Here is a 144,179-nt window from a genome sequence, read left to right on the forward strand (position 1 = left end):
CTGCGATGAGGTGGAAGGTGCAGGAGCAGGAGTGTTTTCTCATCCGTCGTGCAAGATTGTTCGGATGAAGCGTCCTCATGTGCTTCATCATACTTGCCGTGCCGCACGAGTATTTCTTGTTAGGATCCCCTCGCGACAGGACTCTTTTGCAAATCTTGCACGTGAACAAGGTGGCATTGGTCTTATTCTGACCCTCGGGAAAAGTAAAAAATTTCCACACCACTGAAGAAAAACGTTCTTTGGGTGATGCCTCCTCCAAAAATTCATCCTCAGAAATATGAGGAGATGCAGGTGATGCCTGCTGCCCTGAAGCAATTTTTGGTTGAAAAAGGTTAGAGCTAAGTGTAAACTTAGTCTAAAAAATCTTCTTCTCTCCAAAGAGATGGTTCTCCAAAGAAGGTCAAAGAAGAATGATTGAAATGGGTGGGGTCTTTCAATAGTTAGAACAGGAAGTGTAATGAACCAATCAAATCTCTTTTTTTGCAGGTCACATGGGATCCGCGCACCCTGCGCTTACGCAGCACGCACCCAGCGCGCATCCGCGAAATTGAATTTAAAAAAACTTATAGGATTAGATGTAAAAATATATTAGTTTTAAGACTAGTTTAGAGTTTGTCTTCAATTAATATTCACATGAAATACATATATATATGTTTTTTTAAATGTTAAATATTTCGTGGGATCCGCGCACCTACCACATAATAGACGCAGATGACGCATCGCGGAAGCGCGGAAACGTCGCTTTACGTACATCGAACGTGTCTCGTATAGGCTGGGAGTCGTGTACCGGTCGCATTGCGATCGTGCACTAAACTCGTACCCAACTCGTACCATGCGCTGATGCTATCGCATAGGGATCAGGAACGGTGCGCTTAGGGTGCGCGGATCCAAAAACATTGAAAAAAATATATAAAATAAAGTTTTGCACATAGTTAAAATAATATTTTGAAAAATATAAAAAAATATGTTTGAAAAACCCATTAAGTTCAAATAATATTTTTTAATTTTTAAAAGAATTAATTGAAAAAATTAGTTTAAAAAATGGTGATAAAAAAGTATTTTTAAAAAAATGTAATTTATAAAATTGACACACTGAATTTGAAAAATATACAAATCCAATCAAAATCATTAAACATGATATCTTCAGAGATATGTTATAGATAGGAATTAGCATTTAAAAAACCTTTGAAATTCACTGAAAAAACGATAGGTTTCATGCACGTTATAGTTAGGAATTAGCATTTAAAAAACCTTTGAAATTCACTGAAAAAACCAAAGGTTTCAGGGGCGTTATAGTTAGGAATTGGCATTTAAAAAACCTTAGAAATTCACTGAGAAAACCATAGGTTTGAGGGGTGTTATAGTTAGCTGGACATTTCCCTCGTACAAAACCCTAGAAATTCCCCCGTTATAGTTAGTTCAGCTAACTATAACTCGCGCCCCCGCAATGCACTGCTGATGACGTCACACATTACATCACTCATGACATGGTCAGTGACATCACTGATGACATCACTGATGACATCTCAAATGACATCACTGATGACATCACTGCTGACGTCATCCATGTGATAAATTAGTGCATCTTCTCACACCCTAATATAACCTTTGATACACCGACTCAAAATTTCAGACGGCCATTTTGAAAACCATAGATACTCCAATACCAATAACTGCATACCCACTCATTGACTCTTAGGTCTACATACATCTCCACTCACTCACCTGTACAGTCACTCATACTTAAAGTCACTCCGTACAGGACTATCATATGCATTTATACACCTATATAGACACTCACACACCGCCAATCATCCATTGAGGTACTGACACACCTAGTCAGTCTTGCAAATAATAAATCACAGTCCAATTTACTCATCTATACAGTTAAACACACTCAAGTTCACTTACTCATAAAAATACTAACAAATTCTGACGCTCTTATACAATTACTGATACAAGCACACACTCATCCATACAGCCACTCCTGCAATCACACACTCTCACATATAGATAGTTATATACTCTTATACACATACACACTGCGTTTCACATATGTAGTTACTGACACATGTACAACTGAGATATACATTCAATCACTAAGACACCCATACATACACTCACCCAACCATACAGTCCATCACAGTTGCACTCTTAAAACCATGCACCCATAGAAACACCCACTCACACATCTATGCACAGAGTCACACACACCCTACCCACACAAACACTCAGGCACCCATACAGATACTCAGACAACCAATCAATAACCCATATAGACACTCATATAGCTATTCACAAAACCATGCAGCCACTTATACACCAACACACAGACACATACAGACATTCACACAGTTTAGTCACTAGTCAGTTACGCACATAGAAAATCATCCATTCACACACTTGTACACCCATTTATTCTTCCACAGGCCTTTCACTATAAATATATAAAACATATTTAAACTTTACAGAAACACACAGTGTCATGGTCAGTGACATCACTGATGACATCACTGATGACATCTCAAATGACATCACTGATGACATCACTGATGACATCATCCAGTGAATGTGTGTTTTTCTGAAAATTACATATGTTTTATATATGTATATCTCAAGGTCGATGGAAGAATAAATGGGTATACAAGTGTCTAAATGGATGATTTGTTTTTGAAAAATTGATTGTATAACTGACTGATTAAGTGTATCTTAGTGAATACATGGCTTAGTGAGTAATGTTTAAATATGTAAATATCTGTATCAGTCTCTCACTTTGTGTATAAGTGGCTGCATGGGTTGGTGAGTAGCTACATGAGTGTCTATATAGGTAATTATTTGGTTTTTTGAGTATCAGGATGAGTGTCTGAGTGTCTGTATGGTTTGGTGGGGGTATTATGTAGTGCATAGGTGCATGAATGAGTGACTCACTGTTTGTATGTGTTGAAGACAGCATGTGTGCAGGACTGTATGGGTGGATGAGCGTGTGCATGGGTGTGTTAGTGAGTGAATGACTATCTCAATAGTGTCTTTATGAGTAACTACATATGTTTTAAACTAGTATATGTGACTATTGGTGTATATATGTGAGAGTGAGAGATTGGAAGAGTTCCTGTATGAATAAGTATGTGTTTCTATAAGTGATTGTTTAAAAGACTAAGTATGTGTAAGTTTCTGTAGAAGTAAGTGTGGTGGTGTGTGTATAACTGTATATGCAAGTAAATGGATGTTTGATTCTCTATTAGCATGAGTGACTATGTGTGTGAGTAACTCTATGGATGATTGTGTAACAGGATGTATAGGTGTATGAGTACATATGATGAGTGAGTACATGTATAAGTGACTGTATAGGACTGTTGGTGAATGAGTGGATGTGTATGTGGATCTTAGAATTACTGAATAGCTTGTTGTAAATGGTATTGGTATGTCCATTGTTTTGAAAATTTTAGTTTCTATTTTTGAATGTGTGTATCAAAGGTTATATTAGGGGGAGAGGAGGTCTGCCACTCTGTCACAAGGATGATGTAATCAGTGATGTCATTTGAGATGTCATCAGTGATGTCATGAGTGATGTCACTGACCATGTCATGAGTGATGTAATATGTGACGTCATCAGCAGTGCATTGCGGGCGCGCGAGTTATAGTTAGCTGAACTAACTATAACAGGGGAATTTTAATGGTTTTGTACGAGTGAAAAGTCCAGCTAACTATAGCGCCCCTGAAACTTATGGTTGTTTCAGTGAATTTCTAAGGTTTTTTAAATGCTAATTCCTAACTATGACGTGCCTGAAACCTATGGTTTTTTCAGTGAATTTCAAAGGTTTTTTAAATGCTAATTTCTAACTATGCCTACAGAGATAGGACATGTGAAGAAAGAAGAAAAAACGCACAGAAAGAAAAAAAAGAAATGCAGAAAGAAGCAACAGAAGTCCTCAAAGATGAAGAAAAGTGCAGGAAGAAGGATAACGTGCAGAAAGAACAAACAGAAGAGCAAAAAGAAGCCTTGTTGCAATATCATCCTGTACCCTCAACTTTATCAGACAGATACTGGTGGTAACTGAGTCTGACTAACCAGTCCTAGAGCCAGTGCTATGCTAAAAGACACTCAGAATACAGTGAAAACACCTCCATACACTAGGGAACATTATGCGTTGGTGTCCCCCTGTGATTAGCATGACCTCCTGTGTAAGCCCCTAGTATATAATAGGGCAGGGGATTAAAACTACCTCTTAAAACGCGCCACAGGGAGTGTTTGCACACATCACCTCAGGCCCTGTCCCCTCCCTTCCCAACTGTGTAAACACTCCCTGTGGCCGTTTTAAGTTGGAAGATTAAGTCCCCTTGAATCCTGAGAGTCCCTAGGGTCCAACTAGACCACTAGGTACCTCCAGTAAACGCCACAGAGCTGCGTTGCAGAGAGATGTAAAAAGGGGCACGGCCTAGACCACCTCTCTGCAACGCAGCGCAGTGGCGCTTACTGGAAGCACCTGGTGGGCTAGTTGGCCCCCAGGGTCCCTCAGGATTGAAGGGGAATTATTTCCCCAACTTAAAACGCGCCATAGGACGTGTTTGCACACGTCACCTCAGGCCCCGTCCCCTCCCTTCCCCACTGTGTAAACACGCCCAGTGGCCGTTTTAAGTTGGCAGATTAAGTCCCCTTGAATCCTGAGGGTCCCTAGGGGCAAAATAGCCCACTAGGTACGTCCAGTAAGCGCCATTGCAGAGAGGTGTTAAAAAGGGCAAGGCGTGCACCACCTCTCTGCAACGCAGAACAGTGGCGCTTACTGGAAGCACCTGGTGGGCTAGTTGGCGCCCAGGGTCCCTCAGGATTGAAGGGAATTATTTCCCCAACTTAAAACGCGCCACAGGGCGTGTTTGCACACGTCAACCCCGGGCCCCGTCCCCTCCCTTCACCACTGTGTAAACGCGCCGTGTGGCCATTCTAGGTTGAGAGATTATGTCCCCTTGAATCCTAAGGGTCCCTAGGGTCCAACTAGCCCACTGGGTACCTCCAGTAAGCGCCACAGAGCTGCGTTGTATAGAGGTGTAAAAAGGGGCGTGGCCTCAGAACACCTGTCTGCAACACAGCTCCCTGGCGCATACTGGAGATACCTGTTGGGCTAGTTGGCCCTCAGGGACCCTCAGTATTGAAGGGGAATTAATTCCCCAACTTACAACTGGCCAGGGGCTGTGTGGCCCCCCTTCTTTTTCTAATTTATTGGCCCTGGGGACCCCATCCCCCAGGGCCTGCACCCTAATTTTTTGTTGTTGAAAAAAATACATTTGGAAGGGGGCCGCGTGGCCCCCTCCCAAGGCCTTAATCGGCCCCGGGGACCCCAACCCCTGGGTCATGGCCTTTTTAAAAAAAAAAAAAAAATTAGGAGGGGGGCTGCGTTGCCCCCCTGCTCAGGCCACGTATGGCCCCGGGGACCCCATCCCCCAGCGCCGGCCTTTGTTTTTTATTATTTTAAAAAAATATATATTTATAGAAACACCTAGGACATGCTGGACAAACCGTATGTACCCATCACCATGACGATTTGCGTGATATTCATTAAAAGGCGACTATGCATACAATGAATCCATGTGGAATGTATTTACACCGCTAGTGAAGCTCTGACGTGTCTGACGCCCTACCGTGCCTACTCCCGGCGCCCCCGCCGGTGGGTACTCTCCAAGTAGACACCCTTGTCGTTTATTTATACAAACATGGGTAGCTATTGACGGGCACATTTAATACACACGCACACCAAGCCATTCAAAGGGGATTCAACAAAAATTCTACCAAACTATGCAAGAAACGCCCCTCACGGTTAATAAAACACACATCCACTGCTGGATGTGTAATACTTTTTATTTTACTCTCTGGAAAGGAGACAAACCTCACTTGAGAGTCACAGCGAGCTCCTGGCTGAGCCCAATGCTGTGTTACACCCAACAGTGCCCGCCGAGTGCCACACACCTATGTGTTGTATTTCACCAGCTAGTGCGTATGCTATGACACTCTCTAGCCCATGTGCACTGTAACACCACCCCGTGAATATGTCATGCCACACTTGCCTTCACATAGGTTATATTGCCCCATCTAACGTGCCTTCCTCGATGCCTATGTTATAACGCACAGCGCTATGCCATACATATTACAATCTGGGATCCATATCTTTGTCACAGTGCATATGCAACGTTACACTTCCCAGCACATATTTTATATTACAACTTTAGAGACTAGTTAGGTTACACAACACTGCCCTGTGCATATTACACTCCAAGGCGCATATCGCATAGCACGCGTTAGTGCCTGTGCTATCTCGCGCTCTCCAATGATTCTGTCATTGCGCACAACGTATTGCATATTATAATTCATGCCCCGGTTCATCTTATATCACACTTTTTGGTGCATAGTTTATACCATATACTATATCTAGTTTTCATTTTCAATCATGCTCTCAGGACTATGTTCTATATAACACTGCGTCCACCTACCCTTTTCACGGGCATTACATTTTGCGATGGGGGGTGGAGAGTCAGGGGGTGTTTCTGCCAAGTGAGCCCAGAGTCACAGTCACAAACGTCCTCTTCTTCCTGAATAAAAGTGAGATTATGCTGCATACTTGTTCATATTTTAAGTAGTTCGCACAGACACACATTTTAAAAACAATAAAGTTCCTAATAGCCACCTTCTATGAACAGTTAGCTTGCTGACCCATCCACCTCCTCCCTATCCTCTGTTGTCTGAATCCATGGACTAGCCTTCTCCCTCCTGACATGCATGGTCTGATGTGCTGCCACTGCCCTCCATTTAGCATGATGTACCAGTCCACTCCTCCTGCCTTCCATTGCCCAATTCTATGGCCCATCATTGACCTCCTGCTTAGCCTCTGTGCTTAGCTTGCTGCCCCTATTCTCCTTCCCCCTGCCCTCGGATGTCTTTCTGCATGCCCCTGCTCCATCCTTTTTACCCACCATGTTCCATGGACCTGCCTCTCCTATCTACTCTGAGTGTTCTGTTGAGCTGCCACTCCCCTCCCACCCACCTAGCATTGTCAGATGACTGTAACCTGTCCCTGCCACCCCCACCCTGCCTGTCCACATGCCATGCCCCTGTCCCCTTCCTCCTGTCCTCCATGGTCCATTTTACTGCCACACCCTTCTGCCCTCCCTGGTCTGTTGTGCTGCAACGGCTCCTCCTGCCTGCCCCACGCGGTCTGTTGTGAGGCCCCTTTCCCTGAACTCTCTTGTCTGTGCCCAGGTCCTGACCCTCCCTTCTATCCTCCATGGTCCTTTGTGCATGCCCCTGCACCCTCCTTCTTGCCCATCATAGCCATTGTGCTGCCACTAACCCTCCCGCTTGCCATGCATGGTCTTCTGTGCTGCCATGGTCCCTCCCACCTTCCCTGTGTGGTCAGCTAGCTGTCCCAGACCCCCTCCCACCTTCCCTCCATGGTCTGTGTGTATGCCATCATAGTCTCACTGTTGCTCCCTATGGTGTGTCTTGTTTCTAGTGCCCATCCTGCCTGACCTCCATGGTCATCTTGCTGCTCCTGCCCTGCCCCCTTGCCCCCAGCCCTCTGTTTCCATGTGTAGACCCCTATTCCCTCCCTCCTGGCTTGTCTGTTCCATTGTAATGCCCCTGATCTGTCCCTCCTGTCCTTTATGGTCTGTTATGCTGCAGCTTTCTCTCCTGTCTGTCCATTATGGTCACCTAGCTACCATTGCCTCTTTCCCCTCTGTTCTCTGTTGTCCATGTGCATGGTCCTGTCCCCTCCCTATTGCTTACTATGGATTGTTGTGCTGCACTCCCGTCCCACATGCCCTGTGTGGTGTATTGTGCTGCTGCAAACCCTGATGCCTGCCCTGTAGGGTCAGTTTGGTGCACCTCTCTATGTCCCTCCTGTCCTCTGTTATCCGAATCCATGTCCCTATTCCAATTCCTCCTGCCTACCATGATCCAATGTACCATACTTGCGAACATTTTGAACTTTGTAAGAGGGAGATTTTGAAAAAAAACTGGGGTATTGATATTCCCCTTTGAGTTACATTGAAAAAGAGGAGATTGTAGACAGGAGACAGATCAAATAAAGCCCATTTGAGCTTAAAAACATTGGATGTTTCCTGGCTGAAACGGGTCTGTTGGCATGTATGGTTGTACTACCACTGCCTCTTCCTTCTGTCCAGAATGGTCTATTATATTGCCACAGCCTCTCTTGCCAGTCCTGTATTGTTGATTTGTTGCCCCTGCCCCCTTTCCACTGCCCTCCATAGTCTGTTGTGCTGCCACTGCCCTTCCTGCCTGCCCAGTGTGGTCAAATTGTTGCCTCTGCACTCTCCTACCTGCCTTCCATTTTCAGAGTCCGTACCCCTGGCCTCTGCCTCTCAACAGTATCCCAATGAACAACTAGATTGCTAACATTCTATATTTATTACAAAAGTGTGGAACGCCTGACGTCATCTTGATGTAATCAAAACTGTAATACCTAGAGCATTTCCTTTAGAAATTACATATATGACAGGGTCTTATTTGCATCAAAATTATGGTTAGTGCTCTAAAAAACTAAAATGAGGACATATTTTCTGAGTTTTCAAATAGCGACAAAGAACTTTTAAATTATTTTTTAATCTTTATGTTTTTTTATCCAGTTGACCACTTGATTAAATGTTGCACTTAGGGGAGAGGATGTGGTGTTACTTCCAGAGCTGCAGATTTTGCAACTGGGGAACCAGGTTGGAGTTTCTGCTTCCGCTCAACATTCTGTGATTCTGGTCAAATCACTTAATCTCCCCATGTCTACAACCAAAATGAATTTGATCTTGTGTGATGTGACCAATGCTCGTGTAAAGCACTCCAATACCTGACAAGTCTGCACTATATAAAACTGCAAATACACAAAAAATAAGTGTTTTGCACACTTCTGTCATTGGGCTACATGTGGGCTACATCTGGGTGATATTTGTGCTGCATTTGGGCTCTTTTGTCTCTGGTGGCCATCTTGGGAGATTTAATTGTTATGAAGTTTCCTAATTTCCTCATTTACTGCAGTCTCCTCAGTAGGAAATGCTTTCAGTTTTTTACTGTGATTCCATCAAGGAGGTATTCAGATATGTCACACATTTGCCATAAATTCTGAATGTTAGCACTCTAGTTGCTCATTAGATCACTGTAGTAAAGCTACTGCTCACCACGGAAGTCTGCTGCTGGTATTAAAAGTGCATGTTTCAGTCTGCATATCAGAATTTTTTAATGAAATAGAAGAGGATTTGAGAAGTCAAAATGTGCCCTAATTTTTCTTTCTGCAGCACTAATCATAATTTCTACGGCAAAATGAACCCCCTCATTTTGTTCCTTTGTAAATTAAATGTTTTAAGTGTTACCACTTTATTCCAATCAAGATGGCTTCAGGTGTGCCATACTTTTGTCATAAGTAAGACTGTTAGCGCTCTAGTTGTTCGTTAGAACACTCTGGGACATTCTGTCATTGGGCTATACTTGGGCTACATCTGGGCTACATTTGGGCTCTTTTGTCTCTGGTGGCCATCTTGGGAGATTTATTTGTTATGAAGTTTCCTAATTTCCTCATTTACTGCAGTCTCCTCAGTAGGAAATACTTTCAGTTTTTTACTTTGGTTCCATCAAGAAGGCATTCAGATGTGTCACACATTTGCCATAAATTCTGAATGTTAGCACTCTAGTTGCTCATTAGATCACTGTAGTAAAGCTACTGCTCACCAGGGAGGTCTGCTGCTGGTATTCAAAGTGCATGTTTCAGTCTGCATGTCAGAATTTTTTTAATGAAGTAGAAGAGGATTTGAGAAGTCACTCAAAATGTGCCCTAATTTTTCTTTCTGCAGCACTAATCATACTTTCTATGGAAAAATGAACCCCCTCATTTTGTTCCTCTTTAAATTAAATGTTTTAAGAGTTACCACTTTATTCCAATCAAAATGGCTTCAGGTGTGCAATATGTTTGTCATAAGTAGGACTGTTAGCGCTCTAGTTGTTCTTTAGATAATTGACAACAAGAGGTCGACCAGGGACCACTCCCCTTGATAATCCTTCACCTTGTCTCCCCAGAGCTCCGCCGCTGGTCACAAATTATCCTACGCGATTGGACACCATCGCCCTTCCTTGCTGCCCTGGCGCCACATCGCCCTCGGACCCGCAACACGGTCCTCGTACCTTCTCTTCCCCTTCCCCTTTTCTGGTTAGTTCCCTGCTGACATTGCCTTCGTTCCCCCTGCTCATGACGATTAAAATTATTCACTCCTTATTCGTCAGCTCACTGTTTCGTCACCTATCGTCACTCCAACTAGTGGCAACTTCTCCTTACAGTCTAATTTAATTACCTGCTATTTCTCACATTGTACTCCCCTGTTACACTTTTTTAATCGCCGGCTCACCGGTTCACCCTTATTCTCCCTTTCCGCCGCTCTAATTCCTTCAGTTGCATGTAACAATACCGGGCGTGCATATTCATGCATTGTCCCTCCTTCCCATACGGTAATTCCAGATCACTCGCAATAATTTCACAATTTAAGAACTTCTAATTCCTTCTAATACGCTATACGGTTATTCCAGATCACTCGCAATAATTTCACAATTTAAGAACTTCTAATTCCTTCTAATACGCTATAGTCTCACTCCATCTTTCAATAGAGGATATTTTCTTTCACCTTCACTCTTGATCCACGACGGCTACTAGTATTGGCATAATTTCTTTTACACAAGCAGAGTCACAGTGTGTTTAGTCAGACTTTTTGTATATTTAATTCCCCTTTTCAACTTATAATTATTTCGTTTTCTTTTTCCTTTTTTTTCTCTCTCTCCCTTCTTTAATTTAGTCATTCAGGTTAAAATTGTACAGGCCTTATTTATGATGTCCTGATGATGATCCCAATATTACGTGTGAGGATCGAAACGTCGTCGACATTTGTGCACACCCTATATGTTCTTAACTACATTATGTTATATACATAAGGGTGCTCTATGCAATGTTTGTTAATTCCATTTTTCATTCTTTGTCAAATTGTTATCAACATTTTTTGCCTGAACCCTGTTTGTTGTAAAAGTTTTCTTCCCTATTAATTGTACGGGACACAGGCTTGTGTCCAACTTTGAGAATTCCTTTGTAAACTGTTGATTTATTTATTATATCAGTAAAAACTTATGACCACTGTCCGGCTGGACAAGTCTCTGGAAAATAAGCACTGATTGGGTCCTTATTCACTCCCTTCTCTATTTTACTTGTGCCTAGGGACCTCTGTTGTTTATAACTAGTTGTTCTTTAGAACACTCTGGGAAGCTGCAGTAGAACACTAAGGAATCAACTGACAGTCTCTGCCCTTGTTGGATGTACATGTTTTACTGAGAATGTTAGACTTCATTCTCACATGACTGAGAAAGATAATGTGAATTTACAGAAAATATGCTCTCAGTTTAGCTTATAGATCACCTTCCTAACCTCTGTGGGAAAAGCATGAGAAAATAGTTTTCTCTCAAACATGATTCATGATATCACAGCAGAAGGCTTTTTCACATGGTAAAATCACCTTAGCACACACCACAATTCCTAAAATGAGTATGGTACCATCAACAAATGATTTATAATGTAACTAAAGTCTTAAAACCTTCTATTAACTGCAATGCTTTTTAATGAGGTGCTATCATTTATATTGGTCCCAAGATGGCTGCCAACACTTCTTGGATGAAGTACTGACAGCCAATCAGATCTCACGAGGAGATGTGTGGTTAGGCTCCGCCCAGATATATCTATCTTTTTAACTCTAATTTTCTCAGGAACTACTGAACGGATTTACACCATTTAAGCAAAAGGCATGAGTCTGAACTAAGGACTACCTCTTTGCCAAATTTGGTTTAATTCCGTTCAGCAGTTCGGGCAGTAGCTGCGTCAACAGGTCCTATCGGAAAATCCATGCGGATAATGTGTTTTGGGACCCCCTTTTTTTATCAGCCCCCGCTTGACGAATCACTGTGAAATTTTCAGGATAGGAGCGGACCAGAGCTGGCCAAAAGTTTGGAAAATTTCGCGAAGATTCGTCAATCGGTGCCAATGTTATTCCAAATAGAATGTTGCGGATTTTCTATGGAAAATAGGTCCTAACTATAACTACCTACTGGCGACTGCCAGTAGGTAATAGGGAAAGTGTTTTTTGATTTGCCAATATCTTTGGTGGTATTTGACGAATCTCGACAGAATTTTCTAAACTAATGGCCCGCTCTGGTTAGCTCCTGTCTTGAAAGTTTCGGGTTGAGTCTTCAAGGGGGTCCGTGGAAAAAGGGGGATCCCAAAATGCAGTAGTTTCTACATGTTATTTTCTATAGGAACTTTTGTCACAGCTACAGCCCAAACTGGCAGAGAGGTAGCTCTTGCTCTAGAGTGCACTCTTTGCTTTAAATGTTGTAAATCCATTCAGTTGTTCCTGAGAAATTAAAAAAAAAGAAAAAATCGATATCTGGTGACTGCGGTGGATTCGCGAAGCCGCCTGAGCACGAGCTTTATTCTGATTGACTGTCAACACTCCAAACCAAGAAGTGTTGGAAGCCATCTTGTGATTTTGTTTAAGGGAATAAAAGTTGAAAAAAAGGAAAAGGGGGCAGGATAGAAACATCCTGACCCCCTAGGCCTGGTCTGGGGGTCTCATAGAAACCCTCAGGCCCCAATTTATTTAGTTTTTCACATTTTTCTGTGAAATTCGTGCTGGGTGTGCGAATCCCACCGAAGATTAAAAAAAAAAAAAAACGAAGCACGGTATGTCATGCCTCATTTTAATGAGCCCCTGGGTGGGCCTGGTCCCGGGGGCAATTTATAAAATATATGTGGGGGCCGGGGCTACTTTAATAAGTGAGTGTGGGGGGGGCTCAAGCCCCCAACACTGCACTGGGACCACCACCACCCCGGGGCACTAATTATGTTAATGAAGGGGTCTGTTGCAGACCCCCAGAGACCACCACCTCCCCGGGGCTTTAAACTTATTGGGAGGGGGGCTGGGGACCTGAGACCACTACCACTACCCCCCCAGGACCAGCTCCGGCAATGTCCTGGGGTGCCCCCCCCCCCCCGGACATTGCAGTTTGCAGTGACAGGGCAGGAGCACTGCTCCCGCCCTGTCATTGCAAACTCTGCTTTGCTTCATAGAAGCAAAAGAAGGAAAACTGCTCTCACTTCAATGAAGCAAAGCAGTATTGCTTTTTGGATAAGCGCAGCTTCATGTCAGCATGTCCCCTTGACCAAAAGCAATGCTGGCTTCCGCAGGAGGCAGGGAACCGGCTGGGACCGTGGGGGCATTGTGGCTCCCCCGTGGTGCCCAACTTGAGGGAGCATGCCTGGGGGATCGGGTCCCATGGGGCAAAAAAAAGCCCATGGAGTTGCGACTCCATTGTTCCCCTGTGTAACCACGATGGGTTCACAACTCCAGGAAAAATTAAAAAAGAGTATGTATGTTTTTTGAAAAGTAAGATTGACTGTAGGGTTATAGGGTGGCTCTAAAAAGAGCCCTTGTTTTCATTTTGACTTTGTTGTAGCTACATGTAAGTGCGGATGCACAGCTTTAGGTTGTTGAGAAATACTCTGTTCCCTTGATCTGTGAAGTGTACTCCATCACTTCTATAGATGTTGTCCATATCAAAACATAGATTGCTGTTATAGATGGAGCCCACCCTATGATCTCTGAGGTATGCAGAAACAGGTTTATTGACATTCTTCCTAGCATTCTCAAACTGTGGACAGAATTGATTGGACCGCTTCCATTTCTGTCTTTGGCATATATTAGAGTATATAAAGACAGTTTGAGGCAAAAGCAATATCAATTGTGCAAAGGTGTCCTTCATTAGCATATCCAGACCTACTCCAGTAAATTTGCGTATGTCCTAGCCACCACAGTGCACAATCATGAGGTCAGGGGGTTGGAGATGCAAAAAGGTTTTAACCAACGGCAACAATTGGTGGCACTTTAATCCTCTTTGTACAATCCATTTAATGCCCACATTTTCCAAACCTAGGTCTTTTTCAATACCTTTGCGTTCAGCATACCTTTTGCACCAGAAAACATAGCTGTGCCCTACAATCCGCTCTGTGAGCATCTTGAAGGGATGTCTGGAAGAAATGAAAAGATGTCTGTAGCTGAGGTAGTCGGTTGGTAGAATGAGTGGTATCTAAAATGGTGGAGAACATGTTGTTTCAAAAAAAGTTGATATGTGATTGTCTGTTTATCAAGATTGTGCACTCAAAAAGAGGATGCATGTTACTTTGCTGAGGTATCATGTTAGTGATTCGTTATTAGAAAATGTTTGAAAGGTACAGTAGATACCATAAAGTCATATTTTGCAAAAGTCAACTACAGCTGCTGTTTGTATCAGTAAGCGTGTGTGCTACACTATGGTGAACTTGTGACCTGCCAGTACAGTTGAATGTTCCATGAATTGTTACTATGGAAACTGGCATTAAGTATAATGGGGAAAATTGAAACTTAACTGTGAACTTAAAACTGTGAAATGGATACTTAAATATAAGTGAAAAGTTTGTAATTTAAGGTTTTCTAAGCCAGTAGTGTGTGTAGAAGTAGTGTGTTGCTGAAAAACTGTACTAGTATTTTTAAAAGTAGGTTTTCGAACTCCTGTGTGGATTTGCGGCACCACTGAAGTGGAGTCACGACTTCAGACAATTATAGAAGCAGTTTGGGAACCATATTGAAGACAGTTAAAAAGGGGTAATATGTCTAACCAATAGAAATAGAAAGTTTGCCATTACTGGTTTCACCTTTCTGAGTGAGGTGCATTACATTTCTTGTGTTGAAAAGAAAATCTTTTAAGAATTTTTGATATTTGGTATTCTTCAATACTACCTCAAACATGAGTAATCAATTTGTAAGGTGTGTTATATATTATTCAGCACTGCTTTATTTTTTGTAGTGATATTTTTAATTTAAAAAAATTCAAGTGTGGAAATTGTAAGACAAATGTGATGTATGAAATATGTTATGAAATGTACAGCTCTCTATTGTAGTTTGTATTATTGTAATGAAAAGATTTTTGAAATAGTTTGTAGATAGTAACTTGGTAAAAGGATTAGTGTTTGCTTTTTTGAATTACCCAGGCAGCACTCTTGCACTGAACTATTCACTCACCCACTACGTATCCAGTCATCCATTCTTTCAGGCACTACCCACAACCCATGTTTTTGTATGTTTCTTTGATATATGATGCCACTTTTAAAAGGTACACACACATGAATGCATGCTCTCTGGAATATGGTGAAACTTTTAAAAGAGACATTGAAGAAGTTGCTGCTCTGTATTTGCTTAGGGCCAACACTCTGAGTAGTTGCTGAATAGTGAAGCTGCAGCCCAAAGGTGAGGTTTAAGACATGTTGGCAGAGGGATTAGTGACTAGGTTAGGTCATATTGGTCTATGAAAATGTACACTTCAAGTATACTGCATAATTGTAGGTGTCTCTTTAAAATGGGAAGTGCAGTCTGTCAAGTTTAAGGAACTTTTTAGTCTTATAAGTGAGGTTAGTGTCTGCGTGCACATTCTGTCATGCGTTATGTTTAAACAGATGTTAGGGGTATAAAACTTTGGTATACATGAATCTGAATGTTTGTTGTATATATGATGCCACTAGGGAAAGGGACAGACACATGCATGCCATCTAATCCCTCAGACATTAACCATAGATTTGTGCAATTACCCAGGCACTACTATCCCACTCAAATATTTAGTCAGGCACTACCCATGCTCTAATCTACTCAAGTCAAGTCAAAAAGGCTTTATTTCGATAAAAACATATCATAAAAGCTGGATATAAAAGGGATTAAAAAGCTATTTACAACAATCTCTAAATTTATTGACTTTAACAAAGAATGCATAAATTCTATACAAGTTAAAAGGATCAATATGGATTATTAGTTAAAACCAAATTAAACAATACATTTAAGCCTTTTACTTCGAAGATACCAAGCCCATGATAAAAATTTAGAAAGGCCACAAGCATATAGTGGACGCGAATCTGACATTAGGATACGCAGAGCCTCAATATGGGACCTAGTACCTAACAATCGGCACAATGCTTTAAGCCACTTTTGTCTTGGTTTCTTGTACTCCGGACATTGGAACATGAAGTGCGCTATTGTCTCAGGGCTGGTTATACAGAAAGGACAAAGTGCGGTTGTCTGAGCCGGGAATTTCCAGCGTGCTGTAAAAGCTCGTAATGGAAGAGTCCCGACCCTAAACTTAAAATAAAGAACCCTATCAAACGGTTTCCCAATAATATCCAAATAAAGTTCCCGAATAGGTAAATCCTTGAACTTCAAGAAGTCCTCCGAAATTTTACCCAAGGAATGATTGGTGTTAGTTCGAGACATGACCCAATTCCAATACATGGTCTTGAATATTGCCTTTGGGGGAGAGGACCTACCAGCCCAAGCTTCACTTAGTCCAAGATCACCAAGCAAAGCTTTTACATCTTTTAACCACTTTATCTTGTGCCATCGCGGTAGTGACATTATTTCAGACAGCCCTTTAGCATATTTGGCCAATTCTGGAACTCGCCACAACCGGGCCCATAAGAGCAATGGTCGCAGTTTTGCAAGATCACCAATCGGACGACAGCCTAAGTCAAGCATCAACGGTAACATTGGCGTACCCTGAGGAAGTGACGTAAGCGACCTGCAAAATTTGTTTTCCGACTTTGACAGCTCATCTATATTGTAGGTGCCCCATAGTTCAGCCCCATAGAGGGCAGAGCTAACTCCTCTTGCTTTGTAAATATCGATAACAGGGGCTATTGGTCTTATTGTACAGAGACGCTGTTCCTTTAGCAGAGCCCCGGTTACCCTCTTATGGGTTAGGAGCATTTTGCATAAATGCGGGGTCCACTGCATGGTATGTGATATGCGTATACCCAAGTAATCAAATACCTTCTCCCTACCCAAGGGTACAGAATTCAGCACAGGAGGATGTGCACGTTTTTTGGGGGGATTCATCACTAAATATTTAGTTTTGTCAGTATTAATTACCAAACCCCGCTCCATACAGAAAGTCTGAAAATTATTAAGGAGCTTCTGGAGGCCCATTGGGGACTTAGACAACAAGAGCGTATCATCCGCAAAGAGGAGGGTAGGAATACGCTCGCCCGCCAGGGATGGTTCATCTGAAGGATCTTTTAGCAGATGCTCAACCACACCATTAACATACAAAGAAAAAAGGGTGGGAGCAAGAACAGATCCCTGGCGGACCCCTCTGTCTACCGGAATTCTATTTGTTTTCTCGCCCTGTGTGCCCCATCTAATTTGGGCAAAATTGCCTTCATGGAGCTTCACCAACATTGAAAGAATATAACGTGGGAGGCCCATTTTAAAAAGGACTCCCCATAAAATCTCCCTAGGCACAAGGTCAAAGGCAGTCTTTAGGTCGATAAAGGCGAGATAAAGACTGCCTTTGCCTATAACCACAACCTTCCAATAAATTAACATTAGTCTAAATACTTGCTCTATCGTACCTGTACCAGCTCTAAACCCTGCTTGATAATCGGTCAGGATATCATTTTCATCAATCCATTGTAATATCCTACCCAATAGAACCTTCCCAACAACCTTCTGGGTTGTATCTAATAGGCTTATGGGGCGATAATTAGAGGGATCGTCCCTTAAACCTTTTTTAAAAATGGGGACGACCTCTGCTCCCTTCCATGACTCAGGGATCGCGGCACCTTTATAAATAGCAACAAGCAGGGAGTGGATAAACTTCCCCCATTTTAGGGTATCAAGGCGAAACAAGTCGCCAGGGATGCCATCACGACCAGCTGCTTTTTGGGGCAAGATAGTACTGTTAGCACACTCCACTTCCTTGATTGTAAAATCAGGCTCAATTGTGTCACCCTCCAGGACAGAATAGTTAAATATAGCTACAGAGCTAGACCCTTGTTGACGGGTAGACAATTTAGAGAAGTGAGTAAACCATGCTTGGCTGGTAATACTACATGTAATGTGATTACTATCTGGTCTATTCCTAGCACTAATTGTATCCCAAAAGTGTCTAGCATCTTTACCAGAGCTGGCCTCCTTTAGAGTGTGCCAGTACTCATCTTCCCAGTCCTTTTTGGCACTAGCTATCACCTGTTTATAGTCCTTTCTAGTATGCTGTATCGAAGATTGTGACTTGCCCTTAATAGCCTTGATTAGGGCTGTTTTTGCCTGTCTACATGCAGGTGTAAACCAATCATGTGTGCCCTTCGGCTTCGTATTCATTGCTGGCTTACCCCCACACACTTGCTCTAAGAATAATTCTCCTATAGTTTTGATTGTTTCTTCAAAGACAAGTGTTGCCCTACCAGATACAGAAGGAGATTGGGCAATAACGTCCAACTTTGATTGTGAAGTTAATAATGTTTGATCTATAATATTAAGCTTGACTTCATCAAGGGCTATTTTACTCCACTTCAATCGTCTCCAGCAATTAGATAGGGAGACTTTAGGAGCGGGCTTATGGACTATTCCATTTATTTTACTTGACCACAAATTATTGAGGGTTAAAGACAACAAGTTATGGTCACTTTCAACAGTGGGTAAGACCGCCATATCCTGAACTGATTTCCAAAGTATAAAATCAAGAAGGATATAGTCGATCCTTGAGGTATAATTCACCCTATTGTAGGTATCAGCACCCATAGGGTCCGAAATAGTTCGGCCGTTAGCAGCTCTTAACCCGAACTCCATGGTCAGTGCATTTAGCTGTATCACCCTTTGGTACCACTTTTTGATCGGTTGAATAGTTAGCACTGGTATGCCCCTTTTTGCATCATCTTCAGCCAAATCCAGAATGTCCTCCGTCGCAAGGGGCTCATATGAACAGTTAAAATCTCCCGCAACCAAGACTTGAGCCCCGTCATTACAGGCTCTAAGCTCATTTTCAAGAATGGTTACTATAGGGGAAGAAGAACCATTTTTTGTGCCCCTGACGTAAATATTAAATAACTCAAGGTCTCGCCCCCTATTTGGACCTCTCAACAAAATTCTTAGGATGTCTGGGCAATTGGTCTGTTTTTGGGTAATATGACATCCAAGAGAGGTACTCACCCATATAAGAAGGCCCCCCGAGGGTCGGCCCTTCCCTGTACTTAGGGATAATGCAGGCAAAAAAAGGTAACATACCCAACTCTATGGAGAGGCTTCAGGCTCCAGGTCTCCTGGAACATACAGATCTTATGCTCTTCTACCAGAGAATTCCATTCTGGCAAGCCCAATTTCCTATTTATGCCTGCCAAATTCCAACTAATAACTTTAAGTGGTTCCATGGTAGCAGGAGTACAATTTATTGGTGGATCCAAATGATCTCTAGAAGGGTTGGACAGTACTTTAGTTAGATCAAATACCGGGATATACTGGGGGGATGTATCCGGGTCCAGAGTACCTCCTTGGTCCATTGAGTGGGCCACCGGAGGCGGATAGTCAATCAAAGAGTTAGCTTGTGAGTACAATGGGGAGTAATAAGTACGTCAAAACCCTAGGTCAGGACCAAAATATTCCCCCCTGTAACCAAAGTTAAAAGAGGAATAAGGGCAATACTCATTTGTAGACCTACCCCAAAATTTATTATCTTGGTTTTGCCATTGAGGTTGAGGCACTTGATGAGGATAGAAGTGATCCAGACTAACTGTTCTGATTGTACTACTGGTAGACTCATTATGATAATTACAAATGAGCTTCACAGCGCGTGTATCACGAAAGTTAACTAAGATGCAATCGCCGAAAACGTCCTTAACTCTGCTACCTACCCAACCAACTCTTCTAACGAATAGAACCTTCCCATCTATCTGCCTCTGTAGAGGTCTGCTATTATTCAGATAGTGGATAGTGTTATTTTTCAGTTCAGGGTATGATTCCATTTTGCCAGGTGGCAGCTGAGGAACTCCTACCAGAACTACCATGTAAGGCATGCTAGCTAGGGGTAGGTCGATGTAGGGAGGGCTGGACTGTTCATTATCAACTTTACCCAGACTACTGGTCAGTTCTGTCCTCGTTTTCGCCGAATTCTTAGAGGTAGTTTTATCTCCCAAGATTTGTAAGGATGAGGCAGTACTAGCTCCCTTGCTTTCAGGGGTTACTCCATTCCTAGGGGCGTTAATAGCAGCCTTGGATTGAGGAGTTTCACTAACTCTAGACACCTTACTACCTTTTGTTGCTGGGCATTTAGTCGTTTTATTTCCTTTTTTTGTGTTTAGTACTGAAAGATTGCTACTACCCACATTCCCAGAAGGGGTGTTATTAGTTGAGGTAACAACAATAGGTGTTGGCAATGAGTCTTGCAACTTCTGTTCAACAGAAGTAGAACTATTTTTTATATGCAACTTAATTAATGTTTTCAGAGAAAAAAAATTGTCGAGAATACCTTGTAATCTACTCACTATTATGCTACTGTTGCAGTCATAGAATGGTCCAATCATTACTTTTACACACATATTTTCAGTTTGGTGCTTCTCAAACAGTCATACAATCTTCTAGTTACTACTGCTGCAGTCACAGAATCACTCAGGCAGTACCCATGCGCTTTTATGTTCTTTCAAACTCATACACTTTTGTCTTCAAACCATGCGTTAGCCTTGCATTCATGGTTTGTCTAAGATATTTCCAATGCTTTTATCTTATCACCAAGGCAATACTCTTGCACTGAACTATTCACGCAGGCGCTACCCATCCAGTCATCCATTCTTTCAGGCACTACCCACTATCCATCTATTTGCATGTTTCTTTAATATATGGTGCCACTTTTAAAAGGTACAGACTGCTGCATGCATGCTCTCTGGAATGTTGTGAGTCTTTTAAAAGACACATTGAAGAAGTTGCTGCTTTGTATTTGGCCCAACAGTCTGAGCAGTTGCTGAATAATGAAGCTGGAGCTCAAAAGTGAGGAGTCAGAGTTGTTGATAGAAGGATTAGTGATTAGGTTAGTTCTTATTGGTCTATGGAAATGCACACTTCAAATATGCCGCATAATTTTAGGTGTCTCTTTCAAATGGAAAGTGCAGTCTGTCAAGGGTAAGGGTCTTTGCATTCTTATGACTGAAGGATGTGTCAGCTTGCACATATATTCTCACATGTGTTATTTCTACAGAGATGGTAGAGCTATGAAATCGTGGTATATATGTATTTGTATGTTTCTTTTACATATGGTGGCACTAGGAAAAGGTACATATATATGTATGCTTGTTTTCAGGACTTTAGTGAGAATTACATCTATATACTCAAGCACTAGGTGTGCACTAATGAAAAGTGGCTCATATCTCTCTTTGACTAATGAATTCACTTAGGCATTCTTATTGAGTTATTCAATGAAAGAGGCACTACATATACACAGTTTTAGGCAGTTAGACAATAACCATACATTCATATATTCACCTAGACACTAGTATTCAATTCACACATTTACTCAGCCAGTACCTATGCACCCATGTATTCACTGACACACTACTGATGCACCGATGCAATGGTCCAAGCATTACCTTAATACTCATAGTTTCTCAGAGGTATTTCCTATACATTCATGCATTCATACAGGTAGTACCGCTGCAGTGATAGAATAACACAAGCAGCATACATGCATTCATGCTTTATCTCAAGCTCTACCCATACACTCATGCAATAAACCATGCTTTAGGCTTGTACTCCCAGGTATTTTTCATGCACTGATGCATTCACCCAGGCAGTATTTCTGCACTCATTAAATTATCCAGGCACTACTCTCGCACTGAACTATCGACTTAGGGAGTAGTCATTTAGTGATGCATTTTGTTAGGCACTACATATGCACTCATCCAATAATCCTACTATTACTCTAACATTCATCCTTTTACTCAGGCACTACCATGCAGTCATACAGTTAAGGAAATACTACCTATACACCTAGTACCCCTCTTCCCTTTTTCAATACCTTTCTTGCTTCTTTCTGCGTTTCTTTTGTCTCTTTCTACACCTTTAATGCCTCTTTATGGTCTTCTGTTGCCTCTTTATGCACCTCTGTTGCTTCTTTCTGCACTTCTTGTGCCTGTTTCTTCCCCTCTCTTGCTCTTTGTTCACCTCTGTTGGTTCTTTCTGCATCTCACTTGCTTCTGTCTGTACCCCTCTTGACTCTTTCTATACCCCTCTTCCTTCTTTCTGTACCTCTCTTGCCTCTTTGCGCACCCTTCTTCTGTGTTTCTGTACCTCAGTTGTCTGTTTCTGCAACTCTCTTGCCTCTTACTGTAGTTCTCTTGCCTCTTTCTCCATCTCTGTGGCTTCTTTGTGCACTTCTCTTGTTTCTTTCTGCACTCCTATTCCCTCTTTCTGCACTCTGTTTCTGTTTTCTGCACCACTCTTGCTTTTCTGTACCTCTGTTGTTTCTTTCTGCACTTATCTTGCCTCTTTCTATAGCCCTATTGCATGTTTGTTCTCCTTACTTGTCTCTTTATGCACCTCTCTTTCCTCTTTCTGCACCTCACTTGCCTTTTTGTGCACCTCTGTTGCCTCTTTCTGTACTTCTCCTGCTTGTTTCTGCATCTCTCTTTCTTCTTTCTGCTGTTCTTTTGCCTCTTTCTGTACCCCTATTATTCCTTTCTGCACCTCTCCTGCCTGTTTCTGTACCTCTCTTGCCTCTTTCTGCACCTTTGTTGCTTTTTCTGTATTTCTCTTGCCTCTTTTGCACCCCTCTTGCCTCATTGTGCACGTCTGTTGCTTCTTTCTCCACCTCTCTTGCTTTTTTCTGCACCTCACTTGCTTCTTTCTGCACCTCACTTGCTTCTTTCTGCACCCCTCTTGCTTCTTTCTGCACTCCTTTTCCCTCTTTCTGCACCTCTCTTTAATCTTTCTGCACCCCTGTTCCCTCTTTCTGCAGCTTCCTTGACTCTTTCTGCACCTGTCTTGCCTTTTTCTGTGCATCTCTTGCCTGTTTCTACACTTCTCATGCCTCTTTCTGCATTTCTTTTGCCTTTTTCTGCACTTCTCTTGTTTCTTTCTGCACTTCTGTTGCCTTTTTCTGAAGTTCTCTTTCTTTGTTGAACATTTTATTTGCTTCTTTCTGGACTGCTCTTGCCTCTTTCTGCAACTATCTTGCCTCTTTGTCCACCTCTGTTGCTTCTTTTTGCATTTCTCTAGCTTCTTTCTGCTCTTCTCTTGCTTCTTTCTGTACCTCTGTGGCCTCTTTCTGCACTTGTCTTCCCTGTTTCTGCACCTCTCTTGTCCCTTTGTGCACCTCTGTTGTCTGTTTCTGTACCTCTTTGCCTCTTTCTGAACTTCTCTTGTCTCTTTGTGCACCTCAGTTGCTTCTTTCTGCTCTTCGTTCTTTCTTTCTGTACCTCTCTTACTTCTTTTTCAACTCCTTTTTCCCATTTATGTACTTCTTTTATTTGTTTCTGTAACTTACTTGCGTTTTTCTGCAACTTTTCCCTCTTTCTGCACTTCTTTTGCGTCTTTCTGCTCTTCTCTTGCCACTTTTTGTACATCTGTTGCTTCTTTCTACATTTCTTACATTTTGCAGTAGCTGTGTTGTTTGATTATTTCCTTTTGCTATTTGTAATCTTTTTGTTTTTTTCCTTACTCCTTTTGTCTGTGTGGCCACCTTTTCTTTTCTTTTTGCAGTTGTTTTGCTCATTTTTATACGTTTCTCTTTTAATGTGTTATAAATACAATTGGCATTTAATTGTAATGTTGTGCTTAGCTGTTATTTCCAAAATTGAAATGCTATTAAATTAAAAATGTTAATTGATGTACCAAAATAATTAAACTATTATTTGTTTTTAGGAAGATATTTTGATTGGATTGTAAATAAAACATGGCAAGAAAACATAAAAAGAGAAGAGAACAAAGTAAACAGAAGTACTTAATCAAAACTAAAAAGAGTGGAGTATAAAAACACTAAAGGATGCTGAGGATAAAATGGCTTCTGGTAAGAGAACTAAACTAGCTATAAAAAAAATTATGGAGTGATTTAATGATCAAAATACTAATCAAAGGAGGGAAGACATTTTTAGAACAAAGGAGAAGCAAATAAAGAAACACAATGGAAAAAAACACGTGACAAAAAGACAGAAAGAATTTAAAGACATACATGTACGTATGTTTCATAATAGAGTAATTCAAAATGTATTAAAATATTGTAAAAAGTGTTAAAAAATCAACAGCATATAAGAAGAAACAACATAAAGAAAGTGTAATAGATACTGCTTTTGAATTGAAACAAAAGTTATTTATATTGGTATTGAAGAAAATTAAATCATTGAATAAAACAATGCACTTTATGAAGGAGAAAAGCAAAAGGAAAAGATTGGTTAATATAAGTTACTTTTGCAAAGCTTTTTCCGGTGAATGGAGGCTCACTTCTAGTACTGAGCCTTTTTTTTTTAAAGAAAGCTATTTCAACAAAATACGTTAGTTTATGCAGATGAAACTAGTGGTTGTTGTTATGAAATAAAGATGGTTGTCCAATTGAAAAAGAAAAGATGATTCATAGAAATGTGCAAGAAGTAATAGCTGAAGAAGTTTAAAAGAGACCTGCACAGGCATCAGTGGACAAGTGGGATTGTAGTAGTATTTCTGGTATTCAATGGGAATCTATTGATATATTACGAGTTTCCTTGCGGCAATATGCCAAAAATGTGTTAAATAGAAGATTAAGACTTTGCAAGGACTAGATCCGTGTAAAGTAAGCAAATATACTAGTTGCAGGGTCATTCTCTGACTTGTCTTTCTAGAAAAGTGTGTAAAAGTACTTTTCATCATTTAAGAATGTTAGCAGTACATCACTCAGAAATGCGGAAGTTAGTAAGGAGATTGTACTACGTAAAGTCCTGCATTATCTTTAAGTGAAATAAACACAGCTCTTTTGCATGGTTCAGTATTGGATGTAAAAAGGTTTGTGATGATATACAGTTTTGTTTCTTAGGTTCATAAGAGGAGTGTAGAGAAAGTGAGAGCTTGATAAGTGTAGGTGTTGAAGAGCAGTTGGAAGATATTAGTACTGAGAAATTTGCAGAACAAAGTACAAAGTTTAAGATACTTTCATGTGAAAAACCAAACTATGTTTGGATTTGTTATCGATGTACTCACTATAGAAGTCAAACTAGCAATGTTGATGTGTATTTAAAAGTGAAAAGGAAAATAATGATAAGTGAGAGCAATTTGGTGCTTACTTATTGGTGGAAGGTCGTTTTGCGTTGGGAACTGATCAACGTATTTGTAAATATTGTTACGACAACTTAGAAGAGAACAAAACGCCAGCTAGAGTAGTACATAACAACTTTGAATTGGTAGTAATTCCTCCGGAACTAGCAGATTTAAATACATATGAGTCCATTCCTATTCAGTTTGTGCACCCATTTCAGGGTATAGTTCATATGGAGCCTAAAACAGGTAAGCTGCCTCCAACAGATTTACAAAGAGCTCTGAAAGGAAGAGTTATGTACTTACCTTTAGATTTTAAGAAAAATATTGAAACTGTTGGTATAGAGAGAGAGGAAAGTAAGCCTCTAGTTATTCTAGTTAATGGTGTACCAACTAAGAGTCGGAAAATATGGCAAGAGTTAGTAGATGTCACCAAACTTCAAAAGGCTACATTATATCTTGTACAGAACAATATTTATTATAAAACTATAAATGTGTATGAACAGGAAATCTGTTAAGAAGATGATACAGAAATTTCAACTGGCCAAATAGAAAAAGTGGACAAGTCCAGGAGTGAAGAGATTTACGAACATTACAGTTTTACATCCTCTACATTCAAAAGAAGTGATTGGAAACACTATTGAATTATTTCAAATGAAGAAAGCAAAGGGAACTCCCATAAGTGTATGGGAAAAAAGTGTAGAAGCTCGTTGTTTTTCAAACGTGTTCCCCACTGGAGAAGGTGGACAATATGATAAATGAGCAGTACAGATTCTAGCTTCAGAATACTGCTTGACAAGTTTGTACTCAGAAGTTTCAAGATTTCGACAGTGCATTCCATATATATTATATCTTCTATTTGAAAGTGACTTGTTTGGACTTTCATATGCAGTGAACCACACATTAAAAACAGGAGTTCATCTTACACAAATTTCTGCAAAGGTATTCTTGGACAAAGATCCACAAAGAGATGAACATTTAGAAACCCAGTTAATGGTGATGTTAACGGTTTGCCAATGTGATACTAATGAGTATTGGTATCATCATCACGGCAAACTTAAATGTATGTTAAGAAACTTAGGTACTCCTACGGGGTTTCTAACACTTAGCTGTGCTGAATATGCATGGGATGATTTACTTAAATTTCTACGACACACAAATCCAAATGTAAAAAATATTGAATTGAAGACAGCTGGAGAATTGTGTTCCTTGGATCCTGTGAATACGTGCAGATATTTTAACCATAGGTTTCAAGCTATGATGTCTTTTATCTGTAATAAAAATAATCCATCTCTTGGAGAATTTACTGATTTCTTTTGGAGAAAGGAGTACCAAGACAGAGGTGATCCTCATATACACATGGCATTATGGATCAAGAATGCACCAAAATTTGTAACTGATGCTGATGAAAGTGTTTTGTCTTTTATCGAAGACTATGTTACCTGTGCCAGTCCAAAAAAAGGAGGAGCAAACTGCTTTAAGACAACAAGTTCTATGGTTTCAAAGTCATTCATGTGGAAAATATTGTCTCAAAAATACAAGTCAAAGGGAAAATGTTATACAAAATGTCGTTTTAGATTCTCACGTCCAATAATTTTATAGTTTTATGTCAGCAGTAAGACATAGTATAACGCAAAAATCTCCAAAGAATACATACAACATAAAAAGGAATGAAGATTCAAAGTATATTAATGAATACAAACCAGTGATTTTGACAATGTGGAATGCAAACATGGTTAACCAGTTCACTATATTACGTCATATATATCCAAATCTGAAAAGTTGAAAGAAATGTGAGAAAAAATTTCACAAGAGAAGAGTCTTAGTAAAAAATGGTACAGCTTTAGCTTGAAAATGCTTTCCCATCAAGAGATTGGATCCTATGAATGTTGGGATCGATTGAACTCTGCCAGTTTATATTCAAAGTCAAGTGGAATCATTTGGGTAAGTCTAGGTCTTGCTGCAACACGAAATAGAGTATTGAAATCTCTACAAGAAATTGAATACTTGGCATTGAATGAACTAGAAAGTACAGATATTGTTGAAACTAACATGTTGGATACATACTATACCAAAAGGAGTCCACATCTGGAAAACCTATGTCTCTATGAAGTACTGCAACATTACAGCTTTAAGAGAAATGTTACAGAAAATATAAATGAAGAAAAATATGCAGTACTTGGATATGATGGATCTTTGCTAAAACATGCCAAAAGAAATCTTATTAACCACAGGAAACTCAGCTGTGAAACTCCAGATAAAAGGGAATTTTTCTATTTAGCACTTCTACAACTGTTGAAGCCTTGGCGTAGTGAAATGGAATTACTTGGAGATTTTGACTGCTATGAAGATTCTTTTAATGCATATAAAGATAACATTCAATGACAATTTTCCCTACTTATCTACAAATGTTAAATGAAGAGATTGAACAAGAAATTAGAATTGCAGCTAAAATAGCTAGAGACAGTCCTTCAGATAGTCAAAGTTCTGCTCCACTGAGTCAAGATCCACTAGGGCAACTAATTATTGAAAATGAAGCAGCAATAGCCATGAATGGAGTAGTAACAGCAATGCAACAAGCACAACAGGATATTATTGAGTTGGGAAACTTGGAAGAAGAACTAAAGATTGAACAAAAAGGACAGATACAGCATGGTTTGCTGCTCAAATGAAAAAGAATGTCAATGCACATCATTTAAACCTATTCGAATGTACATTAGTGGTCAAGCTGGAACAGGAAAACGTTTTTTACGTTTTGACCAGTTATCTACACAAAACTACTGAATCACATTTATCTTGCGTTGTAACAGCTCCAACTGGATGAGCAGCACACAAAATTACTTTACATTGATTACTCATGCTACCAGTTGAACATGAAAATAAATTGGAATATCAGAAGCTATCTGGAGAAGCTTGTTATGAAGTTTCAAGAGTACTGAATTAAATGAAACTTCTAATCATTGATGAGGTGAGCATGGTCTCAAACTTAATTCTTTTATTTTATTTTATTTATTTTTTGTTTGACAGGTTTATATAGCACTGGCTGGACCCGTGGGTATCAGAGTGCTTTACAAGAGTGTTGCTTGTTACAGAGAAGACAGTTGTTCGGTAGAAAAAAACATAGACTTTAGGATAAAACAGAAAAACATTCCACATAAGTCACAAAAGTGTAAATTGTTACAGAATAAACAGTTTTACAATAGGCTACAGACCTAGACATCAAGGATTAAAAAAAGGCAATATAAATTAACATGAGTGCAAAAGAGCTATTTACATAGGGGTAGGGTTATCAAGAAATGCTTTTTGGCCTAGCAACGGGATAAAACTAACAGGAGATAAATTGCATGAGTCAAGGTTTTGAGGCGAAACTGTTTTGGAGTGTTGACAAATACACAGTATACAGCTCTTTGTTGAGTGCAGAGGGAGCGGCAAAGAACGCGGCTGGTTGGCGAGGGAGAAGGAAAAGATTGATAAGTACAGAAGGGGGACAGTTTGGGAGGAAAAGAAGTGAAGTACTAGGGGAGATTTGGGGGGGGCGGAGTCGGGGGATGTCTGGATAGGCCAATACAGGTTGAGGGGGGAAAGCAATTGTGAGAGGGGGAGATTGAGATTGACAAATGGGGGAAAAGAAGGAGAATCCAGTTGTGGAGGCACGGAAGTAGGAGAGGGGGTGGTGCTAAGGCAAGGGGTTGGCGGGGGTTGGTCATTGGGAGGTGTGAGGGTTGGTGTGATAGAATGTCCCGGGGAGACATGAAAGAGAGGATGGGACTGACCCGGTGGGATGATAGACATCGTAGAGTCGTCAGGCCGTTTGGTTGGGGGAGGGTAGGGGACTACTAGAGAGAGTTGGTTTGACAAGGAGCTAAAATGGTTTTCGAAGAGGTTGAGGTGGTAATCAGGTGCTTGGATGATAATATTGCCGGATTTGAATATGGAGATGTCAATTTCCCCAAGGAAGGCTGGGGATGGGGTGGTAGTCAATTTTAAACCATAAGGAATGTTACTGGATTTGGAGATTGTAAGATAATGAAGGAAGGTGTTTTTCCATTTGGAAGGGTGTTTGGAACAGAAGATATAGTTAGATTTGATGGGAGAGGAGAGACTGAGGTAGGTGTCAGCAATTAGTGTTTCAGGGTGACGAATCAGTAATTTAAGTTAAAAAAGTTTCTTTGCATTTTTGGAAAGGTTAGAGGGGTATAAGATGTTCCATGAGTTTGGGCCATGTCAGGTGAGAGCATGGTCTGGAGGGCTGAGGTAGAGATAAGGGGGGACATGATTGTATCTTAAGGTGAGGAAAAGGCAGAGAGAAGGATGGGGGCGATATGAGGAGAAAGTTCAGGGGGAGGGGCATAGAATACCTGGAGATACAGTCGTGTGAGAAGAGTGGAGGGGTGCAGAGCTACCACGTTAGAATATAATCGATAGAGAGAGCAGAGAAAGGTGCGCTACATAATTATATAAACAATAAACACTTTAAATGAATTTAACATGGATAAATTGACAGCAGTCCAGCAAGTTAGGGAGTCAAGAACAACATAGACTTATAGAGACTACATAGACCTGAGCCTAAACTTTGCGACAAGGTGGAAAACGGCAAAAAAGCGAGAGAGCGGAAAAGGGTGGGGAACCTAATCACATAAACAATAAACAAAATAACACAGTTTATTTGGCATCAGTCAGAAGGTGTTAAGAGGCAGTCCATGACGGCACAGACGAGGGCCTAAAATTTGTACAAGGGGGGAACGGGCAAAAGTCTATAGTGGGAGAGAGAAAATCATGGGACGGGACAGAATTCTGGAGCAGGAGAGAAAATGACTTATGAGGCAAAAGAACAACCAGGTTGAGGGAAGAGTCAAGTTAGAGAGCAGCGCAGGGAAACGCATGGAGTGGTAGTCAGTAATCAATAATTTAGCATCCAGGACCGGTATCAGCAAGGCAGGATTGAGAAGGAGAGGCCGTGGGGTGTATCCTGTAGTAAAACGTCAGTTCGGAGAGGATTTCGAGGGCAGCACAATACTTGCCTTTGTACACTTGAGAATGCAACAGATTTTAAAAACAGATTACGATGTTCTGTTTGGAGGAAAACATGTAATTGTATTCGGCGATCTACTACAACTTACTCCTGCGAAAAGGCAGCCAGTTTCTAAAACACTTGTCCATGAAGACTCTAGGAAATCTTTGGGAAGTTTTGGAAGTGTGAACATTTGGTCTCATTTTGAATATAAAGAACTTATTAAGAATATGCGACAAGCAAGTGATGAAAATTATGGAAATATTCTTAAAGATATGAGAATTGGTGTTTTGACAAAACATGGTCAAAAAGATTTACAAAGTCAGCTACTAAGTAACCGGTTTACAAATGAAAACTTAGCACCTGAAATAATGTACAAAAAAAATTGAGAAAAGAAGTCTATAGTTTGCACAATGCTTACACTGCAAGAGTGTTCTACATTCAATCAAGAACTTATGAAATTGGAAAAACAAACAATAGTGAAAATGGAAGCTATTGATAAAATGGAAAACAAAGGAGTTACTATTCTTCAAAATTGGATTCTTTGGAAAAGTCTGTGTCTAAGACTGCAGGTTTAGAAAAGACTTTATATGTATGTGTAAACTGTCGGGTAATTTTACGTCGTAATTTGAATGTAGAAAAAAGTTTACTAAATGGAGCAATGGCCAAAGTTGTTGATTTTTTTAATTCTCAGAACCGAGATGGAAATGAATTTTTGAAGATTAAATTTGATCAGATTGAAGAGTTAAAACATATTGGATGTTGTCCTATTCATTTTTTGCTTGTAAAAGACTTGTATGTTCGTAGAAAACAGTTTCCTCTTTCTTTAGCATATGCAGTAACCATTCATAAATCTCAAGGTTTAAGTGGAGACAGTGCTTTAGTAAATATTGGAAGAATCGTGTTTAAAGAAGGCATGGCATAGGTTGCATTGTCTTGAGTAAGAACATTATTTGGTTTATATTTTATTGATTTTGATGAGATGAAGATTAGCGCTGATGCAAATTGTACAATCGGTTGAGAGGACTTTATGCTCCTAACTTAGGTGAACATATATGAGAAACGTGTAGTGTGTCTAAAACGGAAATATGACAAACATTCTACTGAGATTCAAAAAAAGAAAACAATTCAAGAGAATCATGAAAGTGCAAAGAAAATGAAAATGGACACTGTTGATGATATTGTAGGATACCAGTTAGAAAATAGTTCAGATATCAACTGCTATGCTAGTGTAATTGTGAATGTTGTGTTTTATCTAGAAGATCTTCATCATGAAATTATGGAAAAACGAGAAAAAAGATTCTGTTCTTTACTACGTTATATGTTTCAAAAGTTGGTAACTGATAGAACTAAAATCCATACTGCTTCTGGCATACGGCATCTTTTGATATATGTACTAGTTCTTCGTAATTTACACTCAATATACAACAAGATGCACAAGAATGTCATCTGTTTATGCTTGGAGTATTGGAAGATGAAGGAATAGAAATGGAAAATGTGTTTGGACTTCGTTACAGATGGCATCATAGATGTGAAGAGCGTTCATTTTCTTCTGCCAGTGAAATAGACACTGAACGATTCATATACTTGACGATACCAGATTGCAGTGTCTTTTAACAAATGAGTAAAAACAGCCAATCAAGATATGAAATGTTCTCACTGTAAATCAGAAATGTTGTCAACATTATACATAGAAAGATTTGGAAAAATTGTCATTTTAATGCTACAACGTTGTAGAGCAAATGCAAGACAATTGGAAACCACAATAAATTTGTTTGTGGCAAGTCAAGTATCAATTTCAGGAAAAACATTTACAACAGTGGCTATTATTTTCCATGATGGACCTACTACACCATCTGGACACATTCTGGGGTATATTCACAAGAACATGTGATAACTACCGCAAGAGTAGCATAACGCAACTTTCAATATCGCAGCCTATCGTAGGAAAATAACCCCGTGCCAACGTGGAATTCACAACAAGGCGGTACCATGCGATAGTCACCAGATAACCCGCCAAATCTACTCATGAAAATCAACGCCACGCCACATAAATGCGATACGCGAATGATAAAAAAATTCAATGAGGCCAACCGCAGTACAAAAAGTAGCAAAAACCTGCCAGAGGCCTGCAAATCGCACGCGTCTGGTGGATCAATGCACCATAAAAACCACAGAAAAAACACACCAAAAACAATACAAAGCGCGCAGTAACATGGATGCACCCTGACACAGCGCAGGGGCTAATTCGAACCCCACAACCCCCACAGACTACCAGCAAGGAACAACTGGGTCGGGGAAGGCCAAGGAGAAGAGGGAGAGGAAGACGGTGTGCAGACCGCAGGAAAACAAGACCAGCGTCACGGAGGAGACAGAACACTACCAGCAACTGACCCACTAGCAGGCCACCTGAATTCCAGTCAGAGTGCCCAAGAGGCCAATCCAGGGGCCAACAGGTGCAGCCAAGCCAGCAGCCTGGTGTGGGGTGGGATGTTGGTTGTACGCTGTGTTGGTGCCATAGGCCTGTTGGGCGATGATGGTCAGGATACGTGGGATGGTTGTCCCTTTCAGCCTGTGGTGGACGGTGACATTGTCAGGGGTTGGGTCTGTGAGGCTGGTATGCTTTCTGGGGGTCCGCTGTCTTTGTCTGCGCTGTGTCTGTGGCAGTCCAGGGGGGGTGTTCCGGGTGTGGGTTGTGGTCCTGGGGTGGTGTCGGTGGGTGTTGTGGCCCTCTTGGGTGTCCAGGCCGCATGATGGGTGGCTCCATGGCATCTGCTGCCCTTCCGATGTGACCCTGGGTTGGTCTCCCTTTTGTGGTGCAGGCTGCCGTCCGACTTTACACCAGGTCAGAGCAGGTGTAGATTTCCTGGTGCTAACGCGCCTTATCGCCTGTTTTGTGTTTTTATCGCAGCTCTGTGTAGTCGTTGAGAAAGTTGAGGTGTGATGTTGTCCCGGCTTTTGGCACGGGAACACTCACTCTGCATCTCATTAGCGATAGTTGTGGTGGGCCTCTGTGGCGATGCTTTTTGCGACTGCTATCGCAGGTAAACTGGTGCTCTGGGATGTTTACACAGGCTTGTCACGACTTTGACTGCGATAACGTGACGTTAGTTTGGTGATCTGTGTATTTAAAGTGTAATAAAGGATGGACACATTGCAATGATGCCCATTTGGAATTTAAATCTAGGTTGCCTTACGAATTACCAAATTCATATCTGATGCCAAAGTTTTGAAAACATCATTCGGCCTGAAAAGATGTGAACACGAATTAGCAAGTTTATTTTGGAAATTTTCAATGCAAAAGTTTCAGAAACATTATTCGGCCTATTGGGAATATGTGAAGAATTAGTGTATGGATTATTGTTTGTGCTAATTCATATTGCATTTGGAAAATAGTGTTTAGAAAAAACTAGGTGTTTTAATTTGTTCTTTTCTAATATACGAGACGTAAATGAGAGTGTACATTTTATAAAATGTACTTGCGAGAAATGAAAGACTTAATCTAGTGGAAGAATGTAATTTAGAAACTGTTGATAGGTAAACACATAGTTGCAGATGTTCTAAATAATGCTCAATGCTGATTTGTTTTTGTTTAACAATCTCGTTGATTGTTTTGTTCCCGGCTGTTATATGATGATCTACATTGAAATCACTATATATGGTGAAATTCAGTAGAATCTGAGAACAGCAAAAAAGGGAAACTGAAAATGTTATGTAATTCTAAAATTATGTTTTGTTCTTAAAACTATAATATTATATTCAATAACAGTTTTTTTCTTCTTTTTTACAGAAGGTAATGGTGAAGTTTGAAAAGATTTTAAATTCAGTTTACAATAAAACTACTGTAAAATATTTCCACTGAGTTTTGTATCTACATTAGTAAAAAAGGTAAGAATAAATAATATAATAAGCATGATATTGTGAAATAATGTTTAGAGACACTTTTACTGCACTCACCCATTCCTCCTTCAAACAATACCCATGCACTCATCTATACAGTCCGGCACTATTCCCACACTCATTCAATTTAGCCAGGCACTATCCAAAATACTGGTACAATAACCCAGGCACTACCCATGCACTCATGCAATCACTCACACACTACTCATGCACTCATACATGCACTCAGGTAGTTCTGCTGCACTCATGCAATCACTTAAGCAGTAGCCATGCAGTCTTCCAATCATCCAGGCACTACCCGTACACTCTTCCATGTACCCATGCACTACCCCTGCACTCATGCAATTACCCAGGCAGTACCTATGCAGTCATGCAATAACCCAGGCAGTACCCATGCACTCCTCCAATCACCCAAACACTAATCATGCACTCATGCAATCACTCAGGCACTACCCATGCACTATTCCAATCACCGAGGCAATACCTATGCACTCAAGAAATAACCCAGACACTACCCTTGTAGTCCTCCAATCATCCAGGCACTATCCATGCACTCCTCCAATCAACCAGGCACTACCCATGCACTTACAAAATCAGCCAGGCATTGCCCATGCACTCCTTCAATCACTCAGGCTATACCCATGCACTCCTCCAATCAGCCAGACATTACCCCAGCACTCATGCAATCACCCAGGCATTACCCATGCACTCCTTCAATCAATCAGAAAATACCCATGCACGCCTCCAATCAGCTAGACATTACCTCTGCACTCATGCAATAATGTAGGCATTACCCATGCACAACTTCAATCACTCAGGCAATACCCATGCACTCCTCCAATCACCCGGACATTACCCCTGCACTCATGCAATCAACCAGGCATTACCCATGCACTTCTCCAATCACCCAGACATTACCCCTGCACTCAGACAGTCACCCAGGCATTACCCATGCACTTATAAAATCACCCAGGCACTAGCTATGCACTCCTTCAATCACCCAGGCACTACCCATATACTCATGCAATTACTTAGGCACTACCCATGCACTCATACATACACTGAGGTACTTATGCTGCACTCATGAAATCGTGGAAGTACTACCCATGCAGTCTTCCCATCATCCAGGCAATACCCATGCACTAATTCAATCCCACAGGTACTACTCATGCACTCCTCCAATCACCCAGGCACTACCTATGCACTCATACAGTAACCCAGGAACTACCCTTGCAATCTTTGAATTATCCAGACACTAACCATGCACTCCTGCAATCACCCAGGCTGTACCCATGCAATTTCAAAATCACCCAGGCATTACCCATGCATTCATACAATCATTCAGACACTATACAAGTAGCCCTGCAATCACTCAGGCAGTATCCTTGCACTCAAACAATCACTCTATGTTTAATCAGAATTTTAAAAAAATTGTATTTTCTAACAATTTTTTCTTTTTTCGTGTTTTTGGTTATTTTTTTAAACAAAACGAATTTGAAAAGTCCAATATAACTGTTTGGGAAAAAAAAGGAAAAGAACATTTGGGAGCGGAGTAAAATAAGAAATTAACACATGTGTTTTAATTGCATTGGTTATGACACCAGTGCATTACTCCCCAATGAAAAGTTGTGTATAGCATTTTTTGCAATTAATTGTGGCATCCAGAAATTCCGGAACAATGTGTGGCTTCGGTGTAGGTGGAACTCCTGCTGAGGAAGATGATGGAGCATTTAGGTCAAGTTGTGCCGCTTCATTTCTCTCCCTCTGAGATATTTCTTTGGCTAAATGCAGGGGGTGAAGTGTTTCCAAGTGCTTTTTCATGGACAACATTCCACATGAGTACTTTTTTGCAGAACCTTTGGACAGTACTCTTTTGCAGATCTTGCATGTCACCTTTCTCGCATTCACCTTCTTCTCACCTTCCGGCACAGTGAAGACGGCTCAAACCACACATTCTTTTCTCTTTTTGTCTGGCTCCGCAATATCATCTCCCTCTTCCAGGAGGTCTTGATCTGGAGGAGTGGATGCCATTGTTTGAAATAAAAAGTCAAGAAACACAATAAAATAGGAAATTGTGGGAAGATACAACAAACAGGACTTGCCAAGAAGACAGACAAATAATAAAATAAATAAAACAGGTGTTGGATGCTCCCTCTTACAGAATGAAAATTTTTAAAACCAATCAGAAGCTTTCTTTTCAGGTCCCATGGAGTCGCATAGGGTGCGCACACCCGTCGCACACTAATTGCGCACCCGTAAAATTTCGTACACATAATTATAAAGTATAAATATATACTGATATCATCAGTGATGTCATCAGTGATGTCATTTGAGATGCCATCAGTGATGTCATCAGTGATGTCACTGACCATGTCATGAGTGATGTAATATGTGATGTCATCAGCAGTGCATTGCAGGGGCACGAGTTATAGTTAGCTCAACTAACTATAAAGGCCAAATTTCTCTAGTTTTGTACGAGTGAAATGTCCGATTAACTATAACGTCCCTGAAACCTGTGTTTTTTGTATGAATTTCTATGGTTTTTTAAATGCCAATTACTAACTATAAAGTCCCTGAAACCTATTTGTTTTTTTCAGAGAAAATATGTATATATTACCTACTGGCGGTCGCCAGTAGGTAGTTATAGTGAGGACCTAGCTTCCAAAGGAAAAACATTTTTTGTTTTCCCAATAACTTTGGCGCCGGTTGACGAATCTTCCTGAAAGTTTCAAAACTAGTGGCCCACTCCGGTCAGCTCCAGTCTTGATAATTTCGGGGTGATTCGACAAGCGGGGGCCGAGAAAAGAGGGGAGACCCAAAACGCATTTTTCCAATGTTCATTTCCATAGGAAACTTTAGACAAAGCTACAGCCCGAACTGCTGAAGGGAATTACACCAAATTTGGCAAAAAGATAGCCCTTAGTTCAGAAAGAGCCTCTTTGTTAAATGGTGTAAATCCGTTCAGTAGTTCCCGAGGAATTAAAAAAATAAAACTTTCAATATCTGGGAGGATCCTAACCACACAAGCACGTGCTTGCCTCTGATTGGCTGCAAACAATTCAAACCAGGAAGTGTTGGTAGCCATCTTGTGCCTCCGACAGAGGGAGAAATAAAATGGTCTAATTTTATGTTAAAGCAAGAACAGGTGTGGGTTTTGATTGGTGCGTGTTGTACGTTATTCGTGTTTTCCTTTTAACCATCACACGCAGAAGGTCGGGATCAAGGTGTTGGAAAGGGGCCATGGCATTGTCATGAGTGTGCCGTACTGGCCATCACAGGCAGCGGGCACAGCATCTGGTGAATGTGTGGGCATTGTTGAAACGCTGGGTATACTACTACCCTACGCTCAACAACACCCACAAATGCTTTGATAAAGCAATTTTACATGCTAAAAAGCATATAACCAATTCACAAAAGTGAACTTTAAGAATGGAAATATTAGGCAATGAGAGAGGTGATGATTTTGGGGTCCCCCCTAACCTAGGGGGAGGACCAAGCAGATGCCTTGAACATAAAGAGCATATCATGCTGGTGAACGATTCAGTGATGGTCCCTTCCTCCTAGGACCACTCCAAGCACAGTTATGGGCAAAAATACAATCCCAACCAAAGGCCCTGCAAAGCATTATGGGACGAGATTAGCAGTGGGCAGTGAATATTATAGTGTCCAATATTAAACTAATTCTACAAAGAGCTGCAGTTCATCTAGTCGTTACTAGATGTCCCTCACGAGTCAAATGCAAAAGCATTGAAACCCTTTCCGCACCGGAAGTCCCACCAAAGCCCCCACACACTTCAGAGACATAGTGAACTACATCTCCCCTACCTTCAACTTTTAACCACAAGTCTTGAAGGCGGTCCTCCCAGTATCACTTTTACACCGTCCGTGTTCCCATAGGATACCACATACCAGGTTATCTTGCCGGCACCTGGGTGGCACGGATGGAGGCTGCCGGCACCTGGGTGGCATGGATAGAGGCTGTCTGCACCTGGGTGGCACGGATGGAGGCTGCCGGCACCTGGGTGGCACGGATAGAGGCTGCCGCAGCATCCTTAACCCACCACTGAGCCCACACCAGGCCAGCCTGCCCAGACCAGAGAGGTCTGCCACACACTGCTGCCACCGGCGGGACCTAACCCATGCCCCCCCCCCCACACACACTCTGAGCACTGCTGCCCTTTGACCCAAAGGTATCGATAACTCGGCTCATCTTAACATATCTTCAACTGTCCTAATGTGAATCACACCAATAAGGACAGTAGTGCAGTCTCTCGGAGCTGTGGATGCATATGACGTCAGAGAGGAACACCTCCTGACGCAGCCAGTGTGCGACCCCTGTCAGGGCAAGCAGGGGTTACAGGGCCCAAGGGTGGGAGCTGATGTCCCGGGCCTGGTCTGGTGCTCCTTTGACTCATAATTCCAGCGGCCCTGTCTGTCATACCGTACAAGCCTCATAATTCCAGCGGCCCTGACTATCATACCGTACAAGCCTCATAATTCCAGCGGCCCTGACTATCATACCGTACATGCCTCATAATTGAAATGAAATGAAATGAAATTAAATGAAATGAAAACAATATTTAATAAAGCGCACTGCTGCCAAGCGGCTTCCTGGCGCTGGGGGGACCTGGGTAAGAACTCACAGAGGGAAACACAGGGGGCCTAAGAGGGGAAGGCCAAAGAGAAAAGAAAAGTTTTTAAGGCTTTACGAAAGTGGCTAAAAATAGGAATAGAGCGAAGATGAAGTGGGAGACTATTCCAGAACTGGGGAGCCAAGACGGAAAGACGAGTGCCCCCAGATCTGGATTTGCGGAAACGGGGAATGTGAAGAAGGGAGAGAGAGGAAGAACGAAGAGTGCGACTGGGAACATAGGAAGAAATGAGGGAAGTGATGTAGGCAGGGGCAGAGCGGGAGTGGGCGCGAAAGGCAAAGCAAGCAAGTTTGAAAAGGGATCTGAAGCAGATGGGGAGCCAGTGGAGGGATTTCAGAACCGGGGTAATGTGAGAGGATTTGGGAAGGGAAAAAATGAGACGGGCAGCCTGGTTTTGAATGGCCTGTAAACGTCGGGATTCGTGGGAGGGGATGCCCACGTACAGGCCATTGCCATAGTCGAGGCGTGAGATGACTAAAGCCAAGACTATGGATTTAAGCGCGTCGATGGTGAAGAAACGAGATATTTTCCGAATAAGACGGAGGGAGAGGAAACATGAAGACACCACAGAGCTGATCTGGCAGTGCATGGTTAAGTCAGAGCTGACTTTGATGCCAAGGGTGCGAACAGAGGGAGAGGGCGTGGGGGGGGGGCCAAAAGAGGGGGGCCAATGTGCAGGGGACCAAGGGTTAGAGGGACCACCCGTGAGGACAAGTTCCGTTTTATCGGGGTTGAGCTTAAGATGGTTGGCGCTCATCCATTCCGAAATAAAGATAAGGGTGGAACTGAACTTGGGAATAGAATCAGGAGAAGAAGACAGATCAAAGACAAGCTGGAGGTCATCAGCGTAATTATATACAGAGACCCCCTGCTTGAGAAGAGAAGAAACAAGGGGACAGATATATAGGTTAAAGAGGAGAGGGGAAAGAGAAGAGCCCTGAGGAACACCGCAGGTGACCGAACAGGAAGGGGCAGAGAAACCAGAGAGATGAACAGCCTGATGCCTATCCTGAAGAAAGGATGCTAGCCAAGAGAGGGCCGCGCCCCGAATGCCCGCTGCGCAGACTCGGCCGAGAAGAATGGAATGGTCGACCGTGTCAAACGCAGCGGACAGGTCGAGAAGCACCAAGGCTTGGGGAAGGTTAACATCTGCCTTACCCTTAGGTTCGTCCAAGACCGCTAGAACCACCGCCTCTGTAGAGTGGCCAGGGCGGAAGCCCGCCTGGTGGGAGGCTAGAAGGCCATTGTCCTCAATGTATGAGGAGAGGCAGGAGGTGACGTGGGTCTCTAGGATCTTACCCAGGTAGGGAAGAAGGGAAATGGGACGGAAATTAGCTGGGAGGGAGGGATCTAGGCCAGGTTTTTTGAGAATAGGGAGGACAACAGCAGATTTAAAGGAAGAGGGGACAGCACCGGAAACCAGTGAGGAGTTAAGAAGAGAAAGGGGGGGACCAGGACAATTAGTGAAGAGAATTTTGAGGATCCGTGCAGGAACACCATCCAAAGGAGAGCCAGATTTAACTTTAGACAGGTAGTTGTGAAACAAATCAAGGGAGATAGGGGGAAAAGTGTCGAAGAAAGAAGAAGGAAGGGTAACAGGGCTGGTAGGGGTAGGCTGAGGCACAGTAGGAATGTCAGCTTTAATTTTCGCAATCTTGTCAATAAAGAAGTTATTGAGTGACAGACAGAGGGGTTGGGAAGGAACCAAGCTAGGGGTGGAGCGGTCAGTAGTAGCAAGATTGCGAACCAAGGAAAAAATTTCACGAGGTTTATTTACGGAGAGCGATACTCTCTCCATGAAATAGGAAGTTTTGGCATTAAGAACTGCTTTTTTATAGTTGGTGAGGAGTTGTCTGTACTGAGCTCGCAGAGGAGGGGAATACTGACGTCTCCAAAGACGTTCCGCCCGTCTGAGATCAAGTTTTAGTGCCTTGAGCTCAGTGGAGAACCATTTGTGCGCGCTGTATGGACGAGCCGCTTTGATCTTTTTAAGCGGGGCCACACGATCACACGAAGCAGCAAGCCATGTACTTATGGCTTTGGCCTGAGATTCAAGAGGAAGACAAGTGAGATCAGGAGCAGAAGATACCAAAGAGAGTGAGAGGGAATCAAGGTCGGTTTGGTTCCAGTTGCGTGCTAGAAGGTTTTTAGGGGGAGAGGGTTTAACAACCATACCCAAGTGAACAGAAAAAGAAATAATAGAGTGATCAGACCAGACACAGGGAGAGATGGAGGGAGGTGAAGCAAGGGGGCAAGACGACCAAATTTGGTCAAGTATATGACCATGCACGTGGGTAGGGGCTGTGACATGAGAAGTGAGGTTCAGACATTGAAGGGTGACAGAAAAGTCTTTAGAAAAAGAGTCTTCCTTAGGGTCTCCTGGCCAGAAGTTAAAGTCACCAAGAAGGAGTACAGAGGAGTTGTTGACCACAAGGGTGGCCAGCAGCTCCTGGAAGGAGGCTACAAAGGAAGGCATCGATTGAGGGGGGCGATAGACAAGAACCACAGTAAGGGGGGAAGGAAAGTTGAGGGAACGAGCCACCAGGTAGTCCACGTTAGGAATGGGGGGGTGGGGGAGGAGCTGAAATTTAAATGACGACCGGACAATCATCGCCACCCCCCCGCCAACCTTGCCATCCGGGCGGTCAGCTCGGAGAGCATAATAGGTGTCAGGGAGGATGGCTAGCAGATCAGGGAGAGAGTCAGAAGTGAACCAGGTTTCGGTCAGAAATAAAAAGTCTGGAAAATCAGTGGTTAAAAGATTAAAAAGTGCTGTCTGGTGTTTAACTGCGGACCGAGTGTTGAGTAGGTAGGCAGAGCCAACCGTAGGGGCCAGAGGGGAACGAGTAACCGGAGGGGAAACAGAGGGGAGAGGGAGGGAATCTGGAGAAACAAGAATTGAACGAAGTACAGGAGAAGAGAGAATACCAAGTGTTTGTAGGTGATGATGGGGGAGAGAGGCAGGAGAGGGAGAGGCAGACAGTGCAGTAAGTTGGGCCGCAGTGTAAACCAGGCGAGAGGCAGAACGGGTGGCCCCTGGTCCCGGCCCGTCGCGGACGGGCGCAGACGGGCTTAACTCAGGCGCAACTTCGGCGCGCCTTCGTCGCGCCCGCTGCGCCCGCCCGCTGCGCCGCCGGAAGACAGGAACAGTTATATGGGGACGACACATGGAGGGAGAGGGTCAAGGGGGCGTGGCAGGGGGGAGGAGCCAGGAGCGCTGCAGCGCCGAGGACAGACCCGCCCAAGATGGTGGAGCCGCCCGTCCCCTCCGAGAGTCAGCGAGGAGGGGGCGATCAGCGGCGGCGGTCTGGTCTCTGGTCGCTGGTCGCGTTAGCCAGGAAGGATTCAAGCGCCGGGATCGAGGCGCAGTGCAGGTGAGGGGGCAAGTGGATTAAAAAGCAAAAATTGCTTGGAAAGTCTCGTTGCTCCCGGAGTCGCCTCGGGAGATCGCAGCAGGTCCAGCGGCCCTGACTGCCATACCGTACAAGACTTGTATTACGTCACTTTCTCCCCTCACACCCTCTCATTTCACGTGACACCACTTATGCCGCACCACTTAACCCATGCACCTCACATCCCCTCACTTTACATCACTTTACTGAAGGACTCACATCTCGTCCCTCCACTCACACATCCTCACACCCGCCCAATCACCTGACACCACGTATGCCACATCATTTAATCCATGCCCCTCACCTCACCTCACGTAGAACCGATCCCCTCACTTTATATCACTTTACTGGTAACCCTGTAAGTCACATCTCGTCCCTTCACTCACACTCCCTCACACCCGCCCAGTCACGTGACTGCCGCCCCCGCTTCCTCCCCGAAGCCTAGAGGAGCCGGTGTGACTCAGCCCCAGCCCTCAGAAGCCCGGAGCCTCAGCACGTGTGAGAGACAGCGGCGACCATCATGGAGAGTGAGGTGAGACTGAGGGCCGGGTGTGAGGCAGAGCTCGGAGAATGGTGGAGGGTCACTGGGGTGAAGGGGGAGGGACCCCAACAACACTGTAAAGGTCATGTTAGCGGCTCTGAAACCTGTAGGCGTGACATCGAAGTTGAGCTTCGTGTGATCTTGGGCACACCGCTGGGTTACGTTTCCCCTCAGTTCCTTTATGTGAAACATTCTTAACACTAAGAACAAGAGCTATAGAACGGGGATTCACAATCCAATCATAAGATAAAAGGTACATATTAGGGGGGTATTTAAAGCCCCTGAAGGAGGGAAGGGTGGCGAGAGTTCACTTGTTGTAGTTAGAGGTTCATAGGCGCAGAGGGGCCGTGTGGATGAAGGTCCGAAGCCGCCCCGCGAATGGACGCACCCGGGGATGGGTGGGCCGATCCATGAACACTGTGAATGCCCCGCCAATAAAGCGCCTCATTTATGACAATTAACTACACATGGGCGATACCACCAGAGTACAGGGTGCATAGTGCTTAGCTGTGAACTTGGTGCTATGTATAAACCGCTCCGCCGAGGTGGCTTAAACCACCCCTCAGGTTTAGAGAAACCAATTAATGTCTGGGGGTACGGATTGTGCCCTAAACCGCTCAGCATAGATCAGATATAGCGCTTTAGAGACCGGTGTAAACTGAGATTGGCAGATCGTCACTGCGCCTCGTGCCTGTCTCTGTATAAACCGCTCAGAACTATTCGCACATACCGCTTTATAAACCGGTGTATGTAGGGTGTATACTGCACCCTCCTGTTTCTAAAGCTCTCAGCAGGGGTCGCAGATAGCGCTTTATAGAGCGGTGTAGACTGTGATTGGCAAGTGGTCACTGCGCCCTCGAGCCTGTCTCTGTTTATAAACCGCTCAGCAGGGGTTGCACATAGCGCTTTATAGACCGGTGTAGAGTGTGATTGACAGATCTTCACTGCGCCTCGTGCTTGTCTCTGTATAAACCGCTCAGCAGGGGTCGCACATAGCGGTTTATAGACCAGTGCAGACTGTGTAAGACAGGTGGTCACTGCACCCTTGTGCCTGCCTCTGTATGAACCGCTCAGCAGGGGTCGCACATTATAGCGCTAGATAGACCGGTGTAGACTGTGGGGCAGATTTATGTTGCCTGGCGCATCCCTGCAAATCAGCAAGGATGCGCCAGGAATGATGCGTCACGCAAGTTTACCCTTGCGCCACACATGATGCGCCGCATTTATAATGCGGCGCATCATGGCGCAGGAATAAACAGATGCGTGACGCATCCAATGGCGTAAGGTTGGCGCAGTGCTTCAGTTGCGTCGCAAGCGCGACGCAACTCCAGCACTGTTCCAACCAACCCTATCCCTAACATGGTGCGTCAAGCCTTACGCCTGCTTCAAGCAGGCGCAGGGTTTTGGCGCATCAGCGTTGGGAAAGTGACTCAGTCAAATCTTATAGATTTGACTGAGTCACTTTTCAGGGGCGTTCCTGCGACGGAACGCCCCCCCCCTATGTCGACACGCCCACGTGAAACCTGACGCAGGTTTTACGTGGCGCAGGGCTTTACATCGTGACGCATCTCCATAGATGCGTCACGATGTAAATATGGCGCAACGTGGCGCAGGGATTACACCGCCGCTGCGTCACAAAAGTGACGCAACGGCGGCGTAAAAGTGGCGCATCTCCGATATAGATCTGCCCCTGTGTATGTAGGGTGTCACTGCGCCCTCCTTCCCGTCTCTGGGCATAAACCTGTCAGCAGTGGTCGCACATAGCGGTTTATAGACCTGTGTAGACTGTGTATGGCAGGTGTCACTTCACCCTCATGCCAGTCTCTGTATAAACTGCTCAGCTGGGTTCGCACATAGCACTTTATAGACCGGTGTAAACTGTAAATGACAGGTGGTCACTGCGCCCTTGTGCCTGTCTCTGTATAAACCGCTCAGCAGTGGTCGCACATAGCGCTTTATAGACCGGTGTAAACTGTGAATGACAGGTGGTCACCGCGCCCTCGTGCCTGTCTCTTTATAAACCGCTCAGCAGGGGTCGCAAATAGCACTTTATAGACCGGTGTAGACGGTGTATGGCAGGTGTCACTGCGCCCTTGTGCCTGTCTCTGTATAAACCGCTCAGCAGTGGTTGCACATAGCGCTTTATAGACCGATGTAGACTGTGATTGGCAGGTGGTCACTGTGCCCTTGTGCTGGTCTCTCTATAAACCGCTCAGCAGTGGTCGCAGATAGCGCTTCATAGACTGGTGTAGACTGTGATTGGCAGGTGGTCACTCCGCAATCGTGCCTGTCTCTGTTTATAAACCGCTCAGCAGGGGTTGCACATAGCGCTTTATAGACCGGTGTAGACTGTGTATGGCAGGTGTCACTGCGCCCTCGTGCCGGTCTCTCTATAAACCGCTCAGCAGTGGCTGCACATAGCGCTTTATAGACCGGTGTAGACTGTGTATGACAGGTGGTCACTGCACCCATGTGCCTGTCTCAGTACAAACCGCTCAGCAGTGGTTGCAGATTATAGCGCTTTATACACCGGTGAAGACTGTGTATGGTAGGTGGTCACTGCACCCTTGTGCCTGTCTCTGTACAAACCGCTCAGCGGTGGTCGCACATAGCGCTTTATAGGCCGGTATAGACTGTGTATGGCAAGTGTCACTGCGCCCTCCTGCCTGTCTCTGGGTATAAACCGCTCAGCTTAGATCACACATAGCACTTTATAGACCGGTGTAGACTGTGATTGGCAGGTGGTCACTGCACCCTCGAGCTGGTCTCTGTTTATAAACGGCTCAGCAGTGGTTTCCCATAGCGCTTTAAAGACCGGTGTAGACTGTGCATGACAGGTGGTCACTGCACCCTTGTGCCTGTCTCTGTATAAACCGCTCAGCGGTGGTCGCACATTATAGCGCTTTATTGACTGGTGTAGACTGTGTTTGGCAGGTGGTCACTGTGCCCTCGAGCCTGTCTCTGTATAAACTGCTCAGCAGTGGTCGCACATTATAGCGCTTTATAGACCGGTATAGACTGTGTATGAGAGGTGGTCACTGCGCCCTTGTGCCTGTCTCTGTATAAACCGTTCACCAGTGGTCACACATTTTAGTGCTTTATAGACCGGTCTAGATTTGTGCCTGTCTCTATATAAACCGCTCAGCACTGGTCGCACATAGCGCTTTATAGACCGGTGTAGACTGTGTATGTAGGGTGCATACTGCGCCTTCCTGCCGGTCTCTGTTGATAAACTGCTCAGCAGGGGTCGCACATAGCGCTTAATAGACCGGTGTAGAGTGTGATTGGCAGGTGGTCACTGTGCCCTTGTGCCTGCCTCTGTATAAACCGCTCAGCAGGGGTCGCACACAGCGCTTTATAGACCGGTGTAGAGTGTGATTGGCAGGTGGTCACTGCGCCCTTGTGCCTGTCTCTGTATAAACCGTTCACCAGTGGTCACACATTTTAGCGCTTTATAGACCGGTCTAGACTTGTGCCTGTCTCTATATAAACCGCTCAGCACTGGTCGCACATAGCGCTTTATAGACCGGTGTAGACTGTGTATGTAGGGTGCATACTGCGCCTTCCTGCCGGTCTCTGTTGATAAACTGCTCAGCAGGGGTCGCACATAGCGCTTAATAGACCGGTGTAGAGTGTGATTGGCAGGTGGTCACTGTGCCCTTGTGCCTGCCTCTGTATAAACCGCTCAGCAGGGGTCGCACACAGCGCTTTATAGACCGGTGTAGAGTGTGATTGGCAGGTGGTCACTGCGCCCTTGTGCCTGTCTCTGTATAAACCGCTCAGCAGTGGCCGCACATTTTAGCGCTTTATAGACCGGTCTAGACTTGTGCCTGTCTCTATATAAACCGCTCAGCACTGGTCGCACATAGCGCTTTATAGACCGGTGTAGACTGTGTATGTAGGGTGCATACTGCGCCTTCCTGCCGGTCTCTGTTGATAAACCGCTCAGCAGGGGTCGCATATAGCACTTTATAGAGCGGTGTAGACTGTGATTGGCAGGTGGTCACTGCGCCCTCGAGCCTGTCTCTGTTTATAAACTGCTCAGCAGGGGTCGCACATAGCGCTTAATAGACCGGTGTAGAGTGTGATTGGCAGGTGGTCACTGTGCCCTTGTGCCTGCCTCTGTATAAACCGCTCAGCAGGGGTCGCACACAGCGCTTTATAGACCGGTGTAGAGTGTGATTGGCAGGTGGTCACTGCGCCCTTGTGCCTGTCTCTCTATAAACCGCCCAGCAGTGGCCGCACATTTTAGCGCTTTATAGACCGGTCTAGACTTGTGCCTGTCTCTATATAAACCGCTCAGCACTGGTCGCACATAGCGCTTTATAGACCGGTGTAGACTGTGTATGTAGGGTGCATACTGCGCCTTCCTGCCGGTCTCTGTTGATAAACCGCTCAGCAGGGGTCGCATATAGCACTTTATAGAGCGGTGTAGACTGTGATTGGCAGGTGGTCACTGCGCCCTCGAGCTATCTCTGTTTATAAACTGCTCAGCAGGGGTCGCACATAGCGCTTTATAGACCGGTGTAGACTGTGTAAGACAGGTGGTCACTGCGCCCTTGTGCCTGTCTCTGTATAAACCACTCAGCAGTGGTCGCACATTATAGCGCTTTATAGACCGGTATAGACGGTGTATGAGAGGTGTTCACTGCGCCCTTGTGCCTGTCTCTGTATAAATCGTTCACCAGTGGTCACACATTTTAGCGCTTTATAGACCGGTCTAGACTTGTGCCTGTCTCCATATAAACCGCTCAGCACTGGTCGCACATAGCGCTTTATAGACCGGTGTAGACTGTGTATGTAGGGTGCATAGTGAGCCTTCCTGCTGGTCTCTGTTGATAAACCGCTCAGCAGGGGTCGCATATAGCACTTTATAGAGCGGTGTAGACTGTGATTGGCAGGTGGTCACTGCGCCCTCGAGCCTGTCTCTGTTTATAAACTGCTCAGCAGGGGTCGCACATAGCGCTTAATAGACCGGTGTAGAGTGTGATTGGCAGGTGGTCACTGTGCCCTTGTGCCTGCCTCTGTATAAACCGCTCAGCAGGGGTCGCACACAGCGCTTTATAGACCGGTGTAGAGTGTGATTGGCAGGTGGTCACTGCGCCCTTGTGCCTGTCTGTGTATAAACCGCTCAGCAGTGGCCGCACATGTTAGCGCTTTATAGACCGGTCTAGACTTGTGCCTGTCTCTATATAAACCGCTCAGCACTGGTCGCACATAGCGCTTTATAGACCGGTGTAGACTGTGTATGTAGGGTGCATACTGCACCTTCCTGCCGTTCTCTGTTTATAAACCGCTCAGCAGGGGTCGCATATAGCACTTTATAGAGCGGTGTAGACTGGGATTGGCAGGTGGTCACTGCACCCTTGAGCCTGTCTCTGTATAAACCGCTCAGCAGGGGTCGCACATTGCACTTTATAGACCAGGGTAGACTGTGATTGGCAGGTGGTCACTCCGCCCTCGAGCCTGTCTCTGTTTATAAACCGCTCAGCATGGGTCAGTCTTTGCCGTCAAGGACCGATGAGAGTAGAGATGCGAGGTAGATAGCGCTCACTAAACCACTGGTTCCAGATCGCATAGAGCGCTTTAACATATGGGTAAATGTAAAACTGTAACAGGCGAGGAATGAGGCGCTACAAGGGCCCGGGGGGCAGATGTGATACACCCAGTGAGGAAGGGGGGCCGGTGGCAGCTCAGAAGTTTGAGCGCCTGCAGGGATGACTCGGCTTTTCATCCTTATGAATGGAGATAATTCTTGGTTACATTTGAGACTCGTTCATCTGCATTTTCAAGTCAGTGCAAAGCTCTGCGACCCTTGTGAGTCCGAGGCCCCGGGGCTTCCCTGAGGAGATGACGTCATGGGGGCATCAGAGCAATATGTGAACTTCGAAGTGAAGGGAAGTCTGATGTGTCGCGAATCCCAAGGTGACATGTGAACCCCGAGGTGACATGTGAACCCTGAGGTGACATGTGAACCCCCGGGTGACATGTGAACCCCGAGGTGACATGTGAACCTCGTGGCGACATGTGAACCCTGGGGTTACATGTAAACACCGAGGTGACATGTGAACCTCGAGGCGACATGTGAACACCGGGGTGACATGTGAACCTCGATGCGACATGTGAACCCCGAGGTGACATGTGAACCTCGAGGAGACATGTGATCCCCGGGGTGACATTTGAACCCCCGGGGTGACATGTGAACCCCGAGGTGATGTGAACCTCGAGGCGACATGTTAACCCCAGGGTGACATGTGAACCCCGGGGTGACATGTGAACCCCTGGGTGACATGTGAACTTTGAGGTGACGTGCACCCCGAGGCGACATGTGAACCCCGGAGTGACATGTGAACCCCGAGGTGACATGTGAACCTCAAGGCGACATGTGAACACCTGGGTGACATATGAACCCCGGGGTGACATGTGAACCCCGAGGTGACATGTGAACCTCGAGGCGACATGTGAACCCCGGGGTGACATGTGAACCCCGAGGTGTCGTAAACCCTGAAGTGACATGTGAAGCTCGAGGCGTCACATAGGGTGACCAGACGTCCCGGATTTCCTCGGAGATTGAGTGGGGCTCAGAGTGGTAGCCTTGTAAATGTGTGTGTGTATGCGCGTGCGTGTGAGCATATAAATATATATATATATTAGAATATATATAAGTATGTATGTAGGTATGAACACATTGCAGGGCCACGCATCAACCGGGACGGGCCTTAGGAAGAATAGAGGGTTTAATCCGGCTTCTTTTTCCAGCGTGTCCCGGTGTTTGCTTTTCAAAGTCTAGTCACCACCCTGACATAAGCAGAATTGTTGGACCCATGCTTCATGGGCAGATTGTGGTGTTTCCACCTGATTGTGGGGTTTTCACCCAATTGTGGGGTTTCCCCCCACCCCCTAACTGTGCAGTCGCGTGGAACTTGTGGGGACTGGTTCTGGATGTGTCGCCGCCCTATGAGCTGCCTGGCAGCGCTCACTCCATGACTCCTGAACTTCACGGGAATGAGTTACACTGAGTTCTCTCCTGGCGCTTGTTCTTGAAGGCGTCACCCGCAGCCGCGGAGTATCGGGGTACCGCAAGCTCCAAACCCGCAAACTGATTGGTTGGACCCCCTACCTGAAGAAAAGGATATGGCCACCATTTTATGACTCAGGAATCTGGTACTCACAGGCAAAGGACATAAAACAAGCATTGGTAATGCATCGGTTTTGCCTTTGTGATGAATAAAGAGAAGGAACGACCTCCCTGACAGATAACACAGGAGTGGAGAGGAGGTGGCGCAGCGGCCAGAGCTGCTGACTCGAGAGCTGGGGACCAACTCGGTGGCGCAATATCCTGTGATTCTATGCAAATCACGTAATCTCTCGGTGATAACTTGTTATATGAATCTGCTGCCCAGAGTAAAAAGCACAAAGAGGCAAAACTTTATGAAAAAAATAGTTCAACAAAAGCGGATGTTAACTGTATTTTAGCTGCAGGAAATTGATAAGAGAAGCAGACGAGGAAAAAGCATTAGTAAATGTAAGAAAATATGCTACATAGAAATGGAGGAAAAGTAAGTGGCAGGCACAAGAACCAATGAGGAGCCAGGAAAGAGAACTGGCCCCCTTTCAGTTTATATTAAAAACATTCGGGCCCATTTATGAAAAGTGTTACACCGCTGCGGTAAAACAGCGAGGCAACACTTTTCATTGCACCCTCCTTGCGACACCATGGATGCTCTATTTTTACTGTACGGCGCTTCATGTCGCCAGGATTTACAGGTAGGTCAGTATTTCTGACGTATCTGGAGATGCAAAAGTGCCGCATTGCTGGAGTGTGTCTGGAAACAGACGCAACTCCAGCAATGTGTCCTTACACATTGGGGCGAGCCACATGTGAATGGGCCTGCGTCACCCTATACGCCTGCTTCAAGCAGGCGTGAGGATTCGACGCAATGAGGCCATAGAAGTGTTGCAGTGAAATCAGACAGATTTCAATGCGACACTTCTACGAGCCTTTTCTGCACCGGAGCGCCCACCCTGCAAACATTATACCTGATGCAGGTATAGTGTAGTACAGGGGTTTACAAAGGGACGCATATGCCTAGATACGTCTGTGAGAAGGTGGCCTGATATATGCTGTCCACTAGTTATAATGGGCACCTTGTATCAGTCCAAACAACCCCTTATGGTGATAGGTTAAAGACAACCTTTATTGAAAGCTATCCTAGTGGTAGCTATGGAGAGCAGCCTTCAGGCTAAGTCTTGAAGGAATGTAAAGCAGCTTGTTTTACCAGTCTATAATCTCTTGACTGATCAAATGAAAGGACAACCACACCAGGTATATATTTAAAATATATGTATTTAGGTTAACACACATCCCTCTAGTCTCTTTATGAGACTGGAGTTCGAAGTACTTAATTTACAAGTTAGCAATCAACAGTACTAGCACAAATACATGTTTTGGCCCTAGGGGCGTACCAAACCATATACCAATAAAGTGGTATAAGTACCACAACTGAACTAGACACAAAGCCTAGAGCCTGTAGAATCGCTGGGACCCCAAGGAACCACCCAAGGTAGGGATGCAAAGGACCCACGGGAGCCATGTGCAGTGTGTAAACACAACCGCAGGTTCCCGTTAGCTTCAATGGGCAATGTCGCTGTTGGAAATTTTAAGATTAGGGACACTTAGAAACGAGTCAGGACCAAACCCTTTTGGACTTAAGAAGTTCTAGGGATAGCACCCGCGGGAGCACTGGAGTACTTGAGTTACCTCATCCAGGTCAGCCGGGTGCATAGGTGACTTTTGGTGTCGGGTCGCGTCGTCGATTACAATGGAAGCCTGCAAAGAACTGCTGCTGCAGTGAAGAGAAGTGTCCGAAGTGATCCAAGCCTGGATCTAGGATGGAAGGAACCTGAAAGCAGAGGGGACAGAGTCTGGGTCACTTGCCAGTAACCGCAGGCAGGATGGACCAATGCCCACAGATGTCGGGTGCTTCGGGTGAGTTGATGGGTGTCTTGACTCTTCAGCCACGAGGTCCAGGAGGCGTCGACGAAATTCACGAGCCGGATTAGAGCTGTACAATAAAGTCTGTCGAGTGCTGCAGTGTCGGCGACCAGAATGGACCCAACAAGCCTTGGCAATGGCAAGTCCCTGGAATTCAGAGAAAGGACTGCGGTGCAGACCAGCATGGTCTGAGGGACTCACCCAGCAAGGGTAAGTCAGGGCATGTCTGGAGCAACCAGAAAAACCTAAGTAGAAGAGGAGTTGCCTTCGTGGGGACCTACTAGCCAACGGGCTAGCGATCGCAAAGGAGCCTCGAGCGGTCGCACTTGAAACTGGTCCACGGGTCCCTCGTGGAGTGGAGGCCAACAATCTTCGGTGCAGGAGGTGCTCAAGGCTGGGGCTACTCAGAGCCCAAAGCATAATTTCAAGAAATTCCAGGAATATAGTGTTGCTGCAAAAGTTCACGGTGTCCCCGGGGCCACGGTTCCATGTCACCCACGATAGCCACGGGCCTTAGCTTTGCTGTGGGCTCAGGGTAGCCTCGATGAAGTCTGGAAATCCACCTCTGGTGATGCAAAGACTTCGGCGTCCGGCAGGAGCTTCAGCGATGCAGACCGGTCAGTTGCTTCTTTGGTGTCTGCCGAGCAGGGGAGTCACTCCTTGACCCCAAGGGAGATTTCTTCCATCTTTTAGTCGTGATAGAAAGTCGAAGGTCCAGGATATGTGTTGCAGAGCTTCGTCCAGGGTAATCTAAAGTCCTAGGGACTGGATTCCTATACTTATAGTAAGTTTAGGGGATGGACTAACTCTAAGGCCCCACCTATGGGTGGGCCAGGAAAGAGGGGTGGTTACACGCATTTCCTTTGCCCAGTTTCGCGCCAGAGCAGGGGCAGGTAGCCCCTGCAACCGGTTTGAACTGGACTATGCACAGGGACACCAAGTGTGCCCCCAGTGCAGGACTTCAAAGCACCAGAGAGTGCTCCCGCCCAGCCCCAAAACACCTCTACCTGTCTGGGGATGTGGTTACACCTCCCTGGGACAGGAAACCTATTGTCCAGGCCTTCCCTGCCAGAGTTTTGGTCAGCAGCAGGAGGCCAGACCCATGTCTATGGCAGAGCCATCCATTTTATGATGCCAGGGCTCAAGAAAGTCCTACCGGGTTAGACCAGTGTGAACATGTCTCACCCTCTAGAAGGGTGGAATGCTACCCCCGCCGCCAGAACTGGTGGGGGGCTGTATTCCAAAGCGCTTGACACCAAACACGACATGTTTCCGTGCAGCCATCCCAAAGTTAGCATTTACCACAAGGTTATAATGCACTTAAGAGTATATGGTCAGGCTGCACCACAAACAGCATCAGAGGAGGTACTCCGAACGCTGCAGAGGGGCTCTGCTCATGCAGGGGCACCCTCTCACATAAAAACCAAGCACTCTGCCTTCAGGATTGTTAAGGCCTGCCATAGGAGTGACTTATAGGTTTTATATGTGTGTGCAATGGTAGTGATATAGGTAGCCTATACCACAGTAAGGGGTGCAAGCACACCCTTACCCAGGCTGCAGTAGCAGACCTGTGGTGCCATTTTGGGGTGCTTCCCAGGGGTGGCATAATACATGCTTCAGCCCCTGGTAGGCCTCTGAGGTACCTATGCCCTAGGTACGTAGTATACCATATACTAGGGGCTTACAAGGCACTCCAGAATCCAATTAGATATGTACCTAATGTACATGGAAACCATTTTAGAGAGGAAGCAGCTAGGCTGTGGTCCTGATTAGCAGGGCCACAGCCAGACTAAGGTCGAAAAACAGTGAAACACCAGAAACAAGCATTGGCATAGCCAATAGGTCTTGCTTTTGGGACCTTATAAGTATTTAGTTATGCAGCACAATATCCTTAGTGCAACATCAACTGTTGCATGGCTAAACACTTATAAGGTCCCAAAGGCGAGACCTATTGGCTATGCCAATGCTTGTTACATGATTGTATTTGATACCCAGATATAGTAGGGTGAGTTGGGTATACCCCTTAGGTATATATCTGTTTTATGCCCTGGCACAGGCGGTCAGTGACAGCAGGCACATCTATGTGCACCTGCTCACTTCTCACTAGTGGAGAAGTTACGGCATGACATCATGCCAGATGACCCTTGTAGGGGAAGGAAAATCCTTTAAAGAGAGGCATTTTCTGTCTGGATTGTCCTCCTTTTTTTGAAACTCAGGAGCAGCGACATTGTGGGGGTGTCACCACGGCTTTACGTGGAAGCTTCTTCAATATTATATACAAACCATCGTTGCTGCTTATTTCTTATGCAACTAACAACCATTGACAAAGTCAATAGTCCTGACTTGTAGGTATAATGTTACTTCTTGTGTCGTATATCTGAATGCAATGACAGAAACAGCAAAATACAAGTGGGGCGGCACACTATGCTAAGCACAGAGTTTTAGCTTACGCATTTTTAAGCCACATCCTAAATTGCATTGGCCATGCCCCTTTGAGAGACCCCCCAGTTTTTTCATCCCACTTAAAGCCCTGCCTACCTGTATAACAAAATCTCGAGATACTAGGATTACAGATAAATGCCCTTTTAGACACCACCGTTATAACGTTAGTTGCAATAATGGATTTGTTTGGATAACATACATCGCGAGTATACATGATCGGCCAATGGCAGTGGTGGAGGTGCAGCTGTGACATTGAATCAGATAGGAATATACAGCGATAAGGGAGCATGGCATGGCATGAGGGTTGATGTTATTTTACATTATTTTGTCATTTATTTGTAGAGCACTCATACATAGATGCCTTTTGACAGTTGAGGAAGACACAACCTTAAAACCTAACTGTGACCAGGGAAAAAGACCAGAAGATGCTCAATTATTTAAAAGAAACAGGTTTTCATCTGGCGTTTGAAGCAGAAGATTTATTTCTGTCTGCCAACTCAAATTGAGCAAGTGCCATCATTTGGGCACTGCTGTATGACTGCTCTGGTCCTAGTGGTGGCAAATAAACATTGGTTTTCCAATCTGAGCCAGTGTGACAGTTAATAGTAAGAAGTGTTGGCCAGGAAGGAGGGTGACGGGAGGTGTAGGGTTTTATGGGCAATGTTTGGATCCTGAACGGCTACCTGAGATCGAGTTGGTAGCCAGTGTGAAGGGAGAGTTTGAATGGCCTCGTATACTCATCGAATGTTACAGAAACAAGGAGGAACTCTGAAGCATGTCACGATTCACAGGTCGCGGGCAGTCGGGGGAGGACCGCAATCCAGAAATGCTCAGCAAACCACATGAGTACTTCGAGAATCGTAATGTATTGTGTGAAGCGCTGCTGACGATGAGCCACAGCATGTCCATACGTTACAGAAAGTCTATTAAAGTGCTATGACTCATCGATGTACAAAAAGGCACTATATTGTGCTGTTACTAGTGGTATGGTGCGGGTAAGTGATAGCAAAAAAAAATGTAAATGAAAGCGGGAAATAATAGAACTCAATGACGCAATAGCAATACTATGTGTTTATAGGAGTTGCGGCAGCTTCTGGGATCGATGGCACTGCACCTGCTGCACCATTTAAATTACACCCCTAGTGCCTGCAAGATACCCTAATTTGTGAATGCCTGCTTAGTAGTAAAATATAGCAATATTAGGTGTTTGGAGGAGTTCTGGCAACTTTTTGGCCTCGGTTCCACTGCACCTGCTGCACCATTTAAATCAAGGCCCGTGCAATTGCAAGGTAACTGCATTAGTGAGTGCCTGTTTATTAGTAAAATATAGCAATATTAGGTGTTTGGAGGAGTTCTGGCAACTTTTTGGCCCGGTGCCACTGCACCTCCTTCATCTTTGAAATGATGACCCTGCTGTCAGCAAGAGAGCTGCACTTGTGACTGCCTGATGAGTAGTAAAATTTACCAATCTTGGATTTTTAGTGGCGTTATGTCAACTTTTGGCCCTGGTGCCACTGCACCTGCCACACCATTAAAATCAAGCCCCTTTTAACTGCAAGGCAAGTGCAATTGTGACTGCCGGTACGGAAGTAAAATATAGTAATTTTAGGTGCTCAGTGGGGTGCCTAGAGCTTTTGGTCCTGGTGTCACTGCACCTGCAGCCCCTTTAAAATCATGCCCCTGTTGTCTGCAAGGTAACTGCACCTGTGGCTGCCTGTTTAGTAGTAAAATATAGCATAACTCTTGTACATTAACTTTACTTTTAATTTGCAATGTTTATTACAACATTTAGTTGTTAAAACATCTCCTTTACTCGACTAAGTAATTCAAATCCAGCATTCCAGCATGCTGCCAGAAGCTGTCTGCCCCCTCTGTGGGAAGAGATCTCATCTTCACAGTGAATGGGGTTTAAACAGCTTTAGTGGAAGAATCGTGAATGTGTGCAGCCAGGGTCAGTGAAACAAACAAGTTCCACCCAAAAGCCAACAAGCACAGTAATTCGGCCATGGGAACTGATCAGAGCCCCCCTTTTAAGATATTAAATACAGAGATTTGACAGCATCAGCAAGTAAAGGACCTAAACCAAGATGAAGCACCCGCACTGAGGAGGAAGTCCGCGAATAGCTGCCCTTTGTAGAAAGCAAAAACACTCACAAGTGAGAGCACATGCGCGTTTGCTGGTGAGACTTCAAATGGAAGGGTGAAGATCTTGGGATATTTCTGTGTGTAACTAATGCAACAAAGGTGACTGAGAGTAGGAGGGAGCGTTTAGAGAGAAGAAGATATTTAGACAAAGCAAAAAAAAGAGGTAAACAGGAGGAACATTTGGTGAGAGAGAGGAAGAGAAAGATAGCAACAAAGATAGATAAAAAGAGAGTTGAAAATAGAATGAGCTCATAAAAAACAGAGTAAGATCATTTAAGTGTATGAGAGACAATAGACTAATAATGAGGCAGGAAGGAGAGGAAGAGAGAGATAGAAAGAGACACAAGAGATCTAGCCACACATAGACAAGAAGATAAGAATGAGAAAAGAAAAAGGGTGGGAGGGAGGGAAAACAGAGGCACATAAAGAGAAAGGGAGAGGGTGAAAAGGGGGGAAGAACGAATGAGAGATAATTGAGCCCGAGCGAAATCGAGAGAAAATATTGAGGGGGATACATAGAAAGAGAGAGGATAACACAAAATATAGAAGAGAAAGACAGGACAGATAGACAACCACAAAGCGATATAGTGGGGCAGATGGAGAATAATACAAATGAGAGAAAACGAAGACCAGGCTTCGAGGGGTTTACTTTTTTCTTCAGCCAAGCACTTCTCCCTTTTTCTATATGTTGTCATCAATTGCTTCATTTTTGGCAACTGATCCAAGTGAAAGATTACATTTCCATCATAGAGTCGTATCATATTCATGATATAGTCGTTTCGTAGTCCTGAATGGCACATGAATATTTTTGATTTTGCTGAATAGCTTCTACTACTTATTAGATATGACTGGCAAAATAGTTACACATTTTTATTTTTAATTAAAAAAAACATTTCATGTGCTCCACCACAGTAGGGAATGGAGTGAACTCCTGGCAATACTGAAAGAGAAGGAATGGGACAAATCTTAATGTGTTTTGCAAAGTGGAGAAGTTGTGTAGCGGGTGTGATTTGCAGCCTGCAGGACTAGAGCATTTGAGAGCATCAACAGAAACATGACAGAGTTGAAGACAAGATAAAGAACAGAACAGGATACGCGCGTTGGCTCCGTTTCAGCGCTTTCCGTTGGTAAGGGAGCTGATGGCATTTCCACAAGCGGAAACACTTGTGGTTTTTGTTGTTGTCATGTTTACATAATAAGGTGTAGATAAAAAACATTTCTCCACTCCCATTTCAATTTCAAATAATCTTTATTCGGATATTAGAAATAACCATAAAAGATACATATTATATTCGGGCCTTCTTCTAATACAAAATTTTTTCAATCACATATACATATTTCACATTAAAACAATAAAATGTCCACCCTCCCTGGAGAGAAGGATCATGAGGCGCCAGTCTAGAATTAGATCTTTCATTTCCACTCCCTATAATGGAGGCGACCTGATTAGTCCTCTCCTCTGGTCTTTCTTAGTTTGACTGCCAGATGTAAAAAGTGTACTATACTGAATAGGGTGAAAGGCTCAGAAGCGACTTTAAGGAATAAAAGAGCCACTTTAGCCTGCCTTATGTTAGAGCGTTTTAGGATTGTTTTTAAAAACAGTGATTGTGGGTGAGCATAAAAGGGGCAAATTAGGACGAAGTGGAGGGTGTCTTGCGGAGATCTAAGATCGCAGCCGCAACACCCTTTTAAACTTGCATCATGTACAAAACCCGCTGGAACAGACAGGATGTGATGCAGGAGATCCAGTCTAAATCTGGACATTAAAAATCTATCCTGTCTGTTATACATATTAGCAAGATAGAATTCCATGCCCGGGTTAACTTTAATAAGCTGGTATGACCTTACTGTACTTTTCAGCCCTTCTCTGACCTCTCTATCCCTAACTAAATGCTGCATGAAATCTATCTTTATTACACCCTTGTCTCTGCTAGCCAACGTACGTGGTTCATAAAAAAGTTTTCGTGACCCAGACTAGTCAGGACATCCCTTACATATTTGAGCCATGGTATTCGGGGCCACTTGTCCCCTCTCATACAATCCTCTAAAATCAGTCTGCTTAGGCTTGCCTCTGGGTTTGTCCAGATTCTTATCCAACAAGAGATTGGTTTGAGGCCAGCCTTGTCACTGAGATAATCTATACCTAACTCCTCATGGGCAATAAACGAAGATATGCATTTTGGCACTTGCAAAAGCCTTTTTAAAAACGTATCTTCTTCCCGTTGAATATTCCCCACGTCTGTGAAACCCCAAACCTCACTCCCATACAGGGTCTTTGCGCAACATACCGAGCTATATAATTGAGCGATTTCATGCGGGGACCAGCGACCCAATCTAGTCGCGTAGTTCATAATCGACTGTGCAGCGCTAGGATGTTGGCTACATTTATGACCTACTAGTGGCTTAAAGTTAAGATCTTGATCAAAAACAATCCCCAGATAATTAAAAATGTTTACTTTTTCAAGTTTGTGGGTTCCTATTGTAAAACTACAATTCTTGGCTGGCGTTTTACCCACTTCCATGATATATGATTTTGAAAGATTGGGCACTAAGTCTAAATCCGCCATGACAAAACCACTAATAAGTGCCTGTAAACTCCTTCCTGTACGGGCCAAAAGGACTGCATCATCTTCATATAGGGGGACTGGTATACTTCTCCTCCATATGCAGGGACAGTCTGCCTCCAGTACTCCCAACGCCCTGTCTAGCCCGTTTATATAAAGCGTGAACAGAAAGGGCGCTAGGATACAGCCTTGCCGCACCCCTCCCCGGCATTGGAAGTCTTCTGTGAGGTCACTATCATCGGTGAATCTCACCCGTGCCGTTGTATCGAGGTGAAGCATCTGTAAGACTTGTACCAGTCCTGGTTCAATACCCATATCTACCAACATCTCCCACAGCTTTCTTCTGTTAACACAGTCGAAAGCTGCTGAGAGGTCCATAAATGCCAGATACACGGTGCCTTCCCTAGCCATAGTGTATTTGGCCACTAAATGATAGAGATTGAGGTACTGGTCTGTGGTGGAACGCCCATTTCGGAACCCATACTGGAGATCGGTAATAATATTATGTTCTTCGGCCCAGTCCGAAAGACGATTTAAAATGACTCTCCCCATAACTTTCGCCGTAACATCTATGAGGGATATTGGGCGATAGCATTGTGGGTCATTTCTATTTCCCTTTTTAAAAATTGGCACAATAACAGCAGTGGACCACGATCTTGGCAAGCCCGCCTCTCTGGCTGCGTTTAATACCCTGGACAGTATTGGGGCCCAGAGGTCTACTTGACTTTTAAATAAATCTGGGGGAATCCCATCGGGCCCTGGCGCCTTTCTCAGTGCCAGGCCGTCTATTCCTAATTTTACTTCTGCTACCGTGAAAGGTGTCCACTCACCCTCAGGTAATTCTATAACTTGAGATTGCTGCGTCTCTTGATTGCCCCGATTATATAAACATGTGAAATGCGCTACCCAGTCTTCTGGCAAAATATGGGACACCAGTTGTGGCTTGTTCGGGGCTTGAAAGCACGGGTCATTTATTACCCTCCAGAAACTGGTCATGTCGTGGCGCTCAGCGGCTTCTCTTAATGACTCCCAGGCCTGAGATTGAAGGCAATTTTTCCGCCAATTGATAGCCTTTTTGTACCGATTCCTGCAATCAGCAATCGTACTTCTGTCCCTTGGGGCTGTTTTAAGTGCCTGCTTCAGGTTTCTAAGAGCCTTAGAGCATTCTTTATCAAACCATCTAGGGCAGAGGTCGGCCTGCTTATTTGATTTACACCTCAAAAGACTATCAATGTGCTGGGCAGTGCCCTCAAATGCAGCAATCAGGTCGCTCCCCTCTACCGTGCTGTCCAGACATCTCCAAGTCTGGCTATCACTGTCTGCAAGGAGCGCTCTATGTAATGCTATCCCATCAATCTTGCTCCATTTAATTCTCCTGCCCTGGTCCTTTGCCTTATATTGTCCCTCAGTGATCCTTTTATCCGCTTTAGTGAAAAGGTCTGAAATCCCTATTATCAGTTCTAACGGGTTGTGGTCGCTAAATGCACTAGGAGCTATCAAAAAGTGACTAACCCTACCAATTAGTGCGTTAGAAACAAAGATATAGTCGATGATAGAATCACAGCCCCGTCCCTTGAACGAGGGAGTCATTGTATTTAGTGATCCGCCATCGACTAGATCCATCGTATGTGTTAAGGCAAACTTGCCCAAGATTGTGCCTAGTGCCATACCCTCTCTAGAGTGCTCTGTGTGCCATCCCTTTATAGAGGGGAAAGCGTCCCAGATACCTCCTTCCCATTTCAAGTAGGGGCACTGGTGAGTGTTGAAATCCCCCATCAGAATTAACTGGGTACTTGAATCCCCCGTGTCATTTAGCCCCATTAATCTCTCATCTAGCTCCACCAAATTTGACATAGATTGTCCCGCGTTATAAAAATTTATAAAAATAAGCTTAAGGCCCTTTGTAATGTATCTTATGCTCTGGAGACAGTCAGAATCCCACCCCAGGTCTTGCCAACTCCCTTGCAGCGTCAATGCCATATACGTAATTAAACCACCCTTGGCTCGACCCATTGGCGATTTACGGGGCGGGACGAAAAACAGTTTGTATCCCTCCAGGAATAACCCACTGTAATCCGTTTCCCAAGTTTCCTGCAGGCAGATGACTTTGTACCCTTTAATAAAGACTTGCCATTCGATATTAGAGATTTTAGTTGCAAGTCCAGCAATGTTCCAGGATGTCAGCCTCAGCTCCGAGGTTGTTTGAACCCGGCCGCTGGTTCCTCCCTTGTTCTTCCTTTGCGAGGGGTTTGTCTCTGGACAAATTACTTTCAGGGGCGTATCTTCCACAACCCTCCCCAGCCCTACGGGTGTACCAGCTTTTAGATCCTGAGCATTGTTTCCTATTTGGGTTATGATTCCCGGGTTCCCTTGGGTATCTGGCTCTCTCGACCTCAATGCTCCCCAGACTCCCCAGTCAATCTTGTTCATCCAGAGCAGAAAAACTAGAGAGAGGTGCAAATCTATTTGAAGTCAAGCGAGTAATATCGTCTCTGCCTTTCTTAAATGTCCTTGGCCATTGCAGATTCTGCCCGGGGTCAAGGGCACTATCCCTATAGAAAAAATACAATGGGATCATCCTTATGCATGACCCTCTCTCACTCTCCCCACACCGGTTATCTAGTAGGTCTTTGACTAACTCCGGATATCTAAAATTTACAATAATACAGTCACCTGCAAATTTTTTCTCGCCACCCCCAATCCAGGCCACCCTCCTGGCCATGAGAATTTGTTCGTGCTGGAATCTCCTTACTGGTATATTATTATGAATCCAGTGCGTGGCCTTATTAATCAGAGTGCTGACCGATTCCTCACTGCCATTATTTATTCCTGGTACTCCTACTAGCACTACTGAATAAGGACAGGAGGCCGGGGGTAAATCTAATGTCTGGAGACCTGGAGTGCCCTGGATACAGTCCATACTATTATTCTTAGAGGACTTCTTGGGCTCTTTTTGTACCAAACAACTATCCCTAATCACATGTGGGATACCTAGGTTATCTGGAGCCTCCCCGCTCGAATACTTATTGCTAGTTTTGTCTGTCTCCGGGGGTGGCTTTCTATACTCGCTGTGGACATTCTCCACATTGATTGTTACCTTATTTCTACGGTCAGCCACTGTAGTCCCCTCCTCTCTCTCCTGCGGGAAGTCCCTGGTAGATTGCCCCCTATTATTGGCCACAAGGCTGTTTATTATCCCTTCCATATTAGAGATTTTTGCCATTGCTGGCCCTAGATATTGGCGGAAGAGCTGTTCCATTTTTCTTTCCAATGCTAGGATAATTTCTTGGGTCCCATCCGTCGCTCTTTCGCTATGACAGTTTGGACAACCTATATTATCAGGGTTCTTACTAGTGGACTTTGCCGGCCCTTTTCGACTGGGTTTACTGGCACGGGTAGAGCGTTGTGATCCACCCGAGTCTGAGAGCCCCGCTAAGACTTGTGGTCTTTTAGAGCGTGTAACTACCTCTCTGCTAGGACTCCGTATAGGGTTAGCATCCCTTGATACTGGTAGTGTACTAGACCCCTCTCTTGGGGCGTCCCCCTGCACTGCTCTCTGTTGGGTAATCATCTGAATGTCCCCTATGCCATGCAATCCCAATACTGCATTTTGACTGCCGTTAGACGGCCCTATTGGGCCCACTGTCGTAATATCCCCCTGTAGACTTAGATCGACAGTTATCGATGCGTCAGAAATGTCAGACTGAATCTCATGGGCCAGAGTAGATTCGATTGAATGCACCCCTCCGCAGGGCGTTAGGCAGGAGGCTATGTTACCCAAAGAGGATAGCTTCTTGGCTATTTGAGAATCCAAGGAGAGTCTATGCTCGGTCAATTGAATCTCGTGTGCTAGAAGCGATTCAGCTCTTGTAATAAAAGCATCAAGAGTCCCATTGACCCCTCCCTCCGCCCTCGGCTTGGGGATCTTATTTTTAACCATAATTAGATGAAACAGTACTGAGTATCCCTATCGCAAGCCCTGTTATTTTAAATACACAAAATCTGTTACAGCTAGCAATATCGCAGCAAAACCGGCTTTACTCAGTACCCGCCGTTTTTAGGCAGTCTACCTCAGAACAATGTGCACTAGACCGGGTCAGTAAAACATACAACATATATTAAAGTCACCTGAGTAGCAGCATACAATGTAGGGCCACTCGTGTCCACGCCTATAGGATGGAAGGATCAATAGGCGACTAAGGCCAGAGATGGATGAACGGCACGTGGCCCAGCCCGGCCTCCTTCGGCCCCTGACGGCCACGGACGGCCCGCCCTTAGCCCGGGCCTAGCCCGGCGCCGCCCGCGCGCGTTCCGCGCAGCGGACTTCCCGCCTCCAATTTGAACAATTTGAACACTCAATAGTTAGGGGAAGTGTCCGCAGCTGGTGCTTGTGCCCCGTGGACTTTCTGGGGCCTGTAGTTTCTCCTCTCCTCTACCAGTGACCAAGAAGCTGTCTGAAACCGCAGGCGAAGCGTCTCCCGCGCAGCGGGAGGCGCGAGGCGTAGAAGTAGTCCCCGATAACTAGGGGAAGGGTCCGCAGCTGGTGCTTGTGCCCCGTGGACTTCTGGGGCCTGTAGTTTCTCCTCTCCTCTGCCAGTGACCAAGAAGCTGTCCGAAACCGCAGGCGAAACGTCTCCCGGGCAGCGGGAGGCGCGAGGCGTAGAAGTAGTCCCCGATAACTAGGGGAAGTGTCCGCAGCTGGTGCTTGTGCCCCGTGGACTTCTGGGGCCTGTAGTTTCTCTTCTCCTCTGCCAGTGACCAAGAAGCTGTCCGAAACCGCAGGCGAAGCGTCTCCCCTCATGAAATAAGATTAATAGTACCATATTAAAAGAAAAATCAGCCTGTTTCCTTTTTGCCACAATGCTACTTCAAGTTACCAATTTTGAAAGAACATATTTACCTGGACTACTTAACTTGACGTGCAGGCAAATAAAATGTGGTATTTTCTAGGCAAGGATTCCACAATGGATTTTCTAATTTTGCTAGAGATAAATGAATTTGCTTAATGTTAATATCATATTATAGAAGTATAATAATAGCACAAAAATATATTGCACTATTATTAGCAACAGCTCAAAGTTTTTACTTCACTGATATATAGGTCCTGCCTCGGGAGCGCCGCTTAAATGTAAGAGAACGAATATAAAGAGCTGTGGGATGTTCACAACAGAGCATGACACGCACAAGCTTGAAACTGCCTTCTAAGCAAAAAACATTGCTCTTCGCATTATGATACCCCCTGTATTCACTGACGTGGCTTCATTCCTCAGGGGATGGGAGACTTTACACAGTTAATTTGTGCAAGTCAATGTGTCAAATGATGCAGGCGCATTCTTCCCAGGTTTATGCAGTTTCATCACTGCCTCCGCGTTATAACAGCGACGGAGGGGGTTGAGTAAGAGCAGTCACGGGACAACCGACTGGGGGGAGGAGAGAGAGGGAGCGGGTGAAAGCAGTTACGAGGCAAGCAATTTCCGAAAGAAGGCAAACAAAAACACATGCTCAAATACCTTTGGGTCGTGTTAGCTCTATATGAAACTGCCAAAAAAAACAAAATGTATGTGGGGCGGGCAGGTGACAGCAACAATCGGCAAGCTGCTGCGATGGCGGTCGGGGTGAAAGCAACTGAGGGGGTGGGTGAAAGCAGTCACGGGGCCAGCAAATGGGGTGAAGTGACGGGGTGAAAGCAGTCACAAAGCAAGCAATATCTAAAAGAAGGTAGAAACAAGCTGCCGTGCACCGCGAAAGTGATCGCGATCAAACATCAAAGCAGCCGTGAAAGTGAAAGTAATTGCGGTCAAGCGCGGCGCGCGTGCCCGCGCACATGCACTGTAGCTCTAGGCTGGCCTGGTAGCACTTTTAGGAACCCTCTCAAAAAATCTCACCAGACCAGCGCATGCGCTGGGTCAGGCGAGACCTAAAAAGTGGGGGTACCCATGTGAGGCAGATCCTACTCCCCTACAATGTCACTCTGTAACTATTGTGCACTGTGGTGCATTCTCTAAGCCACCACAGTGTCACAAAAAGTGATGCAACGGTGGCAAAGGACGTCATAAAGAAGCCTGTAGACTACTCAAGCACAGCGTAGTGAAGGCGAAACGTAAAAAGGGGCAGGGAATGGGGCTGAAATGGGAGAAATAAACATGGGAGAAAAAAGAATAAAGAAAAAGAAAGTAGGGCAAAGGTTGCATACATGGGAAAAAGGGATTGTATCATAGAGGAAAGAACAGCGAAAGGAGAGGAAGGGGGGACTGCAAAATCCCCTGACAAAGCTGGGCGAGTGTGTGGCAGATGCAGTGGCTGCGGCCTGTAGTGACAAATACGATGCCTGAAGGAGTAGGCGTGTGGGCCGCTGTTCCGGAGGCCTAGGTCTGCTCCTGCAGGGTCTGGGTGGGCCGCCGTGCCTGGGGTCTGGGTCATCTCCTGTGGGGTCTGGGGGGTGCGGGCCGCCATGCCTGGTGTTGGGGTCCGCTCCTGTAGGGTCTGGGAGGTGCGGGCCCCGTGCCTGAGGTCTGGGTCTGCTCCCGCAGGGTCGGGGGGATTGGGCCATCGTGCCTGGGTAGGCCACGGTGCCTGAAGTCTGGGTCAGCTCCTGTAGGGTCTGGGGGGTGCGGGCCGCCATGCCTGGGGTCTCGGCCTGTTCCTGCAGAGTCTCGGGGGTGTGGGCCGCCGTGCTTCGGGTCTGGGTCTTTTCCTGCAGGGTCTGAAGGTGCAGGTCACCGAGTCTGAGGTCTGGGTCTGCTCCTGCAGGGTCTGGGGGGTGCAGGCCACGGTGCCTGGGTTCTAGGTCTGTTCCTGCAGGGTCTGGGGGGTGTTGGCCGCTGTGCTTGGGGTCTGGGTCTTCTCCTGCAGGGTCCAGGGGGTGCAGACTTCGTTGCCTGGGGTCTGAGTCTGCACCTGCAGGGTCTGGGGGGTGTGGGCCGCCATGCCTGAGTCTACTCCTGCAGAGTCTCGGGGGTGCGGGTCGCAGTGCCTGGTGTCTGGGTCTGGTCCAGCAGAGTCTCAGGGGTGCGGGTCGCCACGCTTGGGGTCTTGGTCTGCTCCTGCAGGGTCTGGGGGGTGCAGACTGCGGTGCCTGGGGTCTGGGTCAGCTCCTGCAGGGTCCGGGGGTTGCAGACTTCGGTGCCTGGGGTCTGGGTCTGCACCTGCAGGGTCTGGGGGGTGTGGGCCGCCATGCCTGAGTCTACTCCTGCAGGGTCTGGGGGGTGCGGGTCCTCTTTCCTGTGGTCTGGGTCTGCTCCTGCAGGGTGTTGAGGTGTGGGCCGTGGTGCCTGGTGTCTGGGTCTGCTCCTGCAGGGTCTCGGGGGTGCGGGATTTGGTGCCTGGTGTATGGGTCTGGTCCTGCAGAGTCTTGGGGGTGTGGGCTGCCGTGCTTGGGGTCTGGGTCTGCTCCTGCAGTGTCTGGGGGGTGCGTGCCGCCGTGCCTGAGGTCTGGGTCTGCTCCTGCAGGGTCTGGGGGGTGCGGGTCCTGGGGTCTGGGTCTGCTCCTGCAGAGTCTCGTTGGTCTGGGCCACAATGCTTGGGGTCTGGGTCTGCACCTGCAGGGTCTGAGGGGTGCGGACCGCCGTGCTTGGGGTCTGGGTCTGCTCCTCCAGGGTGGAAGGTGCAGGCTGTCGTGCCTGGGGTATGGGTAAGCTCCTGGAGGGCCTGGGGGGTGCGAGCCACCGGGACTAATTTCTGGGTCTGGTCCTGCAGGTTCTGGGGGGTGCGGGCTGTGGTGTCTGGGGTATGGATCTTCTCCTGCAGGGTCTAGGGGCTGAGGGCCACCGTACCTGGGGTCTGGGTCTGCTGCTGCAGGGTCTGGGGGTGTGGGCCGCCATGCCTGGGGTCTGGGTCTGCTGCTGCAGGGTCTGGGGGTGTGGGCCGCCATGCCTGGGGTCTGGGTCTGCTGCTGCAGGGTCTGGGGCTGAGGGCCACTGTACCTGGGGTCTGGGTCTGCTCCTGCAGAGTGTGGGGGTGCGGGATGCCGTGCCTGGGTCTAATCCTTCAGGGTCTGGGGGTGCGGGCCGCCATGCCTGGGATCTGGGTCTGCTGCTGCAGGGTCTGGGGGTGCAGGCCGCCGTGCCTGGGGTCTGGGTCTGCTGATGCGGGGTCTGGGGGTGCAGGCCGCCATGCCTGGGCTCTGGGTCTGCTGCTGCAGGGTCTAGGGGCTGAGGGCCACCGTACCTGGGGTCTGGCTCTGCAACTGCAGGGTCTGGGGTTGCGGGCCGCCGTGCTTGGGGTCTAGGTCAGCTCCTGGAGGCCTGGGGGTGCGGGCTACTGAGTCTGAGGTCTGGGTCTGCTCCTGCAGGGTCTGGAGGGTGCAGGCCGCCGTGCTTGGGGTCTGGGTCTGCACCTGCAGGTTCTGGAGGGTGCGGGCCACCGTGCTTGGGGTCTGGGTCTGCTTCTGTAGGGTCTGGGGGGTGCGGGTCCTGGTGCCTGGGGTCTGGGTCTGCTCCTGCAGAGTCTTGGTGGTGCGGGCCACCATGCTTGGGGTCTGGGTCTGCTCCTGCAGGGTCAGGGGGGTGCGGGTCCTGGTGTCTGGGGTCTGGGTCTGCTACTGCGGGGTCTGGGGGGTGCGGGCCACCATGCTTGGGGTCTGGGTCTGCTCCTGCAGGGTCTGGGGGGTGCGTGCCGCCATGCCTGAGGTCTGGGTCTGCTCCTGCGGGTCTGGTGGGTGCGGGCCACCATGCTTGGGGTCTGGGTCTGCTCCTGCAGGGTCTGGGGGGTGCGGATCCTGGTGCCTGGGGTCTGGTATGCTCCTGCGGGGTCTGGGGGGTGCGGGCCGCCGTGCTTGGGGTCTGGGTCTGCTCCTGCGGGGTCTGGGGGGTGCGGGCCGCCGTGCTTGGTGTCTGGGTCTGCTCATGCGGGGTCTGGGGGGTGTGGGCCACCATGCTTGGGGTCTGGGTTTGCTCCTGCAGTGTCTGGGAGGTGCGTGCCGCCGTGCCTGAGGTCTGGGTCTGCTCCTGCGGGTCTGGTGGGTGCGGGCCACCGTGCTTGGGGTCTGGGTTTGCTCCTGCAGTGTCTGGGAGGTGCGTGCCGCCGTGCCTGAGGTCTGGGTATGCTCCTGCGGGGTCTGGGGGGGTGCGGGCCACCGTGCTTGGGGTCTGGGTCTGCTTCTGCAGGGTCTGGGGGGTGCGGGTCCTGGTGCCTGGGGTCTGGGTCTGCTCCTGCAGAGTCTTGGTGGTGCGGGCCACCATGCTTGGGGTCTGGGTCTGCTCCTGCAGGGTCAGGGGGGTGCGGGTCCTGGTGTCTGGGGTCTGGGTCTGCTACTGCGGAGTCTGGGGGGTGCGGGCCACCATGCTTGGGGTCTGGGTCTGCTCCTGCAGGGTCTGGGGGGTGCGTGCCGCCATGCCTGAGGTCTGGGTCTGCTCCTGCGGGTCTGGTGGGTGCGGGCCACCGTGCTTGGGGTCTGGGTTTGCTCCTGCAGTGTCTGGGAGATGCGTGCCGCCGTGCCTGAGGTCTGGGTCTGCTCCTGCGGGTCTGGTGGGTGCGGGCCACTGTGCTTGGGGTCTGGGTTTGCTCCTGCAGTGTCTGGGAGGTGCGTGCCGCCGTGCCTGAGGTCTGGGTCTGCTCCTGCGGGTCTGGTGGGTGCAGGCCACCGTGCTCGGGGTCTGGGTTTGCTCCTGCAGTGTCTGGGAGGTGCGTGCCGCCGTGCCTGAGGTCTGGGTATGCTCCTGCGGGGTCTGGGGGGTGCGGGCCACCGTGCTTGGGGTCTGGGTCTGCTTCTGCAGGGTCTGGGGGGTGCGGGTCCTGGTGCCTGGGGTCTGGGTCTGCTCCTGCAGAGTCTTGGTGGTGCGGGCCACCATGCTTGGGGTCTGGGTCTGCTCCTGCAGGGTCAGGGGGGTGCGGGTCCTGGTGTCTGGGGTCTGGGTCTGCTACTGCGGGGTCTGGGGGGTGCGGGCCACCATGCTTGGGGTCTGGGTCTGCTCCTGCAGGGTCTGGGGGGTGCGTGCCGCCATGCCTGAGGTCTGGGTCTGCTCCTGCGGGTCTGGTGGGTGCGGGCCACCATGCTTGGGGTCTGGGTTTGCTCCTGCAGTGTCTGGGAGGTGCGTGCCGCCGTGCCTGAGGTCTGGGTCTGCTCCTGCGGGTCTGGTGGGTGCGGGCCACCGTGCTTGGGGTCTGGGTTTGCTCCTGCAGTGTCTGGGAGGTGCGTGCCACCGTGCCTGAGGTCTGGGTCTGCTCCTGCGGGTCTGGTGGGTGCGGGCCACCGTGCTTGAGGTCTGGGTTTGCTCCTGCAGTGTCTGGGAGGTGCGTGCCGCCGTGCCTGAGGTCTGGGTATGCTCCTGCGGGGTCTGGGGGGTGCGGGCCACCGTGCTTGGGGTCTGGGTCTGCTTCTGCAGGGTCTGGGGGGTGCGGGTCCTGGTGCCTGGGGTCTGGGTCTGCTCCTGCAGAGTCTTGGTGGTGCGGGCCACCATGCTTGGGGTCTGGGTCTGCTCCTGCAGGGTCAGGGGGGTGCGGGTCCTGGTGTCTGGGGTCTGGGTCTGCTACTGCGGGGTCTGGGGGGTGCGGGCCACCATGCTTGGGGTCTGGGTCTGCTCCTGCAGGGTCTGGGGGGTGCGTGCCGCCATGCCTGAGGTCTGGGTCTGCTCCTGCGGGTCTGGGGGGTGCGGGCCACCATGCTTGGGGTCTGGGTCTGCTCCTGCAGGGTCTGGGGGGTGCGTGCCGCCATGCCTGAGGTCTGGGTCTGCTCCTGCGGGTCTGGTGGGTGCGGGCCACCGTGCTTGGGGTCTGGGTTTGCTCCTGCAGTGTCTGGGAGGTGCGTGCCGCGGTGCCTGAGGTCTGGGTCTGCTCCTGCGGGTCTGGTGGGTGCGGGCCACCGTGCTTGGGGTCTGGGTTTGCTCCTGCAGTGTCTGGGAGGTGCATGCCGCCGTGCCTGAGGTCTGGGTATGCTCCTGCGGGGTCTGGGGGGTGCGGGCCACCGTGCTTGGGGTCTGGGTCTGCTTCTGCAGGGTCTGGGGGGTGCGGGTCCTGGTGCCTGGGGTCTGGGACTGCTCCTGCAGAGTCTTGGTGATGCGGGCCACCATGCTTGGTGTCTGGGTCTGCTCCTGCAGGGTCAGGGGGGTGCGGGTCCTGGTGTCTGGGGTCTGGGTCTGCTACTGCGGGGTCTGGGGGGTGTGGGCCACCATGCTTGGGGTCTGGGTTTGCTCCTGCAGTGTCTGGGAGGTGCGTGCCGCCGTGCCTGAGGTCTGGGTCTGCTCCTGCGGGTCTGGTGGGTGCGGGCCACCGTGCTTGGGGTCTGGGTTTGCTCCTGCAGTGTCTGGGAGGTGCGTGCCGCCGTGCCTGAGGTCTGGGTATGCTCCTGCGGGGTCTGGGGGGTGCGGGCCACCGTGCTTGGGGTCTGGGTCTGCTTCTGCAGGGTCTGGGGGGTGCGGGTCCTGGTGCCTGGGGTCTGGGTCTGCTCCTGCAGAGTCTTGGTGGTGCGGGCCACCATGCTTGGGGTCTGGGTCTGCTCCTGCAGGGTCAGGGGGGTGCGGGTCCTGGTGTCTGGGGTCTGGGTCTGCTACTGCGAGGTCTGGGGGGTGTGGGCCACCATGCTTGGGGTCTGGGTTTGCTCCTGCAGTGTCTGGGAGGTGCGTGCCGCCGTGCCTGAGGTCTGGGTCTGCTCCTGCGGGTCTGGTGGGTGCGGGCCACCGTGCTTGGGGTCTGGGTTTGCTCCTGCAGTGTCTGGGAGGTGCGTGCCGCCGTGCCTGAGGTCTGGGTATGCTCCTGCGAGGTCTGGGGGGTGCGGGCCACCGTGCTTGGGGTCTGGGTCTGCTTCTGCAGGGTCTGGGGGGTGCGGGTCCTGGTGCCTGGGGTCTCGGTCTGCTCCTGCAGAGTCTTGGTGGTGCGGGCCACCATGCTTGGGGTCTGGGTCTGCTCCTGCAGGGTCAGGGGGGTGCGGGTCCTGGTGTCTGGGGTCTGGGTCTGCTACTGCGGGGTCTGGGGGGTGCGGGCCACCGTGCTTGGGGTCTGGGTCTGCTTCTGCAGGGTCTGGGGGGTGCGGGTCCTGGTGCCTGGGGTCTCGGTCTGCTCCTGCAGAGTCTTGGTGGTGCGGGCCACCATGCTTGGGGTCTGGGTCTGCTCCTGCAGGGTCAGGGGGGTGCGGGTCCTGGTGTCTGGGGTCTGGGTCTGCTACTGCGGGGTCTGGGGGGTGCGGGCCACCATGCTTGGGGTCTGGGTCTGCTCCTGCAGGGTCTGGGGAATGTGGTGGCCGGTGGAGGGATACTGCTGAGTGGCCTTAGTGAAACCGTTGCAAATATGAAAGAATGAAATAGAAAATAAAAAAGTGAAATTTGGGAAACAAGAGCACAAATTAGAACGGATCACGGATGAGTGAGGCGAGGAACACCTGGAGAGAAAATCAAAAACAATAAAATAAGTAAGGAAAAAAAGAATAATAAGCATTTGCAATGGAATCGGTCTCGCCTTTGGGACCTCATATGTATTTACCTATGCAGCACATTATTGCGGGTACAGCAACATTTACTGTTCTAACGTACACGAAGCAGGGAAATGGTGCAGTACCACAAGCTGTCACTCAGTGTCCCATGGGACCTCTTTTTGCCATATAAGTTACTACACTCTTTATTTACCAATATAGCAGTGGCAGCAAAGGTGTGGTAGCGGATGCAAAAAACATTAAAGAATATATTTCTATGTTTGTTTTTTCAAATCTATTCTTTTAATGTAACCACGTCATTGCACCTGCTGCCACGTTTTCCTGACTTCCAGATGGCAAAGGGAGATTAAGGGTACTGCACAGGGGCTCCTCCCCCTGTGAACCCGCGCAACCCCTTTCCCGCCACCCCACCCGCGAGTCATGCTGGCCGCGACTGGCACTGCAGTGCAAAGGAAGTGTAGTGGAGCGTCTTGAGGTGGGGGAGGGGGTTAGTTGTGAGGTGGGGGTTGGTCGTGAGGTGGGGGAGGGGGTTGATCGTGGGGTGGGGGAGGGGGTTGGTCGTGAGGTGGGGGAAGGGTTGGTCGTGAGGTGGGGGAGGGGTTGGTCGTGGGGTGGGGGAGGGGTTGGTTGTGAGGTGGAGGAGGGGGTTTGTCATTATGTGGGGAGGGGGTTGGTCCTGAGGTGGTGAAGGGGTTGGTTGTGGGGAGGGGTTGGTCGTGAGGTGGGGAGGGGGTTGGTTGTGAGGTGGGGCAGGGGCTTGGTCGTGAGGTGGTGGAGGGGTTGGTCGTGAGGTGGTGAGGGGGTTGGTCGTGGGGTGGGGGAGGGGGTTGGTCATGGGGTGGGGGAGGGGGTTGGTCGTGAGGTGGGGTGAGGGTTGGTCTTGAGGTGGAGGAGCGGTTGGTCTTGAGGTGGGGGAGGGATTGGTCGTGAGGTGGGGGAGGGTTTGGTCATGGGGTGGGGAGGGGTTGGTCGTGAGGTGGGGGAGGGGGTTGGTAGTGAGGTAGGGGAGGGGTTGGTCGTGAGGTGGGGGAGGGGGTTGGTTGTGAGGTGGTGGAGGGGGTTGGTCATGGGGGGGAGGGGTTGGTCGTGAGGTGGGGAGGGGTTGGTCGTGAGGTGGGGAGGGGTTGGTCGTGAGATGGGGAGGGGTTGGTCATGAGGTGGTGGAGGGGGTTGGTTGTGAGGTGGGGGAGGGGTTGGTCGTGAGGTGGGGAAGGGGTTGGTCGTGAGGTGGGGGAGGGGGTTGGTTGTGAGGTGGGGGAGGAGTTGGTCGTGAGGTGGGGGAGGGGGTTGGTTGTGAGGTCGGGAGGGGTTGGTTGTGAGGTGGGGAAGGGGTTGGTTGTGATGTGGTGGAGGGGGTTGGTCGTGGGGTGGTGGAGGGGTTTGGCATGAGGTGGGGAGGGGTTGGTTGTGAGGTGGGGGAGGGTGTTGGTCGTGGGGTGGGGAGGGTTTGGTCGTGAGGTGGGGGAGGGGTTGGTTGTGAGGTGGGGAGGGGTTGGTCATGAGGTGGGGGAGGGGTTGGTCATGAGGTGGTGGAGGGGGTTGGTTGTGATGTGGGGAAGGGGTTGGTCATGAGGTGGGGAGGGGGTTGGTTGTGAGGTGGCGGAGGGGTTGGTCGTGAGGTGGGGGAGGGGGTTGGTTGTGAGGTGGTGAAGGAGTTGGTCATGAGGTGGTGGAGGGGGTTGGTCATAGGGTGGTGAAGAGGTTTGGTCATGAGGTGGGGAGGGGTTGGTTGTGAGGTGGGGAGGGGTTGGTCTTGAGGTGGGGAGGGGTTGGTTGTGAGGTGGGGAGGGGTTGGTCATGAGGTGGGGGAGGGGTTGGTCTTGAGGTGGGGGAGGGGTTGGTTGTGAGGTGGGTGAGGGGGTTGGTCTTGAGGTGGGGGAGGGGTTGGTCATGAGGTGGTGGAGGGGTTGGTTGTGAGGTGGGGGAGGGGGTTGGTCGTGAGGTGGGGGAGGGGGTTGGTTGTGAGGTCGGGAGGGGTTGGTCGTGAGGTGGGGAAGGGGTTGGTTGTGATGTGGTGGAGGGGGTTGGTCGTGGGGTGGTGGAGTGGGTTGGTCGTGAGGTGGGGGAGAGGGTTGGTTGTGAGGTGATGGAGGGGGTTGGTCGTGGGGTGGGGAGGGGTTGGTTGTGAAGTGGGGAGGGGTTGGTCGTGAGGTGGGGAGGGATTGGTCGTGAGGTGGGGGAGGGGTTGGTCATGAGATGGTGGAGGGGGTTGGTTGTGAGGTGGGGGAGGGGTTGGTCGTGAGGTGGGGAAGGGGTTGGTCGTGAGGTGGGGGAGGGGGTTGGTTGTGAGGTGGGGGAGGGGTTTGTTATGAGGTGGGGAAAGGGTTGGTTGTGAGGTGGGTGAGGGGGTTAGTCTTGAGGTGGGGGAGGGGTTGGTCGTGAGGTGGTGGAGGGGTTGGTTATGAGGTGGGGAAGGGGGTTGGTCGTGAGGTGGTGGAGGGGGTTGACGTGGGTCCGCTAGGGGAGGCCTAGGATGAGTCTGCCCGCTGAATTCTGCATGGTCTGCAGATCATCGACACTTTACTTCAGAGCCAGAGTATAGCACCAAAACTCCTCTTTCTTGGGATTATTGTGCACTTTAGACATACCATTCATTCATTCCATGAGCAGTCATGGTTCATAGACAACAAAGCAGGTATCCAGCGGGACTCGTTGGATCATTTCCTACTGTGCGACTCCACAGGAATCGGGTCAGTGACATGGATGGTGCCCCATATCTGATGGATAGGGTGCAATGTTTGAGTAGAAGCAAAGCAAAGGTGGTTTCTTCTTTGTTTCAGATCTCGTCAGGGCAGTGCAGTATGTACAGTGAAGAGCGCAGCGCTAATAAAAAGGGAACATATAGAACCACACAGGAGTGTAAAAAGGCACAGTACGAAGACCACCCGAATGTGGTGCGTTCACGTCACTTGGAAAGTCTATATCCTGCTTTCCCAAGTGATGAAGGCTGCCAACTACATCTGTAACAGGTACACACATTTCAATCATGCCCAGTGTTTAGCCTCCAGCACTGAGAGGCTGGGAGCTGAAGGGCTATAGTCATAGCAAGAAGCGCCAACCGAGCGACCAGCGCTGCCTTGCTGCGCTCCAGTGCCCAGTATAAACCATGACCTCCGTCCATCCACCCACGAGCCGGCCCTGGACCCTCCGCAGCATCCAAGCCCAGGCTGCAGACCCGTCGGCTGGTGTCAGAGGGCCGGCGCGGGGGCATTCTTGCTGGCTGCTAACATTACAGATCACAGGAGAAGGGCTCTTTGCTGCTGTAGTGGGCAGAGTGGGCTCAGCGCAGCATAAGATATGTGACTCGCGTGTTTCCTTGCCATGAGCTTTGCAGCTGCCTGCGGCTCCGCTTGTAACGTCTCAAGCCTCTCGTTGGATGGCGACAGATTTAACAGGCTGTGTTGCATCCAGGTCTTGGCAGCACGCACTCAACCTACTGAGCGAGGACTGAAAACCAAAAACAAGGCGGACCAGCCATCACAGGCTGTACATTGTGCTGGCCAACACACGTTCTCGGAGTGAAACGCCAGGAACTGAACTGAGCAGGCAAAGGAGGGGCATTTACACAAATGCACCAATAACAAGCCAGCATTTCTGAATGCCACTGTAAGACCTGGGGTCACCAAGCCCTAAGGGGGTAACGTGACTCGAGCGGCTGGGCACCCAAAGGCTCATGTGTAAAGCGACCATACAACACACACATCCTCTGAGGCAGGATACGCACACAATAAGGGACACCACACCGTATGATTTATGCAATGACTCAAGTTTATCTAAGCAGTCAGATGTAAACGCAGTTCATTAGATGGCAATGGCATTACTTGAATACATTAGCATTTGATTCTCCAGCATTTCATGATGGGGCCATAGGCAGTACCTGAATACGTCAGCATTGCATTCACCAGCGATTCACTAAGAGGCAATGGCCCCTCCTGTATACCTTAGCATCAGATTAGTGAGTTCTTATTCATAGTTTCACTGGTGATACCTGGCGAACCTGGGGGGAGTGGTAAACACAGCGGTTAATCTTGGCGCTGCGCCCCTCCCACCTCTAGCGTTTCGCTCCGCCGTGGCACCTCGCGCAGCGTCTGGTAATGATCAGCGCGGTGAAATAGGACTGGGAACCGTAGCGCCACACCTGGGGACTAGTAGCGACTCAGGGCACCCTTCGCGGGCTTACTGCTACTCATGACACCACTAGCGCTTTAGCCGGAGGTCGCAGTGCTACTCGAACTAATCAGGCGTTAAACGCTTCTGAGCAGAACTGACGAACCCAGCACTACTCGTAATATTCAAGCATGAAACACTTTTGAGCAGGGCCTAAGAACATAGCACTACTCGTAATAATCAGGCGTTAAGCACTTCTGGGCAGACCTTAAGAACACAGTGCTACTCGTAATAAGCAAGCATTAAACACTTTTGAGCAGGGCCTAAGAACATAGCACTACTCGTAATATTCAGGCGTTAAGCATTTCTGGGCAGACCTTAAGAACACAGTGCTACTCGTAATAAGCAAGCATTAAACACTTTTGAGCAGTTCGTGAACCCTCAGCGCTTCTCGTACTTAACAGGCCTCAAGCAGGCGGTCTCCTGATACGCGGTAGTCTCAAGGAAGGGGGGGGGGCAATCCCTCGGAGGGGAATCCGAGTCTCCGATGCAAGGAGGGAATCCCACGGAGGGGATCCCGAGTCTCCGAGTGCGGTGCTGCTCCCGATCGACAGGGGGCGCACCGGGACCTTCCCAAGTCTCCCGGGGAGCAGGCGGGTGAGTTCCAGGCCACGCTACCTCCCAGCCCCCGGGGGTTACCTTGAACTCGGCGTCCTAGGAGTCTTCACTGCGGCAGGCGTTTTTTGCCGCCTCGGGCCCCACAGGTAATGCGCTCCGCGACGGGGGACGGTCCACAGCCTCTTACGACCCCGGCAGCGGCGGCGACGGCAGCAACGGTGCCCCGGGCTTCTCCGCGTGCTCCGACTCGCTGAAGGCAACCTCTGGCCTCTGGGCCGCGGCGGTGAGCGCGCTTCTGATCTCCGCGCCGGGGGGGGGGGGGTTGACAAATTAAGTGCGATGACTACGAGCTCAGCGCTCAACGTGGGACTGACGCAGGGGATCCCAGGCCAGGTCAGGGAGCGCAGGGGTCACAGCGCTAGTACCTGGTTGATCCCCAGCAGTCCAGCAATCAGTCGTAACTTGATGTTTCAGCATTCAGTTCTGGCACGAAGTTTCAGCATTCAGTTCTGGCATGAAGTTTCCGCATTCAGTTCTGGCATGAAGTTTCAGCATTCAGTTCTGGCATGAAGTTTCAGCATTCAGTTCTTTGTGGCGCAGATGTCACTGGCGCCCTTGGGGGGTTCTGTTCCTGGGGGTTAGGGATTGAGTTGGGGACTAGTTCCTTCCTAGTCAAGCGTAGCAGATGGCCCCTGGGTTCTCCTATCACTGGGCTAGATGAGTGGGCTGTACAGGATCCCTCACTCACTTAAAAGGCAGTACCTAAGTCCTGTCACTTTCAGAGGCATAAGTCCCTGGCTAGGCCCTACCGCCTAAAACTCCTGCGTGGATTCTCCAGGTCTGCTTTACCCCAACTGGCCAACTGACTAGAAAAAGTTCCCTCCCTCTGTTAGGTAGCCCTAGGTCAGGTGACCTCTATCCAAGGCGGCAAAAGTAAAAACCCCACCTCCCTTCTAGAAGGTTCCAGCACATTCCAGGAGCTTCCCCATTCTACCTATGGGACAAAAAAGGCGGGCTGGAGTCGCAACATTGTTGTGGGGTTCCAGCCAGCTCCTGGCAGCTAGGGTGCTACTAGAAGACCACTCTGCAGTAGCAGGGGCCTGTGGCAGCCATCTTGGGAGAAGGGAGCGCCTGCACCTTAACACAGATTGGCAATGAAAAGGCGCCCGGAGACCTAAGTCCAACATAAAAATGAGAGTGGAAAAAATGAGGCACGATCAAAAATAGATGGGGAGACCACCCTAGGGCTGACAGGTCCAACAGCCACAGATCGTATCCAATTGCAATCAGCGGGTTTGCCAAACCCCACAGAAGAGATATAACAGGTTGATCAAAGCACAACATAAAAAACACGAGCGACATCTGGAAAGAAAAATGACAATCTGTGACTGCACAGTGCCCTACAAGGATGCCAGGTTCGAGCTGCCAGAGTAGAGAATGGCATTGCTGAGTGCACTGCATGGTGGCACTTGTGCCCTTCTCACCGCCCACTGCATGGTGGCAGTTGTGTCCTTCTCACCGCCCACTGCATGTTGAAGTACTCCAATTTTTGAGACTCCAGAGGTGCTAGGGGCAGCACCCTATGACTTCGAGTACTTCCTGATGTGGTATTATAAAATTCTGCATATCTTGATAATATCACAAAGAACTTGGCAACAGAAGCTGAAATATGAAAAGACATCTTTATTAAACTCAAATGAGTGAGACTACGTCGCACAGAAGCCTTAGCAACTGAATGAGGCAGTCTGCAGAACAGAAACCAGTTTCCTTTTTTATACAGAATCTGGGCAACACCGCCCTTCTCTTGCAGTTGGTCATTCACATATTTTACTTCAAAGAACAAGCAGAGTCATGATTGCAATCTCACATTTCAGTTCAGCCAGCCCGCAATTATTTACCCAGCAAGGCTCAGAGCCCACATCTGACCCCAATAAACATGAGCATCTCCTGTTTTGAGAAACAGGCCATAAAGCAGGAACAAGCAGGTGCGAAAGTGATTAGCCGGAGGCTTGTGTGCGATGAAAGGACTTTATGGTGTGTCAAGCCCTGATGCTAATCACAGGTGGCCGGAGGAAGGGGAGCTCGTGAGACCGGACTGACCTGGGGCAGCGGAGACCAGCTGCCCAGGTCATGGAGAAGTCAAGCAGAAAGTACATGTATTCTAAAGGCCCGTACTTGCTTATAATGTGTTTGTCTATGTGAGGGCAATGACAAGATGGCCACCGCTCCAAGATGGAACCCACGGAGTCAATGTATAATAACGTATACATAGTGCATTTGGCAATGGGACGTTATGCAAAGCGCTTGTACATACCGCATTGACCAATCGCGGTTTGCTAATACATGAATAAACAGGGGTAGGGCCCTGTCTCCTACGGGGTCCCAAATACCAAAGTACGACAGACCCTCCTTTTGCCCTTACATAGGCAATCACTATACTCATACTGATCTTAGTCCAGGTCCATATTCACCAGATCATCAAGATGTTGCTGATGGAGCAAAATCCTAGTACTTGGACTCTCTCTCTGGACAGGTCTCCTTGAACACGAAGAAGCACAAAGGCCACATATGGCAGGACAAAATAAGGAATACCTCTATCTAGGTGGCATAAGATCACACCCCCAACAATTAGTGATGTTCACTACTAACTAGTGTCGATGCAGGAGCTGTATAGAAGAATTGCTTACGAATTCTAATCTTTTAACCTGCTCATGTTCAGGAAAAGGGTGAAAAGAGTGCAAAGAAACAGTAGTGGAAAAAAGACATAGGTTGGGAAGCGGGTGCAGAAGTCAATTGGGTAGAGAAAAACAATCCCACCCATAAATGACAACGTCATGTTTAAAAAACACTAGAAAACACGTTATTAAGAATATATATAGACAACGGGAGAAAGTAGCGACCACTATTACAAATGAAATATTTAGTAACATTTTAGGGCTCCTATACATTTTTTTATGTTCAGGTGAAACAGTGGTGACCCTCATCAATGCTCTGAGGTGAAAAGGGGGCACCTTTCCACAGAAAATTGATTTTATTCTGCTTATACTAGACAATGCCAGCAAAACAAACAGTCTTCTACCTAGTCTATACAATCACACGGAAACCTCTCGTGAAACCACCTATGCCCAGAGTCCGTTCAAAAAGCCTCACTGGCAGGCTTCTATTGTCCATCAAATCTTCTTCTGTTGTTTTCTTTTGCATGGGCCTCTTCATTCAAGCCTCACATGAGAAAAGAAAGTACTACTTAGTTGGAGTGCCCTCCTGGCAAACACTCACAGCTCACTCGAGAGTCTCAATGTTTCAAGGCAGTGCGCCAGTATCTTTCCTTTGCGGCAGGCACTACAGGTAGTGTGCTCTCCATTGATCAAAGGCACAGGTCATCTCGTGCAGATTCGGGACCATTCTCAGACTCCAACACTCGTCATTCAGTGTCAGAGGACGCTCAGGCTGCTCTTCCATGGGCACTGGAATGTAGTGCCTTCTGTCAATCTTGGATCCGCCGGTGCACTGCACTTCCATTGAAGCAAAGGAAAAGAGGGGGTGTGTGTGGCCAAAAACTCAGGCCAAGGGGCTCAAGGGACTGCACACTGTCAGAGGTTACCAGCACATGACAGGCGCTCTTTTGTACTGAAATTCTGGTTCTTGGCAAAACCAGCTCCTTCTTCCTTTCTGATGTTGAACGCCTTCTGATGAAGCAAGTGCGATGCTTTAAACAGTTCGTTGTATAACAAGGGGACTGTAAACAGGTGGCCTGCGGTCCTTCAAGGGAGTGGCCACACGCCATGGGACAATTTTGGTCCAGAATACACTGTCTTTCTCAGGAAGCAATACAAATAAAAAAGGCAGTAGGCAAAACAGTGCCTCTAAGCTTTTCAATTGGGTTTCCGTGTGAGAGCCTCCATCATCTACGGGTAGATAACTACACGAGAATTCTATCTAAATGGATGTCTTCACATATGGTGGCATTGTCTAATAGGGCAAACACATTTTTTTTCCTGAATGATTACATATAAGTGTTTCTAAATTCCTTATCTAGGACATTTCAATAGAGAAATCACATGATACAGATTATCATAGGCATGTAGAAACCTTTCACATCAGGTGCACTAGGCAATACACAGGCTAATAGTCAGATATAAAAACAAAAGACAAGAACTAGAGGGTCCTGATATTTGCATGATTAGAAACTTCTGATCCCACCGGAAATTAAAGCAGCAGGAACAAAAGGGTAAAAGCTACATTAAAAATAGACATTGAAAATTCGTCATGTTCAAAAGGGTAAACGTAAGATATCTCCTATTGGTATGGAAAACTTGTCTTACTATAATATTGAGTCAGTTAACCAGTCTATCGCTATCCTGACAGTCAGGCTGGAAAACATTGCAGCAGGCCTAAGGAAAATTCTTGGAAACCAGTCTGGTCATGCAAAAGGGAATTGTACATAATATGGGGGTTCTTGGTGCATCACTGCAGTCTGGAAGTATGTACCTGAACAATATACCTACAATAATAAATGGGCTGACTGGTGAAAGGAATACGGAAAAGGGAATTGGAACTAGGACACAACTAAAATCCCCAATCACTAAGCATAATGCGACATTGGGCAGGGAAGAAACAAAAGCAATAAAAAATAAAAATCTATAGGAAGGACAAGAATTTACTTGGGTGGTAGTCAGGCATGTGACATCACCAAGAGTACGGGTGATACACAAAAGGCCAAAGTCACATACGTTTTAACTCTACCGCTGGCGACTACACCATATACGGTAATCTTAGCTAATGTTCCAGTTCCTTCTGCAGGGAAAAATGAAAACCTAGTTTCCTTTTAAGAAGCAAAGGCCATATGCTACTTAGGAGACAGGACACCATTACCTAATGTAATATAGAAATTAAGCCACCTTGAGTCACAGATCTATAATTTCATCCTTAGCTCCAATCAAGGATACATAAATGTAGGGCTGCCTGTTCCTTTAAGGGAAGGGCAGTATAACGTGACAGGTGACACACTTTGATCCTGTAGATCTCTTTTAGTTTTCTGTAATACCATTATAGCCAATTTAGACATGCACTGGTGAAGTGTTGCCTCTCATGTTCACAGCATGAAATATCATTAGCTGTGGAATTTAGTAACCAGAACAAGTTCAACCAACTGTTGCGTAGCGATGGGCATCGTCATGACCATCCCCTTCACAACACAGGTAAACTTGTAATAGTATAAAAAGCAGCAACAAAAACAACGAAAACATGCAAAAAATAATAAAAACGCACAAAACATCAAGCCATCAGATATACTTGCTGTATATCAAGCGCAAAAAGCATAGACAAAACAATAGCATATGTAATAAGCGGTGACACACAACACCATGTCATGTACTTTATGCACTGTAAAACTGCAGCCCAAAACCCAATATTTGGGCCTGTTTAATTTGTCAGGTTTAAAATACTTACCCTCCTTTTTGACAGTAGATCACCAGGCAATGGAAATCTGCTGTCAAACATAACTCTACTGTTTCTCTTCTAACATACAGGACCAGCAAGAACAATTCATGATAGCAATTCGTTCACATTTAGGCATGTAGCCTTAAAAAAACATTTTAGAATCTTTTTGTCTGTCTAAGACTTAATGCAACACTTCGTTTTCTGTTAAAGAAGAGCAACTATAGCAGGCATCATTCTATTTTCTTTTTTAGAGCACCAATGTATCAGCAAAGCATTTAACATGATGTTTGGACTTTCAAAGAAAACCCCTTTGCTATATTTTCCCGGTGGAATTAAGTTCTTTAGTTTTAGTGATGCTATGGAGAAACCAGAAACCCCACCTTTAGAGGCCCGTGTAGCAAGGTCATTCTGCATTCCACAGAGGCAAGGCCCTAATTTAAAAGGTCATAAATGTCAACTCCATTGTTTACGGGAAAGATAGCATCTCAGCAGCGTGACCAAGCCAGCCTCTGCAGGTCTCCCATCCCCCAGCTTCTGACACTCTGAATTCGTCAAAGCCAGAAGGCCTTCCTAATCCCTCCTAACTTGCAATAATTCGCTCTATGTTGAAAAATAATTTCTCCTTTTTAGGCGCTAAAAAATTATCCCTATTCCCAGATTGTTAAACTACATGTACTGTAAATAATTCACAAAATTTAATAACACACATACCAGTTTTTAGAATAAACGCTTGTTGCAATCCTATGCAATGGTATACATTTCATCAACCTTAAGTGAATTGCATTCACAATGAGTTTTGATATTTTCTTCATCATTTAGTCATTTGCCTTTATTCAAGCTCTGTTCGTCCCCTTTCATATTAGCATATGAAACTCAGTGCCTCCCGCCAGGTAATTACAATATTTTCACCCCTACTGCTAGAACCTGCAATCTCATCTTTCCCCTCCTACTTACTCAAACCGGTACCACATTCCTTTTCATTCCCTTCGTCAATACAACCTTCCTCACGCTACTCTTCATGTCTTTATTACTCCCCTTCATCATCTCTCTTCCCTCCACGGCATTGTATTTTCCCAATTGCTCTTCTCCTTCCTACGTATTACCCAGTTCCTATAACCGTAGTTCTACATTTCTCCACCCCTCTATCATTACTGACTTCATCACGTACCTGCTCACAAACATCCTCTTTTTCCTTCATCAAAAAACAATTCTCCATTTCTCTTTCTCTATGTGGGTGCTAACTCCATTAAGGCCGTTTTTTATTAACATCAAATAGTTGCGGGTTGCGACACCATATTTTATTTAATTTCCCCAAGTTTTTAAAAAGGTCTTGTTTTTCATGGCGTGTTCAGTAGTATCGTGACAGACACAGCTAAAGTTAGAACCTTCAACCCTGATATTGAAACAAGCCTTTGTACTGGCACATTGACTCATTGAATCATAAGAAGGCACAACCTGTAAATATATATCAAAACCTAAACGTATGCATTTACTGAAGCCTGGGACACTTCAAACAGTACTCTGGATGAAAGAAAATGCAATTGAAGCAGTCTTTTTACCCAAATTCGACTTTGATATTCTAAGCATTAAAAAATGAATATCCTACAATTTTCTTGCATAATATGCATTACCAGAATGTCTATTACATAACCCATGAGTCAGGCATTGGAAATAATAACTTATACTGTATAAAAATGAGCTTGTTTGCGCCTGCGCCAAGGGAAAATTGTACGCGCGAATGCTTGTCATTTTAGTGATGCAACACAACTTAAATCAAATTTTAATGCTAGGAGGTCATAGTATGAGTATTAAGCTTTATAAATATCAAAAAACGATTTTGAAAAGCACTTATTTTTTAAAATAATTTTTCCCATGATTAATAATTTTCTTTTAAAAAATCCCAATTATTCGTTTTTGTGATAATCCCATGTATAAAAAACAAGCTGCATCCCTTGCCTATAATTTTGGACACATTTAACTCACAAGCCTAAGCGCATAAGCCCAATTTGAAACGCGTCACATTTTTGCGCCACTTTCATTTAAAAAACGGTTCTGCCAAATTTCACCCGTGTTCAACTGGGAAGGTGCTGGCTGAATGAACATTTCTATCAAATATACTGCAGCTGAAAAGTTTGCCTGTGAACACCTAATATAATGCATCTAAGGAAAATGCTGTAAATTTATTTACTTTTGCAAAAATAGATAATTTCGTTTTTGGGGCCTGATTTATATCTATCGAATGTGTTTCTAATTTTATCCTTTAAGCATTTAACGGCAGTTTTGTATATGTGCACAATTGCTCATTCTATAAATTAAAGAGCAACACATAGCTATTGTAGCATATCACATTGTTCATTTCTGGATTTTTGTTTTAAGTTTCTACTTGATATTAATTAACCAGCAAACTACTTAACAGACTGGAAACATCAGAAGACCCACAAACACATATTGAGCTCATTTCAGACATAAACAGAGAGGGGTTAAACAGGCAATACAGCGCGCTTTAGCCATTTTTCATAAATAGCGCCGTCGCAATTTACTTACAGAAGTTGCACTAATGATAAAAAAACCACAGACATTTAAACACACAGTTGACTTACAAATCAGTACGCATGACAGAAAGAAAGAACAGCTCACAAACTATACTTGAAACAAACCCTTTGCAAATTCTGTTGTAGGTCATATTTACAAGCAACGCTTTTCAATAGTGTTCCAAAAGGCTGCATGAACAGCCCCACAGACAGATGCATGTCCAAGAAGTAGTGAATGCGCTCAATTCACTAGCTCTGCCTAGCAGAACACCACACAAAATCGTTGTGCATATCTTCATTCGTGAACCTGCGCAGAACGAAGAATCCTTGTTTTGTATTATGTCATATTTTAATTCCCTGGGGATACAAAATCACCAAGGAAGAAATATGTTTTTAAATCTAACCTATTTAGATATTTCCCACACTATGGTACCTTTCAAAACAAAAAGCAACACATTTTTCCATGTGAGCTTACAAACAGGCATGCCAAAAATATTGCGGAAAACGCAAGTATTATAATCAAAACCAAATGGAGAAATATCTCCTCATTACCTGCCTACACAAATTGCAATTCGCATATCCAAACTTATACAAACCAAAAGCTACATTTCCAAATTTGCTAAGATCAGGCATCTTATAGCTCACTAATCTAGCTCCAAACTTCAAGGGTTTATCTCTACCAATAAACTCGCAAATATGCGAGACCCTCGGTTTTGGTAATTGCAATGACCAAATCAGAAACCAAGAAACCAACCCCTCGGCTTTGGTAATTGCGATAACCAAATTAAAGACCCAAAGAACCAAAGGACTGGGAGCGACCCACTTATACTTAATTCTTATTCTTAATAATCAAAAGGTTATCCAAATTCTAATTGTCAAGTTCTACATGCCCAAACGTCTTTTATAATACTCACGCCAAAAGGGTTCTTTTTCTCACCTTTTGAGTGACATCATGTGGAGGATCAAAATCAGGAAGAGCAGAAATATACCGGACTACATAATCAAAGAATCTCCAGAATCCCTGTGCACAGAGTACCTTCTTGGTAGAATCCCGTTCTGTCCTTCCAGTAGATTTCAGTCTCCTGACCAGATCACTCCCACAGAAAGTCACTTCTCTGATGAGGCCCTACATTGGGCGCCAAACTGAAGTACTCCAATTTCCCAAATACCAAAGTACGACAATGTGTGCACCTGCACAGCTGCGAAATGTCATGGGCTCAGCAAAATCACGATGGACAAGCCATCGAGCCAAATCATGAGCGGGATTTAGTAATGGAAACCAGTAGCTGAAGAGGGCGGACCGGAATCCACCTTCTCTACCTTCTCTAGGTGTCAGCAAATGGGGGCGGGGGGCTCCGCCCCGAGCAGCACAAGTTTTGGGGCTGTGGCCTCCCCATCCTTCCACGTGCAACACAGGGACACGCCACTGTTGGGTGTTGCTGCAGTAAGAACTTGGCAGACAGCAAATGCCATCTCTTGTCAGACCTAACAAGCATTGGCATAGCCAATAGGTCTCGCCTTTGAGACCTTATAAGTATTTAGTTATGCAGCAGAATATCCTTGTTGCAACAACACCAACTGTTCCATGGCTAAACACGTATAAGGTCCCAAAGGCAAGGCTTATTGGCTATGCCAATGCATGTTTTTATTAGGCATGGGGAGATTAAGTGATTTGCCCAGAATCACAGGATGTCGCTCGTCCTTGCCGAGATGTGTTAATTCCTGCTGTGTGTCATTTAGCGGGTGGTTATAAGGATCAACATTCTGTAAACACGGCTCATTCTATGAGGCAGAGGCTGCTGCAGAGTGGTCTGGATTCGTTGTTTGCGCCAAGACACACAAAGGAATGAACAGATGCGCCCGCGGGTTAACAGACACACCACCGGCACAAGCTCGATCCTCAAAGAGATGAACACACACACAGGTGAAGACAGGTAATCAGTGTGAAGGTGCGACTCACGGAAATAGGCACACAAGAAACAGACAATTCTCTAGACGTGAAAAGGAAACAAAGAGGCACATGGAGACACGCACAACACATGGGCAAACAGCTACGTGTAAGTGTGAGTGACAGAGAAATGCAACTGCAAACTGACCCAGCGACACAGATATATACATTAAGCACACAGCAGGCAATAAAAAGTAGAAGCCAGTGCGCACTGACAGACAATTTTAAACAGACACAGTGATTCACAGCGATACGCACAAACACCAAAACTGGAGAAGCGTGGCTGCTGATGAGATTGCTTATGGGAAAACTTTAATTAATGTCGCTGTCACTTGGGTTTGCACTGCCTCAGATGCACACACGCCTCTTGTTACACACGAGACGCCGCTCTACCAAGAGTGGAATGAAATTGCTTACGGGAGAACACTTTAGAAAAAAGAATGTTTGAATGACACTCACAACACCGTAGAATAATCTACAGTTAGTGAACGACTGGACCACTGTTCGTTTCTGATGAAAGATTCATTCACCGAAGATGTTGGACTTGGGTGTCTCTCTGGTTCAGAAATCAAAGGTCGCACTGAATCGCTCCAGACCCAGAGGCTAAGGGTTCAGTGATGTGCTTAAATCACATGACCTGAAGAATTATGTTTCTGGGAGTATGTGCGTTTGTCTTTCTTATATCCCTTGGGGGCCAGATCCTCACACACGCAGCATAGATCCTGGCCTCTGGCACCGTCTGCTGGGCAGAGTAGGTATTGCACCGTAAGTACTGCGGCTCATTGGTGGGTAGGGTCAGCGAAATATGCAGCTCCCCTGGGAAGGTTGCAAAGGTGACACTTTGCAGGATCACAAGGTTGAAACAGTTGCTTTGCAAAACGTCTGCAAGTTTTGAAAACTGTGGCCTTTTATAAACTTCATAAAGCTTGAAAGGGTTTAGAAACCTGACGCAAAGCAAATATTTCCCCCATTGCATACTGTACTGAAGAACACGCTTCAGGCTGGTATCTGAAAGGTGTGCACGTGAGAACCCCCAATCTGAGAGCAGCTGCACATGAGCGAGAAGATAAGAAACTTATCGGTGACACATCCGGACAAGGATTGAGACGTAGCTCACAGGTGAATGAGTTCAGCTGGTTCAAAGTCCACTTCCTGCGTGGCCCTGAATAAACAACCATAAGTGTTACTAAGCCCAAAAGGATGGCTCAGCGACTTAGATTTGCTTTGATCTGCAGCTCACTAGTTTGAATGCTGGCAAGGCTAACACAGCCTTCAATCCGTCCAAAGTCGATAAACTGAGTACCATCGCATAGGTTAATAATAGAACAGGTTAAAAATGACAGACGTGCAACATGAATCATCAGAAACCGATTCCCAAATGCACGGCGGTGGCATCCCAATGGCTGACTGTGCTCCATATGTGTCAAACACCTGCACCAAAATAAAAACAAGCCCGGGAGTTGTGTGCGCGCGCGTGCAAAAAGAAAATTAAAAAAAGAATGCGAGTGGTGCACGCTTGCGCGCTACAGCAAAAGTAAAAGCAGGCTGGCCAGTCCAGATGGCGCCTGATCGGGAGCTGAAATCTGCCGGCTGCGCGCGCGCTCGCACGCGTAACCGCAAGCTTGAGGCCAGCAAAAGCCTCTGGTGGCACTTTTAAAAGCCTCTTACTAAATGTCTCGAAGAGACAGTGCATGACTCAGGCGAGACCTAAAAATGGGGGTGTGTGCTTTCACTAACTGCTGCCTCAGCATTTTCCTTTCTGTTTGCCACAATCGATTGTAATTTTTACATTTTTATAATTCCATGAACCAGTCCCAGAGACGTATTCACTGCATTTACGGTTAGGAATAGGGTGTCAGCGTGGCGTTGATTAGTTTTCACCGCAGTGGACAAGCTCTTGTTTTTTTTCACAAATAGTGACTTTGGAGTATTGTATATTTTATTCTGCCCTACGACTTAGGGGCAGATTACTATCTTGCAAGGAAGGCCTCCAGCCGGGTTCTGGAACAAGCAAATCCGATTCGGAGCTATGTTTCCAAAGAAGTTGCCTCCCGTTCCGAACGACCAAGTACGATGCGAAGATCTCGTCCACGTTGACTGAATTGTTTCCGAACCAGATCCTGTACGCCTGACTGGTTCGAAGCTGAATCGTGCTGAGCAATGGAGCCGGATTCTGAACGAACAGCTACAATGCACAATTCCGACAGCTGTATCGACTCTGTGTCATCCAGATGAAATGCTGTCGGAATCGGACTTCAGGGGGCTGTAGCAGGCCCCCTTTCACCCGGAGCCCTCCGAATCGGTCGTGACAGGGTGCGCAAGGGTCCCCCCGATCCAAGCATGCACAGTGTGGCGGGCAACATAGGGTGCATGTCACAGGGTGCAATTTTCCCAACCCACCCCTTTTTTGCTATGGGAGCCTGTGTACGAGTCGGTACACAGGCTCCCATAGAGTCCGAGCAAACCGGTCCATCAGCATATGACTGCATCGTACTTGTTTGGTCAGACTCGCACAGCGCGATTTGCTAGAAAAGCCATCCCGATCTGAGTCGTACGGAGGGCTTTCCTTGCAAGATCATAATCGGTCCCTTTGTCTGTGTTTTACAAAATCTGTTTGTGAGAGTGCCCAGGCCAGTCAGAGGTATAAAAACAGGTGAGTGTGGGTGAAGCAGGGCCCAGACCAGCCAGCACCACTGCCGATGTCAGCAGTAGGACTGACAGCTTTTGGGCAAGTTGTGATATAAGAAGGCGGGATGGAAAAGCAGAGGCACAGCAGATCTCTGGTGGGGACTCCAAGTCCCAGGATCACCTTCTCCAGAGGGCAGGGCAGCTGCTGACCCACGGGCTCAAAAGCGCGCCACAACTTCTGCTGTGTGGGATGCAAAAGCAGAGGCACAGTGGATTTCTGGTGGGGACTCCAAGCCCCAGGATCACCTTCTCCAGAGGGCGGAGCAGCTGCTGACCCATGCGCTCAAAAGCGCGCCACAACTGCTGCTGCACGGGATGCAAACGCAGAGGCACAGTGGATTTCTGGCGGGGACTCCAATTCCCAAGATCACCTTCTCCAGAGGGCGGGGCAGCTACTGACCCACGCGTTCAGAAGCGCGCCACAACTCCAGCTGCGTGGGATGCACGTAGGTGGTGCCAGGGCGGGCCAATCCCACACCCATCAGTGCCAGGAAGAGGCGGGGCGGGGCCACCCCCCTTGGTTCTCGATGGATTGGCTTGATCATTCTGTCTGCTAGGTGCTTCAGAGTGTTCCCTGCCGGAAAAAGGTTCTGAATTAGACACATTGGCGCTGGTTTGTCTGACATTGTCCTTACCCATCTATTTTGAACTTTTTCAGCTGCAATACATCACAGGACATTGACTTTGGTGACACCTGTGTGTGGGTCCTGAGTGGGTGGCTGTGTGTTCACTAGGTTCGATTTCCTAGTTTTTAGGTCTCGCGAGCCAAAGGCTCGCAGAGACATTTTATATGTGGGATTTTCAAAGTGCTACCCACAGTTTTGGCTGGCCTAAACCTTGAGTGCACATTGGCGTGCACGTGCACAGCTGCTGCTCACACTCCCTCCTCCCTTCTCCCCTTCCCGTCAGCTTTGATTAGGCTCCTCTGTTGCTGGCATTCCCCCCTCCCTTCTCGCCCAGCCCTTCTTGTCACCTCGGCTTGTACTTTCGCCGCTTTGACCCTTGCATTCCCCCTCCCTTCTCACCCAGCCCTTTGATGCTCTGCTCGCATCTCCCTCCTCCCTGGGCGTGAAGGGAGACAGAGCCATCCTGCTTGATTAATGGCTTTTTCTTCGCAGGAACGCAGCCCGATCTGTAAGAGCTGCACGTTGAATGCCTGTACCGCCGATTTAGTTTAGATTAAAAATAGTTTCTTGGAAAGTGTTTTTGGTTGAAGCTCTTTTTGGAAGGAGAACTGCCGCCTTCAACCTCGAGATATCCCCCCCACCACGGCCTCTTCTTTAAATGTATTTCTTTCACTACACATACTCCTAACAGACTTGAGAAACTCACACCACGCACACAAACACACAGAAGAGTCACATTGCACTTGCGAGCAATCCCACACAAACACGCAGTCTCATGAAACACGCATTTCTAACACGTACACATAACCCTTCTCACACAAATGCCGCGTACACACAACCCTCGCCCGTGTTCACGCACATATGCACGCAAGCAGCCTTCCACACATACAAGCACGCTTACACACATGCCCCTGGACATAAAAGAAACACTACACACACTCCCGCTGCCAACCTATACACCTGGGCACATCCTGTTCCGCACACACAAACACACGCCAGCACCTATCTACCCAAGTCACTTTTTTACACAACTAGTCTTACACGCGCACACAACGAACACATTTCACTTGATACAGCATGTGACGTACAAAAGTAATTAACTGTTTTTTCTTGTATTTACTTGCGGATAGCAGCCAACTGTTTGTGAGCTCCAGAGAGAAATTTAAAATTACTGGGGAGTCAGAAATTACCGACTCCCCACCCCAGCAACTCCTGATTCCCCCGTGAATTCCTCCTTTCTAAGCAAACCACGAGGGTCTCAGTTGAAGCTCCCGGAAACTGTGACCATCCGCCTCCTGTATGGCCAATTCTGGGGGTGGAGTTACTGGGCCTCAACTTGTACCTCGTAATGCGGCACAATCATTTCCTTTCCCCACATATGAAGATCAAAGCAATTGCCCCCGAATTTCCGACAAAAGCACAGCACTCTTTAATAATACATCCCTCAAATAACTCTCCATAGGTGGGTTTAAAATTCAAAGAGCATGAGATATCTGTGTTTTGGCGTACCGAACTACAGATCCCAGACTGCTTTGCGACACGAAGATTTGCCAGCATTAAAAGAGAAACATATGCGGAAGCTCAGAGCATTGCTTTCAACGCATGTTATTGCTAACCAGAATTTATGATGCATTCAGATTTGCTCGCGCTAACCCTTATATTAAATTCGTTTGCCTGATTCCGTTATTATTAACAGACCGTTCTTCTGATTTTATTGATGTATTCAATTATTTTCCACGGGCGGAACGCAGCTTAACAACCCTATGAAATCGGGGGTTACACTGCTGGACCCCTCTAAACACGGCAATAACACATTCGTCAAAGGACTAACGAAAGGTCGGCCCTCTCTCATCACAAACACCCGCAGAGCGGCAGTAGAACACAGGTGAGCACACACATGCTATCTGATTTACAGTATGGGCATATAAATTTTCTCTGTGTCTCTTCAGCACCAGGGCTCACGCCACCCAGGCCAGTGCAATGCCTCTCCCTGCCCAGTGCTCTCTGTGTGCACCAGGGCTCGCACCACCCATGCACTTGCATTGTCTCTGTCCGGCGCTCTGGATGCACCAGGATGCACCAGGATGCACACCATCCGTAGTGCAGTGTCTCTCCTTGCCCAGCACTCTGGGTGCACCAGGAAGCACACGACCCAAGCAGTATCAGTAGTAAATTCCTGTACTTACTCACTACCATTCTTATGTGAGTTTAGAATGTATCTGTCTGTATCTTTTATGTTATTCGTGTACTCTGAAGTCCTTATGTAATGTAACTGGTATTGTTGTATAGCACTCTGACACCTTCAGGTAAAGTTTGCGCTATAAAAAAAACACATAAAAATTAATCCCTGGGAGGCTACACCCCGTCCTCCTCCTCTCTGCTGTACTCTGTATATTTACTGTTACCTATGTCCGCCACTCGGCTGCCTCCTTCTCATACCAAGCATCTACAATAAAATAGGTCTCACATTTGCGAAAGATTGAGCTATTGGCATCAAAATTGACAATGCCTTTTATTTACGTGTTGGTTTTCAAAACAGAAATAAAAGGCATCGTCATTTAAAATGCCAATAGCTTAAACTCTTGCAAATGCGAGACCTATTGCATTGCAAATGCTTGTTTTACTTGTTTGACTTGTTCTACAAATTTTCAGGGTTAAACTCTCCCTGAGGGTTCTGCTGAGGGTTCACTGAGTAACGGGCAAAAGAAAAAGTCAGGACAAGGCCCAGGGCTGGACTCGCCCTAAAAAGAAGGTCACTGGTGCAGTTTGCCACGAGAGAATGGACAGGAAAGAGTTCATACTTACTGAATGCCACAAAATAGTTCACTCCGGGATTCTCTCCCGCCCTCCCCATCATGTAGCCCCTTGAGTTCCGCTTTTTATTCTGGGGCCCCGCGGAACTCTCCCCCGTACCTCATCGGCAAACAAACCTGTTAGGCAAATCCCCTGATGTTCAAGAATCTTAAAAAAGGAAGGCGGAAGGGTCGTGGAAGTAGGCCCATCGACCTTGAGCCTGAGCTAGTCATCCCTCTGACCCGCAGTGAGTCACGGGACCCCCTGGTGTATGTCACTCAAGTAGAATGTCACAACAGATTTGAGGTCTTCGGCGAGGAGGAGGATGGGGCTACAGAGGGAGGGTCGGATGGCCATGACAAGAATTTCAAAATCTATGTCAGTGAGATACCGCCTTTAAAAGCAATCATGGAGTCCCTGAGAGATGAGGTTGCCTCTCTGAGACTGGCGGTTGTTGAGCTAAAGGGGAGGGTTCATTGCGCTAAGGCTATTCCACCAGAGGCCAGCCTAGTACCACTGTCTAGCGCCACTACGGGACCCACTGTTATGTCTTTGGGCCCATCTAGGGTGGGTGATGTTAGACCAGCGCATGGTGCTTCCCGTCCTATGCGCACCCCCCTTCTCGCCTCCCGGCCAAGAGGTCACTGTTCTAGTAACACCTGTAATAATATGTCAGTAGCTCCTCGAGGCACCGTTCAAGTCTGGGGGTGGCTAGTGGGATAGATAAACACTAGATGAAGGGTGCTCCCCTAGGCCTGGCCCTGCGGGGTTTCTTGGAAAGAGGGTAGTGAAGGATGGTGTCTACACTTGATCAGATGTCCAGGTAATAAAGTAGTGATATACCTTACAGAGGTACCCAAACCAACAGGATGGGTACGAAAATCAGGACTTACTTAAGAATAGGCTATTCACTGGTTTAGGACTACCCGGTTTGTTACTTAATCATAAGAGATGATGTCAAGCAAGTTGAAAGATCGTCCCTTTCAGGGACATTAACGGATGTGATTAAAGTTAGTTTTTTACATATGGCCACAGTTGTCGGTTTAATGTCAATTGACTCCCGCACTATTCCCACTGCCAACACCTCTATTATTATTTGATACAGACCCCCAGAAAGGTCATATCCAGTGTCACCAAGGTTTACAGCCCAAAGGGAGCCCACAATCGATACGGGTGACACAGGAAGGCCAGGATGACTTCAGATAGGAGGTTCGCCGCCGCAAGATGAAAATGTAAGGTCCCTTGGATCAAACGCGATCTCGCACCAGTCATACGTTTTTTCCACCATTGTTGTGGGCGTAAGGGAGAGGGCTGCTATTCCTCCCATAATCAAGGAAGCGGGGGAAATTGCGGACCCTTGTAGTGATCACAGCAACTCCAAAGCATGCCACTGATATCTAAAGGTCCTGCTTTGGAGTGTGGCAGGGATCCCTAAGCTGTTAGTAGACCCAGACTGGTGTACGTTTGTGGACCTACACATTGTGGTACTATTTCAAGAAGCCTGGAGTTTGTGTACCCCCCATAGATGTGGGTTTTCTGTATATTGTTTAAACGCCACCAGGAAAGAGATGGGAGACCCTCAGGAGGTTTAGCAATCTGGGTTAGGACAGCTCTTGGGTCCAAAGTTAAGCTGTTCCACTTAGATCCTCAAGACATATTAGCAGTAGAGTTGACACTCTATAGTGGTTGGAAAATTAGGATTTTTTATTGTTTATAGTAGAGTTGTGCAGGGCTCTGAGGAAACGAACACAATTTGAATCTTAGATTATGCCCTGTCTGAACTCTCAGATAACGTTCCCGTGCTTGTAGCCGGTGATTTTAATTGCACCTTTGAACCTTTCGCCCTCACCCCATCAGATTTGACCGAATAGTGGGATTGTGTGTGGCAAGTCCCAAAGCTAGATCTTCCCACAGTTAGACGGTCAAAGAGAGGAGGACAGGTGTTGGCCCTCACATTGCAACACCACCTGAGAGTCGCTAACGGGAGAACGAAATCTGACCCTAAAGGCGATTTTACTTGTAATAGACCTGGCCATGTCAGCAGAATCGACTATTGTTTGATTGCCCACAAACTCTGGCCCCGATGTCCACGACCTGTCAGTGGCCAAGAGAACCGACAGTGACCATAATCCTCTCCCTCATAAAGCACGGTGATTATGAACCTGATACCAAGGTCTGATTTGGGTGTCTTATCCATCACGAGTAACCAGAGAACAATTAGAAGGGACTGGGTGGCGGAACACCCAGGGGCTCTGGAAACAGTCAAAGGCAAAGTTCGTCTGGAGCTGGAAGAGCTAGCCAAATACCCAAAAGACGAAGCAGCCATGAAATTGGGCATCCGTCACGAACTACTCCCATAATAAACAACTGAGGAGCAATCCCTAGGCAGCATGGTACAATCAGGCTGCAGGAAAGCAAAGGGGAATCTGGTATGGGCAGTAAAATCCAATGTGTGCCCAGTTGTGGTGGCATGCAGAGCAAAGTATAGGCAAGTAATGGAGACAGCCAAGAAGAACTGGGAGGGGTCCCTAGGGTCCTCATACAAACAGCCAAAGATTCTAAGATCTTCTGGAACAAAGAAGCACACTGGCTAAATGGTAGAAAGTCTGTACTGGAGTTCACAGTTGTAGGAAGGTGGAATCTGACTAATGGTTGCCCCCAACTTTTTTGCCTGGTATTTGAGTGGTTTTTGACTAGTCTGGCTAGGATCCTGCTATCCAGGACCCCAGCCTATCTGCTTTCTCCCTAAAACTGATGTGAGTACTCTAGGTACAAACCTAATTGGATGCTGGGCATGCCCTACCAGTCCCTTGTAGATGGTACCCTAGGTACCCAGGGCATGGGTCCCCCAGTAGGCCTACCAGGGCTGCAGCACTTATTGTGCCACCCTGGGACAGCCATACAAACTGACACCACCAGACCACTAATGTAGACTGGGTAAGGTGGTGCTAGCACCCCTTACCGGGGTATAGGTATCCTATATCCCACCACTTAACAACACATATACTCTCATAGGTCACCCCTATAGCAGGCCTTGGTAATCCTACAAGGCAGGGTGCTGAGGTATGTGTGAGGGGGGACCCCTACATGAGTAGGGCCTCTCTGCAACCTTCGTAAAATCGTTACTGGGTTGTTTGTAGTGTAGCCATACCATATACTCTTAACCGCATTATAAGTCTATTGCGATATCGCGATAACTTGAGAATGGCTACACAGAACCATATCTTGTTTGGTGTCAAACATGTAGGAATCATACCCCCAGTCCAGCCATGGGCATGAGGGTACGATTCCCCCCTGCTAGATGGGCAATATGGGGAAAGCGGCAGAATTTAGACACCAATTTAAAAGTGCACAAGTTTCACAAAATGGCTACTACCCGCCACCTACACGACCCTGGCTGGCTGTTGCTGGGGAAAACCCCAGCCTCGCCAGCTGGACAATAGGGCTCCTGTGGCAGGGAGGTGCTAGCATCTCCCCAGACAGGATAATGTGGATTGGAACAGGGTGGGTGCACCAAATGTCCTTTCAGAGTTGCACGTAGGCAGCTGCAGAGACCTAATTCTGCATAGACCGCTTGGAACCGGTTCAGGGGCATCCTGCCCCTCGCCCAGGCGGGAAACACACAAAGGGGAGAGGGTGTAGCCACCCTTTCCCGCCTCACCACTCATTGGTGGACACTACTCTGGACACTCCCCTAAAGGTGAATAACGTGGCCCCAGAGCCTCAGATTAATCTTGAACTTTACAGTCTTGACCTTCAACTTGCCGCTGCCCAGCTGACGGAAGAAATCTCCCTTGGGATAAAGGAGTTATCCCCCTGCTTGGCAGGCACCTGAAACACTGCAAATGACCCGGTCGGAACTTCGCTGCTCTCATGAACTTCGACGACTTCCAGAAACCTTGAGGTGGGTTTCCAGCGCATCCCAGAGGCCAGTGAGTGTGCTCAACGAGTTTGGGCACCGTGGACCTCGTGGGTGCCGAGATCCCCAATACCCTGAGACACCGGCCACCTCTTGCATAGCACATGACCCTGACCAATGGGGAAGTTGTGCTTTGGCCCGTTTACGAGCCAACCACTCTACAGCAATTCTGCCAAAGACCAGTGCCCTAGCCCCCTCTGGTGGCCCATGGGTGCCCTTTTACGCATGCCAAATTCCCGCCTCCCGTGGTCCCTTGTCTCTCAACTTGTGGGCCCTAGCGGAGGTCTATTTCTACAAACAAGAGTTCCCCTGGTTGCTCCAGGCCGGCTCCCCAGTCTCTCCAAAGGAGGCCTCTCCCAGACCTCGTGGGTCTGCACTGTAACTGATTTGTTTATTCTTCGTGGGTTGCGGTTACCAAGGCTTAGTGGATCCAATCCAGACACTAACACCGCAGCGACCCTCATCCGACGTGGGACAGTTGCCCTCCGGAAGCTGGCCTTCCTTGAAGCATCCCGGAGCTCGTGGCTGCAGATCCAAGCGACAGCACCTCTCACCTGAAGCACCCGAAATCGAAGGGCTCTTTGCTTTGAGCCTCCTGGTCACTTTGCCGTGACCCAGACTCTGTCCCCTCTGCTTTCAGGTTCTTCTCGACAATCTTCACATCTTTGATCTTCACGGCATCATCGACGCTTTTGGCTAGCAGCACTTTTGAACATTTTCCTATAGAAAATCAGCCCGCGACCCGACACCAGAATCGACCTATGCACCTGGCTTCCCTGGGGCAGGTAACAGTGGTACCTCGGTACTCTCGTGGTAGTGGGCTCCTCAAAAGCTTAAGTCTAAAGTTTTAACTTTGTACTCCTGCTAGAAGTGACTTTAATCTGTGTAATTTAAACCGCGACATTCTCCATAGGCTAACATTGAGATCCCGATAGCAGCTCTTTGCACTGCACGCGTCTCCCGTGGGTCCCCTTCCTCATAACTGTGGGTGGATTCTGAAGGGGCAAGCGATCCTGAATGCCCTAGGCATTGTCTGTAGAATTGTCGTGGTTCTTATACCACTTTTTTGATATATGGTTTGGTCCCCCCCTGGGGCCCATTGATTTCTGTGCTATTTATTGTGTTTATAAATGCTTGTTTGAAGTGTAACTTTGCCACTAGTCACATAAAGCGACTTTGGGTTTCTGTCTAGAATAAATACATATATTTTATATATATACCTGTGTGGGCTACTCTTTCATTTGGTTATTCAAGAGGTTATTATGGTAAAACAATAAGCTTAACACTCCTTCAAGACTTAGCCTGAAGGCTGCTCTCCATAGCTACCACTAGGATAGCTTTCTTAAAAGGTTGTCTTAAACCTATCATCAATAAGAGTCGAATTGGACTGGAACAAGGTGTCCCTATAACTAGGAACAGCATATGCCAGGCCAACTTCTCACAACAGTACAGCCTGAGGAGTGGGTGTCTCACTTTGAGCACCTCAATGAGTTGGGTAACACGAAGGTAGCGAAAGGAGGGGGGAGTCCCATCTGAAGCAGCCAAAGCCCTGGTATTCTCCTTGGAAGAAAGCCAAGAAGCGATCCGCTTGTGTGTTTCAGCTCGAGCTCCAGGTCCTGATAGAATTCCCAATCACCTGTATAGAGAGGACCTAACCCTCGGGGGCCCTTACATTAACATGCATCATGGAAAATAGCAGAAAGGATCCCCCTCTATAAGAAGGGTGACAGAGCTAACCCGGCCAGCAATAGGCCCACAAGCCTTATTGATTCCCTGCAGACACATTTTTGCAAGCAGATACTTGTCAGGATTGGATCCTAGTATCCCGAATTTTGAGCGACTACCAAGCAGGTTTTCGTGCTAACACTCTGGATCGGCCTTTCACCTCCTCTGTATTGACTGGAAGGAAGTGGCCATCAAAGGTGGGAAGCTATATGTGGCTTTTGCTGATTTAAGGTCTGTGTTCGACCTAGTGCCCCAAGCCAGACTTTGGAGAGTAGTAATAGAGATGGGTTTACCCTGTAACCTTTTAAGATATTTTAATTCGTGGCACTCATGAAACACAGCTCAAGTTAGTGGGGGGGAGAATAATCAATTAACAGAGCAATTTCCGATCCAACATGGAGTGAGACAGAGATGTGGGCTTGCGCCCACCCTTTTTTCACTTTTTATTACCAGAGTTATAGACTTTTTAGATAGGGATGGGTGCGGTGCCCCTTAAAATAGGGGAGAGAACAGCTCCAGCTCTTCTCTTTGCAGATGATACCCTGCTAACCTCCGAACCCCCGCAAGGTCTCCAACAACTTTTAAATCCCTTTATATGGTTTCGTGGTGAGCGGGGCCTGGTACTAAATGAGACCAAAACAAAATACATGATTTTTTCGAGAGGGATCACAAAACCACCCAAAAGACGTCTGTATGTAGGTAGTTGTAACTTAGATTAAGTCGCCGCTCTTGATGATCCTGGTATCTAACCTAAACCGGGCTCCCCATACTGAGAAAGCAAAACTGGTGCTAATTCAGCAGACCACCCATATGAGTAAAATTCATGAAGCTACGATGTCTAGGAAAGTGGCCCCAGCCTTAGAAATCTATAATATCAAAGTTCTAGGGGGGGCCCTCTATGGAGCGGAACTTTGGGGTAGAGGCAACACAAATTGTTTGACAATCCTAGAAAATTGCTTTCTTAGATCTCTCCTAGATTAATTCCCAGTACCCCTTTGACCCTCCTTTATCTGGACGTCGCTCATAGGCAACTGGCCTGTAAGTAAGACTATAAATTATTAATGTTTTGGTATCATCTTTGGTCCGTTGAAGAGATAACTTCTTACCAAGAGGCTATGACTGGTCTCTTGAGACTGCCTCAGGTAACCTCCATCCCATAGTTTAACTCCTTGAGAGATCTACTCGGGAGGCTCGGGATGGGGGCGTTCTGGCTTAGTCCTGAAAGTCTGTCTCTTATACAAAAGGCCAGGGTTAAAGTGATGTACTCAGGAGGCTCGGGATTTGGGCGTTCTGGCTCAACCCAGAAAGTCTGGGCCATATTCTCAAGGATCTATCACTGAGTTATCGGCACTTTATCGCTTCCAAAGTCGCGATAAATTAATCGCCCTATTCACAAGCTGGTACAAACAGCCTATATCACCAGTTTTCCTGCTGTAGCATCCTCAAAAAACATCGCCACCGACGACCCCGGCAACTATCGCTAATGAGATGCAGAGTAGGCGTTCCCAGGCAAAAAGCCGTGACAACACCACTCCACAACATTCTCAACGACCAGCCACATCAGCGATAAGATCACAAAACAGGTGATAAGGCGCGGTAGCACAAGGAAGCTAACACCTGCTCTGACCTGGTGTAAAGTCGGATGACAACCGGCACCAGACAAGGGAGCACAGCCCAAAGCCAAACATGAAGAACAACAGATGCACCCGGGCAACTGAACATGCAGCCCGGAGCCCCAATAGGGCAACCACACCCACAGCCCGCCCACTCAGGACCGCACCCCCACGCAATCCCCGCCCCTGACCACCACAGAGGCAGCACGGATAAAGACAGTGGACCCAGAGGTCAACAGGTGCATCTGGCCCTGGGGTACCAGGCTGTTGATGGAATCAAGGACAGGTTTAAGGGACTTGGATCGGGCTGGCTGTGAGACTCCTTTGACTCTGGCGGATGTTGGTTGGGTGAACCAACACCCGCCCGAGTCGAAGGAGTCTCACAGCCAGCCGCATCCAAGTCCCTCACACCTGTCCTGGATGCCATCAACAGCCTGGTACCCCAGTATCTATACGTCCACCACAATGCGCAGGATCCGCTGGAGACCAAGCAAGGACCATACGCCATAGCTGGATGCACACACGTGTAGGGGGCAATCCACAGCACACAAGTCTGACTTGTGTCCCCTGGTGACACAGCACACAATCACTGCAACAGAAGGCACACACATTCCATCAATGTGCAGGCAATAGTGGACCACCAGGGACTCTTCACCAATGTCGTCGACAACTACCCAGCCAGTGTGCATGATTCCTTCATCCTCCGACAGTCCATCATCAACCAGCGCTACCAGGATGGCACCAAGGGAAATGCACTGCCCCTTGGCAGGTACCAAATGAATACCCCACACACCTTAACTCCACAACCATGCAACTCACAACTCTGGCAATATACGTGTCACAGAATCACATAAACATGCGAAACAGCATGCCCACCCACCAGACACGACAGAAAAACTTACAATGTAAACCTGGACAAGCCGTGAACATGAGCCATTAACGGCATGGGACCCCAGACACACAATAGCGGAATGTGGGCAGAGGTGGGAACCAGGCATGTGTGAAGGAGGCAGGAGAACCATGATTGGAAAAGTACACAATGCCAAGAGTGGCGGCGATGTGCTGGACAGACCGCAGTATGCAGAACACACCCATATCCATGGCGACATACACCGCTGGTGCATGGAGTTTAGTGAACAGTGGACGCAACCATCTCACCCCAGCCAGTGGGAAGTATGCGGAAATGTTGCCTGTTACGTCCCCCCGTAAGCGTGAGCGAAGTGGGATGGCCCAGCATATGCCAGGCCAGCTTAGGGGTGTGAATAAAAAGCACGTGGCCCCGGGCGTGGTCCTCTTCTGGATTGCCCAACATCTCTGCCAGGGCGGCACCTCTCACCCCGCCACGAGGCTAACGCCGTCCTCCTTAGCGGAGTTGCCTGCGATCCTGTGCACCTGCCGTACCCCAGCCCGCTGGACCCTGAACACGTCAGGCCCGCTCCTGCGCAGCCAGGCCACACTGATCACCTGCCAAGACCGGCGTGTTGCAATGATGGTCCACCACGTGCCGGCGCAAACTCCTAGCGAGGCCCACGACCCTGCCAGCCTCTCAGATCATCATGGCCTCCACGACACAGGCCCGCTTTACTCCTTTCTCGTTGAAGTACTCTACTGCTGCACCCGGCCTACACTACGGTCAAGTTGGTCACACATTTGGAACTGAGTCTTGATCACACGATGGCAGTGAACATTATTTAAGGCATACTTTATGTCACTATACTCCCTTCGATGTAGTGCCACCAAGTCTGTGCATAGCATTACAACCACACGTGTCTGTGGGCCTATGCGGACTACTGCCCTCGGCCTACGGTGTGCACAAATAGGTCACAGAATTGGAACTGAACATTGATTATTCAAAGGCAGAATACATACCATTGCACGCAAGGAGAGGCGTAAGGGGGTGATGCGTTGCAGTCCGGAGGGAATAGGTTCATCGTTACAGAGGCGATCGAACACTACCGACAACTGCTCTGGTGTCACTAACTTTGTGCATCGCTAGCCAACAACACGTGGCTGTGGGCCACTGCTGACCGCTGCCTCCGGTCTACACTGTGGACCAGTAGGTCACAGAGTCTTGATTTAGCGATGGCAGAGTTCATATCAGTGTACCGGCATCATCGCAGACTGCATCCCCTCTCAGCCCGGGTGCCACTCAGTCTGTTCCCCGACATTCATGGACATTCTCTGGTCGTACTTTGGTGGCGTCTGGGCCCATGGACTAGGGGGTCGTTTTTATCCTCATGTAGCTGTTACAGAATTGGTGGTGAAAACGAGGCTGTCGCTTTCCACTCCACCATTTGCTGCTTCCGGATAACATCAGACCTTCCGCATCATGCCCTGGAGGATACCTTCCTCTGTCCCCTGCAAGGCTCCGCCACTTTCACCTTCGACATCGATGAGGACCCGCTCACTGTGCCAGGCCCTACCTCAGTGCACGGCCAGTCAGTGTCCCGTGGCAGGGTGCCTGTGCCAGCCGCTGTGCATCCGGGGCCACTAACTCTGTGCTGGTCAGGTCCGGGACCCCTTCTTCTGAGCTATTGGACGGCATCTGAGGCAATGGCCTTGGGGTCATCAACGCCATGTGTCTGTGGCCCTGTGCTGTCTGCTGCCTCCGAACTCAACTGCGGCCCACCAGGGCTCACACATCAAATCGAGTCCTGACTAGCCCGGACGTCGCATCACCGCAGGAGGCACATGCCACCACCGCAAGGACCACCTCCAACCGCCATCTGCCTGAGTCGAAACAGTGGACTGACAGACTTACGGAGATTCTCACACCTGTCGTGGATGCCATGATCGGCCTGATACCCTGTCAGCACTCCAGGTGCCACTGACTCAGTGCACCGCAAGCCATCGTCCGTTACTGATTGAGTTTTGTGCTGTGGAGTGGTTGCGCACCAATGTCATCTCAAGCAGTGTGGGAGACCTGGGATGCTGATGAGGAAGATGATGCAGGTCTAACACACCCCACTGCATCTGCATCAGGAATATCTCGAAGGGACACAATCCTAGACTTTTTCTTCACATGAGCGCTCTCATCTCTAGTGTCCCAATCACAGTGCACTGCAACTCACGGACACTTCTGTTTCCATGTTGGGTGTCCTCTGGATTTTCTCTGGCTCCCTCCATGTTGCTCAGCAGTTGACTCTGTTATGCAGGGTGTTTTCAGTTTCCGTTGCACTGGTGTCCACTGTTCAAGTGGTTGTCAGCACCAAACATTCCATGCGGGCTGGCTTATACTCACCCCACACACATCCAGCACAGGTGTCACTGTACTTGGGCCCTGCCAATAAAGGGGCTGGGCGCACGTTCTTGTAGCCAGTTCAACATGATATATGCGTGTGTCCCTGTGGTCTTGTTGTATGCATGAGGGCCCTGCACATTGAATTGTGCTGTGTACAGCAGACGCAGACATGTCACCGCAGGCAGAGGGTTAGAGCTTGGACATGTAGCTTTGTCGTCACCCACTCAAAACGTAGGGGGAGTGGCCAAGGCTATTGTACGCCGCGCCAGCGTGGGTGTGTGACTGATGTGTGCGTGTCCCTGGGCGTAGTTCTGTACCGTGAATGTACATCTGCATGTGTCTCTATGGCAGTGTGTGTCTCCTTTGTGGGGTGTGGATGGTCTCTTAAGGGTAATAGACACCAACGTATGTGATCTAGTTCACCTTCCATGGGTTTGGACCCCACCCACACCTGTTCGGCCACCTCCTTTTGGCGTGCTGACACATGGCATTGGGGTGCCATGGGTGAGTGGGTGAAGTGTCGTGAGCCAGCTGTACTTGCGGGTGCTTCGTGCTGTGTGGTCTGTTGCAGGCTCTGTGTTCTCCTCTGAGTAGCTTGGCTGCCCGGGTCCTGGTGGTGGGTTGCGTGGGATGCCCATGTGCTGTTGGAGGGCGTCAGTGTAAAAGGTGTGGTGGTCCTCTCCGGCATCACAGATGTGTTGTCTTCTGTGCTGTGCTGGAGTTGTGTGTACCTCTGCGATGTGAAGGGGAGATGCATGTTGACATTGTGTTGACATGTATGTTGGTGCATTGTTCTGGTCTTTATGCAAACTCTATGACAATGTACATTGTGACTGTTTGGGAGGTGCTGAATTCTACTGCGGGACAGTGTACATTTGGACTACATGACGAATGTGAGGTCGTACGCGTACTTTTCCATTGCACAGTTTCCTGCTCTGTCAGATGTAGTAGGCATGTTTCTGTGCGTGTGCGGAGACAGTTGTGTCCTCTGTTCTGCAGTGTAGGCTTTGCGCATTGTGCCTGTGAGAAGGTGGCCTGATATATGCTGTCCACTAGTTCTAGTGGGCACCTTGTATCAGTCCAAACAACCCCTTATGGTGATAGGTTAAAGACAACCTTTATTGAAAGTTATCATAGTGGTAGCTATGTAGAGCAGTCTTCAGGCTAAGTCTTGAAGGAATGTAAAGCAGCTTGTTTTACCAGTCTATAATCTCTTGAATGATCAAATGAAAGGACAACCACACCAGGTATATATTTAAAATATATGTAAGCAGATTAACACACACCCCTCTAGTCTCTTTATGAGGCTGGAGTTCGAAGTACTTAAGTTACAAGATAGCAATCATCAGTAATAGCACAAATACACGTTTGGGCCCTAGGGGCGTACCAAACCATATACCAAAAAAGTGGTATAAGAACCATGACTGGGATAGACGGTAGGCCTATAGCCTGTAGAATCGCTGGGACCCCAAGGAACCACCCAAGGTAGTGACACAGGGGACCCACGGGGACTGTTTGCAGTGTGAGAACACAACCGCGGGTTCTTGTTATCTTCTATGGGCAATGTCGCGGTTGGAAATTTAAAGATTAGGGACACTTCTAATCGAGTCAGGACCAAACCCTTTTGGACTTAAGAGGTTCTAGGGCTAGCACCCACAGGAGCACCGGAGAACTCGAGTTACCTCACCCAGGGAAGCCGGGTGCATAGGTGTCTTTTGGTGTCGGGTCGCGTCGTCGATTTCAATGGAAGCCTGCAAAGAACTGCTGCTGCCGTGAAGAGGAGAAGTGTCGGAAGAGATCCAAGCCTGGATCTAGGAAGGAAGGAACCTGAAAGCAGAGGGGACAGAGTCTGGGTCACTTGCCAGTGACCGAGGGCAGGATGGACCAATGCCCAAAGATGTCGGGTGCTTCAGGTGAGTAGATGGGTGTCTTGACTCTTCAGCCACGAGGTCCAGGAAGCGTTGACGAAGTCCATGAGCTGGATTCGAGCTGTCCCACGAAGTCTGTTGAGTGCTGCGCTATCAGCGACCAGAATGGACCCAACAAGCCTTGGCAACGGCAAGTCACAGGAATGCAGAGAAAGGACTGCGGTGCAGACCAGCAAGGTCTGAGGGACTCACCCAGGAACGGTAAGTCAGGGCACGTCTGGAGCAACCAGAAACGCCCAATTATAAAAGGAGTTGCCTTCGTGGGGATCTGCTAGCCAACGGGCTAGTGATCGCGAAGGAGCCTCGAGCGGTCACACTTGAAGCTGGCCCACGGGTCACTCGTGGAGTGGAGGCCAACAATCTTCGGCGCAGGAGGTGCTCAAGGCTGGGGGTACTTGGAGCTCAAAGCACAACTTCGAGGATGACCCGAAAGATAGTGTTGCTGCAAAAGTTCACGATGTCCAGGGGTCACGGTTCCACATCACCCACGATAGCTACGGGCCTCAGCTTTGCTGCGGACTCAGGGTAGCCTCGGGAAAGTCTAGAAATCTACCTCTGGGGATGCAGAGACTTCGATTACCCTGGACGAACCTCTGCAATATATATCCTGGACCTTGGAAATGCACCCACCCTACCGCTGGGGATGGTGGGACTTCGGTGTTCGGCGGGAGCTTCAGAATTGCAGACCGGTCAGTTGCTTCTTTGGTGCCTGCCAAGCAGGGGAGTCACTACTTGACCCCAAGGGAGATTTCTTCCGTCTTCTAGTCAGGATAGAACATCGAAGGTCCAGGATATATGTTGCAGAGGTTCGTCCATGGTAATCTAAAGTCCTAGGGACTAGATTCCTTTACTTATACTAAGTTTAGGGGATGGACTAACTCTAAGGCCCCACCTATGGGTGGACCTGGGGTGGGGGTGGTTACACCCCTTCACCTTTGTCCAGTTTCGCGCCAGAGCAGGGGCTGAGTGTCCCTGCAACTGGTTTGAACTGGGCTATGCACAGAGAGAGAGAGGAGACAGGAGGAGAGAGGAGACACCCAGATGCCCACACCTAACACAGCGAGGAGACACCCAGGGACCCACACCTGACACAGCAAGGAGACACCCAGGGGCTCACACCAGAGACAGTGAGGAGACACCCAGGTGCCCACACCTTAGAGAGAGAGGAGACACCCAGGTGCCTACATCTGAGAGAGAGAGGAGACACCGAGGTACCCACACCTGAGACAGAGAGGAGACATCGAAATGCCAACACCTGAGGCAGCGAGGAGACACACAGGGGTTCACATGTGACACAGCGAGGAGACACCTAGGGGTCCACACCTGAGACTGAGAGTAGACACCCAGGTGCCCACACCTGAGAGAGAGAGGAGACACTGAGATGCCTACACCTGACACAGCGAGGAGACACCAAGGGGCCCATACCCGAGAGAAAGAGGAGACAGCCTGGTGCCCACATCTGAGATAGAGAGGAAACACCCAGGTGCCCACACCTGAGAAAGCGAGGAGACACCCAGGTGCCCACACCTGATAGAGAGAGGAGACACCCAGGTGCCCACACCTGAGAGAGAGAGGAGACACCCAGGTGCCAACACCTGAGACAGAAAGGAGACACCCAGGTGCCAACACCTGAGACAGAGAGGAGACACCGAGGTGCCAACACCTGATAGAGAGAGGAGACACCCAGGTGCCCACACCTGAGAGAGAGAGGAGACACCCAGGTGCCAACACCTGAGACAGAGAGGAGACACCCAGGTGCCAACACCTGATAGAGAGAGGAGACACCCAGGTGCCCACACCTGAGACAGCAAGGAGACACCGAGGACCCCACACCTGAGACAGTGAGGAGACACTCAGGTGCCCACTCCTGAGAGAGAGAGGAGACACCCAGGTGCCCACACCTGAGAGAGAGGAGACACCCAGGTGCCAAAACCTGAGACAGAGAGGAGACACCCAGGTGCCCACACCTGAGAGAGAGAGGAGACACCCAGGTGCCCCACACCTAACACAGCGAGAAGACACCCAGGTGCCCACATCTGAGAGAGAGAGGAGACACCGAGGTACCCACACCTGAGACAGAGAGGAGACACTCAGGGGTCCACATGTGACAAAGCGAGGAGAGTCCTAGGGGTCCACACCTGAGACTGCGAGGAGACACCCTGGTGCCCACACCTGAGACAGTGAGGAGACACCCAGGTGCCCACACCTGAGAGAGAGAGGAGACACCGAGATGCCCACACCTGGCACAGCGAGGAGACACCCAGGGGCTCACACCCGAGACTGTGTGGAGACCCCCAGGTGCCCACACGTGAGACAGAGAGGAGACACCCACATGCTCACACCTGATAAAGAGAGGAGACACCCACGTGTTCACACCCGAGACAGCAAGGAGACACCCAGGTGCCCACACCTGAGAGAGAGAGGAGACACCCACGTGTTCACACCTGAGACAGGGAGGAGACATCCAATGTGGTCACACCTGAGACAGAGAGGAGATACCACGTGCTCACCTGAGACAGAGGAGACACTCTCTTGCTCACACCTAAGACAGAGGAGACACCAATGTGCTCACACCTGAGGCACAGAGGAGACACCTATATTCACACCTAAGAGAGAAAGGAGACACCCACGTGTGACAAAGCGAGGAGAGTCCTTGGGGTCCACACCTGAGACTGCGAGGAAAATGAAAGCAGAACTGTTAAAGGACCACAGGCGCAATCATAAAATATCAACATAGTGACTATATATGTGTGTCATGTGTATATGCAACATGCGCATATACAACGTATTTGGTATTACAATTACAAATTGCTATGATTACACAATTTCATTCACATAGTAATGAGATATATCGGACTCTTTTGAAACATTGGCACTTGTTGAAACTGGATCATGATCTGGATCCATATGTCGGGAAGAAACCTCACATCACATATGTGAGAGGCAGGACACTTAAAAACATGTTTAATCAAACAGTGCAGACAGCTCAACAGCCAGCAAGCACTTGGTTACCCGCGAAACCCAAAGGCTTCTTTAAATGTTCCATGTGCAATATATGTCAATTTGCACAAGATAAAATTACTACGCGTTTCGTCCCCTTTAGGGACTTCTTCAGGGCATTAGAAATAGGTGGAGTCAGACTCTCTTCATGAAGTATATTTTGGTTCTAGGATTCCCTTGAGGGAAGCTTATCCCCGTCCAATAAAAGATTATATTAGGTTGTAGCGCCGTTTAATTAGGAATAGCGAGCAGTCAATAACCAAATAATATTAGTCCCACTTTGAAAGTGTCATGCTCTGCCACTGTATATATTATGCAGGTAAAAGTAAATCCCACGCAGAGTATTCTAAAATCAATCTGGACCAAGCCGACGACCCATAGCGAGCACCGTAATGATTATAACCCAATAAGGTAAGAAGGCAACAACCACAATAACAGTAAGCACAGGTTCAAAGGGGCGTATCTGCAACACGGATGGGCATGCCAAAATATACTTCATGAAGAGAGTCTGACTCCACCTATTTCTAATGCCCTGAAGAAGTCCCTAAAGGGGACGAAACGCGTCGGCTGTTCTGTGTGTTGAACGCTATGTTTCAGCAACGTGAAATGAAAATGAAACAATAAAAGAGAAAGAAACAGGAATAAATTCAAGAATTCTCTTTATTTGATATGGACGTTAAAATGATCCTCTTGGACACAAGTTTCCTCTGAGTGGTGCACCTGTGCTTTGGTATTGAATTGTTAAGTTCCTGTTGGAATAAGTACTGTGATGGTGGGTACTATACAGTGTGCACACAGATCCCATTCAATACAAAAGGGACATTACGTAAGGAGTGTAAAAACAGGTTAGGTGCTGCTATTTGGAAGGTTCCACTGTCAGGTTCTCCTTTTCCTTAATCGTATTCAAGGATATTAACACCAAGAAAGGGGAAAAACAGGGGAGATAAAGAAGACAGACAAAGTCTAAAGAAAATGAGGAACTATGGAAGAGAGTTGAGAAAATGGAAGAAAATCCGGTGAGACGAAAGAGCAGAAATGGGGATGAAAGCAGGTGAATTGGAAGAGAGTCAAGGAAAGAGAAGAAAAGGTGTACCTTTGGAAGAGAGTCTGTCAAAGTGAGGAGAAATGGAGAAGATATGAAGGAGTCTGGGAAAGGGGAGAAAAAGAGGATGTACAGAAGTGAGCAAGCGAAAGTGGAAAGAAAAGGAGGTGATATGTAATAGAGTTATGGAAAGGGGAGAAAAGAAAGAGATTTGGAAGAGAGTCAGACAAAGTGAGGAGAACAGGAGGAGACATAGAAGAGAGTCAGGGAAAGAGGAGATAGGTGGGAGATATGCAAGAGAGTCTGGGAAAGGTTAGAAAAGGGTAGATGTGGAAGATATTCGAGAAAGGCAAGAAAACAAGAAGACACAAAAGAAAGTCAGACAAGCTCAGAGAAAAAGAGGAGATATGAAAGAGAGTGAGTGAGAGTGGACAAGAAGAGATAGGGATGAGGGTCATGGAAATGAGAGAAAAAACAAGAGATAGAAGAAACCCAAGGAAGTGAGGAAACAGAGGAGATAGAGAAGAGACAAAGGGGCATATTTATCAGAAAATGACACAGCGCAGCGCTGCGCTGTAAACCATCCTGCTGCACAGAGCTGCATCATTAGGAAAGTATAGGATGCATCGTATTTACAGCAATACAACGCATCCATGTGCCTTCCTCTGCCCTGGTGCACAACTGGCTGCCAAGCACCGACCCAGGCACCCACGCACCATGCTGCAAGGGCGCCTGCGTTGCGGGGGTGATTGTTTTTGTGCAGGAAGGGACACCTTCCTGCATACAAACAATCATTGACGGCATTTTCCTCCTATGTGTGCTGACGAATGCAGTGCACACAGAAAGAGGAAAAAACAAGGAGAAATAAAGGTTTTCCCCTCATTGCGCCTCTTTAATGCGTCCCCTGGAAAGGCAGTACAATGTGACACAACCTCAGGTTTACGAAACCTTGTAAATCAGGGAATGCTTCCGATTCCCTGGGACCCCTTTCAAGCAGAGTAATGCGTGAAAGGGGGCCATATTTACAAGGCCCTGAAAAGTCACGTGGGGTGACTTTACGCAGCCTGGTAGTTATGAGCTGGCTCCCTGCCTCTTCGGAGAGTCACAAAAGTGACATTCCTGCAGGGTAAAAGTGACGCTGGGGCATTGTAAATATGCCCCAAAGTGTGGAGAAAAGGAGCCGATATGGAAGAGAGTCAGGGAAATAGAAGCAAAGGAGGAGACATAAATGAGAGTCACGGAAGGGGGACATAATGAAGACAGCAATGGGAAAGAGGGAACAATAGGCCTCTGCAAGAGAGTAAGGGAAAAGGCAAGAAAGGAGGAGATTTGGAAGGCTGTCAGAGAAAAATAAAAAGAGAAAAAATAATACAGCAAGAACATATGTATTAGAAGAAGAATAAAAGGCGACCCAAGGAGAGCTGTAGATAAAATGGACAACAAATATAAAAGAGAGCCTGAAGAAGACTAAGAGGAAGGATGAATGAGCTACTTGGGTGAATGACTGGGAAAATTGGGAGAAAGAAATAAACAGAAAGAGAGAGAGGGAGAGACAGACAGCGAGAGACAGAGAGAGATAGAGAGAGAAAAGAGAGAGACAGAGGGAGAGAGAGAGAGAAAGAGAGAGACAGTAAGAGAGAGACAGATAGAGAGAGAGAAAGAGAGAGAGAGAGAAAAAGAGAGAGCGAAAGAGAGAGAGAAAAAGAGAGAGAAAAAGAGAGGGAGAAAGAGAGAGTGATAAAGAGAGAGAAACATGGAGAGACAGAGAAAGAGAGCACGAGAAGAAGAAAGAGAAAAAAAGACAGAGAGACAGAAAGAGAGACAGAAAGAGAGAAACAGTGAGAGAGAGAAAGAGGAGAGAGAAAAATAGAGAGAGAGAAAGAGAGAGAGAGAAAGGGAGAGAAAAAAGAGCAAGAGATAGGGAGAGAGAAAGAGACAGAGAGAGAAACATATAGAGAAAGAGAGGGGAAAGAGAGAAAAAGAAACAAACAGAAAGAGAGAGAAAAACATATAGCGAGAGAGAGTGAGAGAGAGAGAAAAAGAGGAGAGAAAGAGAGAGAGAGAGTGAAAGAGAGAGAGAGAGAGAAAGAGAGAGAAAGAGAGAGAAAGGGAAAAACATAGAGAGAAAGAGAGGAAGAATGAGAGATAGAGCGATAGAGCGATAAAGAGAGAGCAAGAGATAGGGAGAGAGACAGATAGAGCGAGAGAGAGAAACATATAGAGAAAGAGGAGGAAAGAGAGAGAAAGAGAGAGACAGAAAGAGAAAAGAAGATAGAGAGAGAGTGAAAGAGAGAGAGAGAAAGAGAAAGACAGAACGAGAGACACAGATACAGAGAGAGAGAGAGAAAGACAGAGTGAAAGAGAGAGAGAAATAGAGAGAAACAGAGAAAGAGAATAAGAAAGAGATAGAACGATAGAGAGAGAGAGAGAAAGAGAGAGACAGAAAGAGAGAAACAGACAGAGAGAGAGAGGGGAGAGAGAAAAAGAGAGAGAGAAAGAGAGAGAGAGAAAGAGAGAAAGAAAGAGAGAGACAGAAAGAGACACAGATAGAGAGAGAGAGAAAGAGAGAGAGAGTGAAGGAAAGAGCAAGAGAGAGAGAAAGAGAGATAGAGAGAGAACAAGAGATAGAGAGAGAAAGAGCGAGAGAGATCAAGAGCTAGATAGAGAGAGAGAGAGAGAGAGAGAGAGAGAGAGAGAGAGAGAGAGGGAGAAAGCGAGGAAGAAAGAGAGAGACAGAAAGAGAGAAACAGATATAGAGAGAAAGAGAGAGGGAGAGAAAGAGAGCTAGAGAGAGAAAGAGAGAGAGAGAGAAAGAGAGAGCAAGAAATAGGGGGAGAGAGAGAGAGAGAGAGAGAGAGAAAAACAGAGAGAGATAGAGAGGGAGAGAAAGAGAGAGAGAGAGAAAGAGAGAGGGAGAGAGTGAAACATAAAGAGAGAGAGAAATACAGAGAGAGAGAGAGAGAAACAGTGGGAGACAAAGTGAAGAGTGAGGAGCTGAGAGAGAGAGGAACATACCAAGACAAGGAGAATGTCCGGGGGAGAGAAAGGGAGCAGGAGAAGTAGATAGACTTATAGAGTTAATATAAAGTATTTTAAATACTTATTTTTGAGTTAAATCATTTGTTAAAAGTTTCCACAAACTTTATCATGTGGCGCTCTCAGTGCGGACTTGGGGGAGTCACCTTGTGACATTGTGTATAGCGAAAACTGCAAAAATGGATTTAACTTAAAAATAAATGATAGAACTATATTGCTATGTTAAATATTATTGTAAATTCTTTTTATATATTTACTTTAAATGTAGATCAAAATAGAAAAAATGATACAGCACTAAGAAATTTGAATTAAAACCTTAATTCATTAAAAAGTATACAATTAAACTAAAATCAGTTTTCTGAAGATTAAAAAAAAATTAATTCCCATCTAAATAAAAATATTTTTACTGTGCATTAATAATTAGTAAAAGTGAAATATAGAATTAATTCAAATGAATGTAATTATGTTGAATAAAATATATTGTTAGATTATGTTTTAAGTTGAAAATAGGTTATTGAGTATTTCATAATTTTATAATCAATCTTTACTATTTTCTTATATATTTTTAACATCAAATTATATCTATTAATGTTTCGTAACTATTTAAAATAAGCTAATTTAATTTAACATTATTTTCTCATGGGTTTTATTTAAATTCTCTTCCTCCATTACTTTCCATGGGAGTGGTTTGCAGTACCAGCGGTTCGCCATGAGTAGTGCTGGACTTACTACAAAAGTGTAAGTTAAATGCGAATGTAAGTTACTACAAAAGGGCAATTTGTGAATAGTGAAAAGTAGTAAACGTGCTCAAAAGTTTAAACTTACTCTGGAGCGTAAGTTACTGTTGTGATCAGGCCCTTACAGTGCAATGTTCAGGAGGGAGAGTTAATCACAGAGCGCAGTGTGCAGGTCCTCTGTGAGAAATGAGCAGAGAGGGAATCTCAGCCATGCATGGCGGGGCCATCTTAGAACAGAATCATTAACACTTTGTATCTTTTTTACCCTTAGAATATCCTTAACAAGGTGACATTGGAGTTTTCGGAGTCGGAAGAGTATTTCGAGAACAGCACCGGATATGATGACTACAATGTGTCCGACCTCTGCTGCGCCCTTGCCCCGTGCTCTTTTGAGAAGACGCTGGAGTTTAACAAGGTCTTCCTCCCTCTTTTCTACACCTTCATCTTCCTCCTTGGACTCCCCGGGAACCTGCTAGTCGTTGAGGTTCTGCGGCGGTACAAGCAGGGCCTGGCCAGCACTGACACCTTCATCCTGCACCTAGCCTTGGCGGACATGCTGCTTGTGCTGACGCTGCCCTTCTGGGCCGTGCAGGCCGTCTCCGGCTGGGTCTTTGGCACGGCTCTGTGTAAGGTCATCGGAGCAGTCTTCTCCATCAACTTCTACTCTGGCATATTCCTGCTCGTCTGCATCAGCTTCGATCGCTACCTCTCCATAGTCCACGCCGTCCAGATGTACAAGAGGCAACGGACTCGCATCGTCCACCTCAGCTGTCTGTCCGTGTGGGGTGTGTGCCTTGTTCTGACCATTCCCGACCTTGTGTTTCTTCAGGTGGTGCACGACCATCGACAGAACACCAGTGAGTGCCAGCCCAACTTTGACCACAAGTACCTGACCTCCATGCGCTTCCTCTACCACGTTGTGGGCTTCTTCCTGCCGCTGGGTGTCATGCTCTACTGCTACATACGGATTGCGCTCACCCTGCTGGGCTCCCAGGGCTTCCGGAAGCAGAAAGCTCTGAGGGTGATAGTAGCTCTGGTTGTGGCCTTCTTCCTGTGTTGGGCCCCTTATAACCTTGCTGTGCTGATAGACTCCATGCTGAGGCTCAACGTCCTCGCTCGCGACTGCAAGTTGGAATCTCACATCGATGTCGCCATCTCCATCACTGCCACCCTGGGGTACTTTCACTGCTGCCTGAACCCCCTTCTGTACGCCTTCATCGGCGTTAAGTTCAGAAACAGCTTCCTGGAGCTTCTCTTGCATAGTGGCTGCATCAGTAGTGAACTTATGAAGAAATGCCTCAAAACTCAGCGTAGGAACTCCAACTGGTCAGAGAGCGGGGACACCTCCTTTTCAGGGATCTAAACAGGTCCCTCCAGTTATCCAGCCAAACTCTATTGAGACTGCTGAGGTAAGGCCTGGATGACCAATCAGGAGGACGTTCCACCAATGAGCACCAAATATCTAGCCAATCTCTATTACGACTGCTGAGGTAAGGCTTGGATGACCAATCAGGAGGACGTTCCACCAATGAGCACCAAATATCTAGCCAATCTCTATTGCGACTGCTGAGGAAAGTCCTGGATGACCAATCAGGAGGACGTTCCACCAATGACCGCCAAATATCTAGCCAAACTCTATTGAGACTGCTGAGGTAAGGCCTGGATGATCAATCAGGAGGCTGTTCCACCAATGAGCGCCAAATATCTAGCCAATATTAATTGTGACTGCTGAGGTAAGGACTGGATGACCAATCAGGAGGACGTTCCACCAATGGATGCAAAACTTCTGTGTTAGCCATCACCCCAAACTCCGATGCTGAGGAACGCCAGCTCAGGGTGGTTGACCCCACCTTTAATGTACCTCTCAAAATATAATGCAGACTTTATCTGGTCAATCTATTGTGATATCAGCGACTGTTTAGATCACCAGACCCCTCAAGCCTCCTTTCCTCTCTGTACGTCTGCGGCAGTCCAACCAGAGCATAAGACCACACGAGCTCCGAGGAAAACTTTACTTGAATTTACACATACCTTCATTTTCATGAATAGAAGTTTGCTTTGCAACCAAAATGCCTTTAGTTTTACAGGTAGACCTTATAAGAAAGATCTGTCTCAGATATGGCCACATGAAACGCACAAAATGAACTCATGATCAGTAGTCTGAATGGTTGATGACGCGGGGGAGACGTGGACACAGGATCTGAGGCACACACTGCTGTGGTGGGAGGGATTTGGAAGGACTTGTTGGAAGGCCTCAATATCCAGATCTTTAATCCTCGCTCACACGCAATGCATAGATCTTGACAGACAATACAAGAACATTTCTATGTATCAATGTGATCGAATGCATTTAGGAACATTTAATACGTTTGAGAATTGTCAATGGAAACAACAGCTGTTGATGAAGACTCACAGGTGGCAATGACGCTGCAGCCTTGATAAACAGCAGTTAGGGTGTCTGAGCTCCCGTCCTGCGGGCGAGAGCCCATGCTCTTTGGGCCCGATCTGATGTGTGCTTCTAGTGATCTTTATGTCACACAGGAACCTGTCAGCAGTCGAGGCGCTTGATGCTCATTCCAAGCATTGATCCCTCCCACACGTGAAGATGTTATTGACTGAGTGGTTCCTGTGAAGGTTCAGGACTTGTGGTGCCTGTTGACATCCACTGTCCGCTTCCGGTGAGACTGTTGAGGCATGGGTCCTTTGCAGGTCGAGGGCCCAGGATGTATACACTGGATTCTGACCAGTCTTCCAGAGATACTGCCGGCTCATTGGCTACTTTGGAGTTTTAGGGTCCATGGTGTGTGACCAGATTCTGATCAAGTTTTTGTGGTGTTGACACACAGGTCTCTTTAGAACTTTAGGGTCTGTGATGTGTAACCAGATTCTGATCTGTGGTGTTGACACACAGGTCCCTTTGATGTTTTGGGTCCATAATGTGTAACCAGACTCTGATCTGTGGTGTTGACACATAGGTCTGCTTGAGGTTTTAGGGTCTGTGATGTGTAACCAGATTGTGATCAGGTTTCTGTGGTATTGTTGACACATAAGTCTCTTTGAAGTTTTAGGGTCTGTGATCTGCATCTGGCTTCTGATCGCCCTCCCGGTGATATTGTTGACACTTTGGTTCCCTACATCCATCATCCTTTCCACGTGTTATGGCACTGAGGACCCAAGGGCTGGTCTGGTATCTCAGCCCTGGTGTAGACTGCGCTGAACCCTGGATGAAAGACCAGCACAGTCTGCACCAGGTTAGAGAAGCGTGATCATCAAGGCGCGTCTGAGCCTCTGGGTGCCTCGCAGTCTGGTCATCAGAGTGACTGTGCACCCAGGATCAGTCACATGCAAACTGTTCACACCTTCAACTAGTTTTAGCCCAAGGATCTTACCTGGTATCGCCTGGAGTCCCCTGAGCAGATGCAGTTATTGTCGCACTGACCTCTGGTCATTGACTCCATGCCGAGAGCAAAGCTGCACCCCGAGATTCGACCCTTCGGAGCCTGGAGGGGGTCTGTCCTCCGTGCACAGCTGCTTATTCTCCCAAAGCAACCAGAAGTCAAATTTCTTGGACTGGCCAACATTCATTTTGTGTTGGAAGGAGATTTGGTTAAGTGACACCAATCCTGGCTTATGCCATTGACCACAAATGGTGTGATTCTGGGCAAAGCACTTCACATCTCAGTGCAAATTGTAGTGTAATTATGGGAAATGTACTGTAAATATCTGTAAAATGTAAATATATGTAATGTAATGAAGTGATGCAAATACACTGGATTACTTAAATTCCTTTAATTGGGATATAACAAGTATAACAGGAAAGAAACAGGCAAGAACCAAGCAGCACAGCTAACAGTTACAAGCTCAGCTACCAACTGCAGAGCCAGGCTAGAATACACATGCCATAACTCACATTCCCAAGCTCGCACATCACGAGGCTTGAAGGTACAACTGTAACAAAGCATGCACATTTAAATTATAACAACATCACAACAGAACATGTAAGTCATAATAACCCTGCTGTCTAGTACTGTCTCATTCACACCCCCTCACCCACTCCCCCAACCCCAGACCCTCTCCTGTACATACCCTGGTGTTTCAGCCCTTGCTGTCTAGTACTGTCTCATTCACACCTCCTCAAGACTCCCCCCAACCCCAGAACCTCCCTGTACATGCCCTGGTGTTTCAGCCCTTGCTGTCTAGTACTGTCTCATTCACACCTCCTCACCCACTCCCCCAACCCCAGACCCTCCCTGTACTTACCCTGGTGTTTCAGCCCTTGCTGTCTAGTACTGTCTCATTCACACCTCCTCAAGACTCCCCCCAACCCCAGACCCTCCCTGTACATGCCCTGGTGTTTCAGCCCCTGCTGTCTAGTACTGTCTCATTCACACCTTCTCACCCACTCCCCCAACCCCAGACCCTCCCTGTACATGCCCTGGTGTTTCAGCCCCTGCTGTCTAGTACTGTCTCATTCACACCTTCTCACCCACTCCCCCAACCCCAGACCCTCCCTGTACATACCCTGGTGTTTCAGCCTCTGCTGTCTAGTATTGTCTCATTCACACCTCCTCATCCGCTCCCCCAACCCCAGACCCCCCCTGTACATGCCCTGGTGTTTCAGCCTCTGCTGTCTAGTACTGTCTCAGTCACACCTCCTCATGCGCTCCCCAACACCCCCAGACCCCAGACTCCCCCTGTACATACCCCGGTGTTTCAGACCCTGCTGTCTAGTACTGTCTCATTCACACCTCCTCACCCGCTCCCCCCAACCCCAGACCCTCCCCTGTACATACCCTTGTGTTTCATACCCTGCTGTCTAGTACTGTCTCATTCACACCTCCTCACCCGCTCCCCCAACCCCCCCAGACCCTCCCCTGTACATACCCTGGTGTTTCAGGCCCTGCTGTCTAGTACTGTCTCATTCACACCTCCTCACCCGCTCCCCCAAAACCAGACTCTCCCGTGTACATACCCTGGTGTTTCAGGCCCTGCTGTCTAGTACTGTCTCAGTCACACCTCCTCACCCATTCCCCCCAACCCCACACCCTCCCCTGTACATACCCTTGTGTTTCATACCCTGCTGTCTAGTACTGTCTCATTCACCCCTCCTCACCCGCTCCCCCAACCCCCCCAGACCCTCCCCTGTACATACCCTGGTGTTTCAGGCCCTGCTGTCTAGTACTGTCTCATTCACACCTCCTCACCCGCTCCATCAACCCCAGACTCTCCCGTGTACATACCCTGGTGTTTCAGACCCTGCTGTCTAGTACTGTCTCATTCCCACCTCCTCAACCCGCTCCTCCCAACCCCAGACCCCAGACCCCCCTGTACATACCCTGGTGTTTCATACCCTGCTATCTAGTACTGTCCCATTCACACCTCCTCAAGACTCCCCCCAGACCCCAGACCCCCCCTGTACATACCCTGGTGTTTCAGATGCTCTGCTCAAAGAACATGGGGCATATCAGCAACAACCGGCGATAATTATCGCTAAGCGCCCTTAGCGTGAGGATAATTATCGCCGGCTAGCGTTGATTTTTATCGCTGAGATAGCGTGCTATTAGCAACGCTTATCTCAATAGCGATAAAAATCCGCACGCTAAGTGGCTAAAGTGAGATTATCGCTGGAAAGCCAGCAATAATCTCACGTTACCTTGTTGATAGGGACAGGCAAACTTAGCCATGATATCCTCCTTCCATAGGATATCATGGCTAAGTCAGAAAAATACCAGACGTAAAAAAGCAGCGTCAACCGCGGTTAGCGCTGCTTTTTTTGTCTCTAACAGGGTTAGCGATATTCTTGATAATAGGAGAAATGTCGCTTAGCGACATTTCTCCTATTATTTTACTCTGGAACGCCCCCTTTGCATCTCATTAGAGATGCAAGGGGAAGCGTAGAGTAAAAGGGTGCTAACATGCAAATTTGCATGTTAGCACCCTGTTGTTGATAGGGTGCTAGTTTTATCTCTGCTTTCTTGGCTTTTAAAGCCAAAAAAGCAGAGATAAAGCCCTTGTTGATATGCCCCCATGTTCTCTGTCACGCTTCTTGTGCTCAAGCTGCCTGGATTATGCTGCGTCAAATAAATACATATATGCAATAACTTGTTACTGCTGCTTAAAGCTAGCAAGTTGTGGAGGCCACTGTTTCGGTGCGATGACAAGGTAAGTGCGACACGCAGGTGTGAAAGCCCCCCTCACACAGCAGCACATGTGTGTGGGTAGAGGAGCTTGGGAAACTCCAGGTCAGGTGACCAGAAGTCTGCCTCGGTGGGGCCAGTGCCCGCCGCTCATCTTCAGGTTAAAAAGGATCGAGACCCCTTTCAAGTATCATCAGGAGGAGGGGGCATCAGACGATCCAAAGGCACTGCTCTTTTCTATGTCACGCATGCAGCTTACAAGAAACTCCTGTCACATGCGTGACAGCACCCTGCAGGGACACGCACAGCTTCACAGGAGAACTTCTGGGGCTCTCTTCCGGCTTCCCAAGGTCAGATGTCAATATAGGGCATTAAGGGGCATATTTACAAGCTGGCGATAAAAAAATTATCGCCGCTTTTGCGGCCGTTTTCGGCCAAAAAGCGGCAATAATTTTATCGCCTAATTAGCAAGGCCACGCTAACGCGTGAAACCTTGCTTTAGCGTCAGGATTCCTAACGCCCAGCTTTGCATCTCTAACGAGATGCAAAGTGGGCGTTCCTGACCTAACATGACAGGAGAAATGTCGCTAAGTGACATTTCTCCTATCATCAAGCCCCACGCTATGAAGCATAGCGGCAGGAAAAGTAGCGATAGCCCCTGTTATCGCTACTTTCCTTACGCCTGCTTCAGGACTGACTTAGCCATGATATCCTATGGATGGTGGATATCATGGCTAAGTTTGTGAGTCCCTATCAGCAAGCTAACGCCACACTACGTGAGATTATCACTGGGTTTCCAGCGATAATCTCACGTTAGGCAGTTAGCTCTAGGATTTTTATCGCTGAGGAGATAAGCGTTGCTAATAGCACGCAATCTCAGCGATAAAAATCCACGTTACCTGGCGATAATTATCCTCACGCTAAGAGCGCTGAGCGATAATTATCGCCGGTTGTTGCTGATATGCCCCAAGTCTGTGTTTGTTTATCGATAGCAATCAGCTGTCGCGTGACAAATGCCGGCTACATTGTGACGCATCAAGGCCCAAGGTTTGAGAGTGAAAAGTGTGCACTCATGAGGGACATTCGATGACCAAATGTATAGCACTTAAGGGCATATTTACAAAGAAATAACGCAACCTTTAGCAGCGCTGCACCATTTAAAAAAAACTCAGGGATGAACCGTATTCACCAGAATACAGTGCATCCCTGTGATCACCTCTGCTCCAGCGCTAAAAAAAAGTGCCTAGCGTCTGCACAGGCCCCGTGCACCATAGTGCAGGAATGATTGCTTATGAGCAGGAAGGGACAAAGCATTTCTCCTTGTTGCGCCACTCTTACGCCTTCACTTGGGAGGCGTATGTTATTGGTGCTGCCTCAGAGTTAAAAATCCTTGTAAATCTGGGGTAGTCATAAAAAGCAACGGGTGTTGCAGTAGAAGGCCCACGGCAACACTCATCGCACGCCCCTTGGATGCAGAAAACTGCATGAAAGTTACGATATTTACAATGTGGTGTTAAGCTACACAAACGGGCTGAGAACCACATTGTAAATATGGAGCAGGGTATTGCCCCACCGGAGCGCTGGAAAAAGTGAGGCTCCGGTGGCGCAATGCCCTTGTAAATATGCCCCTAACTGTGAAGCCCATTGCACATCCTCCTCACATCATCACACATGATTTGACGCCTTCTTTGACCACCACAGCTGAGCTGCTTGCAGTTCCATGGACGATTTAAAACATTTATTGGTTTCTCCAACAAACAGTGTAAATGTGCCGGCCATTGTAACTAGACTACATGCACCTTTCATCACAAGTTAGAAGTTAGAAACCCAACTCCTGTCCTCTCTCAGTACAGTACCACCACAGTAGTATGCGATCAATCTCAGCCAGCGCAGTCCCAGACATCACTGACTCGCTCTCTCGGGCCGGCATTAGCACCGGTGGTACCCGGTGCAATAATGACTACCTTAGCCACGGATTCCCACAGGGTCCTCCCTCAGCCCCACTTTCTTTAACATGTATGTTGCCTCCCCTGGCTAGACTGGCGAGGTTGTTTGAGTTTCGGTGTCGTCCTACACGGATGACACCCTGTTGCGGGGATTCTGCACATACACAGAGCTATGTGCAGGAAAAAGGACCTCATGTATAGGGGTTGTACCTTCCTACCGCCTTAGTACCCAAAATCCCAAAAACGACTAGCTATAGTGTAGCATTTTTTCTTCGACAAAATCAAGAAGCTACAAATGATTAGAAAACCCAGAACACAACACTCCCGAATCTCTCAGGAATCGCGGTAGCGAGACGCACCCTTTCGCTCACTCACTCGTACTTGTCCACAATAAGAGTTGTCAGAGTCACTGTTATAGCTCAAAATGTTTATTTTAGCCATTGTGCTGTATAATGCAGTATACACGCCACTACCAGCAGCAAAATGCATAAACCTAACACAGTTAGCATTGTGAAAACACCGTAGAATATAAAGGGGGATGTAACCATATACAGACAGTGGAAAAGGGACTATAAGTCCTACCCACCCTCCCCTTGGTAAGGTTAAGTTTTATTATATAAAGGAAGATCTCTGGGCTTTGTCAGCAGACCCCATACCTTAGTGCCTTCATGGAAGTTTTACATCATAGGAACAGCATAGCTCTTCTCCGTGGGAAGGTCCCGCTCCAAGTGTGTGTGAACAACATGCATCCCCGTAATGTCAAAGCACGAGTTTCCAGCAGCGCAGCTGTGTTAGCGTGTTTTGTCTAGGTGCTAGGGACTGACCAGAACAGAATAACAAGGGGCATTGTTTATCGACCGTGCACATCGTGTTCAGACAAAACTCCAGGAACTAGCAGAGGACGTGAAAAGCAGACAGTTCTCATGTGAAAGGCACAAACAGAGACTTGCTAAATAAAGTCATGTAGTAACGTGTGCAAAAGCGGCATCACGGCAGCAGAGCTCAGGCTAACTTAGCAATGTCGACAATAACCCTAACGCCCATATAACAACGCAAATCATCGTTTCTATAACAGATGATTTGCTCGTTGTAGCTGACAAGTTCCAGCTCCATATGATCAGTGTCAGCGCGTGGATGAAGGATGCTTGAAATTAAGCACCGACAACACAGAGATCTTGGTCTTTGTGGCACAGTAGTCAGTGTGGTCAGAACTCTGGTGGCCGGAGACGCGTGCTCCTTCACCTACCCCGGTGGCCTCAGCTGAAAACGTAGGGGTTTTGAGAACTCTCTTACCTTTGACACCCAGGTCAATGGGACTGTCTTGCTTTTTTATCCTTAAAAGTCTGACAAAGGTTTTCCCGCTCATTCCGGCTGAGCTCAGAGTAGCAGTGGTCATTGCTTTAATCGCATTTCTAGACCATTGCCGCGCTTTCTACTTAAACACCAATAAGTCCTCGCTTAACAGGATGCAGGTCGTTTTGAATGCGGCCGCTTGCCTGGTTTTGAATGTTCCTAAACAACCCTTAGCTAGGGAATGCATGCGCTCCCTCCAATGGCTGCCTGTTAAGAAGCGTGTGACATACAAAGCACTCTGCATGGTATTTGCAGGTAAGTATGATCTGCTTTCATGGCTACCCCCCCTTTTTGCTGGTGTCCGTGTGTTTTTGACCTTGTCTGCTGGGATCCTGCTAATCAGGATCCAGCAGCTGTGCTTTCTCTGCCTGCTTTGACATGGTAAGCACTTTTGTACTTCCACGGTGGGCTGCTGGTGTACCCTTGTAAGTCTTGTGCCTGCTGTGAGGCAGGCGTAAGATATTGACGCATTTGCACCCTAGAAGTGGCGAAGTGAAATCTCGTAGATTTCACTGCATCACTTCTACGATGCTAACTTATGCGGGAACGCCCACACTGCATACATTATACCTGACGCAGGTATAATGTAGCACAGGGGTTTACAAAGTGACGCATCTACCTAGATGTGTCACTTTGTAAATATGGTGTAACAGGAGGCATCTTTTACACCGCAGGTGCGTCACAAAAAAGGGACACAAGGGCTCATAAATAAGCCCCCTAGTATATGGTACTAAGGTACCAAGGGCATAGGTACACCAGGGGTCTCCCATGGGCTGGAGCATTTATTATGCCACCCATGAGAGACCACTCAAACCATGACTACGGGCCTGCCATTGCAGCCTGTGTGAGTTGGTGCTTGCACACCTCACAACAGATATATATTTTCTTAAATATGACGTCACCGCACTTAAAACCTATCAGCCACTCCCATGACAGGCTCTTCAGTCCTGAAGGCAGGGTGCTTGATTATAAGTGTGAGGGTCCCCCTGCATGAGCAGGACACCCCTACAGACCCCTGAGTCGATTCTCCAGGCTTTCTAAGTGCTTTCAGTCATTTTTAGACATATAGTGGACATCAGTCATTACAAGATGTTTAACTATATAGTGGCCACACCAACCCCTGTCATGCTTGGTATCAAACATGTTGGAATCATACTCCAACAAAGATTCCAGTGTTGGAAACACGATCCCATGTACTGGGGGCTCCTTAGACCCCCCCTGTACTCTCTGCAGCTTTCAGGGTCTGCTAGCATGCTAGTGCTGCCGCCGACCACATATGCATTGTTGCCCTCCTGCTGCTGAGCTAAGCTCGAGCGGGGGAAGGAAGGTAGATCAATAGGTTTTCTGTCACAGGGAGGTGTGACCACCTCCCAGACAAGACTTAGTGCATTGGGCTGGGGTGGGGGCACTTACCAGCGCCGCCAGACTGCTTTAAAGAGCACAGTTGGGGCCCTCCTTGCATACTCCGGTTTGAACCAGTTCAAGGAGCCCTTGGCTTCCACTCTGGCATGAAACTGAACAAAGGACATGGGAGTAAAACCTTACCTGTCCAGCCCCCTCCTCTTGGAGGGACTCGAGTCCTCCAAACCCTTTGCTTAGGGTATTTCATGACATCACTTCACACCTAAGCACCTATGCACCCGGCTTCCCTGGTGTAGGTAACCTGATTCCCAGGACATCTACGGATGGGCGGCTCTCCAATGTTCCATCTTCCAAAGGGTTTCCTCGAGGTCCTTTTGGAGGGCTTCTTCTTCATCAAAACTACAACCCCAACTTCTCCATTGACATCCATTGGGGATGCGGCTGTGTTACCACTCTGCACACAACCTCAGTGAGGTTCCTGTGTACTTACCTTGGGTGTTTCCTTATGTCCCGTCTCCTCTCGGTCTTCTGGTCCAAGTCCCATCCTCCGTCGCAGTTCTCATTCCACTTGCTTAATATATGATTTGGTTTCCCCCCTAGAGACCACTGTGTTTTGCACTTCTTACTCGATTGCTTTTGAAGTCTTTTTTTGTATTGTGTTGATATCTTCAGGTAGGAGATATACAAATGTGTTAGTGATATGGTGTAGCAGTAAATAGACTTATTTCCGCACACCACGCTCACATACCACTCGCATACCTATCTAGAAAGGATGATGCGATACAAACCGCATTAAAATTGTAAATGCAGAACGATTTTCTGTGCCACTAGATTGACTTATCATGAGCAGGATTTGAATAACCTGATGTTATTTCTATAAAAGCATTGAGAAAGCCCTGGTCTGACTGACACTGTAGGGCGAAACACGTGTCGGCTGTTGAAGAGCTTTTATTGTACCTCACTTTGCAATGAATACTGGATCTATAAAAATAAAAATATAAAATATTATATTTGAAATTACCGCCTGGAACAACAAATTATATCTGTTAACAAAAGAACATTGGGAAAATGGAGGAGGAGGCACTCACATACACGTAATGTCTAACTTACTGCGGTAAAAAAGGCTCAATACCTCGAGAATAGTCCCCCCTAAATATAGGATTTAAGGCAATTATGTCCAGGAAGGAAACCCTTGAACCTTACTTTAAACCCATCATCAATCTTGACACTGTGCCTCACGAGAACAGTTAAGACCGGACTGCAATGCCAGGGGTTTCCTGCACATGAAACAAGCATCCAGTGACCAGTTTCGGGGTAACACCCCTCATCAGCCAGGCTAATGGCAAAGTGAGAAAGGGACTCACGTCTGAGCATACCATGCCAACTTAGGGTGAAGAAAGCAAAGACAAGGAGATGATGGACAGAGCGCTGAAACTTTTCAAACTCTCTTCCTCAGTCACGGATCTGGGTTGAATCTATCATCGTTCTTTAGCTCACTTCACCACCACAGGTCAGACCCAGCTATATGCAAATCAGTCTTGACTCTGTGCCTCATGGGAACAGTCCGGCCCGAACTGCCAAGCCAGGTCTTCCCTGAACTGGAAACAAACATCTTGGGATTGCTTTCGGGGTAACACCCCTCATCAGCCAGACTAGCATGAATCCACTGGCAAAGTGAGCAAGGGACCCATGTCAGGGCATACCCAGCCAACTTAGTGCAAACAAAGCAGACACAAGGAGATAATGGACGGAGCATTGACACCTTTCATACACTCAACAACAGTCACAGATCTGAGTTGAATCCATCATCGTACTTTAGCTCACTTTCGCCACCTCAGTTAAGACACAGCTATATGCAAATCAGTCTTCACCCTGTGCGTCATGGAAACAGTCCAGTTCGAACTGCTAAGCCAGGTCCTTCCTGAACCGGAAACAAGCATCTTGGAACGGGTTTCAGGGTAACACCCCTCATTGGCCAGGCTAGCTTGAATCCAGTGGCAAAGTGAGCAAGGGACCCACGTCGGGGCATACCCTGCCACCTTAGGGCGAACAAAGCAAACACAAGGAGATGGTGGAAGGAGCGCTGAAACTTTTCAGACACTCACCCAAGTCAATGATCTGGGTTGAATCCATCATCATTCTTTAGCTCACTTCACATCCTCGGGTCAGACCCAGCTATATGCAAATCAGTCTTGACCTAGTGCCTCATGGGAACAGTCCAGCACGAACTGCCAAGCCATGTCTTTCCTGAACTGGAAACACGTATTGTGGGACCGGTTTGGGGGTAACACCCCTCATCTGCCAGGCTAGCTTGAATCCAGTGGCAAAGTGAGCAAGGGACCCACGTGTCATGTTCCCTAGCGCCTCTCGCCAGCAGCCTGGAAGCAGGGCAGTCATCCCTCGCAACGAGACTCCTCCCATTTGGTTACCCTTGGCAGGTTACAGTCTAGTCTTTCGACGGCGCGTAGCTGACGCCGCCGGCCGGCCGGCTGTCACTTCCGGCTGTATTGGCTTATCACGGCAGAGAACATCGGTCTCGGGGCTTCGGATTCCGCAACAGAGCTTCGCCGGCACGCAGGAGCGTAGCGAAGGCTCTACCAGCAACCGGACAGTCGGTCCGGACCGCGCAAGGGCGCCTAAAGATTCCTTCCGACGACTCGTGCGAATGCACGGAGCCGCCATCACATTGCTCATTCCCCGCAGCGCAGGAGCGCTTTAACATTGCCTGGGCAGTTCGTGCGAATGCATGGAGCTGCCATCACCTTGCTCATCCCCCGCAGCGCAGGAGCGCTTTAACATTGCCTGGGCAGTTCGTGCAAATGCACGGAGCTGCCATTACCTTGCTCATTCCCCGCAGCGCAGGAGCGCTTTATCTTTGCTTGGGCAGTTCGTGCGACGGCACGGAGCCGCTATTACTTTGTTTCCTTCTCATAGCGCTAGAGCGCCTTATCATTACTTTGACGACTTGTGCGACGGCACGAAGTCGCCGTTACTTTGTTTCCTCCTCATAGCGCTGTAGTGCGTTACCCTTGCTTCGACGACTCGTGCGACGGCACGAAGTCGCCATTACTGGTTTCCTTCACGCAGCGCAGGAGCGCTTTATATATTTGTCTTTCCTTTGGTGATCCGCACGACGGCACGGACATCGCGGACGTCCTCTCCAGCATTTCCACAACACAAGAACACCTTACTAGCAGGTAACCACGTAGGGATTCCTGCTGCCCAAATCTCTGTATCTATCCCCGGTGATCATTGGATGTGTATGTTCCCGCTAAACCCCAGCGCTTTAGTTAACCCTGTCTCCTCTCTTGCCTTTAGGTAGCGTGGACTTCCACACAACCTCAGGAGCCACGAAGGGTGCCCCATCACGCCATCCACTATCCCGCTCTCACCACCCTTCCTGGCAACCCCCCCGGTCCCCTCCTTGCCCTGGCTAGTATATTTGGTCCTTCCAGTAGCAGAAGGGCACAGGCGGGGGTTGCCCATGTCGTCCCTGTGGGATCCCTCCACAAACACGAGGTAAGAATTGTGGGGATCTGACACCACGTCTGGGCATCCCCTGCTAACTTAAGGCGAACAAAGCAAACACAAGGTGATGATTGACGGAGCGCCGAAATGTTTCAGACACTCACCCCCAGTCATAAATCTGGGTTGAATCTATCATCGTTCTTTAGCTCACTTTGCCACTTCAGTTCAGACACAGCTATATGCAAATCAGTCTTGACCCTGTGCCTCATGGGAACAGTCCAGCCCAAACTGTCAAGTCAGGTCCTCCCTGAACTGGAAACAAGCATTCTATGACCAGTTTCAGGGTAACACCCCTCATCAGCTAGGCTGGTTATTGGCAAATCACGCCATGTTGTGTAGTTCCTAAAAAATCTATACAGGATCTGCGCGTTTGCACAACATACGCTGAGGGCTTGGTGTCCAGACTGATTCCAGACACCCCCACCGGATATGTTGGCCTGTATACCAGCTAGCTCACAGCGCCACTAGACACCCCAATTACCAAGGAGAGGATAGATCTCAGCAACCATCAAACATGACAACCCTGATCCCTCAGGATCGTGGAAACAGTGCGATACTTTTCGCTCAGTTGCCCGTGCTCACCCAGTCTCAAGAAGATACACAGAATTAACGGTGGGGACGTTTTTCAATAAACATTTATTGAACAGTCGTTATTCTAGTGTAAAATAGGTGTGCTGAAACAACCACTAGACAGAAACAGATTTCAATGGTTAGAAGCACTAGGAAAGTAAAAGGATGATATATTCCTACCATCGTGCTATAATCATAAATACAGGCAAGTATATAAAATATATGAAAATAAAAATGCGTACTCCAATGATGCTGCCCTAACTAGATGTACCAAAGTGTACCTAGCATGTATGTAGGTGTTAAGCCAAGAATCCCTCTAGGATAAAGACAACCCCATTACCTCAAGTGAGAGACTGTGGGACCCCACGTTGGCCTTGAGTTGGACTCCCTGCAAGGGATGTTAGACCACTGCGAGCTGGAGTATCTGCATGCAGGAACCTCAGCTTCTCGCATCAGTGTGTGTTGGCAGGAAAATCTTGATCTCCTCTCGCTGTCTCAGCAAAAAATGTGATGTTTTTTACCCAAAGGTCTGCCTGGGGGTTCTACCTTGCTGTGCCACTTGTCGGACTTAGGATGACGTCGGGAATGAACTTTATACATAGGGGCAGATTTATATCGGACTTGCGCCACTTTTACGCCGCCGTTGCGTCACTTTTGTGACGCAGCGGCGGCGTAAACCCTACGCCATGTTGCGCCCCATTTACAACGTGACGCATCTAGGGAGATGCGTCACGTTGTAAAGCTTGCGCCACATGTGGGCGTACCTGCACAGGGGGGGGGGCGTTCCGGCGCAGGAACGCCTCCGAAATGTGGCTGAGTGAAATCTACAAGATTTCACTCAGTCACTTTTCTGGCCATGCTGCATCAAAACCCTGCGCCTGCTTGAAGCAGGCGTAAGGATTGCCGCAGCATTGTAACGATAGGGCACCCCCGAGCCTTGCTGGAGCTGCTGACGCAACTCCAGCAATGCGCCAACCTTCCGCCATCAGATGCGTCACGCATCTGTTTATCCTTGCGCCACGATGCGCTGCATTGTAAATGCGGCGCATCTATTGTGGCGCAAGGGTAAACTTTCGTGACGCATCTTTCCTGGCGCATCCCTGCTGATTTGCAGGGATGCGCCAGGAAACATAAATCTGGCCCATAGTTATTATACAGGAGATGGTAGTCCTGCTGAGTTTCCAAGAATCCTCATGCATAATGTCTGAGGTCTTTACCAGAGAAAATCCAGTGTTCGGTGTGCAGTTTCGTATCTAGGTAAAAGGTCAGTTCCCAAGAACCGTTCTGTGTGTAATGATGGGGAGAGTATATGTGTAATGTTTACAATATTACCTGAGCATATATCGGGGTACCTACATGGAATATAACACCCACTCCTCATCCAACTGGACGATATAATTAAATTCTATCCTACTACTAGGCTGTCTAGGCACTGATATGCAAACAATTATAGTCAAAGAATAGTTTTGCTAAAAATTCTAAAAATTCTAATATATGTTAAAAAAGGAAAATTGTCACTCAAGCAATAGCACTAATGTGTCCGTAACTATAGTTTGAACCACTACAAGCATTGGAAAGCCATGCAGGTTATAAAAAGTGTCAATTTGTTTTGGTGTTCCAATTTGAGTTTGTTTTCCAAAAAAGAAAAAGCAGAATTTTTCCCAGCACATGATTACTCAATGTTTTATGTGTCCTGGCTTATAGACGCAACATCACTGTTGTCTAAATTCACAGACAACGATCCCTTGTAACACCGCACAGATCACGTCAATTGAGCACAGATAATCTTCCATACTGCCTGCAGCCAATGCTGGGGAAGCCTGTGCACCATCCAAGGCCTGGGTGTCAGTGGAGGAGACGGTATCCATTCCAACAGGAGCAGAGAGTTCCTGTGGAGGCTCCAAGAATGCCATCATCAACATAGGACTACGCTGGGGACACTGCAGTATAGCATCAACATCCGCTTGCGCAACTGATAGAAGTGTTATACAGAGGTCCAACATGCATTCTTCTCCGCAGAACCGGCATCGGAGAAAAGGTAGGATGCAGTCCATCCAGACTGGTCTAAATGACAGGAACCAAGAGGTGCTCAGTTCCCGTTGGCGTGGTGTGCACAGATGTTGTACCATGCGATCACGGTATTTAACTCCAGGAGCACTGTTTCCATCTCCTTGGTGACTGGGACATCCATTGCTTAGCAGAAAAATGACAATTAGGATACCTGCTATTAGAAACAGGAGCAGCGGAAGTCCTCCAAAAACGCTTCCGAATACGGAGTGCATAAAGTTTGGTATAACTCTAAGGACCGTCTGAAAGGTGCTTAACAGTCCCGAACCTATGGTCTTAAATAGGTGGACTATACCCGTCGTGTCGACATGTTAAAGATATGATTTACCATTTCTGCGAAATGGGAGGGGCAGTTCGTACGTATGAGGGCCTGAATCTCAGCCAAGGAACTTGAGATCTGGAGATCAAACATCTCCCGGACGGAGGTTAAGGGCACGGTCTTCTGTAGAAGCATGGCTTTCATTCTGCTCAGAGTATCAAACTTTATAAAGGAAACATTCAACAAAGTCCATGGCAGTGCCTCCCTGACTGTAAGTGTCAGTGGAACCAATACTTGCATACAGCAAGTAACCCTGTAGCTCACTGTTACGAGATATGCAATGCCCGGAAGCATACCACAACAACCTCGATCATTCAGCATCTAGTAACTCCCATTTGAAAGCAGCTTGAATACTGCGGTAATCACGGCTGCTGGGGTACCCCTCAAGTGACAGGATAGGTTCGCAACTGAACCATTACAGACCCCATGTACCATAATATCCTGGAATATGACAGATCCACTTAAAGCGTTTGTAAGAAACTGGCTCTATATATACTACACAAAAATGAGGTATAGTGTGTATAGAATCCAAGTGTCCCCAGAGGTAGGCAGAGGTTAAAGTTAGATAGAACCTTACTCTCTAAAGTGGTAGCTTGGTCGAGCAGTAAGGCAGTATCAGAGGACATTGTTAAACATTTGATGTACACACTCAGTCAGCAAATGAATTCACACACTCGAAAACTGAACTCTAGGCCAATTGTTGTTGTATAAAAATACATACTGTTGTTTTATTTTTAGAATCAAGCAAGCCTGGTACAGGTAAGCATTAAATACTTTTCAGTAATAATTTATTGGATATAGAACGGTTTGAAAATGCAATTGAAATTGCACTTTGTTTGCAGTACATTGAAATGAATAGGCATTTTCAGTAAATTACAGGTAAGTTACTTTTTACGTTACTTTTCTAATTCAGTGCTGGATACCTAGATGGATACCTAGATTCAGCACTGGGACATTTCCTGCAAACAGGTGAGTAAACAGGTTTTGGTTATTTATGCGATTTTCAAGGAATATTTTTAGATTTCAAAACTCCACACTGAAACGTTTTGGACAAAAATTGTCAAAGTTATCCTAAAGGAGGAAAACAGGTTAACGGCTCACAGGTATGTAAACGACTGTGAGAGTTAAGGTTCTGGGGTTAGACCCAGGGGTCCCCCAGGGTCAGTGATGCACTGTGAATGCACCCTCAGCGGCACTAGGGCGGCCGGGTGCAGAGTGTTGAGGCCCAATGTTATCCAATGGGGGATAGGGGGCATGTGGTTGGTGGCTGCTGGCAAGCAGGCCACTTGGTTGTGGGAGCAAAGCTCGTAAGGTTAAGGTCAGGGCAAATGGGGAAACAAAGTAGCAAAAAAGGTGCACCCTCAGCGGCACTGGGGCGGCCGGGTGCAGAGTGCTGTTTCGACGTCGGGCGCCCTGTTGGTTTCTATGGAGAACCTCCGGTTTGCCAAACCACTGCAGGCAGGGAGACGAAGGACTTCTGGGTGAGACCACCACTTGGAGAGGTAAGTTGGGAAGTTAAGGGTTGGTTAGGCACCATCGGTTTGGGAACACAAGGCCGTGGGGCGTCGGGTGCAGGGGTGCCTTATGTGGTTGGATCTTCTTACGAGCTCCTGGTCGCGGTTAGGGGGGCCTTCTGGATTTAGGCTGCAGGCGCCGGCTGGAGGCTTGAGGCAGATCAGGGGTCGACGGATCTCGGGTCAGGATCGCCAGGGTGACCTCCTCGTGGTGTTTTTCCACTTGAGTTCGGGCCAGGTTTGGCGGGTGCAGTGTGGGCTGGATTCGCAGACTCTGGCTGGCACCAGAAGCTGCAGTTTGAACAAGTCCGGTGTTCACGGGAGATTTAGTCTTTGAAGTGAAGGCAGGCAGGTTCTCTGGGGTTTTTGAGGTTGCTGGCTGCAGGACACACCAGGATTTCACAGGAGCAGGTTCGAGGGGCGTTGTCCTCTTGTTAGCTCTGTACGGCTCTTCGTCCTTCTTCTAATCTTCTTTTCTTGTTGTTTCTGGATCTGAGGAAACAAGGTTCAGGGTTCCCCCTAAATATTAAATTTAGGGACGGTACATGTAGTTAAAAGGCAGGGACCAATGGGTCCCTTACCTGGGGAGGGTACATACCCTATTCTGCCACTCTCCAGGGAGTGGGGGGCAGAAGCCTGTCCCTGGAGTCCCTTCATCCTCATGATGGCGGGGACTCGAGGTTGTGCTTCACCTTGCCTCCCCCACCTGAGCGGTGGAGTTGGCAGAGGTGGGCACACGTCTCTTCCTCACTTGTTTTTCCCGCCGGTTCTCCTTCCCAAAGTGGGGTATAGAACCAGTGGGTACCAGTTGCTGAAAGCTGGCATGCCTTTGAAGCTTCTCCTTCATGAACCCTGCCATCCACTCAGTCAGGTTACTAGAAGTTGGTCGAGTTTTAGGGGGCATCTCTAAGATGCCCTATGTTGTGTATTTTATATTAAATCCCACACAGGCATCAGTGTGGGTTTAATGTGCAGAGAAGTTTGATACCAAACTTTCTAGTCTTCAGTGAAGCCATCATGGTGTTGTGGAGTTCGTAATGACAAACTCCCTGCACCATATACTCTTAATGGTAGCAGTGCACTTACAGTGCCCAGGAATGAACTTGGGCACTGTAGGGGTACAGGGCTCATGCACCTTTACCCTCACCACTGGCATAGGGCACCCAGCTAGAGGGGTGACTGATGTATGCCAGGGCAGTGGTTTGTGGGTATGGCATACAGGGATGTGTGCCATGTCGACTCTTCACTTTGTTCTGCACCAAAACACACAGCCTGCAAAGGCAGTCTGTGAGTGTCAGGGTACAGGGCCTCTAAGGGTGCCACAATAAGTGCTGCAGCCCTTAGGGGCCTTCTCTGATCACAGTGTTGTGGGTACCTGTGGTACCATTTACCCGGGGCTGACATGTGGCCAGAGATACCAATTGGGTTTAGGCTTCAATGCAGTTTTAGGGAAAGAACATAGGCCCTGGGTACCTGATCAGCAGGAGCCCAGGGCACATTCAGTCAAAGAACATTAGCAATTCAGCAAAATATGGGGGCATACCATGCAAGAAAGAGGGCACTTTCTCACAGCGTTCTCACAGTTTGTACCGCTTAGAAGCACTTCAGGATCCCCACTCTTTTTTTTTTTTTTTTTTAAAACCTTTATTCGTGCATCTTAAAAGAACAAATACGGGCCTACAACCGTCAGGCCGGCCACGATACAGTAAAGCACTGATACCCACATTACAGCCCCCGTGCATCAGCGGTCAGGATTAACAACAGGTTATGAGTCACATACTGGAGATATCTTTGAAACCCGGGGAAGGAGAGGTGAAGGTTAATTTTAAGTTTTTTGATAATTTTATCAGAGAAAAAAGTCAATGAAGGATAAGAGCAAAGTAGATTCGAGTCCGCAAGATAGCTTCACCACACGGGCGAGCAGCAACATCAGTAAGAACAACAATGGGAGTAAAATCTCAATCAGTGAGGCGGTGCAGAGATATATCAGGATAGTCACATGAGCAAGTACGCGCCCCTCCAGAGCCGCCCCCACTCGATCCACCCCACACCCGGACCCCGAATCGAAGAAAGTAGAGCACAGAGACATAAAAGAAGAAAGGCCCATAGAACTAATTGAGAACAGAGTATTACCCCCCCACCCTACACCAATGCGGAGGCTACGGCCTACCCCCCCCCCAGCATAGTGCCTGTCGCCCAATGAACCCGAAATATAGAGAAGAGAGAAAGTAGGAACAGAGTAAAGAAGGGAAGAAAACAGAAAAGAAGGTGGGGAGGAGCCCACTGGACACCAGAGCGCCCCGAACCATCAGCCAGTTATGGCCCCCACACACTGAGAGCCCTCTACGCCAAAAAACGGCATGCAAAGATACCATGGCACCACAGTTTAAGCAAGGGATACAAGTCGCGACGAGTGCGCGCAAAACATACATACAGTCCCAGTCCCAGGCCAGCCCGTCCATAAACCATAGCGATAGAAGTCAGTCTAGCCCTGGCCCGATCGCGGGCTTGGGATTAAACCAGCTCCTGCGTGAAGGCCCCGTGTCCCGAGCAGACAAAGACAAGATGGCCGCTTGTGAGAGGATGGTGAAGTAGGATCACGAAATGGCCGCCGACCATCGATTGAGGTCCCTCGTTGCACCACATAAAATCCAAACCTGGCAAGTAAGGTACAGGAGTTCCACAAAAAGGCAGCAGTGGGCCACCGCGGACGGTCCCTCGAAGCCGTTAGGTATCGCTCAGCAGGATAGCCTCGCGGACGCGGTGAGGCAGGGAACAATGAAGCAGGCAGCCATGACCAGGGGGACAAAGTATCCGCAGTTGAGGTGGAGAGCGGTGGACCCTGGGCGCCGGGAGCGCTAGATGAAGGCACCAGTGTAGCACAATCATACACCGCCGCTGCGTCCCCGCAAGAGGACAAGAGCACCGGAGGACCCACGCCCTGTGGATGACAAACAGCGCGCTCACGGCCCGCAGCCGACAGTATGGGGTCAAACCTCTCACTCAGCGCCTGCAGGCCAGCGCACATCTGTAGTTGAAAGTCCCGCAGGACAGCCAGAACGGAGCCGCATGTCAGCGGAAGCTGGGCCCCAACATCGGCAGCAATCCGGGACGGCACTGTGAAGCTGGTGTCCGGAAGAGGGAGGGCGAAGTGGGCAGCGGGCGAGACCGGAGTATCACCCCCCAGCCGCGAGCAGGCACTCAACGCCATGTTTTGCCGCTATACGGTGCAATGGCCAGGGGGAGGGGGTCGTGGCAAGGGGTCAATTCCCCTCAGGTCTACGCCGCAACAGGAAAGGCCGACAGTCGCTTATCTTCTCGCCGGTCCCCCTCGCCGCCGGCTAGGCAATAGGCAAAGGGGGCAGCAGCCCCCCACAGCTCGGTCCTCAGAGCGGGGCAGGAGACCCACCGCACCGGGGCCCACCCCACAGCTCCAGTCCGTCAGGCACAGGGTGCAGAAGGTGTCCGGCCGTCTCTCCCCGGGCTCATCCGGCAACGATCCATGGTGCGAGGCGAGATCGGGACCGCGGGGCTCAGGTTAGCGCTAGCTGGTCCGGTAACTGCGGAGCTTCCAGGAGGCCGGCAAAGGCCGTAAGGGCGCAGGGTTTCAGTGCCGAGGACAAAAGCACCCAGAACTCGGGCATCCGGGCGGGTTGAGACTCCGGGAAAGTAGCAGCGCGGTCAGCGCGTCTTCGCACACGGTGCACCTCGAAAATCGGCGAGGATGGGCATCAGGATAGTAGTCCGAGGCCACGGACCGACGGAGCCGGGCGCTCAAGCGTCTGCTCCGGTCGCCATCTTGGCTCCTCCCCAGGATCCCCACTCTTGCATCGAAATCTGTACGGTAATTCCCAAGATTCCCTGCTGAATTCCCTACCCATTTTTTTTACATATGCCTGCCTGTTGTTGTTCTAGGCAATATTGGAATTGAAAAGTTGAGACTGGTAATGTTACATGGCCATGAATTAACCATTCTGTGGATGGTGATTCTGCCACAGTAAAAGGTAATCGGTCCAGTTATTCAATATGCAACATTGTATATTTTGCTCCCCTTTGTGCGATTTTCATCTGTTTTTCCGTTAGATTGTATGCAGAAAACAAGGACGTACTGTTGATAAAACACCAAGGCACATAACCTGCTCACAATGATTTCAGCGTCCATCTCAATAACATAATAGAATGTAATTGTGATTACCCGTGCTGTAATATGGACAAGTCCTGTTCTGTCAATAGCAGAAGATACAATGCTGCCCAATGAATAAATCCTGTAAGTTAACATGGTCATACCTTTGTCAACTACGGCTAATGCCTTTTCTTGGTTAATCCAATCTATTTCTCGTAATCTCTCCGCTGCTTCTTGTTGGGAGATTTTCCAAATTTCATTATAGAAAGCATAATAGAAACGTTTTTGACGTGGCTTTATGGGACCTAATAAAAAATACCATAGGTCCACATCCTCTGTAAGTAAGGGTAAGTGTTGTTTCACCTGTGGTAGTGTTGAGGTCCTTAGCCAATCGAGGCACAACTTACCAACACTATATGATGTCACAACCCCTGGATGCTCTCTTTGTACATAGAGTGGGTCTGACCTATGGATACTGTACCCTTCCGTGGTACCCCTGAATCTCTCCTGACATCTATAAGTGTCTGTGGGACACACCAACCATCCCTTTCAATCGGGGTCTGATCTATTGTATTGTAAGATGTCATCTAATGTACCCCGTTTCAGTGATGTATAATTACCCTCGGCCTGTGATGGTGTTGGAATCCGAGGTGTGTTCAAACCCTTGTTCTTGGCTATCCCAAGACAGGAAGTCTGTTGCAATGTTTCATTTAGAAATATAATCTGCTGAGGAATGAGGTATGCTCTAAATAGCGCTTCTGATCCCTGGAACTGCTGGTCTCGAGAACCCCAGACTGACTTTAAGTCTATAGTGTCTTTCCATAAGTCGAAACCCTATTCAGACAGTTGTGTAATAAAGGAAGCAGAATAGATCTATTTGGTGTTGGTTAGCATATTTTTCTGTGCTGATGTCGGTGCAACCTTATAGTGCAAACATTTTCAAACTACTTTTTGGTGGCGGAGGGCAATGTTCCCATTGCTGATGTGTGAAAACATTCCCAGGGGTACTGGATTTGTGTAGTAAGTGATGACCATAATGTTGATAACAATACATTTTGTTAAAGTCTTATGTGTCTTTTAACATTTTACTGCTAGAAAATGTGGCGGATTGTTCTAAATCAGACATTTTGTTTACAGTTTCAAAATCCCAATCATCGGAAAATGTACTGGAGGTAATGATATCACTCAATGATATTTTAAATAAATGTGGTATCTTTAAAAGTTCGGTCGGGCCAAATATATCGTAATCAACCTTGTACCATACTATACCATCGGGTATAGGAACTGCTGTAATGTTCACTGATGACAAGTCTCTATGTTCCCAATGGGAGGAAACATGATGTTTCAGTATTAAGTTCACTTTTGATGCTGCACAGCTTTGGTGAAGGTAAGTTCCATTAATAAGTAAGCAGAAGAGAGTTACTAAGCCTAACCAGAAGAGAAAGAGAAGTATCCCGGCGCTTATCCAAAGTTCTATCCAAGGTGACACCAGGTAAGTCTTTTTACAAAAATTGGAGAAGTCTTTGACTTGCTGTTGACAAGTTTTTGTGGTTGGCATTGTTTCATGTTCACTTGGATCCAATGAAAAGGTATCAAAGTCGATGAAGTATCCAGATGCAGTTTGTTCTATTTCTGGTAGATCAGCCTGTTTTGTTGAACTTGTAGATGGCTCTTGTTGAGGAATGTTTATGTAGACATCAGTGTTAGGTTAGCTCCATTGCATTGTTGCTTAGTCCATCATTCCATATTGGCGGCTCTTTGAATGTGATGAGCCTTTCTGTCTGAACTTCCTGTATGGTAGCGAGAGGAGGGCGTCGGTTACCCAGGAGCCCATGAGGCCTGCTATTCATTATCGGCCACATAGTGTGGTTTTATCAGATCAATGGAGACAAATCTTTTCTCCGTTTTCCAGGCAAGAGGCTGCAGAAGTACCGTTCTCGTTCCTTTGACTGTCAGGACAGGTACAGGCTTTCTGTTTGATGACCCAAATTCTATTTTGTCCGTTATCTTTTCTCTGACCAGATCCCCAACTTCAGGAATCCAGACAGGTCTTGCCGTGACTGACTTGACTTCCCCAGTGGCAGTCCGCTTTACTTGCACATTGCTCTGTAGTACCCTGGATTCATTCAGATCCTGTAAGACAGCCAAACATTTCTTGATGTCAAAATGTTTTTCATCCACCACTGTGTCTTCAAAATCAAGATCAGGCACCCGCATCATCATCCCAAAAAGGACCTCTTAATGAGTGACACCTGCTAGAGAACTTCTTGGCATGTTACTCAAGGCCCTCTGTACCCCATATCAGTGATTGACCCAACTACCACCTGAACCTAATACTCTAGATGTTAAGGATTGCATTAAGTCCCAGTTGTTTCTCTCCACAACCGAATTTCCCTCAGGATGGTACGGGCAGGAGTACCGCAATGCTACACCTAAACCTCCCATGGCTTCCTTGTAAGCCCGAGAGCTAAACGCGGGGCCACAGTCAGAATGTAACGTGCCAACTGCATATGTCCCAATAAAGACTCACATAACACCCTTTTCTCAGAATTTAAAATGGCACGGAGAATAGAGTGGGTAGGCACCTCGGCAAACACTCTTCAGGGAGACTGTGTTGTTTTAACTTTTTGTTCGCCATCCTATGTGTACACAATCCTGTAGAGAGGAGGGAATGGGCTTGTTAATTCCAATGACATTAACTTACTACCTCTTGGATATTTTTTATCAAAATCCCCAAACACCATATACCCCGATGGCATACGTCTGTAGGAGAAAACTTTATGGAAAGTAGGGAATCTAGATATTTGGTACCAGTGAGCAATCGTTTTAATGTCTTGAGTCCATTGGAAGAGATTGATTGACTGGTCTCGGGGTGCTTTGCTCAACCTAAGCCCGTATCTGGTCGGTCTGAAGGTAAGGGTAACCTTGGATTGACTCAGGCAGGAAAGGGTGATCCCCCTACCCCTCCTATTGGTTGACATCATAGTGAGGAGGACCCAGGGATAACAGTTCTGAATTTGGAAGCTTTAACTGATCCCGTGGGTTGCATAAACCAATCCCACTCACATAGTAACACAACTGAGAAACCATCTGGGATAGTAACCCCTACTAACGTTTTTGATAGTGGTAAATTACCTCTCTGCAATATTGCCTCATGGAATATTGCGGGTATTTCTTCCAAGTTAAGTAATCATCTGTGGTAGGACTTTATTCTGCAATTCGAGGTCTTATGTTTTCAAGAAACTTGGTCTAAGGAGGCGACCCATATGAATGGTTATAGGACGTATCACACTCCAGCTGTAGATGGTCTGAGTTGAAGGGCTAAGGGTGGGCTGTGTACGTATATATCATGCAGTTTGAAAGTAAAGGAAATAACGATGCTTGCTAATGATCCCTATTTCCAAATGGTTATATTAGATTTAGATGTAAAATTTGTATAGTCTTGACCACCCTTTATAATGACATCCCCTCAGACAAAGTGGGAATTGTAGTAAAAAATATGATCAAATTGTTGAAATCTGCTGGTAAAAGACAGGCAAAAGTTATGATGTTTAGTCTGGTAGGGGATTTTAATTGTGTCAATGCCGATGGATAATTTATGTGGTGTTCTAAACGAAGATGGGGCATGTTCATCCCACTTTTGGCATTCTGCTTTGGGAGAGCAATTTAACAAATTAATTTTTAGCCTCAACTTGGGTTTTGTAAATGAATTATGTCAATCACCCATCCCAATGCCCTGGACCTTTAATGGTAGGGGTTTCTACATTACACTAGATTATATTTTAATGTCATGTAACCATGCGCATAGTCTTTACTCATTTAATGTTTCAGAGAATTCCCTTAGTGATCATTTTCCACTGTGTTTGTCAGTTATATTACCCTTAAGTACCACAGTCAGACCTAATAAAAATGATCAGCTGCTAGAAAACTTAGCTATTGGGAGATTGAATGGGTATTCCTTGGGCTGGTCCATGGTAGATCAAGCATCGTTAATAAAGACAGTGGTGGATAAATGTAGATCTGCTATTGGGACTTGCTTGGGCAAAACAACTGCCCATGATAATATCTTAGCCTCATTCTTGGTGATATCTAATGTAATTAAAGAATCCCTCATTAGACGTAAAAGCAGTAACAGACATTCGAATGGATGGTTTAACTCAAGGTGCACCCTAGCATATTCCCTTTTAAAAAAGGAGCTACACAAAACCCCTAGAAACCTGGTTGATATGAGGTGTGCCAGAGTAGAATACAAACAAGCTATAAAGGTTAGAAAAACTACCTTGAAAAACGAGGCCTTGGAGGCATTACAAAGGGCCTCAATAGCGAACAATAGTTCGGCATTTTGGAAGGTAGTTAAAGCACCCTTTTTGTCAAGCGAGGCTGGTCCATTCATTGAAATTGCAATTACCGAGGAACAATGGATTAAACACTTTTCTAGAGTATACAACGGTGAGGGAAACCCCTATGTGATGGGTATTAATGTCCAGGAGGCTCATAACTTGAAGTGTCCGCCTCATTAATCTGACTTGTTGTTTACCTTGGATGAGGTGGAGCGGGCTTTATCCATGAGCCAGGGTGGCAAGGCCCCCGGACCAGATGGGGTCCCCATAGATTTGTTTAAATCAAACCTCTATCTATGGGGTCCCATCCTGGTCCAGGTGATTACTGCTAGTTGTAGCACTACTTTTCCATCTACATAGGTAGAATCTACCATTGTACCTATTTTTAAAGAGGGGGATAAACAGGACACGGGCTGTTATAGGCCAATCTCCTTACTGGACGCAGTAACAAAAGTAACCGGCAGAATAATTTTAGAACGCCTTCCAGATTGGGTAGAGGAGAACTCTGTTCTATCCCACCTGCAATATGGTGTTCACGCGGGTCTGTGGACGGTGGAACAGGGCTTAAACCTGTCTATCTATGTGGGGAAATATATGAGGGCAAAAAAGGGGAACCTATTTTTAGCATTTGTGGACCTCACAGCCACTTTTGACTGCGTCGTCCACAGTAAACTCTGGTCAATTTCAAAGGTTATGGGGGTTGATGTTCAGAATATTGATTTTCTTAAGCGTTTCTATAGTGATGCCATGGCGCGTGTGCGCTGTGGATTGAAGAGTGAGTGTTCGGCTGCATTCCCGATTAGGAGCGGAGTCAGGCAAGGCTGTATCCTGGCTTCGTTCCTTTTCAATCTCTACATTAATGGTTTGGGGGAGGCTTTGTTCAAAGGTAACCAAGATTTCCCTCAAGTGGCCGGACATTCAATACCAGCCCTCCTATACGCAGACGATGCAGTGCTGATGTCCCGCACACAAGTAGGTCTCCAGAGGGTGCTCAATAGTTTCACTCATTTTAGCAATGACCTTGGTTTAAGAGGAAACTCCTCTAAGACCTTTATTATGCGTTGCGGCTATGGTTTTATGAAATCCAAAGATATGTTTGTGACAGGTCAGCAGATTGGGGCAACTAAAAGGTTCTCATATTTGGGAATCCTCTATGCTCATAACGACATTTGGGCACAAGCAGTTGCAGCGAAAAAATTGGTACTCCTAAGAACAACATCTGCCCTCACTAACTTTGCCAGGAAATTGGGAAAAAGACCGCCTGAGGAGCTCATTAAAATTTATAAGGCAAAGTGTGTTTCACAGTAGTGTATGGTGCAGGGGTCTGGGGGTTCGCTGATTTACTGCCTATCCAACACATAGAAAATTCCTTCTTAAGATACATTTTATCTGTTCCAAATAGTATTTCATCATGTATATGCCATGCGGAGTTGGGACTTCCCTTCATCTCTGACTTCATAAAGATTGGGCCTGTGCTTTTACGGCACAGGCACAGGATCTGGACCGAAGAAGAGGCAAATTTAAACAGAGATATTTTATCAGATACCTTAAAACTGGAAGGGGCCTTAAAGATCCCCTGGATAAGATACGTCCGCAATTTCTTAAAAGATCTTGGCCGCATAGACTGGTTTAACAATCATAGAACTATTCGGACAATAACAAGGAAAGAACTAAGAAAAGCGGGCCTTTTGCTGTTGGACACTATCAGAATGTCATCCGAGATATTGAAACCCACAGTCCTGCATAACCAGCTGATTTTAACCACTTTTAACATGCAACCCTATTCAACTTTTGTACCAGGAGTTTACGATAGGTTTTTATTAACTAGATTTAGGCTGAGGGTATTTCATAGACTAGTCACTTTACCTATAATGAATGACTGGTCTCAAAACCTTCAACTTTGCCCTTGTGATAATACCTCCAACCAATCTACGATTCATGTGGTTTTCTTCTGTAGTTTTTATATCCATGCAGGGAGAATGTACTTAGTACCAGTTTTAAAATTGTTTGGACTCCGTCAATGTCGGCCTGCTCTTCTTGCACTACAACATCTAGATAATGAGCACAGCGTTTTTAGGATAGTATACTCTCTGAAGGAAGTTCTGAGTCAAAGGAAACGTATGCTTATTTAATCTATTCTAATCGGACGAGGGTGTCAATTTAATACTGTTTTAACTTTGTAATGTATTGTAGATTATGTTTATATTTGTAGGATACTTTTTTAACTTATGAATTGTTTGATATGTTTTTACACTTTTATGTGCTTTTATGATTGTCTGATATATCAATCGAATAAAGCTTTCTTTGACCTTGACATTGACTCACAAATCTTTGATAACAGTTTGAGCGACAGCCGAGCACTGAGGCCAGACCCATAGGAATCTCGAGCAGGAATGCACTGCAACCATGATATGTCTGTAAGCCCCATCAGAATGTAAGAGGCCGCAGTGGTCCAAATAGACACACGTGAGTGGTCTGTCTGATATTAGGAACGGTATCTGCACTGGACGTGTTATGGTGGAACCCTTCATCTGCTGACAGATGTCGCACTTAAGACATAATCTTTAGTCTACTTTGTTAACCTTGGCCCCCAATAGCGTTGTTTTAATAAAGAAACAGTGGCCGCAACTTCTGCATGTGCAGAACCCAAACCCTCATGTGCATCTAATATTAAACATAATCTGCGATCCATGTTTGGTATTACTCTATCTCTCATTCCAGGAATCTGAGCAAATGAAACATTGTCTGCATCTAACTTTTAGGAGTACTTGAGTGTAAAACCTTTTTGTAATGCCTTATTGTCTTTGTGTGAAGCAATGACAGCTATCATTATCTGTCCGTCTATTCTAGTTTTTGAACGAGTGATTGCAGCTACGCACGCAGTTCGTACTGCCCTCTTTGCGGCTTCATCAGCCAATGAATGCCCTCACGTTGACGAGATAGTAGAATCCCCAGCAGTAGAAATTGGTGATGTAATTACACACAATGTTATAGAAGGGACTGAGATGATTGGACAGGTTCAGACTGATCATGTTGTTGACACTCTAAATGAATCTGCCTCAGGGAGAAGTAGAACTCTTTTTTGGAATATTGCTTGTTTACATTCAAAAGTAAATAATCCCATCTGGACTGACTTTATATACAGTTTCAATATTTTATGTCTCCAGGAGACATGGCTATTGGATAAAATAGATATAGATGGCAATAAGACCTTCACACGCCAGCAGAACAGTCAGTACATGGAAGACATAAAGGTGGGATTTGTGTCTACATTTCAAATTTGTTAGGGGTCGAAAAAATTGAAATGATAAAAACAACAATATATTACCAAATTGTGGCCATTCATCTGAATGTAAATGTAGTAGTGTGTGTAGTTAACTTTTATAACAACATTGAAAGGGGACAAATGGGCGATATTTTAAATTCACTCAGCGATGAATTAAGTAAAACAAAGGTCCCAAATGGTGTTGATATGATTACTCTCTGGGACGGTGATTTTAACGTTAGTATTTGTTCTCATGCTGAATGTGGGCGGTGTGGTGGATATGAGGAAGAAAAAGATCCCATGTTACACTTTGTGCATTCTGAGAGGGGGGAGAAGTCTAATGATTTAATGGCTCTACACGATTTGGGCTTTGCATATATGCCGTGCTCCCCGCCTGTCGATTTCACTCATACGTTTATTGGCAGAGGATTCGAATCATTAATAGATTTTATAATTGTACCCAATCGCTATGCAACATGGATTGACAGTTTTAAAATTCACTCTAATGTTTTAAGCGATCTCTTGCCCCTGAGTATTGATTTAGTCATTCCCAAACAAGCTGATCATCTTAAAAAAAATACTATAGCATGGATGCGAAACGTTGCCCTAGCTCGCCAAAATGGTTACTCCCTGCGATGGGGTAAGATAACCCCTGAAGAGGTCAATAAACATATTGTTGTGAATGCTTATGAACAAATAGTAGTATGTCTACAAGACAGTATAGATTATGATGACACCTTGAGGGCCTTTTCCCTTATTATGCCAGAGATTCAAAGTTCCTTAAGAGCCCAAAATAAGGTATCCCTGGTTCAGATTAATGGCTGGTTCGATTCAAAATGCACCAAAGCCGATACCCACCTGAAAGATGCACTACATAAGTCAGAGAGATACCAAGAAGAAATCAAATTGTGTAGGAAGGCGTATAATTTGGCCAGAAAAAAAGAATTGAAAGCTCAGGCATCGGATACGCTCTATGAAGCATCATCGAGGACGGATTGCACTTCATTTTGGCAGGCAGTTGATGCTCCATTTCTTTTTAATAATGATGGTGCTAGGATTGAGGTTGCAATTGATGAAAAAGCATGGATTGACTTTTTTTTCGAATATATATAGTATCAAGGGGATTGAAGAATTATCTACTGACGCCGAACTAACAGAACAGGGAGGCGTTGTAGGCTTCACCCCTTTAGAGCTACATATAACATTGGCTGAAGTAACAGCGGCAATTAATGCTAGTAAAGGAGGTAAAGCCCCAGGACGGGATGGTGTACCGATGGATTTATTTAAATCCATTCCATCATTGTGTCCCCGCTGTTGACTCGGGTGTTAGAGGCTTGCTGTGAGAAGGCTTTTATAAAGTCCTGGTCAGAATAGCTGATTATTCCGATTTTTAAAAAAGGGGAACGTGACGATCCTGCCTGCTACCGACCTATTTCCCTTTTAGATTCTTTAGTTAAGGTAGCAGGCAGGGTCGTTCTAAATAGACTACAAACATGGGCTGAGGATAATAATATTTTAAGCACG

The 144,179-nt window shown here is 47.1% G+C and overlaps 1 protein-coding gene across 1 annotated transcript; it reads left to right on the plus strand.

Moving 5' to 3' along the window:
- The first annotated feature begins 42,430 nt into the window (after positions 1-42,430).
- Positions 42,431-115,898, plus strand: CXCR3 (C-X-C motif chemokine receptor 3). The gene is made up of 2 exons (XM_085615456.1): positions 42,431-42,624; positions 112,403-115,898. Exons 1-2 carry the CDS (start codon positions 42,613-42,615, stop codon positions 113,492-113,494), a joined length of 1,104 nt encoding a protein of 367 aa, XP_085471582.1. The 5' UTR covers positions 42,431-42,612; the 3' UTR covers positions 113,495-115,898.
- Positions 115,899-144,179: the final 28,281 nt, after the last annotated feature.

This window comes from Triturus cristatus, chromosome 7 (genome assembly GCF_964204655.1).
Source record: "Triturus cristatus chromosome 7, aTriCri1.1, whole genome shotgun sequence".
Classification (NCBI taxonomy): Eukaryota; Metazoa; Chordata; class Amphibia; order Caudata; family Salamandridae; genus Triturus; species Triturus cristatus.